At 39.6% G+C, this 144,179-nt stretch overlaps 2 protein-coding genes across 12 annotated transcripts in view; one reads left to right on the top strand and one right to left on the bottom strand.

Annotated features, from left to right (window-relative positions):
- The first annotated feature begins 5,243 nt into the window (after nucleotides 1–5,243).
- PAN3 (poly(A) specific ribonuclease subunit PAN3) lies at nucleotides 5,244–100,870 on the top strand. 9 transcript variants are annotated; one of them, XM_042460439.1, is made up of 19 exons: nucleotides 5,246–6,055; nucleotides 21,838–21,959; nucleotides 30,588–30,654; nucleotides 32,496–32,566; nucleotides 45,242–45,403; nucleotides 51,369–51,519; nucleotides 61,021–61,268; nucleotides 66,626–66,730; nucleotides 68,732–68,789; nucleotides 71,040–71,201; nucleotides 71,502–71,618; nucleotides 71,711–71,812; nucleotides 77,894–78,059; nucleotides 79,664–79,751; nucleotides 89,512–89,651; nucleotides 91,690–91,819; nucleotides 94,705–94,769; nucleotides 95,607–95,745; nucleotides 97,836–100,870. In XM_042460439.1, exons 1-19 carry the CDS (start codon nucleotides 5,248–5,250, stop codon nucleotides 97,974–97,976), a joined length of 3,042 nt encoding a protein of 1,013 aa, XP_042316373.1. In that variant the 5' UTR covers nucleotides 5,246–5,247; the 3' UTR covers nucleotides 97,977–100,870. The 9 variants fall into 9 exon arrangements, 6 of the variants coding, with proteins under 6 accessions (XP_042316377.1, XP_042316378.1, XP_042316376.1 ...); XR_006103119.1 differs by lacking the exon at nucleotides 94,705–94,769 and having other exon boundaries at nucleotides 5,245–6,055; nucleotides 97,836–97,972; XR_006103118.1 differs by lacking the exon at nucleotides 97,836–100,870 and having other exon boundaries at nucleotides 5,245–6,055; nucleotides 94,705–95,237; nucleotides 95,607–95,729.
- A 4,939-nt stretch (nucleotides 100,871–105,809) lies between these two features.
- FLT1 (fms related receptor tyrosine kinase 1) overlaps nucleotides 105,810–144,179 on the bottom strand; it is a 202,424-nt gene continuing 164,054 nt past the window's right edge. For 2 of the 3 annotated variants that reach the window (XM_042457573.1, XM_042457574.1), the window contains exons 18-30: nucleotides 138,516–138,620; nucleotides 136,915–137,028; nucleotides 136,397–136,485; nucleotides 133,814–133,973; nucleotides 132,941–133,038; nucleotides 130,756–130,878; nucleotides 129,222–129,333; nucleotides 124,350–124,449; nucleotides 115,920–116,025; nucleotides 113,174–113,313; nucleotides 112,480–112,567; nucleotides 111,266–111,357; nucleotides 105,810–109,906 (exon numbers count right to left, since the gene is read on the bottom strand). In XM_042457573.1, the coding sequence (XP_042313507.1) occupies nucleotides 109,711–109,906; nucleotides 111,266–111,357; nucleotides 112,480–112,567; nucleotides 113,174–113,313; nucleotides 115,920–116,025; nucleotides 124,350–124,449; nucleotides 129,222–129,333; nucleotides 130,756–130,878; nucleotides 132,941–133,038; nucleotides 133,814–133,973; nucleotides 136,397–136,485; nucleotides 136,915–137,028; nucleotides 138,516–138,620 (1,523 nt within the window). In that variant the 3' untranslated portion in view covers nucleotides 105,810–109,710. Of the gene's footprint in view, nucleotides 109,907–111,265; nucleotides 111,358–112,479; nucleotides 112,568–113,173; nucleotides 113,314–114,350; nucleotides 114,673–115,919; nucleotides 116,026–124,349; nucleotides 124,450–129,221; nucleotides 129,334–130,755; nucleotides 130,879–132,940; nucleotides 133,039–133,813; nucleotides 133,974–136,396; nucleotides 136,486–136,914; nucleotides 137,029–138,515; nucleotides 138,621–144,179 lie in introns of those variants that run through there. The other variant, XM_042457575.1, reaches the window with a different exon arrangement.

The following is a 144,179-nucleotide window of genomic DNA, read 5'->3' on the forward strand; positions in this document are numbered from 1 at the left end:
GATGGCCTGGAACATGGATGAAGTCCTTTTGGGTGTCCCAGTCCACCTCCCATTGGTGACAAGGAGCCCAGCCTCTCTTATTCAGAGGCTCAGTTAAGTACTCATGACGAATTACTGTATTGGCATGGTGGCTCTGAGCTGCAGAAGGGCTTAAGTGTCTAAGCTTTTTGCAGCAAGGGCTCCAGGAGTCCATCCAGGAATTCCATGCTGCCTTTCTGTGGTTGAATGGTCCTTCCACCTCAACCATTCAGTTACCTACCAGTATTTTAGGCCCTGGTGGGGGTGCCAAAATAATATGTGCGTATCTGTTTTTCACCATAGGATTGGTCCCAGGCAGCCTCCTCTCTGGGAGCCTTGAGCACATGAACTCCTGGATGCCTCTCCTTTCACTGAATGGCACCTTGATGTCCATTGGGACTTGCAAATATGTCAGGTAGGCCAGAACAGCCCAGGGCAAAGACAGTCCCTTCAGTTGTCCCGGTCCATCAGCTGTCATTGGTGAGGATACCAGCCATTCTTTTCTACAGCAGCCTGATCTACGTTAGAGGGGTTGTGCCAGGCAGCCTGGGGGTGACAGCATGAGTTACCGCACTGGAGTGACACCAATCCTAGTGATGTCACTGGACTTACCTTATAATAAGGGGCATCTGGTAACCCTAACAGAAGGGCAACTTGCTAGTGATTGATGGTTAGACTAGATGAAATATCTTTCATGCTGTTAGCAACTGAGTGAGCATCCCTCACTCTCCTGCCGCCAATCAATACAATACAGTGAGGTGAAAGGGACTCTGCTGGATGGGGCTTTAACCTTTTCCCTCTTCTACCTGGATTTTTTTTATTTATTTAACCAATAGTAATTATTTCCAAATCTGCACCTCTGTCTATAAATTAGTATATATACATATGAAGCAAGCATATGCTCTCTTTTGTTGTAATGCATTCATTTCCTTTTTTGTTTATTTTTGGTAAAGTGTAAGAAACTCCCATAGGAAAGCTAGACTGATTATAGCCTGAAGAGAGATTGTTTTTATCTTATCGCATAAGGGTAATATCTAAGTATGAAACAGTAATATATAATGAATTCTACTCCCTTGGGGATTTGCTCTTATCTTCCTTGTTCCAGTTTTGGTATTGTGTTCCGTTTTTCCCATGTCACTCATGAGCATCTATACATATAAATTAGCATAAGCAATTTTATGCAAATCAGCATTTTCTTTTCTCCCCCTTTCTAGTTATGCTTTTCTTTTAGTTATGCTTTCCTTTCCTTTTGACAGCACACAAGAGGCCACCTCAAAACCACAGGACAATATAAGGGGCTGCAATCCTAAACACACCTGGGAATAAGTCCTATTAACCCCAGGAGGCCCAGTGTCTGAATAGACACACATAGGACTTAGATGGGAATAAGTCCCACTGAATTCAATAGGCTTTAATTTCAACTAAACATGCATAGGCGTGTGCTGTACAGACTGACATGGATTAAAGTCCAGTTTATGAGAAATAGTAAGTGTTCTCCGCAGTTAATATACATACATACATGTATGAACTGTATATATAAACACATAATCAGGGGCATCACTAGGGGAAACCCTAAGGTGTGACACCACTGCTTCCCAAACATCTGCCTTTGGGCAGAAACAGGCTATGGCATTCGCCTATGTCCCTTTAAAATGCTGGAGCTCAGTGGAAGAGATGATCTGAGTAGACGAAAAGGCTCAGTGGGAGAAGAAAGGAGAGGACTCATGTTTTTGATTTTTTAATTTTTTTTAAATTTAAATTTAAATTTTTTGAAAAAATATTTTAACATTTTCTTTAAAACATCTTAACAAATTTTCACTTTAACCCCATGAAACTATGTACTTGTCAATACATTTAGGCTATACATATTATATTTTAATTTAAAGGTGCAATTTAAATTTTGCCAGTTGTTTACATCACAATTGCCATTACATTCAGTGATATGTGGAAATTACAATTTATGAATAACATTAGTGGCTATACAGACTGTCCTTAAGGGGTGGTGGGAGGTCCCCCTTTCCTGGTCAGATTGGGGCTGCAGGTACCTCATGCTGCGGCACCAATCCGGCCTCTGGAGGGCGCACAAAAGGAGCCATAAAAAGCAGGTCCTTTTTGCGCCCTGCAAAGGGTGCCATAGCCATGGCAGCACACCTGTATGGTGCCCCTGTGGTGCTGCGTAAAGGAAATACTGAGTATGGTGGAGCCCCTTTGAAAACAATGGGGCTTGTGCCTGTGGCACAGCAGTAATTCTTCCGGTGCACAGCTTTCAGCATATGCTGAAAGCCGTGTATGGCATGCCTGAACTGGAAGAATTAGAAATTCCTAGGGAAGTGTTCTCTCAGCTAATGTGTGTGTAGGCATGCACGCACACACACACACATAATGGGCCCTTAACACACACTGGGAGTTAGGGGCGCAGAACCCTCATGACAGTGGGAAAACAGCCAATTAATTAATATACATATACACAAATGTATATATGTATATTAATTAATTGGCTGTTTTCCCACTGTCATGAGGTGGATGTCCTGTGCCCCTAACCTTCAGCACATGTTAAGGGCCCACTGTATACAGCAGCCCCTCAAAGGCACTGGAGGACCTAGAGAAAACACTTCTTTAAGCATTTCTAGGCCCTCCAGCATGATTCTATGACCAGAGCCTGGCAGATGATGACCGCAGAGTCAAACTGGAAGACCTAGAAATTCCTAGAGAGGTGTTCTCACAGATAATATAATTCTCCCACTTCTGACTTTGATAGCATGGAAAACAGACGACGATTTGGGCATTTGAGTGATTGGTAGTAGTTCTGTTGTTGGTTCTATGATTTATTTTTAGATAATACTGTATCTTGTATTTTAATGTTGATTTTTATTCTCTGTTGTAATCCCGCCTCAGTCCGCAGGGAAAGGTGGGAAATACAAATAAAATTTATTATTATTAATATGTGTGTGTATGTGTATGCATATTAATCAAATGGCTGTTTTTCCACTGTCATAGGGATCTTGCACCCCTAATCCCAGCACATCTACAGCCCCTCCAGAGCACTTCTATGGTCAGCACCTGACAGATGTTGACCATAGAGTAGTACTGGGTGACCCAGACATACCTAAAGAGGTGATCTCTCAGGCAGTGTGTGTGTGTGTGTGTGTGTGTGTATATATATATATATATATATATTCTCTCTCTGTGTGTACATATTAATTAATTGGCTGTTTTTGCACTGTCACAGTGAGAGGAGTGAAAATGGAGTAACCATTACTTTCTGCTTCTGTAACCTGCTTGCTTCAAGGCCTAGAGGTTAACGGACCAAATAAGGTAGCAGGAAACCAGAGGGAGTGTGCTCTGAGATTAGGGATGCCATATCCCGGCGGCCCCCGGAACAATTCCGCTTTTGGGCCCCCCCCTGCCTGCCCCGGTCCGGTTCCCCCCCAACCCCGGCCTTTGTCCCGCCTCCGGGCCGGCCCCGCTCATGCAGCCATTGCCGCGGCTGCTAATGCAACTGGCCGCCAACCCACCTCCTCCTCCTCTTCTTGGGCAGTGCCACCCTCCTGCTCCTGGGCAGCGCTGCCTTCCTCCTCCTCGCCAGCGCTGCTGCCACCACTGTCGCCGCGCCACCTGCGGCGGGGCTTTCCTGCCCGCACACGGGGCTATGACAGAGGAGCTCGTCCCCTTGGGCCAGCCGGCCATTGGCCAGCTGGCCAAAGGGGACGGGCTCCTCTTCTCTTGCGCGCGCCGCCCCGGCCACAGCATGGGTCAGCGGCAGCACGCGCGCATCCTCCACATGCGTGCCCTCGCGCGGGGCTTCCCAAGGAGCCCTTGTGCCGAGGAGGAGGAGGAGGAGGAGGATGAAGAGGAGGAGGGGGTGTAAAGGTGAGTCAGTGGCCATTTCAGGTCTGCCTTGGGGTTTTTTAAAATTAATTTTTTAAAATATAAAATACTTATTTTTTTTAATTTTATTAATTTTTATTATTGCTTTTTTATTTTATTTTATTTCATTTATTTTTATTGCTTGTTTTATTTTATTTCATTAATTTTTATTATTGCTTGTTTTATTTTATTTCATTAATTTTTATTATTGCAAAGTGTCCTACATTTGAAAATGTTGTCCTACATTTGTCCCGGTTTGGAGGTCCTGACTTATGGCAACCCTATCTGAGATGCAGAGAGCCATGAGAAAGTGGTGTGATCAGTGCGTGTAAATTGCATGCAACCAATTAACTGCTGCCATTTAATAAACCAATGAAAGGTTAGTCATGAGAGTTGCATCTGAATAACTTTGTAACAATGTATACTGGTGTATAAATGACACTGAAAAATGGAAAGGAGTTGTGGCAGCAATTTTATCACCATCTGCTGGTGTGCTGTCGTCTTGGCCTAATAAACTGCTTTTTGCTATGGACACTTTGGTTTCCCGTGTTTGCACTTCTGGGCGCTGCTTTCAAATGAACTTTTGGGGAGTTTCCCTTACAACAGGGGTCTTGCGTCCCTAACCTCAGCAGTTTTGTTGACCCTCCAGAGAGGTAGATGTTGACCATAGAGTAGTATTGGAAGACCTAGAAATGTAGAGAGGTGATCTCATAGGTAGTGTGTGTGTGTATACATGCATATTAATTAATTGGCTGTTTTTTCAGTCACAGGGATCTTGCGCCCTTAACCTCAGCACATTTGTAGCCCCCCTCCAGAGTGATTCTATGGCCAATGCCTGGCAGATGTTGACCACAGAGTAGCACTGGAAGATCTCTCAAGTTGTGTGAGTAGATATATATCTCTATATATCTCATATATAGGCATGGGCCGTGCCCCTAACCCCGGCACATTTGTAGCCCCTCCAGAGCGATTCTATGCCAACATCTGGCCGATGTTCACAGAGTAGCCCTGGAAGGCTTAAGAATTCCTAGAGAGGTGTCCTCACAAGTAACGTGTGTGTGTTTGTATACATACATATAGATGTGTGTGTGTGTGTATTCATTACAATCATCTGCATTTTGTTCATACTTCCACGGGGTCCTTGTGCCCCTTTAACCAGACTCAAAGGCCCAGTATATAATATAACACAGCAAGCCTCCCCTGCTCAGAGGGAGGAGAGAGACACATAGCCGAGGAGGCGGCGGGTGTGAGGGAGGCACTCCGTCCTCCTTCCCTCCCTGAGCCTGGGCTGGGCCTAGTAGCAGTGGGGCGCCTTAACCAACGCCAGGCCTAGATTACCCAGCAGGCCCCACGCGTGCGCGCATGCGCCTTGGAGGAGGCAGCTCAGGAAGAGGAAAATGGCATAAACAACCCCTCCGCCGCCGCCTCCTCCGCCTCCTCAGGGACCACCGGGGCCTCTCCTCCTCCGCTGAGGCCCACTCGGCCTTCTCCCCCTCGGGGAAAACGCTAGCGAAGCCCCCCTTCCTTCCTTCCCTCCTTGTTGCCGGAACCGGGGCGGTGACAGCCCTCTCCCTCTCTCCTGATGGCGGCGAGGCCTCCGGAGGCGTCGGCGCCTGGGCTGCGGAGGCGGCGGCTGTAGCGTCGGCGGAGGCGGCCGCCATGAACAGCGGCGGAGGGCTCCCTTGCGCCTCTCCGCCCTCCTGCTCCTCGTCCTCCTCTCCGGGGCCTGGGCTCCCGCCGCCCTCCTCCTGCTCCTCCTCCTCCTGCTCGGTCCTCCCCGTGGGCCTCAAGCTCAAGTTCTGCCGCTACTACGCCAAGGACAAGACGTGCTTCTACGGCGAGGAGTGCCAGTTCCTCCACGAGGAGCCCTCGGGGGCCTCAGCCGCCTGCCCCGGGCCGCCCCTGCCGCCGCCGCTGCCGCCTCCTCCTCCGCCGGCGGTGGCTGCGGCCCTCGGGGGGCTCCCGCTAGGCATCCCCCCGCCCAGCCCCGCCGCCCTGGCCCCGGCTGTGGCTGCCTCGCCCGGACACGGAGGAGGAGGAGGAGGAGGAGGGTACCCCGGGCATGGAGGGCCGGCGGTGGCGGTGGTGGGGCCCAAGAAGCCCCCGGACTTAGGGGCCTCCGGAGGAGGAGGAGGAAGCGGAGGGGGCATGGATGGACCGCGGCTGGCCAGTGAGTCTGGGACCTAGTTGCCCTGATCGGCAGTAATCAATCATCTATAACAGCTTTAAGGGTTAAGGGTTTGGTCCTGGGTGGGAATCATGTGGCAGATGGGAGTTAGAGGCCTGAAACATCTGAAGGACTGCATAGTTCCTATCCCTGCTGAATATATTACATGTGGCAGATGGGAGTTGCAGTCCAGCAAAGTCTGAAGGGCTGCATAGTTCCTGTCCCTGTTCAATACAGTAGCAGACTTCAGTGTCATATCATGGATGGGACTCATGTGGCCCTCACTAGGGCAGATGGGAGTTGCCATCCAGCAGCATCTGAAGGGCTGCATAGTTCCCATCCCTGCTCATACACTAGTAGACTTTAGAGATGTAGAAAGATGTTGTAGCACCTTTGAGACTCAAAGAAAGAAGTTCACAGCATGAGCTTTTGTAGACTAAAGTCTACTTCCTCAGATGCATTTGGTGGAAGTAGACTTAAGTCTGGAAAAGCTCATGCTGCCAACCTCTTTAGTCTCAGAGGTGCTACAAGATCTTTCTACACCTGTCATTCGTTATACAAACACAGCTGTATCTTTGAATTCTGCCATTATAGTAGACTTCAGTAAGGTTGTTGTTTTTATCATGGATGGGAATCATGTGGCCCTCCGCTAGAGCTGATAGGAGTTGTAGTTCAACATTGGATGGGCTGCATAGTTCCCATCCCTGCTCAATAGAGTACTGTAGAGGACTTTAGTAAATGTTATATCATGGATGGGAATTATTTGGCCCTCCTCTAGAGGAGATGGGAATTGCAGGTCAACATTATCTGAAGGGCTGCATAATCCCCCCCCTCCGCTTGATGCAGTGGGCCTTTGGTATCCGCTGGGGTTTGGTTCCAGTATCCCACATAGATAACAAAATCCATGGACGCTCCAGTTCCATTAAATACACTGGCATAGTGAAATGGTGTCCCTTATGGCAACATGAAAGTTTGCTTTTTGGAATGTATACGTTTTTAAAATATATGAGTTATTGTTGTCATAATCATCACCACCATCATCATTGTTAATATTATTATTTCTTTGTATCCCCCTTTTTCCTCAGAACTGGGGTTTAGAATGGCTTACCATTTAAAAGAAGAGTGCAATTAAAAGCATACAAAAGTGATGCCTTAAAATAGAATTAAATTACGGCGTCTTTGGTATCCGCTGGGGTTTGGTTCCAGGACCCCCTTTGGATACCAAAATCCATGGATGTTATTATTATTATTATTAACCTTTATTTATGAAGCGCTGTAAATTTATACAGCGCTGTACATGCAATCTTTTTAGTTAGACCGTTCCCTGCCCTCAGGCTTACAATCTAAAAAGACATGACACAGAAGGAGAAGGGAGTGGTGTTCTGCTCCCATGTAGAATGGCACATTTATATCCCACTTTCCCCCCTAAACTGGGACTCCGGTTTCATTAAATACAATGGCATAGTGAAAGAGTGTCCCATGTATGAAGTGACAAAATCAAGGTTTGCTTTTTGGAATTTATACATTTATTGGAATATTTTTCAAGCTGTGGATGGTTGAATGCATGGATACAAAAATCTGTGGATATGGAGGGTTAACTGTATTAGTATTATTATTATTTTTATTATTAATACTGTTGCTGCTACTGCTACTACTAATAAGAGCTTTTTATTTATTATTATTATTATTATTTATGGTATTTATACCCTGCCCTTCAGCCCTAATGGCTCTCAGAGTGGCTTACAATTATTGTTTTTAATCAGACGGTTCTCTGCCCTCAGGCTTACAATCTAAAAGACACGACACAAAAGGAGAAGGGAATGGTGGAGGGAAAGGGGATGAGGTCCAGTGGTTTTTCTCTCCCTCTGAGACCTGGACCAAGGCAGATAGACTGCAGGGAGGGCTCTTCTTCTTCAGGCTAGCCCTGGTGGAGCTGGGCCTGCCTGGTCAATTCCCTTGCAGGCCAAAGATGACAGTTATCATGGAGGGAGGGCTCTCTTCAGGCTAGCCCTGATGGAGCTGGGCCTGCTTGTTCGCTCCCTTGCAGGCCGAAGGATGACAGCTTTTTAAAGAGTGGGGTATAAATAATAATAATAATAATAGTAATAATAATAATAGTAATAATAATAATATTTATTTGTATCCTGCTTTTCCACAAAACTGGGACTCAGAGCTGCTTATCATTTAAAAGAACAGTGCACTTATATTCATTAAATGCATCACCAAATGCATCTGAGGAAGAGACTTAAGTCTACGAAAGCTCTTGCTGCTAATTTCTTTCTTTCAGTTAGTCTCAAAGGTGCTACACGACTTCTCTATATACAGTGCAGTTAAAAACATACAAAAGTCACTAGGGGGGTGCAGATCTCACTGGATGACATCCCAGGCTGTCTCTTGGTGGGATGGTGGCCACCTTCCATCTCCCACACAGGACTTGGGAGGCCTTGGCAGGGGGCATTTTCTGAGTCTATAGCCCCCCCCCTTTGCTGCACCGCGCCGTTCTGCTCCCATGTAGAATGGCGCATTTATATCCCACTTTTCCCCCTTAACTGGGACTCAGAGTGGCTTACAGTTTAAAAGAAGAGTACAATTAAAACATACAAAAATGATGCATAAAAAGAGAATCAAACTATTATAATATTAAAACAACATTTGTTAAAAGAATAAAACAAAGTTTAAAAAGATAGAAGTACAGTATTTAAAACAGTACACTTTCAAACAATACAACACCCCAATATGTTCTTTAAAGGCTTTCTCTTATAAAAGCTTGTCTGAACCAAAAGGTCTTAGCCTGCTGAGGGAAGGACAACAAGAAGGGAGCCATTCTGGTCTCCCTGGGGAGGGAGTTCGAGTTTAGGGGCAGCCACTGAGAAGGCCCTCACTTATTCAGGAGCACCTGATGGAGGATGCTATGGAAAAGTGTGCAAGGTGGAAGGTGACCAGCTAAGGTTCATTTTCTTCAGCTCTCCAGTCTCCTGGGATGTCTGAAGGAAAATGGGCTGAGAAGGGCTGAAGGCGGTTTATCATACTGCCTCCTTGTTCCCATGACATGGAAATTCAAATGGAGAGGAAAGTGGTGGATACACACACTCTCTCTCTCTCTCTTTTTAAGAATAGATGAAAAGGAGTGTAGTGATGGCTTTTTCCTTCTGAGAGTGTGTGCTAGTTTGGAAGAAGTTAGGAAAAAAAGATGTTGGGTGACAAACCTTTTCAGACCATTTAGAGATTCCTAGAGAGCTGGACTCTTAAGAGCCAGCCTGGCATACTGGTTTGAGTGTTGGACTATGATTCTGGAGACCAGGGGTAGTTTCCTTGCTCAGCCATGAAACCCACTGGGAGACCTTGGTCGAGGCACACACTTTCAACCTCAGAGAAAGGCAATGGCAAACCTCCTTGCCAAGAATACCCCATGATAGGGCCACCATAAATCAGAACAATCTGAAGGCACGCATTCCCAGCTTGGCCTTGAAACCCACTGGTTGTGCGTGGGCAAGTCTCTCAGTCTCGGGGGAAGGCAATGGCAATCCTCCTCTGAATAAATCTTGCAAAACAAAACAAAAACAAAGAAGACCAAAACAAAAAAATCTTAGGATGGATTTTCTTCAGTGACTTGAAGCACACAACAACAACAGTAGCGTTATAGATTCCTAAAGAGCCAGCATGGTTTAGTGGTTTGAGCATTGGACTAGAACAGGGTTCAGAGCATGGCAATGGCAAACCGCCTCTGAAGAAATTTGCCAAGAAAACCCCATGACCTTAGGATTGTCATAAGTCAGAAAGGACTTAAAGGCGCACACAACAACAACAACAACATAAGATTACTAGGTCAGTTGCAAACCCCTTTGACATGTAGGTACAAAATACATGCTCTGGAGCCACAAGAGCTGTGTTTTGTAACCCTGGCCTGTCATTGTTTCATTTCTGTTGTGAGCTTAAAATCCACACTTGGGCCATATATTCCATTTTACCCAAGTCAGATAGGGGACTTGCTTGAGACATTGTGTTGTGAAAACTTAACTTGGCTTCTTTTCTCCCATCTCCATCCTTCTTCCAGACAATCAGGGAAACACTTAGCACTGACTTACTGTAAGTTCCAGAAGTAGTAAAATAACACCTCCCTTTGTTTGATAAGCAGAGACAACTAATCTGTCAACACTATGTAAAAAAAAAAGATTGACAAAACTTGCTGGAGATATTTTCAAGTGTGTTTTAACAACTTGTCATGCCCTCCATATAGATTTCTCTTCCCATGACAGCTTCCAATTACAATTCTAAGAGCCAAACTACATACTGTGTTACATAGCCTTGAATCCTATTGTCACTGCTAAGGTTAGACCTGTTGTACAGACTGAGCTTATATGTGTTGTCTTGGCTTGATACCATTGACTTGGGATGCATCTGCACTGTAGAAACAATCCAGTTTGACACCACTTTAACTGCTATGGCTCTGTGCTGTGAAATTCTGGAAATCGTAGATTGTAGCGGCTTCAGAGCTCTATGACAGGGAAGGCTAAATGTCTCACAAAATGACAGTTCCCACAATTCCATAACATTGAGCCATGACACTTAAAGTGGTGTCAGACTGGTTTATTTCTGCAGTGCAGATGCAGCTTCAGTGGGTCTTCTCTGTTTGGGACTGTCAATTGGATTTAAGCCACTGCATGTAGTTTGAGATCCTTGTTTTGTTTTTTTAAAGGCTAAAGTAAGCATGCATGGCCTCTGTCCAGGTTGCAGCCATCATATGGGCATGAGGAAGGTATAGGCTTTACTCTTTCCACCCATTTTTATTTTAAAGGTTGGCACAAATACACCATCCATGAGGGTTAAATGACAGAAGAACCCTGTGTTGGTACCATCTATCACTTATATATTTAAACCTGAAGTCATGTAACACCTGCAGACTGTTAGGAGGAAACGTACTAAAATAGTTGGGTCTAGAGAAGGGATGTGAAGTTCTTAATCCAGCTCATATTTTTGGAGGGGTACATATGCTTTGTATATGTGTGCCTTCAAGTCACCTGTTGACATATGGCCACCCCATAAATATCATGGGCAAGGTCGTTTTGTCAGTTCCTTCCTCTAAAATAAAATATAGCCTACAGCACCTGGTATTGGTTGGAAGTTTCCCATCCAAATGCTAATCAGAGTTGTTCCTATTTTGGCTGCATCCACACTGCAGGAATAATCCATTTTGACACCACTGTACCTGCCATGACTCAGTGCTGTAGAATTCTGTGAACTGTAGTTTTGTGAGACATTTGTGAGCCTTCTTTGTCAGAGAGCTCTGGTGCAACAGCAAACTACAATTCCCAGAATTCTACAGCATTTAGCTGTGGCAGTTAAAGTGGCGTCAAACTGGATTATTTCCGCAGTGGGGAGGAAGCCTTTGGCCCCATACAGACAGGCCAAAATAAAGCTGCTTCAGGTCACTTTGGAGGTATGCTGTTTAAATGATGCATGCATCCCAAGAGTCTGGAAGCTGTGCCAAAGCTGCTCTCTGATCGTTAGGACTGGATCATGGCTTTGGCATGGCTTCCAAACTCTTAGTATGCATGCATCGTTGAAGCAGCATGCCTCCAAAGTGACCCGAAGCAGCTTTATTATGGCCTGTCTGTATGGGGCCTTAGTTTCCAAGATAAAACAGGATATGGTGCCTCAAGGGGATTAGTTTGCAGCACAAACAGCCAAGCATCCTGTTGTATAAATTGTCCTATGGCTGTTCCACACAAAGAGGAAAAGGTAGTATGAATAAATTCACCCTTCGGTGGGATTTTCAGAATGAAACAATCCTGAGGAAAAAGATCAGTCAAAAGAACTTAGTTAGCAGTGTAACCTTCACATTTACACATGGCCGCCTATGTAGTTGTTGGCAAATTAGTTAATTGAGAGTTACAGTACTTGCAATAGTTTCAGATAGATACTTTTCTTACTACTGTACAAAGTCACAGGCCCAAACGTCACCTTTGCCAGTAACAAGCATTAGGTGGTGTTAGTCACTTTAGGTTAACACCCCAATTTATAGTATGTAGCATATAATAATATTGGTTTGCATCACAGGGGTTTTGTAAGAAGGTTTTGAATGTCTGAAAGCACTTAAAAATGTTAAGTTGGTGATGTTTTGAGCTTGCTGGAGCTGGGATAGAACATTTAAACTGAAGTTGGGGTCCATATTTTATAGAGTTGGAATATATATATATATATATATATATATATATTTGTAGTTGCTCAAAGTAACTGAGAACGTCACTACGTTGTGGAAGAAATAGTATTGTAGATTGCAACACTGATGCATCTGTACTTTGGCGTCTCTTTTTATCCCATTTGTCTCACATTTGGTTAAGTCACCTATTTGTCAATAATGTCAAGATTCAAGTGGGCAATCATGATCAAATGTCTTCATAGCAATAATATGCAAACTGGATACATGAATAGTCCCATAGGCGGGGTACAGGCCGCCGCCGGCTAGTCCGCGGGGGAGCCGGAGCCTCCACACGGCGCGGCTCCCCTGCGGACTGAAAAAGAAGCTCCAAAATGGAGCTTCTTTTCGAGTCGCGTTTGCGACGTAGCGAGGCGCCAGGGGCGCACTCGCTACGTCACAAAGGACGCGACGCGTATGGACGCTCAGCGTCCGATACGCAAAGATGGCACCGGCCATGTAGAAGGGCTGGCGCCATCTTGTACGGACGGAGTCCGTACTAGGCCCAGGAGCATCTAAAAGAGACGCCCCTTTTTTAAAATGGGACGTCCTCCGGACGTCCCAAATGACAGTGCAGAAAGCCTCATAGTAACCTTGAAAGAAATGTCACAGTTTCAGTTTGGTATAAATAGACAGGTTTCAAACTATCTTATTGTTTTAGGCAGTGTGCATTGAGAACATAGGTAGCTGTCTTATTCCTATTATGTTGAATAAGACCATTGATCCATCTAGTGTTGCTAAGCTAACTGCTGACTGGCAGTACCTTTCCAGAGATTTAGGCAATCCTTTCTGGAGAACCCTGCTACTTCTTGCTGGTCTCCAAGTGCTAACTGTTCTCAGAATGAGACAGGATTGGGTGTGTTCAAGTTCTGCTTCTGCTATCTGTTAAGTACTTGATGCTATACAGAAGATAAGCATATAGCAGGAGTTGGCTATGAGAACAGTTGCATTGTTGCAGTTATACTTCTGAGTACTGAAGAGAAGCTATTGCTTTCTACAGATTATGGCCCCTCTTATGAGATGCAGACATCCTTTGATATGTCTAATCTTTTAATGCAATACTTACTGTAGGTGAAGCAAATATTTGTATTTTTAAAATTTCTACAAAAATTGTGGCTTCTTTCTGCAGTAGCTGGTTGCCTTATACCATCTTTTTCATAAACACACTCTGTTATCTTGTTCCTCAGAGGAGAAAAGTATACCTACCCTTTCAGTCATGAAGCTACACATTTTGTAGGCTTCCTGTCAAAGCAACTGTGACTACTTGAGTAGCTGTTACCACGTTATGGCTTTTGGATAACCAAAAGAATACCATTTTTAAGAGGTGCCAGTCTGGTCTCAAAAAACAAAACAAAACAGAAACAAAAAACATTGGTAAATGTTTAGGTTAAATTTAGTAAGACTTACAAATCCATGATCCCATAATAATGTAAAGTGCATTATGGAACCTGTGCTATGGAATACAATTGTTGCTTTTAATTCCAGATTCTAACATTTATATCCAGTGCAGTTATTTGTTCATTAAAGAGTTGATTTCATATGGCTCTTTTTTGTATTTACATTTAACGCTTATTAAAATATTAGTCTGGATGGAAATTATCTGGATGTGCTACCAAAAAATCTATTCTACCGCATACTCCTAGTTTGTTACCACATGCGTTGAAGGTTAATTTTATTTTTTATAATATTAGAAATCAGCATTGGTGATTCTGAAATAAAAGTCTTCTTCCATATTACTTGACCAGTAAGGCTCATTGATGCTTAATCTAACAAAGTCAGTTAGGAATTGTTTGGCAGGAATAAGATGTGATACTTCAGTACATCAGTGATGTTTGTGTATTAGATGGAATGTTGCAACAGAAAAACAGTAAGGAAGCTGGGCAAATTAACTGAAAGGGAGAAAATTAAAAAATATTTTAATTATACATTCAAGTTTTTGTTTTAAGAAAATGTAAGATTTATTGGGACCGCTAGATATGGTTCTTTTTATTATGGTACAGTTTTCATAGAATGTGTGTGTTTCAGGTTGCAATTCTATCACATTTACTTGTGAATAAGCCCCACAAAAGATGTATATGTGTGACTTTTAGGGAATATGAGTAGGATTGGACTGTTAGTGTGCTTGTGATGGAGGTCCTATGCCAAGATTAGTAGCAGTGCAAATTTTGTTGTCTTGGACTAAAGTTACCTTGGCATACAGATTTGGTTATCTTTGCCTTTTTCAGTTGGCACATATAAGTACAACATATTGCACAGTCTCATAAAGGAAAAAAAACCCTCAAATTACATGAAAATCAAAGAATATACATGAAGCTATTCTAAAAGATCCATAGTTATGAAACTATTAGTATTGCTAGCTACTATGGATTATGGGTGCCATTGTGTTTTCAAAGTGCATAATGCATTTGAACATATCTGTTCAGAGGGAATTTTGAGAAAATGTAGGGAAAGAAACGGCAGCTGTCTGGTTGTGTTGAGGAAAGGGGGATGAACTGCAGATGATAGAATTAAAACTGGTAGGCAGATGGTAGTATTTTCAGTAGCATTAACTACTGGATTGGATGAGTGGAATGTCCTCTGTGGGGAGACAGTTATAAAGGTTTAGACAGGTTAAAACTGTTTATGGGTCTGATTAAGGTATCTGGTCAAAAAATATAAGAACAAGAGATTTCTGGATATAGGGGATAGCTCAAATTGGTAAGCGAGAAGGTAAAACTTCTGTTTTAGTGAAATTATGCAAATAGGAAGGTGCTAGTGAAAAAGATGGGAGATGCACCTGTTAAAATATGGCTTTGACTGGATAAAGCACTGAAAGAAGGAAGTAGGGTAATAAATCTTCCTGCATGGGTGGATATTTGGGTCATTTCAGCTTATGTGTTTCTGCTAACATTTGTGAGGAGTTAAAGGAACACAAATGATGTAGCTGTGATATGCAATTGGCATAGAGCATCTTGTGTCCATCTTTGTACAAATTTAGGAAAAATATATTGATCCATGCTTCTGTATTTCTGTCATTTCCCACCAGAAATTTTTACTTTGGGAAACCATTGAAGCCTAGTTGAAGATAAGAGGTGCTTAATTGCACTGTTTTTATGCGAGTGATTTGAAGCATTTAGCTATGGAAAATAAACACTATTAGTGTATGGTGCAGTATGTCCTATATGCTGCAGCAAAATAAAATTTAGTGTGCGTGCATGCATGTGTACGCATGTTTTCAAGTCATTTGTGACTTATTGTGAATCTAGGGTGAACCTATCATGGGGTTTTCTTGGCACAATTTGTTCAGAGGGGGTTTGCCTTGCCTTCCTTTGAGGCTGAGATAGTGTGACTTGCCCAAGGTCACCCAGTGGGTTTCTGTTACCAAGCCCTATATGGCTTGGATGCAGACTATCTGATGACTGTGGCCTGTTACAGACTGCCAAAATAAAGCTGCTTCGGGTCCCTTTGGAGGTATGCTGTTTAAATGATGCATGCATCCGAAGAATCCGGAAGCTGCACCAAAGCTGCACTCCAGTGCTTAGGGAACGGAGTGTGGCTTTGGCGCGACCTCTGGACTCTTAGGACCCATGCATCATTTAAATACCATACCTCCAGAGAGACCCGAAGCAGCTTTATTTTGGCAGTCTGTAACAGGCTAGTGGGTCCATCTGCACTGTAGAAATAATACAGTTGAACACCATGTTAACTGCCATGGCTCCATCCTACATAATCTTGGAATCTGTAGTTTGTGAGGCTCCAGCACTCTGGTGGAGAAGGCTAAACTACATTATTTCTGTGGTGTAGATGCACCCTGTATCTCCCTATGTGGGCCTGCCAAGGGTTTTAAGATCCTTCAAGAATGGGTTTATTTCAGTCTCACCAAGATTTGCTGAGGACACATAGAAAGGCCTTCTCAGTGGCTATTCCTGGACAGTGGAACCCTCTCCCACAAGATCCCTTCCCTTCTCTGCTAGCTTTCCACTAGAAGGCAAAAACTTGCTTGTCCAGATAGGTTTCTGGCTATTAACTGGTTGTTGCAGAATGGTCTTTAAATGAGGTTGGGGTACTGTATTTCTATTCTTATGGTTATCCTCCAAATGTTTTAGAATTGTTTTAAATGTGTGCCGTTTTAATAGGATAATTGTTTGTTGAACTCTTTTCATTAAAATGACAGTTTTCAGTTGTATTTTTCTTTTAATCTATTCTGTGAGCTGTCCTGGGTCTCATTCGGGGAGAAAGGCAGGAAGTAAAACAAATAATTAATTTGCTGCTAAGTAAGTTTACACATTTATCATAAAATGTTTTGACTTTGCAACATTTATCACAGTACTGTACTAAAAAATAAAATGTTTCCTTAAATACTCCCAAAAGATCACTTTTTATCTTTTAGTAGAGGGTTATCATGACACAGAATTTGATCACATTGTGATCTAGGAGAGGTTGGTCATTTTGAAAATACAGTTTTATGAAAGAGACAGGATATGTTTAAAAAAATTAGTGGTAAATAACAGACAAAGGCAAAATGAAAAAAAAAATCTGTATGGCAGGTTGATATTAGGCATGTATCCCAGCACCCAAAAGACTAAAAAAAAACCCCATTAGCATAATAGCTACTTGCAGTAGTCTTCTATAACAATTTCAAAGGGGTAGTTGCGTTAACTCTGTTGCAAGAAAAACAACCAACAGCCCTATGGTACCTTGAGCACTGAACTTTCCTAGACAATAGCACACTTCAGATACTTGGAATGTTATAAGGATTGTAAACTATATGTATGTTTATATCTAAAATTCTGCATAATACTCTGTCCAGTTGATGAAGCGTAGTGGAAAAAGGTGCATGCAATGCTAAAACATAGATATCTCCTCTTTGTAGTCACATTAGAAAGTGACTAAGGCCCTATACAGACTGGCCTGACAGGCCAGCCTGGGGGCAGAGTTGGGGGGTCGTGTCCATGTGAGGCATCATGGCGCTCCTCTGGCACTGCATCCATACAACGCAGTGCTGAAGGAGCACCACCAAGCTGTGGAAATGCGGCTATGGTGCCCTTTTGAGGGCGCAAAAAGGAACCACTTTTTGTGGCTCCTTTTCACACTCTGGAAAGGCTGGATTGGGACCGCAGCATAAGGTTGCCGCAGCTTTGATCTGGCTGTACATACAGCCCCTCACTTCTCTTTTAAAGGAAGCAGTATTAAGAGATATTGGTTGCACTGGCACTACACTGCAGAAATAATCCACTTTGACACCACTTAGATAGCCATGGCTCAATGATATAGAATTCTGGGAACTGTAGTTTGTTGGGCACCAGAGCTCTTTGACAGAGGTGTTTATCAGACGAGCTCTTAAAGAGGTACTGTACTATTCCAGTGTGACTCCTCTAGCTGCCTCCTGTTGCATGCTGGGATTGGCAGTTTTAAGGAGGGGTATTTAGAATTCTCAGGCAGAGAAGTTCAGCTCCTTAAAACTGCCAATCCCAGCATGCAACAGGAGGCTGCTAGAGGAGTCACACTGGAATAGTACCTCTTTAAGAGCATAGTGTGATAAACTTCAGAGAAAGCTAAATGACTCACAAAACTGCAATTCTAAGAATTTCATAGCATTACGCCATGGCAGTGAAAGTAGTGTATTAACTCAGTCTGGATGTGTGTATGTGTATGTATATGTAGCAGTTCAACTGGAATATCATCTGTCCCAGGTGATTTATTCTTCCCTATTTCTTTTATTGCAGCTTCCACCTTGCTTTCTAGAATTTGGAGTTCATCTTCTTATGATTTTTCATTCCATATGTCATTCATTTTTTCAGCTCTTTTATATATAGCTCTTCTATTGTGTTGCATGCAACTTATTTTTATTTCTTCTTGGTATTGCAATACGTTCCTCTTCTAATCATAGAGCATCCTGGCCTTTAGTTTGAACTTCCCTTTGAGTTCTCTTATCTTGTGGAAGAGAGCTCTCATTCTTCCTTTTTTGTTATTGTCGTCTTTTCTCTGCATTGATTATTATAGTAGTCCACTTTATCCTTGTGCACACTAGACATTGAATGGTTGCATTCATGGTTCTGATTTTGACCCTGTTCCTCTTTTGTTTTGCTTCTCTTCTTTCCTTTACTACTTCAAGGATTTTATCTGTTATTGTGCCTTCTCTTTCTTTATGGTCACCAAAAGTATCTTCTTGCATTCTTGAATTCTTCCTTATAGAATCATAGAATCATAGAGTTGGAAGAGACCACTAGGGCCATCCAGTCCAACCCCCTGCCATGCAGGAAATCCAAATCAAAGCATCCCTGACAGATGGCCATCCAGCCTCTGTTTAAAGACCTCCAAGGAAGGAGACTCTATCACCCTCCGAGGGAGTGCATTCCACTGTCGAACAGCCCTTACTGTCAGGAAGTTCCTCCTAATGTTGAGGTGGAATCTCTTTTCCTGTAGCTTGCATCCATTGTTCCGGGTCCTGTTCTCTGGAGCAGCAGAAAACAAGCTTGCTCCCTCCTCAATATGACATCCTTTCAAATATTTAAACAGGGCTATCATATCACCTCTTAACCTTCTTTTCTCCAGGCTAAACATCCCCAGCTCCCTAAGTCGTTCCTCATAGGGCATGGTTTCCAGACCCTTCACCATTTTTGTCGCCCTCCTTTGGACACGCTCCAGTTTCTCAATGTCCTTTCTGAATTGTGGTGCCCAGAACTGGACACAATATTCTAGGTGGGGCCTGACCAGAGCAGAATACAGTGGCACTATTACTTCTCTTGATCTAGACACTATACTTCTATTGATGCAGCCTAAAATAGCATTGGCCTTTTTAGCTGCCGCATCACACTGTTCACTCATGTTCAACTTGTGGTCTACTTGGACTCCTAGATCCCTTTCACACGTAGTTTCATTCAGCCAGGTGTCACCCATCCTATATCTGTGCATTTTATTTTTCCGCCCTAAGTGCAATACCTTACATTTCTCCGTGTTGAATTTCATTTTGTTAGCTTTGGCCCAGCTTTCTAGTCTATTCAGGTCATTTTGAATCTTGATCCTGTCCTCTGGGTTATTAGCTATTCCCCCTAATTTGGTGTCATCTGCAAATTTGATAAGTATGCTCCCAATTCTGTCATCCAGGTCATTGATAAAGATGTTGAATAGCACTGGGCCCAGGACAGAGCCCTGTGGGACCCCACTGGTCACTTCTCTCCAGGATGAAAAGGAGCCATTGTTGAGCACCCTTTGGGTTCGGCCGGTCAACCAATTACAGATCCATGTAACAGTTCCTTTGTCTAGCCCACATTTTACCAGCTTGTTTGCAAGAATGTCATGGGAAACCTTGTCAAAGGCCTTACTGAAATCAAGATATACTATATCCACAGCATTCCCTTCATCTACCAAGCTGGTAATTTTATCAAAGAAAGAGATTAGGTTTGTCTGGCATGACTTGTTTCTCTGAAACCCATTGATTATGTCCCTGGCTTCTAACCACACTTCTCGTTCTCTGTTGATTATGCTTAAAAATGCAAATCTATTTCTTTTATTGTCTTTAAATTCAGAGCTATTGTTCAGATCATATTTTGGTATGATGACTATTCTTTTTTCCTTCATCTTTACTCTAAGCAGTGATATTACTGGTTATATAGATAACATGGAGATTCTTTGCTTAACATTATGAATAACACACACAGTGCTCTTGACACAAACATATGGTTGAGGTTTCTGAAGGGAAATAGGTCAGCCATAAGCTCCACATAACCTGCACTGTCTCTACTACACTAAAAGCAATTATGTGTGCTAGTTTACTTATAAATGCAGATTTTGAATAGTGTTTTTCTAGTGTTTTCTTTTAAGAGGAGGGAATTAAAATCTGGGGAAGAATTGAAATATGTGGTATACCTCTTTTCAGATTGAATCTGAATTTATATTATTGGTTTAGTATTGTAAAATGCTTCATTCATAATTTGTATTACATACATTTTTTTAAAAAAATCTGTAGATTGTCTTATATACTGTACATTTCTTCCTACTGTGCAGTTCCTCACATTTTGAAGCATTTCAGTCATTCTGAAACAGAAAATATTTCATTAAGATTTTGTCTATGTTTTCAAAAGTTTTCAACTGGAAAAATGGAAATTTGTCCTTTGGTGTTTTTTCCACTAGAAATTTTCCAGGCTTTTCTCCCCTGAGCTGTCAGAACTCTACTTGAACCCATCATAGTAACTCACCCCATCCCACCCCCAGAAGATACTGCCTGAAATAGGTGATCAGGCGGCTATTTGAACATATCTCCTCCTTGAGCAAGGAATCTTGTGGTAATGAGTTGAAGGGGGATAACATCTAAACAAGCTCCTCTTCCTATCCTCGCCTATGCTATTTCTGCATCTTAATCAGGCATCATCTCATGAAACAGTTTTCTTTTCCTCCATTTCTTAAAACCTCTTTCTTTAACATAAACGTCTTAGCCCTTATCCTCCTTGCCAGCTATTTCCTGAGTTTTCATGTCATAATTTCTGTACTTCCTGTCTCAGTTAACCCTTGTTTTCGCTTACTGTGCTGGCTGCAGAAATGAGATTTTCTGCTGTCTTCCAACATTCAAAGGATCACTGATCACCAGTTTTTCTTTGTGTGCTTTCCCATACCTTGCTTCATTTTCTCTCCTTGGTCCCACTGCCAGCACTCTTCTTTCTAGTGAGCATGGCTCAGTCACTTCAGTTTAACCTTTTAATAAATCAAGGATTGTGATTTGGAGGGTCCATGTTTGCACACATATACTTTCCCCTTACTTCCTCTACTTATTTTTAAGGCTTGGGGATATAAGCAAGACAGACAGTGTGATACAAATGCACAGAAATCATGTTCAGACTTTTGGTTTCTCATACAATTAGAACTGAGTCATAAGAAGAATATGACTGTTTATTTGCCCTACCCTTTGCCAGGCCTACTGCCCTCCATGCACACAGATTTCTAAATCATATGGGGAGCCTAAGTGCATGGAGCGAGACAGCATGATGTAATGATTTGAGTTTTTGACTAGGACTCTGGGAGAACAGGGTTTGAATCCCCACTTAGCCATGGAAGCCCACTAGGTAATGTTGGACAGATCACACACTCTCAGCCTTAGAGGAAACCAAAGGCAAACCACTCTGTGAACAAATCTTCCCAAGAAAACCCTGTGATAGGTTCACCTGAGGCTTGCCATAAGTTGTAAATATGTATCTTGAAGGCACACAACAACAAGAACTGCATGAAGCAAGGTTCCTTCTTCAGTCTCCCTTGAAGATGCTGACAGCAAAGGGGTTGGCCCAGCAAGAAATGCAGAGATTGCTCTGCTCTTCTTATGAGGGTAATGAATGCCTATATAGGTTAAAATGTGAACCAATGCAGTACAGTGTCAGTAGTGCATGCGATAATCTATTTCTGTGGTAGGACAAGGATAATTTGCCTCCTTCATATTACCTGAGACAGATGTTCTTCACTGCAAGTCAGGTGCAGATTACAGAATTGTCAGTTACTTTCTATCAGGTCAGTTGGTTATAGGAATGTGTGTCTAGGTAGGGGGATGTAAAATTTTACTGTGTCAGGGAAGAGGTTCTGCAAAGCTGATACCCTTTAAAATAATTTTTCATTTTTATTCTAGTTCCAGGCATAGATGGAGGTGCCCTGGGCGAACCTAGTCTTACGGACTCCTATTTCAGCACAAGCTTCATTGGCGTTAATGGGTTTGGAAGTCCTGCTGAAGCAAAGTATCCTATGATGCAGGTAATGCTTTATTTGGTAAGAAGCTAGATTAAAGTATAGTGAAGATTAAAAATATTTCTGCAGCAAATCACCGTCTTTCTGATTTTAGAATCCTCTTAATTGATATATTTTATCTCAGAGTAGCAGTATAGACACCATTAGCAAAAAAACAATATACATGCAAATCACTCCTCCTTTCCCAGGGTGACACAGTATATACGTATATAGATGTCAGCCCCAGATGCTGGCGAAACGTCAGGAAGAAAACTCTTCTAGAACATGGCCACATAGCCCGAAAACCCCACAAAAAACTACCTTTTATAGATTGCTTAAGATTTAGCTTCAAGAGGCCCTGGAAGGAAACAAAACTGATTTTTTTTATTTCAACTCTTGAAATTCATTCTAACAAAAATAAGGATGGTGGTTCACCAGAAAACAGGGACCAAAACACAATTGTGATCTTGATTAAAAGTGGCAGTTTGTATGGTGTATTCATCAGAGGAAACATCAAAAATGTTCTTGTTAGTTGCTGTCAAGTTGGCTTTGACTTATGGCAACCTTATAAAGGAGAGACTTCCAACATACAGTAACTCTTATTATTAACTCTGCTAACATCTTGCAAATTAAGGAATATGTCTTCCTTGATTGAGTCTGTCCACTTGTACTACTACAGTGGTACCCCGGGATACGAATGCGCCGGGTTACGAATTTTTCGGGATACGAAAAAATCCCATAGGGATTTATTGCTTCGGCTTACGAAGGTTTCTTCGGGTTACGAAAAAACCGCGGCGCTATTTTCCGCCACCGGAGGGCAGCAGAGAGCTATTTTTCCATTAGCGCCTATGGGAATTCGGCTTACGAAGGTATTTCGGGTTACGAAATTAACCGCGGAACGAATTAATTTCGTAACCCGGGGTACCACTGTATCTTCCTCTTTTCGTACTGCCTCCCATGTTACCCAGTGTTATTGTCTGTTCTCGTGGATATGTCCAATGTCTGTGTCTAAGGGCAAGGGTCTTGGAAGCAAACTCCAGTGGATACTAAGGGCCCATGGTTAGTTGTTCTGCATTTTTGCTATTGTTCTGCTAGTGGCATGGTGTCCATTGCATATCTTGAATTATTAGTGTACCTTCTCCCAATTTTCATAGCTGTTCTTAAATCTAATCCAGCTTTCTCTATCATACGTTCACTGAATGAATTGAGCAGATACAGTATTAAAATGCAGTCTTGTCTGACCCCCTTGTCAAGAGGAAATGATCCTGTTTCTCTGTATTCTGTCCTGCAGTGTCCTCTTGTCCTCAGTACAGGTTATGCATCAGGCAGTGAATGTTTTTGGCACAGCCATTTCTTTTAAAGTGATCTATAGTTCTTAATGATCTACACAATCAACTGCTTTGCTACACTCAATAAAATGCAGACTGATTTTCTTATGAAATTAATTGGTGTGCTTCATTTTCCAACTTCTGTTTCCAATGTGATTTATAGTATCTACCTTTTCTGAACCCAGCTTGTATGTCCATCTAAAATTGCTGTTAGAAATAGAACAACCTGGAGTGACTCAAAATTATGTTTGTGTGTTTGCAGTTGTGTTAGAGGAACGATCGCTGAAGCTTTGTATCTCTTTCATTCCTCCAGATACATTGGATTGCAATTTCCATCAATTTTAGCCAGCAGGATTTTTTTTTTTGTGTTTTTTTGGTCTTAGGAGGTCTTATGTGCTGTAATCAGAAATCTGGAAAACTTGTTAGGCTAGATAAATAAATCCCAGATTGTCTAATTACAATCTGAATTTGTTTACATAACTCTCAGTAAGATTCTTTTCTCTTTTGAGTCTTTGAGGAAGAGTGTAGTAATTTTAACGTTTACAAGAAGTGTGTGCATAAGAGAGATCACTTGTAATAAATATGGATAGTTCCATTGTGATTTTTGAGCATTGAATTTTTGATTATAACCAGAGATGTAAGCCAAAGCACAGTGTCCTGTGATTATTACATCCATTGGAAGCTTTGGCAGTCTTTTGTTTAGTGGTAGAAGCAGAATTTAGAAAAGTTACTTTTGGGAGTGACAAGTCCTAGAATAATGTTGCCAAAAGCCTGATATAAAGATGTGTCTCAGCCTGGTGTTGAAGAGAGTGTAAATTTTAAAATAATTTTTCAGACATCTTTTCTAGGGACAGCATTCCAAAGCAAGGTGTCATCAGCATGAAAGCTCTCTGTCTTTTATAATTCATAGAATCATAGAGTTGGAAAGGACTGCAAGGGCCATCTTGTCCAACCCTCTGCCATTCAGGAATATACAACTAAAGCACTCCCAAAAGATGACCATCCAAACTTCTGTTGAAAGATCCTGAAAGGGTGCACGTGTATGGTGGAGAGGCAACCAAAAAAATTACCCAATAGCTTGACCTTACTCTGTGCGGTTGGACCATATGTGTTCAACCCGCCTTGGGAAGAGGCCAAGTGGGCAGTGGGATTTCAACCCGTTTTGGAAAAAGCAGGATCAAGCTGCTTTTTCCTGCCAATCTGCTCTTGCCCATAGATGGGCTAGTATGGGAAGTAAGATGTTTTCAGTATTTTAGTCCTAGGCTGTTTAGAGCTTTAAAGGTAAGTACTAGCTTCCTGAATTGAGCCCTACAATTGGTGGGCAGCTAGTACCTATTTTTAAAAAGTTAAGTGGGTAATTGATAGTTAAAATTCTGGTAGACACACTATGCACTAGTTGAAGCTCAGTATTGTCAGTTTTTCATTCTACCAGTTGTTTCTCAGTCCCCCTCCCCTTCTGTTCAGTAAATGGGAACATCTAATTTCTGTGTATGTTGCTACAGTTGTGCACATTCACCTTTCATTGTCAAAAACATTAAAACTTACAATAATCAAACTGACAATTTCAAGTACAATTTCAAATGTCTGCACCTTGATGGACACACACATGAAGAGATAAGGATGGACGAAAACCTACAGTAGATGGAATCTGACAAGTGCTAGTTTGGTTATTTAGTAAAGAAGCCATGTGCTGGTTTGGTTATACAGTAAAGAAGAAGAAGAAGAAGAAGAAGAAGAAGAGAAAATAGCATCCAGTGAGTGCTGAAGAGTAAATTTGCAATCAGGGCTAAAGACTTGTATCATTTAGCCTTCTCCTTTTAGGATAAACCTTATTAACTAAAGTGATATCCTCCCTCCCTTTGCCTGCTTCCTTGTTCTCCCCTGCTAATATCAGAAAGAGACTAGGACATTAAGTCCTTGATAGAAAATTCTTGTTGTGATCATTAGCTCATTTAGAGAACTCTCTGCTTTTGGCTTTGTTTTAATATTCCAACACGTCTATCTCCAAATAGCAGAGGCTCCTTGTTTGCTAGAAAGTCAATAGTCTCTAGGGTATTCTGCCTGACTATTCATAGGTTGGTTCACTGTCCTATTCAGGGTTACCAGTATGGTTGGTAGATCTATAAATTGTTAAAATTGCTGGTGTGAATTGGCTAACGACTTCATACTTTTGTACTTAAGGCTACTTTTTGGACATCTGCTTTGCATAAGATGGCATAAGACCAAAAACTGACAGCAATTATCTACATTATCCATGGATAGACATCTGAAAAGGAATAGCAGTAGTCAAGTGTATTTTCAGGCCTGTTAAAGGAGGACTGCCTGTCAAAGCCTAATTCCCAGTACAAACTAAAGTCATACTCGAAAATTGACAAGTGGAACTGCATATCCTTAGAACTGCATATCCTACAGTTAATCTCTCTCTCATAAACTGCAACAGATAAAAAGTTGAGTTTGTTCTAATTTGTGAAAGTTAATATTTACTTATGGCTTTTTTTGAACAGTTGTAAATAATAATAAGCTCTGTACAACACTTTGCCCTTCCCCTCTAACTAAAAAAAATAATCTCCTAACCCTGGAATTCTATGGATTCTGCAGTTAGTTAGCCATTTCCTATTCACCTTCCAGTCTGTTATCTAAATGGAATGAACTAGATGTTTACCTTCACTTAAAGGGGAAAAAAGGACTCTGATATTCTGCCCATGTAGAATTCCAGAATAAACACAGCTCTGCCCAAAAGCTATTATTTGGAATTGAAAGAATCAGTACTCATGTTTCTTAGTTCACACTTGTGAAAGCCATATATTTAAATTTAATAGAAAGTTGGATCCTTGAATATGACATTGGTCCATGTAATCTTGTGTCCATGTTTGTCTTTAGTCTAAAATTTAAATAGACCATTGTGACCTATTTGGAGCCATAGCAACAGTCTGTTGTATCAAAGAAATTCAGAAGGATGGCCATGGAACTGAGTGGTGTCTGTATGGGAATTAAGAAAAGGGTTTGTGTGTGTTTGGTTTTTATTTTTACCCAGTTGTTAAAAGTTTGTTTTGACTAAGGATGAATGCTTATGAGCTATATAAAAGCCTTATCAAGATTTATAGCTTGCCTTTGTTGTAACTAGGGCCTAAATGCCCTAAGGGTACCAGATCCTATCTGATTTTAGAAGCTAAGCAGGCTCAGCTCTGGTTAGTGTTTGAATTGGGAGACCACCAACAGATTCCAGAAGCTGTAGACTGTTTTTCAAAGGAAGGAACTGGCAAAACTATCTCTGACCATTCCTTGCCTAAAATCCTCTGAAATTCATGGGGTGACCGTAAGTTGGCAGACGGCTTAAAGGCACATACACACACCCTCTTAAAACAAATTTGTTTTTATTGGACTCATTGTTGCTGTTATGATTTTTTTTACCAACTCACTGTTAGAGGGAATGCCCTTGGTTTATCAGTCTTTTGTAGAAAAACGCATATGCCCCCACAAAATACTTGGTAACTCCCCTTAACTACTGCCTTACTCTTCCAGTCTGGGGACAGGTATTGGCTTTGGAAAAAACATGAGGTACATTAACATCTCCTTTTATTTGGGGGGGGGGTGTCATTGTTTTTTCTTCTCATTCTATGTAGAGATGCCTTCATGTGAAATAAATCTGTATACAGTTATATTTGTTGTTATACATAGACTTCCCAAACACTACCTGCATTCTTCTACTTAAGAACTGATGATACTTACAGGTTTTTGACATATCTTGAAGAGGTTAAATGTGTCTTTACATTGTTTCATTTGTTATTCTGCTATTATAATAAATATGCAGTGAACTGCAATAAATCGAGTGCTGATAAATGGCTAAAAAGTTGCAAGCTTCCATTTTAATCTTCTCCATTTTTGCATGAAGTTAAAAAAGAGTTAAACTTAATTTTGCTTGCAGTTGCATGTTTTTAAAGGGACATGGGACGGAGGAATCACTGTTGAGACTGGGATGATTTGTTAAGAGTATTTGTTCATTTTTAATGAAATAGTTCATGTAACCCAGAGCAGTAAGAAATCCCTTACATTTCTGGAGGTAATATTTTTTCATTCTTGAAATTTACATTCTGAAAGTTGATTGCAGTAAATTCTGAATATAAGAAGAGCCATGCTATAGATCAGGGGTTGGCAACCTGCGGCCCGCAGAGGCCTTTGAGCCGGCCCCCGGCTGCTCCTGCTGCCGCCGCTGCCGACGGTTGCGGCTTTTCGCCACTCTGGGCGCCACCATTTTGGGCAAAAAATGGCAGTGAAGTCTCATGCAACCTCAGGGAAGGTCACACAAGATTTTGCCGCCATTTTTTTGCCCAAAATGGCGGCGCCCAGGGCTCCGATGGTGGCAGTGGGCCCCTGGGAGGCCAGTTGCCGTCTCAGGGGCCCTCCAGGAGGGCTCCGACGGCAGCAGCGGGCCACTGGGAGGCCAGTTGCCGTTGCAGGGGCCCTCCAGGAGGGCTCTGACGGCGGCAGCGGGCCCCTGGGAGGCCGGTTGCCGTCACTGGGGTGCTCCAGGAGGGCTCCGGCGGCGGCAGCGGGCCCCTGGGAGGCCGGTTGCCGTCGCTGGGGCTCTCCAGGAGGGCTCCGGTGGCGCCAGTGGGCCTCTGGGAGGCCTGTTGCCTTCGCTGGGGCCCTCCAGGAGGGCTCCTGCAGCAGCAGCGGGCCTCCCAGAGGCCCGTTGCCTTCCCTGGGGTCCTCCAAGAGGGCTTTGGCGGCGGTGGCGGCGGCGAGCCAATGGGAGGCCCGTTGCCTCCGCTGGGGCCCTCCAGGAGGGCTCCTGCAACAGCAGCAGGCCTCCCAGAGGCCTGTTGCCTTTGCTGGGGTCCTCCAGGAGGGTTCCAGCAGCGTCAGCGGGCCTCTAGCATCAGGGGCCAGCAAAGAGGGGGAGGCCTCCAGCGCTGGTGGTCCCCGCCGGCTCTTTCCTGGCAAAGTGGAGGTGGCCTGGACCCTGGGGGGTGGGAGCTCTGTCCCCGGATGTTGGGGCTCCGCCCCCAGAAGGTGGAGGCTCCAATCCCCAGCACGCAGCCCCGCCCCTGGGGGTGGAAGCTCCACCCCCCAGCTTCGGCCCCCCAGTTGTCTGAGGGACAGCAACCCAGCCCCCTTCTCAAAAAAGTTGCCTACCCCTGCTATAGATATTACTAAAAGTCTGTGTAGGTCAGCTATCTCTCCCAAAAATGGCCACTCATGCATAAGTGGAAAATCTGTGAAAAAAGTATGAGTGTTGCACATGACGTCACTGTTATGTTTCTTTCCAGCAGGTTTTCAGAGTCATATTGATTCTTACGCTGAAAATAATGTATGATAGTCATGACTAGTCCTTTACCTTTTATGGTGAAGGTTGGCTTGGGCTCTTCAAACTGACCTGTTTTGCTTTGGCAGAGGCTTCCAGTTTTACGTCCTCCCTTTATTTTTGAGAATAGGACTTCCAGTTTGTTAAAGTGGTTTCAATAAATTTTGTATTTAAATCTTTTGGTATATTCAAAATTGATATTGTAGCTAGGCTTTTATATGTAAAGCTGAGCTACCAAGCCCAGGTCAAGTCTGTTAATAATAATAAATAATAAAATATTTATTTGTATCCCACCTCTCCCATTTGAGGATCGAGGCGGGTAACAGCAAAGAAAATTTCAAATACAAAGTCACAGGGGGAAAAAAAATCTGTTAGACAGAAAAAGAATAATTTTTCTTGTATTTTTTTCTCCTTGAACATGATTCATAAAAGAGCCCTGGTGGCGCAGTGGTTAAATGCCTGTACTGCAGCCATTCACTCAAAACCACAAAGTTGCGAGTTCAAGACCAGCAAAAGGGCCCAAGCTCAACTCAGGCTTGCATCCTTCCGAGGTCACTAAAATGAGTACCCAGACTGTTGGGGGCAAATTAGCTTACTTGCTAATTAGCTTACTTGCTGTTCACCGCTATGATCTTTGGAATAGCGGTATATAAATAAAACAAATTATTAATTAATTAATTGTGATTCTACTCCCAAAGCACCTCTCTGAACCTTGTTTTTTGTATAATTCATTGCATGAATTGTATAAATTACAGTGGGCCTTTTGTACACATGGGGGATCTGTTCTGGACACCCCCCGCCCCCGGTGTATGGGAAAAAACACAGGATCTCAAGTCTCATTGATTCTTATGAGTCTATGCTCTCACGAGCTACGCACCATTTTAACTCCCTGGGCTTCCCATGTGCGGAAGCTTAAATCTGCATATGGCAAGCTTGCCTATGGCATGGGTGCGTTGTAATGGGAAAACATTATATTTTTCTCCCCTCCCTTTCCCTTTCTTTCCTGATATTTACATCTATATAAATACTGTTGGATGTTGGTGGCACAAGATTGTCCACTTCTGCCCCCTTTATATAGAATCTTGAGCCATATATATATTCCCTCTTTTACAACGCCTACCTGGCAGAAAAGAGCAATTTTACATACATTATCTTCTTTCTGATGGCAAGGAACTGGTAACTGTCAAAGTTGCCAAGTTCTTTGCAGCTGCAATTATCTGCCGTAAAAACTTTTTAATACAGATGCAGTAAGAATGCTTTAGAATTTGGCCATAACAAGCCATCATCTTGCTGTTTTTACATATTTTATCTTTACACCATTTTATATAAAATTCACAGATATGGCATTGGAAAAGTTTGTTGATAACTGTATAACTATGCCAATGTTTTAATTTTTTTTCCTTTTCCTAAATCTTGGAAAGGTTTTGTGGAATGAAGATGTGGTATCTGACTATTGACTGTGTCAATGTTTTATATTACTTGACTATGCCAATGTCTTATAATAATGTGTATATTTATGCTATGGAAGTACATCTGATGTTACATGTTTTGTATTTTTGCCATATTTTGGTGCTGGCCATGTGCCGTAATAAATTCATTCATTCATTTGATTGTCCACTTCTACTTATTTATTTGGACTTGGACTTATTTGTTTGGTCTTATTTATTTGGTCTTTGACTTCCATAATGTTTACATAACCATTTTTTAACTAAATAAATAAATGTTTCTTTTTTTAAAAAAAAGAATGTCCATACAGGGATGATTTGTATATTGAGGATGCATTTGTATTGCGATTTGGGAAAATATTCCAGGAACTGTTTGGTACTTCCAGAATGTCTAAATTATTTTCATCCAATGTTTATCTTTTACATGTATACCCAATATGTATGTCCTTGGAGAACCCAGGCTTCAATTAATATAACCTGGTAACAAAATTTCATAAACCCATTTCCTTTTATAAACACAAATCTAATTGTCCCAATAGCTTTGTTGACTGTGTAATTTGTTTCTCATTTTCTGCAGAGGATGACAAATAGCAGCAGTTCCCCTAGCCTTCTCAATGACAGTGCCAAGCCATATGCAGGCCTTGGTAAGAAGTTTTGTTTTTTAAATTAAACTGTTTTAATGGGAATCCTTTCCATTTAACATTAAATCTATAACTTTATTGCATTATTATCATATTCTTATTTTAGTTATTTATATAAAATACATGTTCCATCTTTAATTACATTTATAGAATTTATATTCCATCTTAATTTAAATTGCTTTTGATTTTTTTTATTTGTGCTGTTATGTAATGTTTTCTTGCTTGCTTTTAATACACTGCTGTGCAACATATGCAGTAGTAAACAAAATAAATTTATTATTTTTAAAATTCTGGTAGAAAGTCTTGGCCAGAATTCAGTCTTATTTTACGTTGTGGTGAACATCTAGTGTCCCTTCAGGAATGGCTAGATTGCAATTCCCATTGGTTCTGGTCTTTGGTGAGAGATGATGGGAATTGCAGTCCAATAGCATATTGTAGGCCTTAAGTAGCTCCCCCCCCCCCCCCCCCCCGTTTTGTGTTAAATCAGGGACTATAGACACAATTCAGTAAACATCATATACTAGAATGTTAAACACACACACTGATTTCTTGGCTGAAAGTCCACACAGTAAAATATATTCTGATGCCTTTCTAAGTAGTCATACCAGATCTGGTAGCTGTTACTTCTTGATGTAGCGTACTTCTCAGGTGTTCCTATAAGATATTTTAGAAGGCAGGTCATATTAGTGTCATGGACATTTCTTATAGTCTGCTTAATCAGTTGTGGCCAGTTCTCTTTGAAATCATTTTAAACATCTGTCTGCTACAGATAGGTATTCATAATGATAATAAGGTAAACTGTAGTTATTTTTCAAATAACTTACCTCCTTCCATGACAAAAACCTTACATCTGTACCTCTCCACTTGGGAGTATATTTATGTACATAAGTGATAAAGGAATATGTGAATGAAATTTTACCTTTTTTAAAAGTGTTTAAGACTGCAGAAAGTTTAATATAGAATTTAATGACAGTTGGTAAACTTCAGGATAAAACATCTCCAAGGCATTGCTAAGTAACTTCTTATTTTAAAGAAGCTTAAATGCTAGCAATATTACATTGTATTGCTAAAACATGGTGACACTTGCTTAACTAATAAATTGTAGCCCATGTTTTGTTTCTATTCTATTTTCATCCATAACATAGATTTTTCAGTAGTTTAATATTTTTTTTTAAAAAAAACAAGTTAATGACTTCTGAAGGGTGTTTTAGGTAACATCCATGAAAGTGATAAAAATTTGTATTCCAAGATTCCAAGAAACTGGGAAATCTTCACAGTTTGATAAGGCTGTGGTTTTCAAAACATTTTATCCTTGTGACCCCTTCTACATCTACACCTGAATAATAAATTACATTATTTATTGCAAAGCAGTAACAGTTGCAAAGCAGTAATAATATATGAATAAAAATGGTGTGTATTTTGATTCACACATTCATGTGTATTCACTTTAACATTTTATAAGGAAATGGCTCTCCTCCTCCTCCCTCTGGCAGAGACTCCAAGTGCCCTTCTTGCCTTTCTCTTGCCCTCCAGGACAGAAAAGGTTTGGGAAGAAGAGGAGGAGGCAATCGGGGCCTCCAAGTCTTACACCCCCCTTGATCAACTCTCACATACCCCCTCAGTGTCCTAGCCCACAGTTTGAGAACCACTGTAATAAGGTATAATGATAAGCCATTAATAGGAGAAGACTACTGAGAGTAGACAAGACTTTAGGCACGTGGAAGTAACTTTTTTACTCTTGGTTCTAGTTTGTAAAATTAATTTTAAAAACAACAACAACAACAACATAGTATTCAAGTGTATCTCTCTTCCTCCCTCTGTTTTTGCAAAACCTCTTTTTACAGATCCTCTTACTTCACCCGGTTCATCCTTGTTTAATGATTTTGCTGCCCTCAGCTTATCTCAAAGGAGAAAAGTAGGTATTGCCAAACTTACTTTGTATTTCTGACAAACGAACCACTATCTTAATTCCTTTGTACAAATACTGAAAGCTTTTAAGAGTAGTATTAATAATTGTCAGAGCAACATACAACAATAATTTTGAGCATTTATTGTAATATATTTACATAATTGCTCAGAATTGTTAAGATTGGCTATTTCTATTTTAATTTCATACTCTGCCTCTGGCAAAAGTACAAGAGATTACTTTCTATATTGTAGAATTACGGTAATAAGGTTGTGACCAATTAGATGTCCAGAGCTTTCCCACTAAAATAAGTCCTAATGAATTCATTGTTTGATGCAGTAGTCCATCTTAATCATAGTCTTTAACAATCTATAAACAGTGTATCCATTTTTGTTTTTAGGTTAATATAAAGTTATTTTGTGATAGTTTTAGTACTGTGATCATTTTGTCAGAGCAACTGCTCAAAATTTTATGTACTTCCTATTCACCAAAGCAGTTATTTTCATTTATTTTAAGCTCTTTAGAATATTCCAATTTCCCATTACTAAGACTTAAAGTTAAGAATTTCCCTTTCTCTAAGACAAGCTTTGACAAAATATGGCCTATGAGTAGGGTTGCCATAATTGAGGACCTCCAAATGGACAAATGTAGGACAAGGTTTGGAAAATGTAGGACATTTTCTTTTTGAAAAAAAATTTCCTTGGCTAGGAATTAAAGAAAAAAGTCTAGAGTTTTAAACCTGTCCTCCTCCTCCTCCTCCCGGTCTGGGAGGAAGCCTTAGGCCGGCTCCCAGCCGGGAGGGCACGGGGAAGCTTGGCACGCGGCGATCGCCGCGGCCAAGCGCTCTCCTCCTCCATGGTCTGGGAGGAAGCCTAGGCCTGCTCCCAGGCCAGGAAGGGCGCCGGGGAAGCTTTGCATCGCGGCGATCGCCGCGTGGCCAAGCTCCCTCCCCCTCCTCCCAGTCTGGGAGGAAGCCTAGTCTGGCTCCCAGGCCAGGAAGGGCGCGGGGCCGCCTTGGCATCGACGCACGATCGCCGCGGTGGCAAGTGTCCGTCCTCCTCCTCCTGGGTTCGTGGGAGGAATGGGGGGGCCTAGGGCCTGCTCCCAACCAGGCGTGAGAAGGTGGCGCGGGGAAGCTTGGCATCGCGGCGATCGCCACGGTGCCAAGCTTCCTCCCCCTCCTCCCAGTCTGGGAGGAAGCCTCGGCCGGCTCCCAGGCCAGGAAGGAGGCGGGGGCCGCCCCTCATCGCAGCGATCGCCACGGTGGGAAGCGGCCTCCTCCTCCTCCCTGGCCTCGCCGAGGCCTTGGAGGACCCCATGGCCGGAGCTCCGGCCGCGGAGCTGCCTCGAAGGCCTCGCTGGGGCCCAGGAGGGAGTGTCTCCGCAGCTGGAGCTCCAACCGTGGAGAGCCCTCCCAGGCCTCAGCAAAGCCTTGGAGCCGCCACGGGCTGAGGTGGCCACGGTAGGTGGGGCCGTCCCGGTTTGGGCGCCAAACCGGACCGGGACCGGGATGGCACCGCCCAAACCGGGATTGTCCCGCCCCCCGGCGGGATATGGCAACCCTACCTATGAGCCATAATTTAAGTTGTCTGTGGGCCTAAATCAGATTTTAGTTCTGAGTAGTTTCACTGAAGTAATGAAATTTATGTGACTGTTTATTTGCTGCGTTCCTCTTTGTTCAAGGGGATGACTGAAGTTTGGGAATAACAAATGGATTAGGCCCCAGTCATTTCCCTGATTTTTTCTGCTGTAAATTCTGAAGTATAGTAAAAATTTGTTGAGTCTAAGAAATCAGATCTTTAGCATTGAGGTTGGTGGAAAATTGGATAATGTTGATACAGTATATGGAATAATAGACAATACAAATAATTCCAGAAATACATAAGGCTTTGGCTTCATACAGGAAATAGTTTTTTTTGTTTCAGTGTTCTGAATAAATAGGAATTTGCAGGATTTGAAGCTTGTAAAATATTAAATTGGAGTGGGGAGAAACTGAGTATATCTGCAATGAGAATGTCTATGTGCACTGTTTTTAAGTCTCTGGGAACCTTTTGGAAACTTCAGGACCCCTACTCAGCCTCCTGTTCCATCTGGGAATGTGGGATGGCAACGTTTATATAAAATAGCTGCTACCAAAAGAGAGCTGTATATGCACATATGTGATTGCAACAACTTAAAATAGCTAGAATGGTCACTGTGCTATCCAGATCATCATATAATTTCTTTGAAACTGGCAGGTAGAGGTGCTGGCATATACAAAAGGAATTTTTGATTAAATTTTATTGGTAACCTTTACTAAAGTAGCCCCAGTGAGTCAGTGATAACTTGGTAAGTCAACACTTGGGACAATTCCATTGACTCATTGGATCTGTACTAGCTGTACAATTGAATTCAGGCCTTTGACTCAATCTTAGACTACTAATAGCTATGCATACTCCTTGAAGTGAGTGCATAACTGCCACTAGATGTACAAAATTATTTCTAGGGAAATTAGTTCAACAGTCCCCCATGCCAAATCTGATAAATGATTGTACATGAAGTAGAATATATAAAGTAAACATTTGGTAAACAGTAACAGTAAACAGATACCATGTTTTAGGATCATAGTATGTATGACCTTGGCACCTTCACTTTAGAAATATATATACTAAAGGGCTGATGCCACTGAAACAATAGATATTGTTAATTACACTGTTCTCTAATCAATGGCAGTCAGTCCATAAGAGTTTTGATAATTTAGGTGTTAAACCTCCCTTTCGTATATATGCTAGAGTCCAATGTAAGTGTCTGTAGTGTTTTTTTAAAATACTATTTTTGTAGTAGCATTTTGTTGAGCTGAGCAGTGGCTAAAATGTTGAGGTTGGGAAGGCCTGAATTAAAGTCTGTGAAGATTTTAATGTTATAATATTGCTGTGTCTTCAACTTTCTGACAGTAGGAAGTGTTAAAAATTGTTGTTTATAAAGCTGTATTGTGATGCTGAACTTGCATATATCTGACTTCTGGCAGTTTATCTCATAATACACTGAAAACGGTAATGCAAAGAGAGACAGGCTGTTAAGCTGCAGTTCCATCAGTTAAAAATGAGAGGTAGTGGAGCTAAAGAAGCAACTGGCTTTTTAATATGTATACACATACATACTTTACATATGAAGTTAAAGCAAAGTTAAAGGCAAGCCAAGCCAAGCCCTATTCAGTCTAGGTCAGTGATGGTGAACCTTTTACAGACCGAGTGCCCAAACTGTAACCCAGACCCCACTTATTTATTGCAAAGTGACACGTCCCTCTGGCTTTCTAGTAAGAAACTCTGGCAAACTCTGTGCTAGGGCGACAGCATGTGTGCCCACAGAGAGGGCTCTGAGTGCCACCTCTGGCACATGTGCCATAGGTTCGCCATCACTGGTCTAGGTTAACCGAATTGGCAGGAGGGAAGCAGGCAAACCCTGTCCTTCTCTATCATCAAGTTGCTGCATGTGCAGCTTGATAACCTGAAAAAGAGAGCTTCCATTGCAGTGGGAGGCTCTTAGCCTCCTGCAAAGTCAAGATTTCCAATCATGGAGATGCTTCATATGTAGTGAAAGTTTTCCTTTTAAGAATTTTGTTTTTGGTATGAAAAGAATGATGATGAGGGGTATCAGGCTAGCATGCTCTCTTTATTCAAATATTCTGTTTTAATTACTGTATATACTCATGTATAAGTCTAAAAAATTTGGTTAAAAAATTGACCCCAAAATCCTGGATTGACTTATCCATGAGTCAGTGTAAGTTCTGTACTTCAACTCTTATTTAAAAAGGGAACAACCCCCAGGTGAAAGGGAAGAGTGTAATCTGCCCTGGAAGCACTGACCCCCTTCTATTCTCTCATTCATCCAGCCTTTAGTGTGAGTACAAACAGTTATTGTCTGTTGGGCTTTTGTAAGTTCTTTAGCATTCTTTTCCTTTGCTTCATCCCATTGCCTCAATGGTGGCTGTGCCACCATTGAAGACAGTGTGACTTGAGCATCCACAGATTTTAATATCTGCAGGGGGATCCGGAACTGATCCCCTGTGGATACTAAGGGCCCACTGTATATACAGTATCCGTTGAATGCCTGAATAGGGCTAGTGTTCTAAGCCTCCATTACCAGTGCAGAAATATAGCTAGGTTTGTTACACACACACACATGTGTGTGTGTGTTTATGAGAGCCAGTGCTGTCTAGTGGTTTGAGATACGACTGGAGACCAGGATTTGAATCCCTGCTCAGCCATGGAAACCCAGTGGGTAAATATGAGGAAGTCAAAAAACCCTGTAAGTTGGATAGGATTCGAAGCACACAACAACAGCACACGCACACACTTTGAAGAGCAATAGAACAAGACACTTCTTCCTGGATTCCAACACCTATTTTTATGTTTTAAATTATGGTATTATGGAACATTAGAACCAACATTGATTGAAGCATTGATGGCTGTGGCAAGTAGGATTCTAGATAGGTTTTCTGTGTGAAGGAAATTAACCTCTTGCCCTCCCAATATGTTTTATGAAATTCTGAGTGTTATAGATAATATATTTGAGTGTGTGTAATATTACAATATATGTGTGTGATACACACACACACACACTTGAACAAAAGTTTTATTATGTTGGGTCCAGACTTGGCCCTCTGCAAGTGGAGTAGTTCCTTTGGTTTTCAAAGAGAACCATTATCCAGTACAGGTTCCCTGCTAAGGAAAGCTGTGAAGTAGTGTAATGCTTTTTCTACTTCTCCCTGGAGCCTTCAGTACTATCTCCCTCAGAGCCCCAGAGGTTGTCCCAAAACCACTGACCCCAGAGCAGTATATATGGGGAGCAGGGGGCACCATGACATGCAAGTTGTAGTGGAAATTGTTGCTGCTCCCTTATCAGGATTTAGTTTTCCGTTTGTGCACTCTCATCCTCTCATAATGGAATGCAGAACACATTCAAGGTTATCCACTGCTATATAATGGCTTTTCTTGTTTTTATTTTTTATTTTTGTGGCACACTATCTCGACTTTCTTTATAGAGAAGGACTAGATAAATGTAAGCGAGTAAACACATTTTCTGCAGCACTATCTGAATTTTACTGAAAGCATGGTTAAATCCAGCCCATGGTTTATATGTGATCTAATAGGGCCAGCGTGGCTTGTAGTGGTTTGAGTGTTTGACTATGACTCTGGAGACAGGGTTTACATAGCCACTCAGCCCACTGAGTGACATTGGGCAAGTCACACTCTTTCAGTCCCAGAGGAAGGCAAAGGCAAACTCCTCTGAACAAATCTTAACAAAAATACCCCATGAAATGGCCATTTTGCTGGAAATGATTTGAAGGCACACAGCAACAAAGGCAAACCTTTAAAAGACTTCTGCCTTCCAGGGACGGGACTTCCAAGGGGTAAGACGTCTGGGGGGAAAATCCGAGGCACACTCTCTCAGCTTCAGGGTAGCAATAGCAAACCCACCTCTGACAAAACTTGCCAAGAAAAATCCAGAATGCCCTAAGTCGGAAACTTGAAGACACGACACATACAAGTCACGTTCTCTCAGCCTTAAGGGATGGCAAGGGAAAAAAATCCTCCACCCTCCCGTGTCTTTAATGAGCTCTGGGAGGGAACTGGGGGGAGGGTAATGGAAGAGGCATGCACCTGCTCCACTCTTTTCCCCGCCCTCCCCTGCCTATAACTGGCCTCAGGAAACCAGTTAAAAGAATGGGAGGATGGGGGGAAGAGGGACAAGCATGCACCTACTCCCCCCATGCCTTCAACTGGCTTCCCAGGGGGAGAGAAGGAACAGGCGCACTCCAGCCCTTCCTCTTCCCCCTCCCTCCCATCCCTTTACCTGCCTCTGGGGCAGCTGTTAAAAGGATGGAAAGGTGAGGAAAGAGGAGAAAGAGGCTGCTTGTTCACAGAGAGAGCTCTGCATGCCAGAGAGGGCACACGTGCCATAGGTTCACCACCACTGGCATAGATGATTCCATTCATGTCCTCTACATGCACAAGTTGGGATCAAAAAAGTGTCTTTCATATGGATTTGAAGTTAATGGAGTTGGTGCTTCTTAATGAGATCATCATACTCAACCATGATGTGTTGTTCACATTTGATAGACCTCAAAAATTCCATGCCCCTTTTTGCTGTAAAGTATCCTATATTTGTATCCTTGACTTCCTTTAAATACTTTTCACCAGAAAGTAGGTATGATATGTAGAATTCTAGTGTGTAATTTAATGTAATGTAATTCTAGTATGTAGTCTACTATGTGGAATTCTGATATGTAATTAACACCTCCAGCTGCTAAATCAGTCAATTGTTGATGACTGTGCTTTACCATAGCTCATTTTGCTGATTACCTTCCTCATTCAAAAGGCTTTAAAAGTCTTTATAGCCAGCATCCAAAATAATTTTTTCTTCCTTGTGATTTTAAAAATTCCAGGTGTTCTTGGGATAGCAAACATCTATTACATAGTTAATTTAGAACAAATCACTAGGCAGCTAAGGATAGAACCAATAAAGCAGTCTATATTCCATGCAATCTGTTTTTCAAAGTAAGCAGGGGGGGGGGAACAGCATCATAGAATCATAGATCATAGAATCATAGAGTTGGAAGAGACCACAAGGGCCATCCAGTCCAACCCCCTGCCATGCAGGAGATCCAAATCAAAGCATCCCCAACAGATGGCCATCCAGCCCCTGCTTAAAGACCTCCAAGGAAGGAGACTCCACTACACTCTGGGGGAGTTTGTTCCACTGTCAAACAGCCCTTACTGTCAGGAAGTTCTTCCTAATGTTGAGGTGGAATCTCTTTTCCTGTAGCTTGCATCCATTGTTCCGGGTCCTGTTCTCTGGAGCAGCAGAAAACAAGCTTGCTCCCTCCTCAATGTGACATCCTTTCAAATATTTAAACAGGGCTATCATATCACCTCTTAACCTTCTCTTCTCCAGGCTAAACATACCCAGCTCCCTGAGTCGTTCCTCATAGGGCAAGGTTTCCAGACCTTTCACCATTTTAGTCGCCCTCCTCTGGACACGCTCCAGTTTCTCAATGTCCTTTTTGAATTGTGGTGCCCAGAACTGGACACAATATTCCAGGTGGGGCCTGACCAGAGCAGAATACAGTGGCACTATTACTTCTCTTGATCAAGACACTATACTTTTATTGATGCAGCCTAGAATTGCATTGGCCTTTTTAGCTGCCGCATCACACTGTTGACTCATGTTCAACTTATGGTCTACTTGGACTCCTAGATCTCTTTCACATGTACTTTCATTCAGCATTGTGTCTCCCATCCTATATCTGTGCATTTCATTTTTCTGCCCTAAGTGCAGTACCTTACATTTCTCTGTGTTGAATTGTTTAAAATAGTTAAGTACTTGGCTACTCAAGTGTCCTAAAATAGCTGTACATAGGCCTGTATTTTTAATGTATAAAAATATTTCTTTCTTAACCTTACAAGTTCATGTTGGAAAAGGTAGGAAAAATCTTATATCAGGAAACAGAAGATAGCTATGACTGTCACTGTATGACTCTATACTTCTTTATTGAGAACTGAAAACATTTTAAAGATTACAGTACAGTAATCATCTTGTAAACAGCTAGCCAAATTTTTAAAAACCCACAAAAACTGGTATATTTTCTTGATGTTATCAGTATATTGCTACCTATTAAATGAAAATCTTACCATGAGAGTTGGGCCAGTCTAGTTTTGTTTTGAATAGAAATCCTATCTGCAGTGCAATCTAATCCATGCCCACTCAAAAGTATGCCACACTGTATTCTTTAAGACTTACCCATAGATGGGAGTTCAGTTAATAAATTTTATGAAGTTATATGAAAGAATATTAACACATTTGGACATGTGCCAGAGTGCTACTGTGCAGTCAGACTTGAATAGCTCATGCAGAATTTTGAGAAATCCCTTTACCAGGAAAAGAGTCACTTGATGAGGTAGGTCCCTATTTGCCCCGAATAGGCCTTGTAACATAAATTATATTAATATCATTTATAGAACTGTATTACAGGCTGAGTTCTAACAAACAGGAAATAAGATGGTAGCCTCTCTGGACCATACTATTTCATATTGTGGATGAGAGCTCACATAAAAATTCTCAGTACAATATGTTACATTTGTAAAACTCTTTTCTAGTCTCCCCTCTCCCTTTTCATGTTTGTTTTCTAAATGTAGGACAGGGAGGGTGTTCAAACATGTGAGAATTCTTCCCCTCAACCTGAAGTAGTATATTCCAGGTGCATTTTTACCACTTTATCTGATGGAAGAATTAGCTACAGGAATAGTAATACATTGTTCAGCATTGCTGTTGGTTGTACACTGTTTAAAGCAGTCATAATCGAATGAGCTTGTTGTCTTGAAGCGTATAAACAAAAGCATATTGCTTACTTATACTGCTTTCTTGCTTTTTCTGCAGTTCTTGGCTACCTGTGATCCATTTCATTTTTGTTCATTAAGAGTGATACATGTTAACAATTATTACATATGAGTAAATAAGTCTGGCATGCCCTTCCTTAGATTGGATTGGGGGATGTACAGCCAGCCCTTCTTATATACGGATTTTTTTATACACAGATTCAAGCATCCACGGCTTGAAAATGTTCAAAAAAGTATAAATTTCAAATATCAAACCTTGATTTTCCAATTGTTGTAAGGGACACTATTTTGCTATGTCATTATATTTAATGGGACTTGAGCATCCACAGATTTTGATATCCACAGGGGATCTTGGAACCAAACCCCAGTGTAAAACAAGGGTCCACTGTATATAGCAGTGTGCCATTACTGTGGACAAAGTAGAAAGGAGGTGGTTCTTTGCTCCCCTCTCCAGTCCCATGCTCTTTGGCAGCTAGAACCCTTGTTAACATGTTCTTGAGACTTCATAAGTTGTTTATACATTCATGGACTTCCTAATCTGTTCTCATACTATAAAGGGCTGGAAATGAGCCTAATAAAAGTTAATGAAATTTAGGATTCCCTGGTTGCTGCACTCAAGGCACAATACCTACTCCAAGGCTATGACAGGATTATGAATTAAACATATATAAGATAGTGTAGTCAAGACCCAGGAATCCAGCAGTGGCTGGGACATGGAATCCGAAGTTCAGGATCCATTTGTACTGCTGGAGGAGGCAGTTGGCTCTAGCCCAGAACTGGAAATGCCTAATACAAGTCCTCTATGGCTGAAAAACTATTGGCAATCGCTGCTCCTGGCTTCAAAACTGAGACAAACCCCAGAGGCTCCACTACCCTTGGTTTAGTGCCAACACCATGCCTAGTAGGAGCTCCTGGAGAGAAGGCAGAGTGTCAGTCTTTACGCTGGTGGCCTGATTTTTTAATGCTTCCCATTTGTTACTTGTGGGAGGGAATGGAATGGAGTGTTTGAGTATCTAAGGAATCTTGGCCAAGAAATAGAAAAGCTGAGCTGGCCTTCCTGGAGTAAAGTGGTCACTTGGAACGAGCCTAGATTGCTGCAACTGGTGTGCTGCACTGTGGGCTCCTACCACTCACGTGAGTCTTGCAAAAGGTCTTTTTGGATGGTAGGAGATGGAGGTAGAGAAGATGGTGTAAGTGGTGTACATAAAGTGAAAGAAAGGGTAGGTTTTTCCCAATAAGACATTGGAACTAGGTCTTGGACTCAGCTGCATCCCTCCTTTTCTCTTTGTAAAGATAGGGAAATACACAGACAAGTAGATTCTGCTGTAAATCCACCATGGGTTCCCTTCACTTTGTGGTCTATTCAGTTTTTTTGAGGGCTTTTTTGTTCTGTTTTTGTCATCTCTAGCCTTTAAGGAACATGGTGACTCAGTGGTTAAGATACTGACTCTGACGATTGCAAGATTGACAGGTCAGCATTTCAAGACCCAAGTGCCACATGATGGCGTGAGCTGCTGTCATTAGTTCCAGTTTCTGCCAACTGAACAGTTTGAAAGCATGTAAAAGTGCAAATAGATAAATAGGTACCACTTGGGTGGGAAGGTAACAGTGTTTTGTACAGTTTTGCTGGATGTATGATCACAGAATAGTCTTTGAAAACTCTGGCTCTTCGTTTTAGTAACGGAGACGAGCACTTCCCCCATACAGTCAGACCCAACTTGACAACTTTGTCAAAGGGGAAACCTTTACCTTTGCCTTTATCTCTGCCCTTTGGTCTTTTCTTAATCTCCTCCTCCTTGGGAGAAGTTCCAGAAGGGAAGTAGTCCTCCTATCAACACAGGATAAAATATTTATCTTTATTACAAGTATTTTATGTGATTAGTTGGTATCAGTTATATCATTTAGAATTAAATCTGGTCTTCATTCTCATGGACCCCATTAACACCTTACATCTCTTAATATTGTTCAAAAATATCATAAATGTTTGTTCATGTAAAAATGAAAAAAAGCTAGTCAGTGAAATGCAGTCAGTGAAATGCAGGATGATCAGCTAGCTTCTCAACCTCAATGTCCTAATGTTGCCTGTCAACAAATGGTTGTTGCATATTGGGGTTGATCCCCAGGGCCAGATTTGATGCAGCTTCTGATTTCTATAATAATTTAATGAATTATTATTTTGAGAGGCAGCATGAAGCTTATCTAATAATGTGCTTGCATCTGGATCACTAAGTGGTTGCATATAGACGGTTGGATGTTCACAATTGTATATGTTTTTGGAGAAATAGGATTAGTTCACTATGAGCAAGGATCTAGGTTGTGAATGCCAGTCTTTGACTTTTTCAAGTAAACAGTAAAAGTTGCTTGTGAAGAAGGATTGCTAAGTGGCAGAATATAATACCTTGCACTACTGTGTTTCATATAAAAATGCTACACTTGAATGCATTCCCCAAAATTGTTGATTGTATTGGCAGATTTGAACTCTTACCAGTTATATCTTACTTCTGTCATTGGCCTATATCCATCTGCTAGTCCTAACTGGGATAGAGCCATTAAATCAGTTTTGATTCACTGGGACTAGTACAATCAGCCCTCATTATAGACGGGCTTGCCTTCTGCGGCTTTGAGTTTATGCAGAAGGCAAGCCCAGCAGAAATAATGGGATGTGTACTCATGCCGCACACTCCATGCACCCCATTATTTTCTATGGGGCTTGAGCATATGCTCTTTTCCCCATACGCGTAAGGGTCCGGAACGGATCACCCACATATGAAGAGGGTGGACTGTACTGGAATTTAGGTCATTATTATTATTATTATTATTATTATTATTATTATTATTATTATATTTTGCATTATGAGTTTTGGTCTTTCTGCTTCTTTATTCTTGGAACATCTTTCATATCAATCAAGTCATGTAGGCCTTGATTTTGTAATTTTGCCTCTTGTAGTTAAGTTACTACAAGAGGCAAAATTAATAGTAGAGTGTATAAATGAACTAGATCCACATGGGCCATTTCATGACTGTGTGATATATAAAGCAGCCTCTTTCAGGCAATTTCATTTTAATTAATGCAAAATCTGAATTTAGTTCTAAAGAATGTAGGGCGAGCATAATACAAGTTCTGACATCTAATGTACTTCCGTTGAAGTAACATATTACGTATTTACTTTACTAGAAAAGATATCTTCATTTTACATAAACCTGTTGATGTTAAATTATCATCTGTCAAGTTTAATTCAAAGTTACAAGAATTTGATTATGAACGGTTTGTTAAACTAAATAGATGCAATTGTGTACCCTTTTATTGAGAGATTGCCAATAGGTTTCAAAAAAAATATTTAAACACTTGTTTTTATCTCTGTTGTTGTTAACCTGTTAAAATTTATTTGCAGTCTGAAAGGGTTACTGATTCAGTATTCTGATTGAAAAAAAATATGATAGGAGAACCTAGGTTTCTGAGCATTTCACAAACATCTTATTTTCTTTTGGAAAATCACTGTGAACCAGTGCTGGAGATTATCACCTTGTATTTAAAGCAGCATCCCTGACAGGATACAGTCGCTTTTAATTTTAAAACCAGGTGTTATCGCACACAGCCACGTCTGGGCAAGCGCAACATGTATGCAGCCCAGATCCCAGCTATGCTTATTCTGTGGCTTTTCAAAAAAAAAGGCAAGCTCCCGTTTTTGACAAGCCGCTGGATAAGTGTGGTTGGGATCCTGGCTGTGTATGGGTTGCACTCATCCAGCCACAACTATGTGCAATAAAACCTGGTTTTAAAATTACAACTGTATCCTGTCGGGAATAAGTCGCTTGAAATACAATGAGATAATCCTCACTGTTCCAAATGAACTGTCACAAATGATACAATCAGTCTGCAAAGCAGGGGTGGGGGAATGTGTGAACTGCAACTACCAGTGGTCCTGGCAATATGAGAAATGAGGAAGGGGATTGCAGTTTAGCAGTACATGGACAGTCACATATTCCCCATACCTGCTATAAAAATTGACTTATGGTGCAGTCCTATGTACACTTCCCTAGGAGTAAATCCAGTTGCACTCAGTAGGACTTAAATTCTGTGCGAATAGGCATAGGATTGTATTATAAAATATGCTATTTTTATTTACTGCCTCTAAAGCTTTCCAGGACATATTTAGTTAGATGAAGCAAGCAAACAGAAATTTTACTTGCAAATTGTTTCCTATTCCACCAGTCAGACCAAAAACATGTTCTTATCTAGTTTTAGTTTGAGTTTCAGGCTAAGGGATGTTGGGAGTGCCCTGGTTTTTTTCCTTCTTTTCCATAGCCAAGAAAGTATCGACTGGGGATGCTGGAGGAGAGGATAGTTCCGGTGGGATCAAAGGCACGAAAATCAAAGAACACTATTGGCTGCTTGGCTGACAGGTGTAAAACAGGAGTACCCATCAATATGGTTTGGTGGAACAGAGTCACAGAAAGCAATTTACAGGTAAAATTACTTTTTCCTAGTCACTTTAATTAATACAGACTATTATTTTTATTTTTGGAATATGAAGTAGTCAGATGCACATAGTGAGGGTAAAATTTGGCCAAAATGTCCATTGTTGAAATGAAGAAGTTAGAATCAAAGCTGATATCTAAAGAACTACTTTATTTCTCAAATGTATTCTGAATCTCCTGATTTGAGTAGCAAATCACCTACAACAAATGTTACTTTCTTAAAATAATATATTTTCTAGTTATGAATTGTGGATAACCAGTTAACATTCAGGAGAAAGTTGTTGGTAGCTAAAATTGTCTGTTTAACAAGTGCCATTTAACTGAAATGTTTCAGAGGAGTCAAATAGGAGTGGTCTTTCAGAACTCCATCACCTAACCTAACAAAACAGCTCACCATGGTTAGTTACTGACCAGTGTCCAGCAGAATCATCTGGTTAGCACAAATGATGTTGCAATCTCTCACACAAACACACACTCATTCCAGGCTAGGCACAATGGGCAAGTCAACACAGTTTTCAGTTGGAGAACCATTTGCTCAAGTTTGTTAGTAGATTTAGGCAGTTTGCTATCTCTGTGACTATACTGCGAGTAGTAATAGATCTCACACATTCTAGCCTGTGATTGGCAGCTGAACTTATTGTTCCCTGTACTTGTTTTTGGAGTACAGTTTCCAGCTAGCATGACTGGGATGATAGGAGTAGTAGTCCAGCAGCATCTTTAAAGACATAAGTTCTCTGTGCAAAATAAAAAAGAATCACATGAGAATGAAATAATTCACAGAATTATCATTTGAATGGAAACAGTTATCACCCAATAATAACTGCCTGTCATGCCAGTGCAGCAACATTCTGAATGCCGATTGTGGTGGTGTCCCCAGCCCTGGTTTCACTTGGTGCAAGGAGGATGCTGCTGGGGGAGCTGCCAGGGGGCCATTGCGGCCAAAATGACGCCCTCCTCCTCCTCCTTTGACACAATGGTGGCCTCCTTCTGAGGAGGGAACTACCACTGTGGCAAAGCAGCAAAGCCAGGAGGAGCACACTCCCCCTTATTATCCCACAGTGGGAGGAGGGTGTTCCCCCTCTTCTGAGGTGTCACCTGGTGCAGTCCACAACCCCTCTAGTGACATCACTGGCAGTTATAATCATTTGGAGAAGAACTCTACATCCTTGGTCTCAAAATATAAATTTTGAATGCAGAGAAAATGTCATCTGTTTTCTTAATGCTCTCCTAACAAAGGGAGTGACATTTGGATTTTCCTAGTAGTTGTATATGTTTGGTGCTTGAAGAAACAAAATACCAGAGACTTGGGTCCTGAAATGCTCCTGAGGATTTTGTTTTTAATCTGATGTTTCATACTTCATTTTGAGTAGAAGAGGTGAATTAGCAGCCCCTGTGGAGGGTGTGAGGATAGAATCACTTTCTACATGTTGCTTTCATTGTATACATTCTCCGTTTCATCGTACAAATTCTTCTTTCTGTATATACTACTAGCATATAAAGTTTATCCTCTCAGCTCTGCAGTAATCATAACTAGTATAAAAGGCAAAATAAAGTTCATAAAGCTGAAGAGCTTGTAAAGAGGAAAATGACATCTGAGAATGGAGTATAATAAACCCTATTTATCATTGTTTATATTTCTGTTGTTGTTTGAGCAAGCAACAGCGTTTTACTTTGTATAAATTTTTCAAGCAGTTTTCCTTTGTGATGGCATAGAATTCTCACAAATGTATCATGCAAGTTATAGTGTTGCATAAGTGAGGGTGTGGTGGTGAAGGTTTTTTCTCTCCACTTAATGACTTGACCTACATAAATGTGTGCTTTGGCAGCTCTCTTGGTTGGAATGACCTGATTTTGTTTCAGCAGTGATTAGAAGTTGAATGTATCTTTCTTAGAATGCTACTCCAGAAAAGGGCATGTATTGAGAGGGAATAAATTATACACTGGTATCGTTCTTGTCCGTATTTTGCATGTAGAGAGAGGGAATAAATTACACACTGGTATCATTTTTGTCTGCCTTTTTCCCCCAGTAGTTGAGCTTTGGTAACAAATAAGTACAATGGCTTTTTATTAGGCTTTGAGCATTCCTTGTTAGCTTCTTTGAGAAATATAGGGCTTAATCCAGAAATGTCCAAAGAATATACACTAATTAGAATGCAGACCTTAAAATGAATTTTCAAAAACCCCTGTCCTGTTCATCTTTTTGTGTTTTTCTAACAGGCATCCCATCCTGTGTCTGCACATATGGATTCAGATTGCAGCTCAGTACTCTATTGTTGCACATAATGGCTAGAATTCAATCAGTAACATACACCAGTGTAATTGTAGTTTGGGGGGCCTTTCTTATGGGGGTCCCTTTACCTCATCTGTGTCTGTCAGTTCCTAGGTGCATCTCTGTCCCTCCAGCTACTGACTGGCTTCAGGAATGCTGTTGAGCACATCCCTGTTGCCCTCACACTGGGGGAAGAAGATTCAGCCCTGCATTAGGGACGGAGGGTGCTTTGTCTTCCCAAGGGACACAAGGGCAGTGAGGGAGCACCAGATACACACACACCCAAGCTGGTCAGTAACTGGGGAATGAGAAATAATGCCTTTACCTCCCCTCCTATAGCATATGTATGTTGATTGAGACTCTACCAGTGTGCTTACTGGATCATCGTGAAAGAATAATTAAATGCATTTTGTAGAACCTCACCTGCTAGCATCAAAGATGGACAGGGAATGGTTGAAAAGAGTGACAGATGGCCAAGCTAGACCAGCATGAGATTTTTTAATGTGTGTATGTGTGTGTTTAGATTTTTTTTAAAAAAACAAAAACAACCCCCCAGCACTTTTCATAATAGATGCTTAAGCAGGTAAACACTAATATTGTATGAGTAAATTTGGTCAGCTTTAAAGCAGATAAGGATTAAGTTGTTCAAAAGAAACCTGGTTGTTGACTTCTTCAGCATGAGCGTGTGTGTGCAAGAAGTATGCCTAATACAACTCTATTTTTCATTTCTCATGCCACAGAGCTTTTGTTCCAGAAATTCTCTATTTCTAGCCCCAGTTCCAGGAGCTATTCCTGAAGCAAAACGGCTTGTAAAAAAAGGAGATATAGCCTGATTGTTAGTATGAAGCCTAGCCTGTCCTTGCTATGAGACCTAGCCTCAGCATAAACATAGCGACATTACTTCAGCATGAGTGAAAAACTGGAAATGTTAGAAAATGGCCTAGAAAATAAGAATGACATGATGTAGAAGAATCTCATGTTGATATTGCTTCTTCAGCCACATGGACCATCCATCTACTGCTACCTAATGTCCTCTGTATGTATAGGGCAGCAGCTCACACCATCCCCAGCCACCATAGCCATCAACAGTGGTGACTGAAGGTGATGCAGTTTATAGTCAAATAATTAGCATATCTGGTTGGAGAGAATCATGTCCCAACTTTCTCATCTCTCCTTCATGTCCACCTGTCTTCCTTACTTGTAGCAAACAGTTCATAGGTTGTGCAAGCATCATGGGGATTCCAGGATCAGTAGATACTGGATGAAAACTCTCTCACACAAGGGTACTCTTGAACTCTGTTATTCTTTCAATTTTACTGTGTTATAGGAATGATGGTTTGTGGGTTGTTTTCATTATCTCCTTGCTGACTCTTTAGACTCCTGCTAGAATAATGAAAATTTCACCCTTTTTTATTGGTGGGGAGGCAAATAATATAAGAGTTGTTTGTGTTTGCTGTGAGATATTTGGGTCATGGTTATTCTGAAAGCTGAGGGGTGATCACTATGATGTAATAAGTATATATGAAAGTTATCTACTTCTGGTCATTTTTCTTTAATGTTGTAGGCAGGAGTGTAGCTTGCTTGGTGTTTTGTTTACAAGGCTAGTGAAAGCTAAGCACATGCTTCTGTTTGGTCTTGTTCAACTGGTTTGGTACACATCTCACCTATATTTTATTATTTTTCATTATATTTCAATGGCTGCCATTTACTGCACAAGTGGGTGGATTTCTATCCTCCCCACACCTCCCTTGCATTTCTTATGGGTGGAATGTGTGTTTAGATTTTTTTCTTCTCAGAACATTTGCTATTGCAGGGACTCCTGTTGGCATTGTCAGGATGTTTCAGTGATTGTCTTGTGGTTGCTAGCATTTTGACAGGGCAGGTTTTATGCCATTTAGTTTTATCAAAGGGCTAATTAGTTGTTGTTTTTAAATTCTGTATTGTTCTTTTTAGCTTTTGGAAAAATTACTAGCATTTTGCATTAGATATTTATCAAATCTCTTTTTTTCGGACTTATCCAGCTGCTTTGTCTTTTTAGAAATAAATGTAACTGACAAAATTGAAGTGTAAAATTGTAATTCCTACTAAGGTGTAAATTAACATTGACTTACTCGAGGTTAAATAAACAGAAATACAGCATTGCCTTGTTGTAAAAGAATCTGATGTTCATATACTGTTTGAGACTTATAACTTAATTTAAAAACTTGTTTGACATGCATTAAGTTGATGACAAAATTTGAATCTTCTTTGCCAAACTGTGTGCTTTTCCATTATCTTACAGCATAAGATGTTTTCTGCAGCTTATATAGGGTGTCTTTTATTCTGCTGCCCCATTACGATTTTTTTTAAAAAATGATGAATTGAGGTATTGCATTGTGTAAAGATGTGTGTTTATCATGTTTAATATAAAGCTGGCCCATTAATGTTTTGAAGAACAACAGTGGATTAAAATGCGTATGGTTTAACAGGATTCCTTTAATTACCAGTTCATTATTTTTTCACTTATTGCACAGTTCAAAAACACACAAAAGTCAAGCCAAAAATAGAAATTAAGAATCATCCACTGATTTGCTATATGTTAATAGGACCCACTGTGATTTTTCTCCCCTTACATTGTATTCTGGCATTTTTCCAGGGAGCTCAGATCCACATTTTAATCATGCAGAATGACTTGACAACAGTTCTGCTATTTTGTTCTGGTCTGTCTAGTAAATTTGGTCCACTGTATGTGGGTTAGAACTGAATTTCCCAAACTTACTGCAGTAATAAAACCAAAGTTTATTTTAAATTATATCATGTAACAAACCATTAGAACATGCTGTATTGATGTTATATGCCTTCAGGTCAATCCAGTTTATGGCAACCCTATCGTAGAGTTGTCTTCTCAAGATTTTGTCAGAGGGGATTTGATATTGCCTTCCTCTTTTAGACCAAGAGAGTGTGACTTGCCCAAGGTCACCCAGTGGGTTTCCATGGCTGAGTGGTGATTTGAACCTCGGTCTTCTGGACTCCTAGTCCAACACTCAAAATCACATACTATTCTGGCTCCTGATTGTACGTCTTTCCCTCCATCCTCACAGAAAAACTGGTTCAGATATTTGGAAAAAAAATTAAAATGGCTATATTTATAGTGGCTTTTTTATTTTAAAAAAAACCTTGGAGCCTCTGTGATGGGCCTATAGTTTAATTCTTTGAGATATCATTTGGCCACTTGATAGTGTGCCATTATTAGCAGAATTGATACTTCTGTTCCAAACCCTTCATTTGTAAATCCTAGATTACCAGAGGAAGTTGCATGAAAACATATTTCCCAGCAGGTTTCCTATGACTAAAAGACAAGTTTGCACCATTCAAGGGACTTGGTGCTTAGCAATTAGCCGTTTTGGTTTAGGCAGAAATGATGTAATTTGAACAAAATGAAGACTCTTTTGCCTTCAAATCATTTTTGAAAATTTTTGAAAAGTCATATAACGTGTGACTTGGAGAGCTCCTGCAGGAGAAGAACAAAGCTAACGTCTCAGTTGAGCTCCTAGACCTAGTTTCTCTTCTGTGTTCCTGGCTTCTGTCTGTTGCATTTTAATAAATGAGTTATTTATTTTTAAAGTTATTTTAATTTATTCAGTGGGCAAGGGTTTTGTTGTTGTTGTTGTTATTTGACTTATACTCTGTTTTGATTTTTAAACAGACGCCAAATCCCACTGCAAATGAATTTATTCCTAAAGGAGGATCAACCTCCCGACTCAGTAATATGTCGCAGTCAAATATATCTGCCTTCTCTCAAGCCTTGTTCTCTCATCCTTCCATGGGAGGCCCTGCAAATGCTGGGCTAGCTCCAGGTAAGCTTAGAGTGGTTTTATTTGTACTGTATTATGACTCTCAGTGGCACTAGGGAAGCTTATTGTGCCTATTACTGGCTTATTTTAAGCTTGATTGTTCACAGTGTTTACATTGGAGTAGCTTCAGATGGTTGTAATTTTGGAAACTCTCTCTCTGAGTATGTGCCTTCACATCGCCTATCAACTTACGATGGACCCCATGAACTCCATAGGGTTTTCTTAGGCAAGAAATCTTCAGAGGTGGTTTTGCCAGTTCCTTTTCCTGAAAGTTAGCCTACAGCACCTGGTATTTATTGATGGTCTTCTATCCAAGTGCTAACCCAGTCGCCTGTCAACTTATGGTGACCCCATGAATTTCATAGAGTTTTCTTAGGCATAGAATCCTCAGGTAGCTTTTCCAGTTCCTTCCTCTGAAATATAGCCTACAGTACCTGGTATTCCTTAGTGGTCTCCCATCTAAGTACTCACCAGGGCTGACCCTGCTTAGTTCCTAAGATCAGGTGGAATTTGGTACCTGTTAGATAAGATCTCAAATATAAAGACATATCATTGATTACCAAAATCCAGAATGAGCAATGTCATATTTCTGATTTCTGCATATGGGTGTGAAAGATGGATAGTGAAGAAAGATGACAGGGAGTTTGATTAATTTGAAATTTAGTGTTAGAGGAGAGTTTTACAAATACCATAGTTTGGAAGAAGACTTTGAGTCAGAGAGGAAATCAAATCTGAACTCTCACTAGAGTACAGAATGACTAAACTGAAATTATCATATTTTGGTCTTATAAAATGACATGACTCATTGGAAAAGTTTAGAGTGTTTGATAAAGACAGTAAAAATATAATTAATGATATTTTCCACATCTCCGATAATGATTGTTAACTTGATTGGAATGTATTTCCCTCAATGCTGTTGGGGGGGGGGGGAGAATAGTACAAAAAAAGAAAGAAAAAATAAAAAAAAGATAAAAAAGAGTGTTTGGTAAAGTTGAAGATAGCAGAAAAAGAGGAAGACCACATTAGAGATGGGTCGATTCAATAAAGAAAGTTTCACCCCTGAGTTTACAAGACCTGAGTAAGAAAGTTACTACATCTCCTGAAAGTCTCTCATTCATATGATCACTACTTAACTTGAAGCTGTCATGACAGCTTCAAGTTAAGGTGCTGCCAATTTTAAGTTTGCAGCATGAGCAATTGTTTAGATGATACATGGAATTGTGTGCATGGGTCCATGATGGACAAATAGCATCTCAACTTTCCAGACCCTTAAATTTTCAGGTATTGGGGCAGTTAGCAGTGTTGTTTTTGAAAGACGTTTTCAGACATATGTTTGGGAAGAAAATTTTTCGATGTTTAGATGATATGGAATAGTTGGAGCTTGAGAAGGAACAGTGGATCTTAGGGTTATGTGTGTGTGTGTTTTAAAAAGTTGCTGAATTTTAAATCTCTGATTCAAAGAAAAAGACGTGGGGGTGGAAGGACTATATCTAATCTATATATATAATGAGCATGAGCTAGTGTATGCATTAATATAAGTTGATTGTATTTCCAGATACATTTGCTTTGTGATGTTTTAAAATACACATTACATACATGCATTGTTAAAATAGTACATTTTCTGATATTTAAATAACAGACGGTGAATATTTATCTTTCCAGCATTAGTATATAAGTATTTGAGTAACGTAAAAAGCGCAACAGGGGCCAACCATATTGACCATCAGATAGATTCCAGATCACCATCCTTAAATGTCAGGAGTTTTCTAATAGCTAATTAATATTATGTATATATCCAACAACAAAAAGGGTAACTACTGACCAGGCCCACATCATATGCCAGTAGGACACATTGTCTACATTATATTGTCAGTCTTCAGTTATATTAGACATTTTTTCCCTGGAAGGCATAGTGTTTTCCAGTACACCTATAGGTTTAGAAAACTAAAGGATTATAAGCAGGTTTGGCTTGGTTTAAACCAGGGGTAGGCAACCTTTTTGAGCCGGGGGCTGGGTTGCTGTCCCTCAGACAACTGGGGGGCCGAAGCCAAAAAATAAATAATTAATATTTTTTTAAAAAATTAATAAACAAACCGGGACAAATTAGACAAAATTTTCAAATGGAGGACACTTTTTTAAAAAAGAAATGGGGACACACAAAAAAATGCTGATTTTAAAAAAATGTTAATATAATGCACGTTTCGGAGGCTTCTATAGACAATTGCCCCCCTTGCCCGCTGCTTGCCCCTTGCCCGCCTCCTCCTGATAGGCCAAAGGCCCCACGCTTCTCATGCGAGAGCCAAAGGTTCCGGCGCCAATCGGCGGCAGGACGGGCTGGGGCCAGTCCCAGCCTTGCCAGGCCGCAGTTGCCTACCCCTGGTTTAAACTAAAAGAATTAAAATTCTTGTTTTTTTAATGGATTGTTCATATTTGTCTTTAAAATGTGGCTATACTATTTTTCAACCTCGTTACTGGAACAACAATGCCTTTAAACAGATGGGCCAAAAGAAGCGGTTTATGCGCCACTTGGGGGCATAGTGTTTGATGGTGCACACCTGAAGCAGTTGGAAACCGTGCAGCGGTCACTCTTAAGGAGGGAAAAGCGCAGATTGAAAGGAACCAAAAGTAAACCGCTCTGCTGGGAAAGTGCGCACCTAGCCGTACATATAAATGTCCCAAAGGAGTGCTCCGTTCCAACCCTAAACACACTGGTACAGGTGCACTTTAAAAAGGACGGAGCAGTCAGTCAGGGCGGTAATGCAAAAAAGGGGAAGTGTGACACCTCCAATGGCTATAAGTACAACAGCAGTCCAAGAGGGGCATGAGGTGAGGGTGAGAGGGGGTAAGAGGGCATGTGAGGGGAATTGGGGAGATTATTGCACCTAAGACGACTAGACTTTCAGCAGTAACCCAGAGATCTTTCATCATCCGCTCCTAGACTCTGGAACACCTGCCAGATGAGATCTGACATATTACCACCTTGGAAACCTTTAAGAAGGCGTTAAGATGGATCTCTTCCAGCAGGCCTTTCCAGACTAGAACAGACTGCACCCCCCCCCTCTCCCCTTATCCTCCATCGTCATTTTTACCCTACTCTGGACTCCACTTGGAATTTTGATCTAATTTTAGTGTATGTGTATTAATGCTTTTAACTTTCTTTGGTTAAATCCTTTTTTAGAGTTTGATCATGTTTTTATGTTTGGGGGAGAATTGGGGTTCTTGGAATTTTAATGCACCTCTTTTTAACTGTATGATTTTACTGTTTGTAATCTGCTTGGATTCCATGAGATTAAGCGGAATATAAATAAATATGATTATGATTATGATTATTTACTGGGCACACCTCTGCTCTGATGCCCTGGACTGGTGGGGGGGGGGGTCACAAGTACGATTGTGTGCACGATCAAAGGGATGGCCATTCAATGGGATGACATCTAGGCAGCGGCTGTCACCGACTGTGCTTAGCAAGAGTGTGCAGGATGGTGGGGGAATTTTTTTAAAAAAAATACCCAGTAGCGTGGCTTGATGCAGCACCATGAGGCCTTGCTGTGCGCATACAGACCACCTCGGGAACAGGTGTGCAGTCAGCAGGTCTTGGAAAATGCAGCTTCAGCCACTCTTTCTTGCCCGTCTGCTTCAGCCAATAACTGTTTGAATTTTTAAACATTTTAACTTTAATAGTTTATTGGCAGTTGTTCATGTGAGACCAGTATCCAGTGTTGGTTGCTTCTTTTAATCACTTTATTTTATAGTGCAAGAAAAAATCCAGAAAAAATACTTCAGTTAACCAAAACAACTTGCTTTAACAGATCACTTTTAAAAGACAATTATTATTTAAACTGCTGGTCATAATGTCAGACCTGCATTTAGCCCATATTGGTGGAATCCTACACATTATGCAACAAAAAACAAAACAAAACTCTGTTTTAAATTTTAAAAACCCACTTTAAAAAACATTTTTTAAAGAAAGCCTGGTTTTTTCCAACCCAAAAACTGATAAGGATTCTTTCCTTAGAATTCCAAAAATTTGTCTTCTTCCGTCTCTTCTAGTTCTGCTAGTTGTTGTCATCGTCTTCTTTTCTCTTCTTCTCCATCTCCATTCCTTCTCCGACTATATCCTCCCCTCCTATCGCACCTATTAGATCCTCCTCCAGTTCAGCTTCTTCTTCGTCCTTTTCTCTTCTTCATTTTTTTGTTTCTTTTGTGTTTTTGGTTTTTTATCCGTATTTAATTGTTTTTTATCTTCTTGTTTGTTTTTCTTCTTTTCTTCATTCTGCTTCTTTTCTTCAAATGCTTTGATTTATCCAGTAGTTTTTTAGCCTTTTCCACAGTTTTTATTGTATAAGATCTTCCATCCAGGAACAGTGATTCTTCTACAGTTTCCACCTGAATCTAATGTTTCTCATTTGTAAGTGCTTGTAAGGATAAATATCCCTTTTTTTCGGACACGGTAGATGGCCACATCTTTATAAATCTTCATATCTGAATCATTTATTTTAGGTCTTGTCCATAGCTAGCTTCTATTATTCTATCACGCATCCTTTCTCTTGTCATACAGACCACTATGTCTCTTGGAAGGCCTTTTTCTTCGCTATTGCAGATTCACATGGAAGATTTGTCTGTTTCCAAGTCCATCACTTCTAAGGGATGTCAGTTATTTTCTGCTAGGAATGTATCACTGTTTCGTAGATGTCTTCATTTTATCTCTTTAAGACCTCTTATCTTTAACATTTTTCCCTACTTTTGCCTCTTTTGTAATATTTTCTACTGCATCTTGTTTTTTGGTTGTCCTCGACTTCTTTTGTTCTCTTTTCTAGTTCTTCAGTTTTATTTTTTAGAGCTTCATTTTTATGTGGCATCTTTTAAATCTTCTGTTAACGTTTTAATAGTTGATTTAATTCATCCATTTCTCTTTTAAAGTCTTCTCTTTTTCTTGTCTGGAAGTTTTAAGTTCTTGTTTAAGGTTTTCTCTCCATTCTTTCTATGGCTTCTAGTATGTTTCTATTTGAATCTATTGATTTGAGGCTCTTCTTATCTGAGAAGACTTGTGGTGTGTAATTTTTGTGCCGTATTCTCGTTGTCATTGACATTGTGGAGTTTATGTTTTAAACTGATCTACAAAATCTGACAAATTTTGAATACAGTATAAATGTAAGTTATTGAAACAATTTCTAATTACTCTAGTACAGTGGTACCCGATAGAATACCACTAGATTTTCGGGTACAAAAATCCCTATGGATTTATGTTTCGGCTACGAAGGTTTTTCGGGTTACGAAAAAACTCGGGCTATTTCCGCACGGAGGGCAGCAAGAGCTATTTTTTCATTAGCGCCATGGCAATTCAGGTTCGAGGTTTTTTGGGTTACGAATTAGCCGGACGATATTTCGACCGACGGTACCACTGTAATATTTCTATGTATTACTACAGAATTTGTTATTTTGTATGTTTTCTACTTTTTACACAGATACTCTTTATCTTCTCCAAGGCTTTAGCTGGCTTACCTCAACCAGCTAATGCATTCGAGAGAGAGGGGTAGTGGTTCTCTTCCACCTCCCCTAGTGCTTAAATGTCTTCCTCTTAGCGTATAATTACCATTACTATCAATTACTTTAAAGTCGTTTCCAATATCACCACATCAACAATAATACCGTTGCCTGGTACCTAAAGAGAAAAATTAATTTAAGAGATCAGCCAAGTAAATACTATTTTCTGTTAATTATGCCCAGATTGTTACCAAATTGTAATCTCGCTAATATATTAATTATTTCAACTTTATTAAATGTTCCTCCTTTCTATCCTCTCACTTATAACTTTATATTTCTCTGATTTCTTTATTCCTGATTTTCCCAATACCTTCTTTCTTAAAATAAATTGGTTTGAAGCTAGATTCTTGTCTCCTCTCTGATCTCCTTTCTAACTCTATCTTTCTTAACACACTATATATTTCCTTAGCTCATATTCTTTTAGCTATTGTTGTCTCTTCACTCATCCTTTTCCGTCTAGCTCTGCTGGGTAACGCTGTCTCCTCCCCAGTCTTCTTTCCGACATAGTCTTTCTTGTCACTATGTAAATTGTATCTATCCAATTCTCATAAATCAGGGTTTATTAAATAATGTTGTCTCCTCCCCAGTCCTCTTTCCGGCGTGGTCTTTCTTGCCACAGTTTAAGTTATATCTATCCAATTCTCATAAATCAAACTCTGTTAAGTAATGTTGTCTCCTCCCCAGGCCTCTTTTCGATGAACTCTTTCTTGCCACAGTTAGAATTGTATCTCTCCTTCTTCTTTGTGGTCTCTGCGAATCATACAAATGGATTTTACTGCGCTTGCGCAGTAAAACCCATTTGTATGTATTCGCAGATGACCACTTGAAGAAATACTGTTACAGGTAAGCAACCTGTCCTTCTCTGCTGAATCCAACTCTATTAAATGTTATTGTCTCCTCCCCAGTCCTCTTTCCATCGTACTCTTTCTTAACACAATGTCCGTTTGTGGCAACTCAGTTCAGGTCTTTTGTAATGTTTTATGTTTCCATATATTACCAACTTTTAACCACTTCTAATCCTCTCCGTTTTTACCTCCAGCTATTGTATCAGACCAATATGTACTTTGTGTTCCCAGTCAAGTCCCGCTTCTCTCTTCACCCTTTTTTCAGTCCCTTCGCATCCGCAACTTTGTATCATCAAAAGTTGTCAAATCTTAACAAAAAACAGAAGTGCAGCTGATTTCAAGTCTTTTAATATCTGTTCCGCCTAATATTTCGCTCTGTGCCTTCCAAAAATAGCTTTAGGTATAGATGTTTCCCAGCCTTGTCTTCTGCTTAATCAGTCCTAAGTTTGGTATGAACTTTTAATTAAACTATTAAATGTATCAACTCCTTTTAGGGCTACATCCTCTTAGGAATAATAAAAGAAAGTAAAGTTAATCCGGATTGTTGTCTGCTAAGATCTTTACCTTGCTGCCAGATTGTTTTTTAGCTTGTATTTATTAGTTGATTTTAAAAGCGGCAGTGGCAGGGATTTGCTCCTCCGAGCCTCTGGCTGCGGCGGTGGGTAGTCCGCGATCTTCACCTCCCTTACTGCGGTCTTGCCTTTCTCCTTACTGCCTGACTGGGTAAGTGATTCCTGATCTGGATGCACCCATCCACTCCCCGTTTACCGGTGGGGTAGTTCTTTTCTTGTCAGCCTTGGGGGAAGGATTTTCCCTTCGCTGGCACGTCCGCAGTCAGAACGGCTGGGCTCCGCTCACGAGTCCAGCTGTTTTCTCTCCGCCATCTTTACTGGAAGTCGATTGCACAGGATTTAGTCCATTGAACTATGCCTTCATTAATATCATATTTAGTGCTTTCCAACAAACAGCTATTACATCTGATTTTTTATCATGACTAGTTACCATGAAAATATAAAGCTACCTTATATGAAGTCAAGGTATCTGCTTACTACAGATTCAGCTTTGAACTTGCAGGCCCAGGTCTCTGCTGTGATCAGGAGTGCTTTTGCACATTTAAAACTTGTGCACTAACTGCGCCTGTTACTTGAGAAGCCAGATCTGGCCACGGTGGTACACGCCTTGGTTACATCCCATTTGGACTGCTGTAATGGGCTCTACATGGGACTGCCTTTGAAAAGTGTTCGGAAAATTCAACTGGTTCAAAGGGCTGCCCAAGCTGTTAACAGGCAGATTATAGAGACCATAACAATGTCTGCTCTGGCAGTAGCTCTCCATGATCATGCATAGGACTCTTTCTTGATTCTGCTGCCTTATAACTGAAAATGCCATGGATTTAATCTGGACCATGTGCATACAAAGAATATGATCTGTCACTGAGTAATGGTTTTTCCTGTGCTTGCCTCTCCTTTCTGGAGCTTTACTTTGGGGGGGAAACTTGCAAAGGTCCCAGGGGGTTACCTTGGAAAAAGGGAAATTAAAATCCCTATGAAGACATGGTGTATTGGATCCTAGCCATTATGGAGGATTGAATCCCTGCAGTATGTTCTGATTTCACATTTTAAAAACATTTATAATGATGTTATTCAAATAACAGTTGTATAGTAAATAAAATTAACAAAATGAGTTTCACACTCTTAATAATTTGTTTCAATAAGTGTAAACAATGCTTTGTCAATAAATTTGTCTTATTTTCTGGCTTTAGAAAAGTTGATCAGTTTCAGTAATATTTGCAGCTTTGTGTCATGTATATAGAGGTTTTTTTAGATTATTATTATTATTATTAGCTTTATTTATAAAGCGCTGTAAATGTACATGGCGCCGTACAAAACCAAGATTAAAATGTTTTGCAGATTCTGTACAACAGATACCAGTATTTCCCCCTTAAATTATTTTTTTAAGCCATCCTAATTGGAACTCAGTTAACTCTGGTATCTATAATTAGTATTATAACGTTTTCTATGGCGCTTTACAGGCCACCCAAAAGGGCGGTCTGCTGGCACTGGTGTTTGTTGCGTCAGGGAACCGCAGCGGACAAACCGTGGGTTCTTTTTGTGGCACAGAAATGACACCACAAGGCGCCAATGGCGCACTTGTGGCATCATTTCTGTACCGCGACGTGCAGATGCTAAGCGTCCGCTACGTCAAAATGGCGGTGCCCATGTAGAATGGGTGCTGCCATTTTGTACGTGCTCGGCACGTACTAGGGTTAGGGGTGTCCGGAAAGGACGCCCTTTTCTAACCCTAGTACGTGCTGAGCACATACTTTTGGGCGGTCTGGAACCCGACTTAGTTAGAATTAAAATGTAATGCTTTGCAGAAACCAAAGCGTGGATTTAAAAGTACAGGTTGAATATCCCTTATCCTGAAATCTTGAACTACTCCAGAGTCCAAAATAGTCGACATGTGTGGCTGAGATAGTCAAAGCTTTGTTTTCTGATGGTCCAGTGTCCACAAACCATGGACAAAATTATTGAAAATAATTTTCATTGTGTATAAAATAACCTCCAGGCTATATATATATAAAGGTGTATATGAAACATAAATGAGTTTTGTGTTTAGACTTGGGTCACCTTTCCAAGATACCTCATTATGTATGTGCAGATATTCCAAAACAAATAAACGTTAAAAAACAAACAAACCCCAAAAGCTAAAATACTTCTGTCCCAGGCATTTTGGCTAAGTGTTAGTGAACCTGTGTTAGTTTGTTGTTGTTCTTTTACAAAAAACAGTGGTACTGTTTACTTGATCCATTTACAAACTACAAAAATGCTGCAGAATTACAATTAAATGGAGTTATGTCTCAGATGCTCCCAAATGTTTCTAAGTATGTTTCAGTAACCTTTTTTAGTTGATGAAGTTCAGCTACCCATTGTATTTGACATTGACATGTTGAGTACATTCTTCAGTGATTGAGAAGCTTCCAAATGTCTTGTTCTTCTGTCCTAAATCTTTTTTTTAATCCACAAGAAAATAAGTTTTTTAAACTGTAAATCTCATAATGAAACAAATGCTCTTTGATCTGCAAGTCTTCCCCCCTCCTTTTCTTCCCCATAAGGAATGTCGCTGTCTGCAGGATCTTCTCCCCTTCATTCCCCTAAAATTACTCCTCACACGTCTCCTGCTCCTAGACGAAGAAGTCATACACCAAACCCAGCAAATTATATGGTGCCTACTAGTGCCTCTACGCCGGTTACTAATGCTGTCTCCCAGCCCCCTTCTACTGGCCAGGTGATTCAGAAGGAAACGGTGGGTGGCACAACCTATTTCTATACTGACACAACTCCAGCACCTCTAACTGGAATGGTAAGATCTTAGCTTTGTTTATTTGCATTTGTCATGCATTTGTCATGGCAATAAATATGGATATTCAATGTAATAGCATACCACACCATAAATTGGTTGGGGGATCGATTAGGATGGTCTGCCCCAGGAGGCTGATGGATCCAGATGGATTCCTGAGGGCTTTTGAGGAGTTTCCTGACACTTTGGCAGGTGATTCTTTTGAAGCCCTGGCCAGCCTTTGGAATGGGGAAATGGCCAGGGCGTCCTGAGCATCCCCTCTCACAGAGTGGAACCAAACCAGCCCCCTGATTCTCCAGGGATTTGATGTTGATGAAATGAATGAAATGGAGACTAGAGCGACGTTGGCAGAAGACTCGGAGTGAATCTGATCGAACATGGGCTAGAGCCTATTTGAAAGTCTACTCTATTGGCAGTGCGGGCAGGAAAGAAATCATGTTTTGCTGCCAGAATTGCATCTGCAACGAGCCGGCCAGCAGAACTGTTCTGAGTGGTCAGGGGTATTTTACACACTCACCCTCAAGTAGAAAATGCAGACCACTCAGAGGCTTGCTGTGAAGAATTTGCACGGCATTTTGCAGATAAAATCACTCAGATTCGGTCCGAATTGGATGCTACAGTTGATACAGTGTCGGTGGATGTAACATTGGCTCCTGCTGGTCCAGTGTTAATGGATACTTTTCAACTTGTGCAACATGATGTGGACAGAATCCTTGGAAAAGTAAGAGCCACCACATGTGTCTTGGACCCTTGTCCTTCCTGGCTTATTAAACAGGTCAGAGGGTGACTGGCTGAGTGGGTATAGGAGGTAATCAGTGCCTCCCTACAACAAGGCAGAATTCCATCCTGCCTAAAGGAGGCTGTTGTGAGGCCTCTGTTAAAAAAGTTATCATTGGATCCCACAATAATGAATAACTATCAGCCAGTGTCTAACCTACCATTTCTGGGCAAGGTTTTGAAACATGTGGTGGCTTCCCAACTCCAGGGGTTTCTGAATGAAACAGATAGATTATCTAGACCCATTTCAATCTGATTTCAGACCTGGCTGTGGAACAGACAGCCTCGATCGCCTTGGTGGATGACCTACACAAGGAACTGGACAGGAGAGTGTGTCCCTGTTGGTTCTCCTGGACCTCTCAGTGGCTTTTGATACCATCGATCATGGTATCCTTCTGGACCGCCTCTCTGGGATGAGGGTTGGAGGTACTGTTCTACAGCGGCTCCGTTCCTTCCTGGAGGGGCGAACCCAGAAGCTGGTCCTGGAGGACTCGTGTTCAACCCCCCTGGCCATTGCCCTGTGGGGTCCCTCAGGGTTTTTGTTGTCTCTTATGCTGTTTAACATATACATGAAACCATTTTGTCTGGATTCTGGGGGTGTAGTGTCATCAATATGCAGATGACACTCAACTCTACTACTCCTTCCCACCTCAATCCAAGGAGGCTGTCCTGGTCCTAAACCAGTGTCTGTCTTCAATAATGGACTGGATGAGGGCAAACAAGTTGAAACTTAATCCAGACAAAACTGAGGTGCTCCTGGTCAGTCGGAAGGAAGATCAGGGCATAGGGATCCAGCCTGCATTAGATGGGGTCACACTTCCCCTGAAGACACAGGTTCGCAGTTTGGGGGTAATCTTGGACTCAGCTTTGAACTTGCAAGCCCAGGTCTCGGCTGTGACCAGGAGTGCTTTTGCACATTTAAAACTTGTGCACCAACTGCGCCTGTTACTTGAGAAACCAGATCTGGCCACGGTGGTACATGCCTTGGTTACATCCCATTTGGACTGCTGTAATGGGCTCTACATGGGACTGCCTTTGAAAAGTGCCCGGAAAATTCAACTGGTTTAAAGGGCTGCTGCCAAGCTGTTAACAGGCAGATTATAGAGACCATAACAGCTTCATTGGCTGCCAGTTTGTTTCTGGACACAATTCAAGGTGCTGGTTATTACCTAAAAAGCCCTACATGGCTCAGGTCCACGCTATTTGACAGACTGTTTCTCCTGGTATGAACCAGCCTGAACTCTGAGATCCTCTGGAGAAGCCCTTCTCTCCATCCCAACACCATCACAAATACGGTTGGTGGGCACACAAGAGAGGGCCTAGACTCTGGAACTCCCTGCCAAGGGAGATCAGAACGGTTCCCTCCTTGATGGCTTTCCGCCGGCAGGTGAAGATCTACCGGTTGAAGCAGGCATTTAAGGAATAGCTGTAAGGAGAGGCTGGGATGTTGGACTAGTTTAATAATTCTTTTTAATGTACGTTATTTATTTATTTTTTAATGTTTTTAATTTTACTGTTTTTTAATGCTGTGAAGCCGCTCTGGGTCCCAGTCCTGGGAAAAGAGTGGAATGGATGGATGGATGGATGGATGGATGGATAAATAAATAAAGATTAAAACTTGGCTGTTAAACCTGACAGCCACTCCTGATTTTAATTTAAATTAGCTTTCTTTTGTCTTTCCCAAACTATCTTACGACATTTACATGGATGTCCAAAGTAGTTGGTGGCTGAACTATGACATTTCAGTGAAGCAGAGTTTAGCTAGGTTTCTTCCCATTACAGTAACCTTAGTGCTGTAGAATGCACCCATTTTGTTCTGTTTGCAGTTCTTGCTTTCCAACTTAGGGGAGGCTATAGGTCAGTAGTATTACATATGATTTGTATATAGAATGAGCTTGGTTCTGTTCCTGACACATATCCAATTTAACTACCCTTGATATTAAGAAAATAATCTCTGCCTGAGACATGGGAGTAGACAGTGCTAAACAAGATGAGCCAATGTTCAGGCTCTGTAATATTATTTATTTGTTTGTTTGTTTATTTATTTCTGTCCTTTTTCCCAGTTTATGACTCAGAGAAGCTTACAACAAGTTAAAAAAATGGTTTTAAAAAATGGCGAGATACAAACATTAAAACAAGATTAATCAATAAAAAAATTAAAACCAGATTTAAACCATATATGATTACACACCCTCCCCCTCTCCAGAACAAGAATTAACTGGGTTCAGTCACTGTTTAGACAAGCTGGGCCATATATAGTCACTCATGAAATGCCTGTTGAAACGGAAAAGCAGCTCCATATTATCAAAATTCCATTAAAAAGTACATAAAACTAGCCTGCCATAGGTGGTGGTGTTGTTGTGTGCCTTCATGTCATTTCTTATATATGGCAACCCTAAAGCAAACTTATCGCAGGGTTTTCTTGGCTGTTTTCTTCAGGGGGGGTTGTCATTGTGGGAACAGACTCTTCATTCATGAGATGAAGCGCACAGAGAGTTATGTGGATTTGGGAGCCATGTCATGGTGGCAGTGGAGAAACATGCCAGGTTACATGTAGAGTTCTGTTCTATCTTAAGGACTGGTGACACCTCAGAAAACCAGGCATGCCCCTTCCCAGGGCTGCAGCAGTCCAGGTTGGATACATAAGAATAGTTAACGGGAGAATCTGTTTAGCTGCATACATGATCTGGGTACAAAGGGATATTGTAGCACCTTTGAAACAAACTGAAATAAAGAAACTGATAACATGAGCTTTTGTAGACCTGGTTAGTTTGCCATTCCCATACTTGTATAGTTGACCCTCTGTATCCATGGATTCTTATCCATGGATTCAACCATCAACAGTTTGAAAATACTCCAAAAAGATATAAATTACAAAAAGCAAAACTTGATTTTGTTCTTTTATATAAGGGATACCATTTCACTATGCCATTATGTTTAACAGGATTTGAGCATCCATGGATTATGATATCCATGGTGGGTCCTGGAACCAAACCCCAGTGGATACCAAGGGCCTGCTGTATGTGAATACTGCATTCTTGCTTAACCTACACATAAATAGATTTTACTGTATTCCTATTCCACATATATTATACATAGAAAAACTGCTATCCTGTTTCTAAGTTTAAGAATAAAGCAATTTAAGAATAAAGCAATATGAATTTTAAAATATAAAATTGAAAATAGATATCTTAACAAGGGAAGTCAGCAACAATTTCAGCTAAAATTAAGTGAGGGATATAATACAGGAATGTGCAACTTTTAGGGGCACATGGACCACTTTAGCCTTTCCCATAAACTCATTGCAGTCTACACCATGCCACTTACTTGTCACCAAACATAGCAGTAAAGCACAGTAGCTTGCTTTTGAAATAAAGATCCTGCTTTGTTTCCATGCTGAATCAAACTTTTAGAAGAGCTTGTTTTAATTTTAGAAACAAGAAGTGTCCTCTTTGTGCACGTTATTCTGTTCTGAGGCTTTATCATCAAAATTTGGCAGTGTGGCTGGGTTTAGAATGATAACTGTTGGAAATTGCTGAAATTTAGCAAGTGTGGGTAGCCATGTATATTTTATAGGTTGTATGTTACCTACTCTTGTTTGGTAACTTCCATAAATAAAAATAAATAAAAGTCTAAATTAAAACAAAACAAAAAGATTTAACATCATATGTGCTTTTCACTGGTGTTTCACTGATGCTGTGCCACCCCAAAAAAGTTCTTTCTGTAGTTATCACCCTGCACGAATCTTCTTAACATGGGTCACCCTGTGAAAGTCCTCTGAAGATATTTGCCAGTTTACTTTGTAGTATCTATGCAGCCTTTTGAGAGGTTAAGCAGTCTTGATATTTCAGTTTTTGGGAATGGTGGGACGCATCCAGATTCCACCTGCATTTCACTTTGTTTTTTCTCTTGCAGTTCTGCTGTTAATATTTTATTTATTTTATTTTATTTATTATACATACCCTGCTCTTCAGCCAGAAAGGCTCTCAGAGTGGCTTACAGATAGTTAGACATTTCCTCGTCCTCAGGCTTACAATCTAAAAAAGACATGACACAAAAGGAGAAGGGAATGGCAGTGGGAAGTGGCATGGGAGGAGGGCTTTCTTCTTTAGGCTAGACCTGATGGAGTTGGGGTATATTTGTATGCATACCAAACAAATTCTTTCTTCTCTGCTCAGATCTGTCCTAATATTGGCTTTTCAGACTTTGCAAATGATCATTCTGATTCTGCTTGCACTTACAACCATAAGTCAATAATATGCATAAGTCTGCAGTATGCATACAAACATTGTTTTCTTGTTTTTAAAGTGAGCCTGAAGAGCTAGATTGCCACGAGGTAGCTGGGTTTCATGTAAGTAAGCTCACTGTAGTGAAAGACTAACTTCCCCAATCTGATACAACAGGGTTCTTCTAACAATTTGACTTATTGTTAGCAGCTTTCTGGGATGATACAAATTGCACCACCTTTAAGGATTAGATAGTGTCTAAAAGGGTACATCTTTGTGGTGTTGCTTCAGAAAGATTTGACATCTTTCTAAACATTAAATTCTAAAAACAATTTGTTTCTATTTTTCCCCTCATAGGTATTCCCAAATTATCACATTTATCCTCCAACTGCACCTCATGTTGCTTATATGCAGCCAAAAGCTAATGCACCTTCCTTCTTTATGGCAGATGAACTCAGACAGGTAAATTTAAAGAAATAATAATTTAAATTAATGATTTTATTCATAAAATGTCTGTACTCAGTTTAAACAGTTCACAAAGTTGTGTACAGTTTTGTACTTTAAAAAAATAATTACTATTACTATTACTGAGGAAGTCAACAAGTGAAACAAGTATGTTAAAACATGAATGACTGTGTTTCAGGTAGTCTGTTACCATCTTAGGCTGCAATCCTACACACTTACTGAGAAACTGAATGTGGCTTACTTACTTCATAGCAGAAGTGTTAAGGGTTGCATTGTTAAGTACATGATATTTTAAAACTGTGTTTTAACAACCTCTAATTTGGCACTCTCACTTATGATGTGTTCTTTATATGGTAACATATTTGAGATGGAACATGTTGTAATGTACAAGAATTAGTACAGGTTGGCAGGGCACATCACACCTTTTGTGCTGCTGACAGGTATAGTAGACCCCTCAGTTCCTTCCCTCCCTCCTATGGTGTTTTATCTCATCCTCTCCTTGAGTCAGGTATCAGCAGCAACCGCAAACATCCAAACTGTCAACAAGCAGTGCTGTGGCTGGCATTTTGGATCAGTGACTTGGGTGGCTGTGAGTTGTTTCCAGGTCTTGATGCTGAGCCCCTGATGCCAGGCTGTCCAGAACATTATGTAGGTTTCAGTTAGCTAGCTGAAGTAATTGATTGAATCAGAATAGAAATTTGGTTTGGTTGCAAAATACCTGTGCCATTTTGGTTGCAAAATGTTGTTCACACATGATACGATTTTTACACATCTGCCTTATGGCAGAAATTTTTGCAAAACTATTATTCCCAGTGTGTTCACTATGGATTGCATATCTCTACCACTACGTATCTAGCAAGTCTGACTTTTTAAGTTGTTTTTTTTTTGGGGGGGGGGGGGGGAGGCACATGCATACTCTATTTATACTAAGGGGTCCTGACCCACAGATTGGGAACCACTGATTTATAGCAACATATTTTTGTGAAGTTTCCTGCCAAGTGACTTTCTGAAAGCGGTTGGTTGTGAAACGTGCTATGTAGCATCATTACAAGAAAAGCAAGTAAAACCCACATTGGGAAGCCTGAGTAGAACATTTGTGAAGGAGATGAGGGTATTGTCTTCACTTGAACTTCAGAGTACCATGTTCAATAAATATCAAGAAAATGCAAAAAGTAGTTAAATTATTTGAGGTCTAACATAATCTTGTAAATAATCCCACAAGAGGTACTAGCCTTCTCTTTCTTCTGAGCGCTTGGCCTTCTAGATGTTTGAGATTTCCCCCTAGCCCCACTTAGAATCACCAGTAGTGAGGGATTATGAGAATCCCTCATTGCATCTTTACTCAGAAAAGGAGGTAGTACAGGAGGAACCAAATGCTTTTCTTTTTGGAAGAAGTTTCATTTTATGTGGTGTCAAAACAAGTAGTTAAATACAATATTTAATGAGTATAGTTTAAATACTAATGGGTACAATGTGATGGATTGAAGGAGTTGTTCACTTGAACACTGAGAAAAAATCGACAGTGGCTTCATCAGTGTTTGGGTGCATGAGGATTGCATTGAGGAAGATAGGGACCAATTACCAAAATTAAGGAAAAGAAATAATGGAGGGTTGTACAATAACCAAAAAGAGTTACACTGGACCATAGGAATATACAATAACAATAGTGGTGGACCATTGAATCAAATTCTCTGTAATGTGGTACTCTGTCTATTGGAAGTCTCTCAAGAACAGGTTTGAGAAATGTTTGGTAGGAATACTTAGGCAGGAAGCAATCCTTGAGGCAGAAGCATTGACTGCCTGTGTAGGGCTTATCTAAGGCTATTCTTCCAGCTATACTCAGGGATATGTATCCCCTGGACAAGGTTGGCTTTAGGTCTGTTTCTGTAAGTCTTGATAGTCTGAAAGTTTTTGCAAGACAAACTAAAGAAGGATATGAGAAAAAAACCACTAGATTTTCATATCTGTTTGTAAAAGTGGAAAATGTGTTCCTTGTAGGAGCTGATCAACAGACATTTAATTACAATGGCTCAGATAGATCAAGCAGATATGCCTGGTGAGTAAACAAACATCCCAAATTTAAATTACATTTCTAACCTTTTATTTTGCTTGCTTTCGGCTTTGTAATTTTACTAAAAATAATCACATATATATCAAAAGCATATTAAAACAAAAATTACTGTAGATGCAGAGTCCAGTGTAAATTGGAATCTATCAATTGTTTCTTCTCTGTAATACGTTTACATTACTTTCTTTGTCTTTAACTCTTCCTTTCTATTTGTCCTTTTTTCTTAGCCATAGATGACCCAAACTTTCTATTCTCTTGTGTTTGATTTCACTAATGGTAAAAGTTTAGTTTCTCTATAATATGTTTTGTTTCTAGCCTGGGAGTATAGAGTCCTCCGTATAATCATTATTTATTTCCATTGTTTGTTAAGATATCCTGTGGAGGATTTTGAAGTCAGAATGGGGCATTTAATTGTGTGCATCCAAGACTGCAAACCCACACAGCAACTGAGTCAGTGCTTGCTAATGCAAACCACAAGGTTTCATAGGAGTTATTGTGGATGACACAGACTTGTGAAAGAATATTGTTGCTGTGTACTGAATATGACTTAAGAATAAAACTGTATTTCAGTTTCATCTAGGTGGTCCTTAAAAATCAACAAAGCTTTCTGATTATTTGGATGATTATTTAAGAGAGTATTTATGAGCAATACATTTAAAGATTAGAAAGTCAATTCAGGGAATATTTCGAGCTATAACGTTTAATCTTTTCCAGTAAGTAAAATAATCTGAAATGTTCTAAAAAGTTAATAGACAGGTAAGACATTACCATAGCTCCATGTGATTAACAGAATATGGAACTGGAGCCCTTCTCAACATGCTGCATATAGGGCAGTTTTCAATGTGGAGAAGAAAACAGGAAGGGTCAAAACCAAAAATATCAGTGCAATGCAGTTGAACTATTATTATTATTATTAACCTTTATTTATGAAGTGCTGTAAATTTACACAGCGCTGTACATACAATCTTTTTAATTAGACGGTTCCCTGCCCTCGGGCTTACAATCTAAAAAGACATGACACAAAAGGAGAAGGGAGTGGTGGAGGGAAGGAGTAAGAGGTCCAGCAGTTCCTCTCTACCTCCGAGGCCTGGACCAAGGCAGATGGACTGAAGGGAGGGCTTGGCTTCATAATGGATGGTTAATCTTCTTCCAGAAGCAGCACTCTTTGGATTCTGTTTTTTTAAAAATCAGAATAGGTTGTTAAAAAATTACTCTTGATCACCTGTAGCACAAGAAACCTCTCAGGCTCAAGAGCAAAGCTATTTTCTGTTGCTTTGCAGCCATCATGTTCTGTGGATTTCCTGAAGGACAGCATTCTATTTTTCTCTGTGGCAAAGAAAGTGTCTGTTGCAAAGAAGACAATGGTTTCAGCTCTATAATCTTTATAATTCAGTAAAAGTCTGCTTGTCATGGACATACAAGTTTAATTCTTGTTCTTGACTCAAGTGCCAAGTTACACGAGCTGTTTGCCAGTCAAGCAATAAATGAGTTTATGGTTGGGGAGCGAGCCTGCTCCCTGTTCTGAAAAACTGTGCCAGGTGTCCATCTTTATTATTTCTGAAGTCTTTAGATTCTCAGAATCACAATAGTATGCTGGACAGAAACTGTACAGTGAAATGGCAGCTGTCCTTACCTGAAAGACTGGGAAAAGGCAACATGTATGACATGATGGCAGTGGAAGGAAGGGATGTAGTAGGAGGTGGCAGGAGAGGGAAAAAAGAGCCATTTGTACTGTCTCTACAAAAGAATTTCGTCTCAGGTCTCTGTTGTTCTAGTTCAGTACATTAGAGATCTATAAGCAACCAAGTGCATCTTACTTTAAACAAGTAACAGACAAATAAAACTTGCACAAATATCTTATAATATGGTTTTATTGACCTACATCTGAACTTAAGCTTTTATGGCTGTTTTCTCCTAAAGTTCCCCCTTCATTACTAACCATGATCAAGTATTCCTTTTTCTGCCAAATCTATACAATAGCTAATTGGAATCTTAGGCATTGGCACTAATCTGTCCCCCCCTAATATTGAACATCTGTCTTCCCTAAGACAAATGTCTGTATTGTGGGAAAGGTGTATATGATTTGCAAAGGTATAATCATAAACTAACTTTGTTACAATCTTCCAATCTAAACACTGTCTGTATTGTTTTCACATCTAATGGATCTTCTTTATCTATTATAACTGTTTTCTTCATAATTTTAAGTAGTGTCTAATGTATTTCTGTAAACTGGTTTAGCTGTTCCAACAGAAGTTGACAGCTACCACAGCCTTTTCCCTTTAGAACCACTGCCACCACCCAATCGGATACAGAAAACAAGCAACTTTGGGTACATAACATCATGCTACAAAGCTGTAAATAGCAAAGATGATCTGCCATATTGCCTTCGGAGGATACATGGTGAGGGAAATCCTAAGTTGTCATCTTTTAAAAATTTCAATGCTACCAGTATTTAAGTCTAAAACATTTGTTCTTTTCTGTATATAAATCACAAATCAGATTTCAAATTGAATAATTCCTTTAAATTAAGGAATAGAAATTTGGCCTAACTAACAAACCATGGAGTCAGTTATGTACAAATAAATACATTTTGTTTTGGTGTGTCTCTGTTGGTGGCAGCTCAGTATTTTGAAACCAATGTGAAAATTGTATTAGATGTGTGAGAATCTTTGAAATAAATCTCCCCCCTATATTTCCCAGGTTTTCGTCTTGTTAACACAAAGTGCATGGTGTTGGTTGATATGTGGAAAAAAATCCAACATTCGAATATTGTAACATTGCGGGAAGTATTCACCACTAAAGCATTTGGAGAGCATTGTAAGTTTCTGATTTTAAGATGTTGGCCAATTGTATTGGAAGACTTGCATCAATTGCATACCTAATTCTCACCTCGGACTCTTTTTGAAAAGCTCTTGTGTTTGCATACGACTTCCATGCTGGAGGAGAGACTATGATGAGCAGACACTTCAATGATCCTAGTGCTGATGCCTATTTCACGAAAAGGAAGTGGGGTAAGGCCAGCAAATGAGACCTGTGATTCTTTTTCAGTAGAGCAAAATTAGGAACAATGTCTGTTCATCTCAAATAGTTTTATTTTGCAGTTTGTGGTGAATTCATATTGGAGTGAAAGTAATACTTGGCTTTAGTTGAGTATCTAGTATACTTATCTAAAGAAATACTCATCTTAAAATATTTAGTACAGGTATGCTCATGTAAATCTTCTTGTGTTCGAGTACTCTTTCTGTGTGCTGCTGTCTTGTTTTTTCCTGATTGCTTATTGCCCTGGGTCTTATATGTCTGTGTGGTAGTTTCTCAGCATTCAGCATGTTTAAAAGAAACTGGTTAGTGCTTAGCATGTGGTATTCTGTACTGTATAGTCCAGTGTATATGAAACAGAACATTGTGGATGTGATGAAAGTGAAGGGAAATATTGGTGTTATTTCTGGCAAATTATTTATAGCAGTGGTGAGGTAATATTGAAGGACTGGAGAGAAAGATAAAGCAGATGAAAGAATATAAAGGCAACTGAGGCAACAGAGTTAGCAATGTAAGTCCAGTGAAGGAACAAAGCACTGAGCACATCTAACTCACACAGCAAGAAAGAAAAAAATGAAAACAGAGAAACAGAGTCAACAGAAATAACAGAGAGCATGAGATTCCTGCCTCATAAACTGACACATGAGGGATATTTTCTAAGAGGCTATGGACTGCTCCTCTGCATACCCCAGAGAATCTCACTTTCTTTGCTTTTGATTCCTCCTTTAAAGAAAGAAAATTGCTTATTTCTTTTTATCTCTCTCTTGGGTTAGTAATGGAGGCAGGGAAAACAGATTTAGCTGAAAAGAAAAGGTATGACTGCTTGAGTAATAAATGAAAAAAATATACAATTTATGAGGAAAAAAACATTAAAAAGTAGCATTATTGATGTAATGCTGAAATATAAACAAAAAAAAAAATCCAGAGATATTTGTAGAACTAAGGATGAAAATTATGGAAACAGAAATACTTTTACATTTTTAAAAAGTTGTAAAATATGTTTGTCATTTATTTGCATTCTGTAACCTGTATTTAGAAACTCAAGATTATATTTTTAAGGAACATCTAATCAGTGTAATGTCCACAGTGTTCAGGGATTTATGATTTAACTTTTCATTTTTGTTAGTAAAATTGGGGTATGACAGTTGAAGCAAGACAAATGTGGTTATACATCTATTCATAGATGTGTTCTACTGTTACAATGTGGTTAGTCTTTTTTTACTTTGTCATGTCATTCTCTGATACATCCCAACATTTTAGTGTCAAGGATGTGGTATAAAGTTTTATTTTAAGAGGTGAATCAAGGCGTAACAAGTTTCGTATATTTCTATACTTGAACACCTGTGAACCAGTTAACTTTTCCTACCCTTATAGAATTCTTTCTCACTTATTTGTACCTTTTTAAAGGGTATATACAGTCAGCCCTCTGCATTTATGCATTTGACTTTTGTGGATTTGATTATCCACAGATTTGATTAATATGTTCTTTCTAGGAATCTCTACTGTAGATCCTCCAGTGTGACTCTGTGGTCAGCTTCTGGCAGGTATTGGCCATAGACCTGTGCTGGAGGATCTAGAGATTCCTAGAGAGGAGCTTTCACAGGTAAAAACCCAGTGTTTCTTTATTCAAAGTTTTTCCACTTTTACAGGGATCCTGTGCTCCTAAACCCAGCAAATGTGGCAGGCCCACAGTAATGACTTTTTTTTGAAGGGGATTAGACATATGCTCAAGTAAAGGCTGTATTTGAATAGTATTGCTCTGTGAGCACCAAAGAAACATTGGAGTACTTGCACTGCAAATTAATAATTGTTTTTCTTTCAAAGAACCTACTATTATCCTAATAAAAAAAGGAGACCATTGTTGTTATGTGCGAACAAGTTGTCTTTGGCTTGTGGTAACACTGTGAATTGAGAGACCTCTGACAGGTTCTTGTTCGCAAGACCTGCTTAGATCTTGCAAACTTAGGGCCACAACTTCCTTGAGGATCATCACTGTGCTAGAATTGTCTAGATTGTGAGAACAGAAAATCCAAACCTGATTTCATTTTATTTCATTATATTATTTTTCTTCAGCTATAGGGTACAACAAAAATACAAAATAATTATCAGTGAAAGACAATATAATTGGGGACAGGTGTAGAATTTAAAAGATAGCATACAATCCACACAGAAGTAGCATTTGAGGAAAACTTCTCTGGGCCAAAATTTTTGTAAAAATTTAAAAACTTAAAATTTTCACCAGAGTGTCAGTGTAAAGGGATCTTGTGGCATCTTTGAAACTAAGGTCCAAAACACACTACAGGAATAATCCAGTTTGAGACAGCTTTAACTGCCCTGGCTGAATTCTAGGAAATGTAGAGTTGTGAGATATTTAGCCTCTCTGTCAGAGAGCTCTGGTTCCACAATAAACCGCAATTCTCAGGATTCCCTAGCACTGAGCCGGGGCAGTTAAAGCGGTCTCAAACTGGATTATTTCTGCAGTGTGTTTTGGACCTAACTGAAAGACAGAAATTGGTAGCACAAGCTTTTGTAGATTTGAGCCTACTTTCTCAAATACATCTGTGGAAGTAGGCTCAAGTCAATGAAAGACCATGCTACTAACTTCCATCTTTCAGATGCAGCAAGATCCCATTGTGTACTGATCTTCCAGACTAACATGGCTGTGTCTTTCAATATGTAAAAAAGTGTGACTTAGGAAAAAATGGTAGGGAGAAGTAGGCTACCATTTAAAAAGGGACAGAAGAAAAGAACTGACTGCAAGATAAGTTACATTTTAACTTACAGAGCCTGTAACTGTTTTGCTATGCACCATTAGCAAATACAGTCTTCATTTTATCCAGTTCTTCCCCAGAAGTGTGAATTCTAAGAACCTTTATGCATACAGGATAGCATAATTTGACATAGTGAAACCTTGGGATACATGGGCCATATCTCAGAAGCAGAAGAGAAAAACACTTATCAGTCCATTCCAATACACTAAAAGCAAGAGTGGCTTGAAAACATGCTCCAAGGTGCTGTGCTTGCGTTATGGGGACAAACAGAGTCTCGATCCACCATTGCTGGAGGCTTCAAAATGTACTCCTACCCTCAATATGCATCCTGACATTCAGTGTCTGTGAATTTTATCACAGTGGGCTCCATGTACCACGACACTCTTTCCCTCAGTCTAATTACACTACACACATACCTTGGAAATCTTGTGCTTTGAAAAAATGATTCTTGGAAGCAACCACATCTTGTCCTTCCTGCTGCTCCCTCTTTTATCAGATTCATGGGGATGTCAGTCAGTCAGCCCATACATATATAAAATGATACTTTTTCTAGAAATAACTTTCGTACATTGTCTTCACAATTTTTATAATTTTGCATTAGGAGAGAGAGCTTTTAAAGTATGCATTGAAGTAAAAACTGGTGGTAAACTGCTATGCAAATCATCTTCTACCATCTTCATTTTTAATATACTCTCCTCAATGTCCTAACTCTTATTGATTAATGAGGTTGCTTTTTTTCAAACTGGAACAAGAGTCAAAACCTCAAAAGGGAAGGAAGGTTGGGGGAGAAGGAGAAGCAGAAATGAAAGTGAGAATCATTTGTTATATCCCAGGTCTTATTGAAGTCAAAGTTGGTTTTATCCACCAGTCTGTAGATGTATTATTTTTGATGTCACTCAGTTTTTCAATTGCATATATTGTAAGTTGAAGACAATAATACCTGCTTTAATAGCTGCTATGGTGTATAGTCACTAAAAGTGTTTCCTCCCTCATTTGATATATTTATAAGGGGGGGAGGTGAAAACAGCTAGTATTTCACTTTTGTTAAGATAGAAGTAGGATTCTTTATTCTCAAGATGGTATTTCTGAATGCATGTACATGCATGCCTATTTGATTCATTTGAGTTACAGAGATGCTTGAATACCGTCATCCTAGCATGAAGAAGTTTAAAATCCTATTTTAGATGTTTCTTGCAAGAGCTTGTTAAAGAAAAATATAGCAGAGTGATGATGATGGCATGGCAGATATGAAGAAATAATATGTTTGCATTGTAGGAAAAGTACCCTTTATTAGCTTTTACATCAAAATCTCCAAATGTTTTTTAAATTGAGGGATCTAAAGAGCTATTTTCAGGAAGTGATCCTCTACTGGAATATTGCTACAGTCCTCTTGAGGACTACGCGCATGATAATGTAAGGATCTGAATCACAGTTCAGATTGTCTGTGTGAGTAATCTGCTGCATCGTGTATAGTTCTGTTAATGCAGAAACACCCAAACATGAATCCTTTCATTCAGAACTTGTTTTGTATCAATCTTGTTATTTCTTTTTGAAAAATCTTGGGAATATTAAAGTTGATGATAGTTGTAATGTATTCAGTTTTTCAATTCTGAATATATTCCCTGGAGGGAATCCTTTTTTCAGTGAAGAGGATGATTTCATTGTAAAGGTCTAAAATGTTTATGGCAAAATACCAGCCATGAAGCAATTCCAGTAGGAAGAAAAATGTGCAACATTCCAGAAATGTTGGCTCATGTATTTGTAATAGACTTGGAATGAGGCTTATATATTTTTGATAAAGCATGCCCCAGGATTAGGGTTGATTAACGTGCACTGCTCCCCCTCCCTTTTTTTTATGAAAATGAAAAACATAAAATGTTTTGTTTCTGGCAGCAGAGTGTGAATAATATTGCTTTGTGTAGGGTTTTTTTTTTGGGGGGGGCAGGACTGGGGAGTAGGAGTAAGAGGTTTATACAGGAGTAGGAGTAGGAATAAGAAGTAACAAAATATATTTGTTACTCCTTATTCCTGTTATTATATTGCACATGCAAACACCCAAAAAAAACACCAGTTTTATTATATTGCACTGGGGAAGGGACTGGGAGGCAAAGAAAGTCACTTACACACACACACACACACACACACACACACACACACCAGCCTTGCAAAGCAAATGGGGCTTTTCCCCAGGGCTGGGGAGCAGGAGTAATGAGTAAGAGGTTTTTACAAGAGTTGGAGTAGGAATAAAATTGAGAAAAATATCTTACTCTGGAGTAGGACAGGGAGTAACCCCCAAATCACCATTATTCCCTGGACCTGTTTTTTTGTTTTGTTTTGTTTTCTGCTTTGTATATCGGAAGAACATCCAATTTAAGGACACAGGCCCTTCTTTTCTGCTAAAATCCCCATCGCTTGAGGAGACAGTCTGCCAGGGATCACATACTGGCTGAAACTAGTGATGGATATAAATTGCTGGGATGCTAGAAGGATAGTTTTCCTTTGCAAATTCTTTCAGAGAGGTTTGGAAATTAGTCCATAGTCCTGCCTGGGAGTAGGGTAGGGGCTGCATCAAGATTTTAGGGGCACATGTTGCCCACCCTCATTTACTTTAGCATCCTAATTACACAGTAGAGAACCAGATACTTGTGGGAAGCCCCCAAGTAAGGCATTGAACAATTTAATTTTCCATCCTTGTTTTCCTCTAATATCTTGTGCTCTGTGATATACTGCCTTAAAGCATGGGAGTTCCATTAGGCAATTTTTCTAATAGCAGTTTATAAGTACATTAAGGAGGACACTGGTTGATTTATTGAATCCCGCTTTTCTCCCAATATGAAGCATAGCAAATCACTCTTAGGATAATGGACATGACCACATCTATGGCAGTGAATGTCATATATGTTGGTAAAAGAAGAAGTGTCAAGACTCCATTTTTGATTACTCCTCCATTTCTCTAGTAATAGATTATAGATATCCAATGAAATGTCATCCTCTTATACCCTCTGTTAATGTTAAAACATCAGTGCACTCAAAAATATACAAAGTGAAAATCATGGTAAGCAGTGTTCATCAAGGAATTAATTTTTATTGGTTATAATTTGCTTTAACAGTGAATGCTTATTTTATATTCTGTTGGATAAATTGTTTTCATGGCAACTGTGTTAGATTTGCACTGAAATAATGTTGAGCTTTTGGTTAACCAGCATTAAAAGGGGAAAAAAAGTTGCTAGATATCTTTGAACATCAAAGTATAGATTTCATTTCTTCTCTTAATTCTGCTGACAGGTCAACACGACGGACCTCTGCCACGACAACATGCTGGCTTGTTGCCAGAGTCCCTGATCTGGGCCTACATTGTGCAGCTTAGCTCTGCATTGCGGACCATTCATACAGCAGGATTGGCCTGTCGGGTAATGGACCCCACAAAGATTCTGGTAACTGGCAAAACAAGGTAATATACTTCGCCAATGAAGGCATATAAATGGTGGAGGTTTAGAGTAGCCTTTCTGGATTAGACTGAAGGCTAAAGCAGTTATAGGGAATTTGTTATTTGTAACCAGCTGTTTTCTGTACTTCCCTCAGCGATGTATTTTTAAATTGTTTTAAAGTGGTTTGAAAGTGATCCATTAATTTGATTTTGTTTCAGTTCTGGTTTTGTTTGAATTACATTCTTCTTTTATTGTAGATTGAAATGACATATATCTTAAGTCCCTTCTTTTGGAGAAATGAAGAGTATAAATCCAGAGTTGTTAGTGGTAGTGATGATAATGATAACAGTATATTGCTAGTTTGAACATTAACTTGAGTTAAATGATTGAAAAAGTGTCACAGGATTGTGATAATTTTTTTAGCTCCTGTACCTCATTTGTGAATTCCCCCACCTGGCAGCTTTGCACCATCACATGAATTTAGCAAGCTATGTAGAAGAGGGATTTGCATTACAAATTAGCCCTGAAATATGAAACAAATGAGCCTACTCTTTCATTCTGGTTAATGAGTTAAAATGACATAAATGTATGTATTCTTTTAATTGCCATGCCGTTAAGATGAGACATAGTATTCCTAGCTTATGCATATTAAATTCCATGTATGAGTCCTGCATATGGCCAAGTTCATGTGCCTTAATCTAGTGGCCCCAGCAGCAATAAATTGCAGCCGTACTCTGCTAAAATTGAGGCTCAAATTGTATAGCACAACTTTTGAAGAACCCATCTTTAAGAAGTCTGTTATAGTTCCCAAGTAGTTCTTAGCATGACATCTTGATACCGAGCATACGTAGCATGAATGTGTGGAAAATGTGTGCAAACTGATAAGGTCAGTCATTCAATCATTTTATTTATATCCCACCTCTTCCCCAAAAGTGAGACTCAAGGCATCCAGAATTCTTGCTGTTGATTGTTCAGGCAGTGTACAGCACTCTGAGACTTAATTCATTCTCCAAGTCAGTGGAATATGGAAAACATATTAGACTCACAGCATTGCCGAATTGGAAGGTATGCAAGGGGTCATCTAGTTCAGCTACTTGCTGATGGATTCTTAGAAGATGGCCGCCAAAAATCTGTTTAAAAACCTCCAATGAGGAGGAGACCACCACTTTGCCAGACATTCTATTCTACTGTCAGACAGCTTTTACCATCAGGAAATTATTCCTAGATCTTAGTGAGAATCTTCTTTCTTGTAATTTGAATCATATTTGTTTGTATCCTACCTTCTGGAGCAAAAAAACCAAACTTGCTTCATTTTCTACAGGACAGCCTTTCAAATATTTGAAGATAGCTATCCTGTCCTGTCATGGGTCTTCGTTTCTAGATCTTCTTTTACAGTTGTTTAATGGAAATATATACATTTGCTTATGTTTTTGCACATTTGCTACTCAACTTACATTAATTGCAGCATATATGTGTGTGAATACTGTACATCCTAATTTGATAAATAGTTGCCGTTAGTATAAGTTTATTAGTAGGTAATATCTGTAATGTAGCTCTTAAGTGAGTCGAACAGGAAAACAGAATAATGTTATGACTTTCCATTTCCTATAATGCTTCTGTCCTCAAGGTTGCGAGTGAACTGCGTTGGAGTCTTTGATGTGTTAACATTTGATAACAGCCAAAACAATCCCCTGGCCCTAATGGCACAGTATCAGGTAAGAGTGCAGCTGTTTCTCTCTTTCCACTATGTTTGTTTACTGCATATTAATCACTGGTTATCTGGAAGTAGACATCATTTGTACTATGATTTTTATTTTCTTTTTCTTCTTTAAAACCATCAGTTTTAGGAATGTTGGAGTGCAGTGGGGGTGATATGGGGACTAGGTACTGCATTTTCCCCACCTCTGCTCTTGTTGGAAGCATAAAAATAAGTAAGAGGTTAGATCTTGTTGATTGTTGAGGCTCATATTCACAAGAATAAAAATATCCCTGGGCTGCATTCAGAGCAAAGCTGGTACAAGCAAAGCACCCCCACACTTTCCCAAAAACATTTCTCTCCAGTCTAACTGATTGAGCAGGGTTTGCCAAGCCCAAGAGGAGAAGTACTGCTGAGAGGGAAATCACAAAGATGGGGTAGAGTGGGATGAACATTTACCAAATTTTTAGGAATCTGTGTGTTGTTTCTGTTATTTTGTAATGGCTGAACAGAGTTCCATATTTCCAGGATAGGCTTGTGGGGTCTAGGGCCCCTGGGGATTCCCTTTCTGACCACATCTTTTCTCTCAATCCACCTGATTATGTGTGATAAAATAGCCATTATCTTGTTAGTCATAATCTATTAACCACTTCCAAGAAAAATGGAAAGCATGCAGGTTTGCTGCAAAATATGTTGGGCTTTCTTCTTCTTTTTATGCTTCTTGGGGAACATCTCACCATCCATCTAACTAGTTTCCAGTAGTTGGAAGCTAACAACATATGTATTGTACCTTATAGCAAAACTGCATGTTTCCCCCTTCATTTGAGAAACCTGTTGGCAGACAGGTGAGAGGGGTATGTATGTATGTTTTTGAAATTTGGTTCTAGGATGCATGTCTTTGATGCATGTTTTTGAAATTTGGTTCTAGGAATTGTATGCAGACGGTGGTAGTTATTTCTCTAAAGCATTAAATTTGGCAAGCTAATCCTTAATTGTTTTAAGACAAGAAACTAAAATGCAACTGAATCTGTCTGAATTTTTGGAAAACTTTGAAAGTTTTGAATTATATGATCTCATTCCAAATGTTCACCTGCACTAAAATATTTGCATGAATGTGTCTTTGATTTTCCCCCTTTATGAGTATTGCAGTTTCCTTGTAGCTAGTTGGAAGAAACAACAAATAGTGTTTTGAAAAAGACATTCCTACCAAATTTGTGAATAATGTAGCAAGCGTTCCAGATTGGTGCATAGCGTAAGGGAGCTCCAGTCAGAAAATTGGTAAAGGTAAAGGTTTCCTCTTTGACAAGCTTGTCAAGTCGTGTCAAACTGTAGGGAGTGGTGCTCATCTTCATTACTGAGCCGAAGAGTCAGCATCGTCAAAGAAGACTCTGTGATCATCTGGCCAGCATGACTGCATGGAATGCTGTTACCTTCCCACTGAAGTGGTATCTATTTATCTTCTTGCACTTTTACATGCTTTCAAACTGCTAGGTTGGCAGAAGCTGGGACAGGATCACTCTGTCACATGGTGCTTGGGTCTTGAACCGCAAACCTGCCAATCTTGCAGTCAGAATCAGAGTCTTAACCACTGAGCCACCATGTCCCTTAGAAAATCTGTACCTTTCATTGAAAGACCTTCACAAAGCTATTGAATTCTTAAAATAAGATATGTATAGTGGAAGAACTGGTGTTTCATTGTTTTGAATGTAACTTTGTTCCTTCATGCTACTCTTGAGTCTCTTGAGTCTGAACAACTCAAAAACTGCCCTTTTAAAAATTGAATTCAATCCCTCTTTACAAACAAGCTTCATTTACAAACAAGTTTCATTTATATACTGCTTCATGCCGCCTAAGCAGTGTCTAAGTGGTTTACAACTGTAAGCTAATTTGCCCCCAACAATCTGGGTACTCATTTTAGCAATCTCGGAAAGATGCAAGCCTAAGTCAAGCTTGATCCCTTTTGCTAGTCTTGAACTCACAACCTTGTGGTTTTGAGTGAGTGGCTGCAGTACAGGCATTTAACCACTGCACCACCAGGGCTCCTCTTTGCTTGTCCTCTCTGTCTGTATCTTTTTCTCCAACTTGTGTGGTTGTGGGCCATAGGTGGAGCCACACAGAAAGAAGGTAGCAGTTTTACCTTATTGGGGCTTGGGCACACTGTTTGCAAATTTAAAAAAATGTTTTTAAGAAATGGCCTTAAACTTCCCAGAAATTTCAGCTGTGATGGTGTGTATGGATGGATGGTAAGAAGAACAAAAAATCAGCTTTTAAAATCCCTAATGGTTTGTAGTAAGTATTTTGAAGGAGGCTTATGTTTTGTGATGGGGTGCCTCTTGTGAAATTAAAATACTCTCCAACCAGCTGTAATGAAAGTTTCCAAAGGAAGGACAAACGAGGGGGTACTTTTCCCTCTTTGTACCCTTTAATTTCAGGTAGCTAGACTCAGCTTAAATACCCCAGAGGCACCAGATCCTATCTGATCTTGAAGCTAAGCAGGGCTAGTTAGTCCTTGGATGAGAGACCACCAGGGAATATTATATGCTATTGGCTATACTTCAGAGGAAAAAAACTGGCAAAACCTCCTGTTAGTATTCCTTGGCTTTGAAAACCCTGTGAAATTCATGGGGTCGCCATAAGTCAGCTGGTGATTTGAAGGCACATACACACAGAGAGGCCTAGCCCCAAGCCTTCTAGCACTATATAGGATAGCTGTGGAGGAAAAGGCATTGTTGTACAGTTGGGGTAATGGAAGGGCTAGTTTTCCACTACTACTTCCTGGAGCCCTGCTAAAGAGCACTTTTCCATTTAGAAAATAAGGATGCATTGTAATATGTTTTGTTTAGATCTCTAAATGTGACTTCTGTTGCCATTTTGGACTTCCTGTTTTATACATTCTGGGGATAATCTGCCAGAATATAATTTATGTTTCACTCATGCTGTAGATTTTACACCAATATATATTGTGACAATTTGGGCATACCAAGCTATATTTCTAGTAGTTGCTGTTCATAGATTAGGAAGATTGTCTAGAGTACCCTGTTTCTGATATCCTTTTCATCATATTCTGAAGTGCAAAGATAAATGTGAGCATCACAGAATGTGACCATCACATGTCTGCAAGATTCTCTGCTCATGGCCATACATACAGTTGGACCTCCATCTCCTTGGGAGATTTGTTCTGGATTCTTCCCCCATGGATACACACACCCCCACCGGACCTCAAGTCCTGTTCTTCCTAATGTTCTCCCTAACGTGTGCATGTTTGCTAGCATGGTCAAGTAAATGCATGGCCATTGGGGATTATGGGGCTTGCCATTTGCGGATGCTCAGATCCGTAGATGGAAAGTCTGCAGATATGGAGGTCCAATTATAGAAATGTATAAGACCACAATGGGGAATTACACATCTTAAACAATCTAAAAAATACTTATGTTCATAGGTAATAAGCTCCTCAGAGTTTGGCAGGTTTTTGGGTTTTGGGTTTTTTTTATAATGGAGCCTAGCATGTACCAGTTGTTGTTTTTGATGAAAATAAGGATAGATAGCTTCAAAACAGCAGTTCAACCAAGAACATTAATTAGCCAAGTTAACTGCAAATTAAAGTGTGATAACCTTTCAGCTTATAAAAACAGCAGTTCATAATACTTGAAACTCTAGCCTGTTTGTTTTGTCTTTCTTCCATTTGAGAGTATCTCAAGAGATGGCTCCAATCACATTTATTGTTCTCTCTTCTACTTCCACTTGGGAGTTTGAACTTGCTTCACACTATAGAGTTAGCATGTAGCTTCCCTTTTTCAGACAGTCACTATGAAACAACGTACACACATACTGAGCATTAGAAATTTAAAGGCAGTTTGCATTGAATTTTTTTACTTCCCACCTCCATCTGTATAGTAGGTTCCTTTTGAATTATTTGACTCCCGTTCCATTGGATTTCTCTAAGAGAAATCAAAGTGAAAATGTAATCAGCTGCTGAGATGATACATAACCAGCACGAGTACATTCCTTTTGATATAGCAATTTAATAACATTTTGATTTTAATGTTCATGCTGCTCATATTAATTGAATGTCAACATCATGCACACTCCTAAGATGGTTTCCTTTCTCTTGTTTGCTTTCATCGTATCATATCCCATTCTGTATTGAGTCAGGAAAGGACAGAAGTTAGGCATGGACTATGAGGGCCATGAGAAAAGAATGCATTGTTCCTTGCAGTCTATTTTTCATAGTCTATTTCAGCCACATGAATAGAGATTGACACAGTAAATGGACATAAATAGAACCATAGATAGAATCAGAGTTGAAAATAAGAATTGAAAAGCAGGAAGAAGCGTTGCAATTGAGGGGGAAAATAAAAGACTGCAGCAAAAGAGAAAAAATTCACGGAGGTAAGAAACAGACACAAAATATGTGAAGGCGAGATGGGGAGGGGAATGATTACTGAAGTGTATTTTGCAGCACAATTTTACATATAGTATTTAAAAGTACACAGTATTTCAATAGCAGGAAAGAATAAAATCATAGGTAATCTCATGATTCTACACTGGCTGATTCTTCTGATGGTTATGAATATTTAAATCTGCATGAAATAGGCTGTTTCAAAGTAGTGTGTTTCTGTATATACATGCTGGCACAATACAGAGCTGTCATAGTATAAAAATAAATTTTAGCACATGAAAATATATAAGACTTTGTGGCCAGTACTAATCTTTCTGTAGGATACTCAGAAAATTCTACTTAATCATAGATTGTACATATTATCTCAAGTGTGCTTAGATTATAAATTTGATTCCCAAAATGCTCTTTCAACAGCAGTGGTTTTATGTTATGCTATTATAAAACTAATTTATTCCTTTGTCCTTATAAAAATATTTCTAGTCCAGAAAGTGCTATGAAGGTGAATTGCCATTTCAGTTTTAAAATATAAAGCATAGCAAAATTAAGAAGAGAAAAACAATATTTTGAAAACAGAAAGCAGAACTAGTACACTTAAAATCACTCAAAACTGTAACAACTCACCTTAAATTGAACAAAAAGAAGCAAATCTAAGTACCCTAGGGTGCTTCCTCAGTGAAAGCACTGTTCCTTCACAGTATTCAGAGTAAAGAGTAGTTTTGGTGTGTAGCAGTGTTAATCACATAAATTGTATCTTTAGTCGTTTTTACTATATGACAATGCTTTATTTCCCTTCTCAATCTCTTAAAACAGTATTATGTGGCAAATCTGAGAGCTATCTAACTTTTCTGAGATTAGGGTATTTCATCTGCTTTATTCTAGTGAAATTTGGCTACGAAAGTATTCCAAAGATGGATGAGTAGTCAGGTGAAGACACAGTCAGGACCTCTGGATACCTTACAGCTTGTTTGTTTGTTTGTTTGTTTGTTTAAATATATTGACTTTCTCCCAGCACAGAATTCAAGGCGGCATGCAGCAATTTAAAGCAAAGTATAATGAATATCATATACTACTTTTTGGAGCAAAACAGGAAGTACCTATGATAAAAAATATACCTTGAGGAACAAAGTGGACTTTGCCCTGTAAATAAGAAGCATGTGTACAGTGGTACCTCGGGATACGAAATACCCAGGTTACGAAATTTCCGGGATACGAAAAAATCCCATAGGAAATAATTGTTCCGGGTTACGAATGTTTTTTCGGGTTACGAAAAAATTTTTGGTGCTTTTCGGCGCTATTTCACACGGAATCGCGGCTTTTCCCCATTAGCGCCTATGGCATTTCGGCTTACGAAGGCTTTTCGGGTTACGAAAGCGGCCGCGGAACGAATTAATTTCGTAACCCGAGGGAGCACTGTATATCTAATAGTGCACTAGTTATGTAGCAGTCCTTCTGTAGTTTTGTGTTATATACTCTCAGCTAAATTGACAAAATGACTGCTGATTCATGGGCTTCATTCTTAATTCCCCTTTGAAGAACAGAATAGGATGTCACTTACCTTGCCATTCCATTTGCAGCTTTCTGCTCTCCCCCACAACTCCACTCATATTGTTGGGGTAGATTGTGGGAGGCTGTAGAGAAAGTCGTAAAGAAAGTTTCAGGACTTGGATAAGTGGAAGAGGAGCTTGGAATTCAGACCATATTCTTTAAGCAAATGCTGATCAGAGACCAAATTTTGCAGAATTTTACATGGACTATTACTGTTTTTGTATTAACAGAGCTTTCCTTTAAAGAAAATATGCTTTAGAAACCATCTTTTTGCAGAGGATATCTTGACTTTGGTAGTTTCCTAATTGAACAAAAGAGACTTCAAAGCCTATGATTGCTGACTCTATCCTTAATATGATTGGATTCAGATTATGACATTTTCCTCATAGAATCATAGAGTTGGAAGAGACCACAAAGGCCATCCAGTCCAACTCCCCTGCCATGCAGGGACTCAGAATCGAAGCATCCCCGACAGATGGCCATCCAGCCTCTGTTTAAAAACCTCCAATTAAAGAGATCCCACCCTCTGAGGGAGTGTGTTCCACTGTTGAACAGCTCTTACTGTCAGGACGTTTTTCCTAATAGTGAAGTGGAATCTCTTTTCCTGTAGGTTGCATCCATTGTTCCGGATCCTATTCTCTGCAGCAGCAGAAAACAAGCTTTCTCCATCCTTGATATGACACCCTTCAAATACTTAAACAGGGCTGTCATATCACCAGCTGGTAATTTTTATATATATATACACACACACACACACACACACACACACACACACACACACACACACAAACATCAGATTAGTCTAGAATGGCCTGTTTTTGAGAAATCCATGTTGACTTTTAGTGATTATGGCATTCCCTTCTAAATGTTCACAGACTCTCTGTTTAATGAGCTGCTCTAGAAACTTTCTTGGTATTGATGTCAGACTAACTGAACAGTAGTTGTTGGGATCCTCTCCCCCCCCCCCCTTCCCCTTGTCTGTTCTCAGAGAATATTGCCAGTGGCTCTGAGATTAAATTTGCCAGTTTTTTAAAAAAATATATCATTGGATGTAGTTCATCTGGTTCCGGAGATTTAAATTCATTTAGATTAACCAGGTTTTCCTGTACTTTACTTATTCTGTGCTGTATTTCCCCTATTGTGTCCTCTGCTCCATTTTCCTTTGGTTGAGCATCCTTTCCCTTTTGTCAGAAAACTGAAGCAAAGAAGGTATTGACTAATTCTGCCTTTTCTCTGTCCCGATTAGAATTTCTCCATCTTCTCCACACAGTTGGCCTGCCATTTCATTCTTCTTCCATTTCTTACAGACATACCCAAAAAAGCCCTTTATTCTTAACCTCTCTAGCAAGCCTTAGCTCATTCTTCATTTTAGCTTTCCTGACTTAACCCTACAAGTGCTAGCTGTTTGTTTGAATTCCTCTTTAGTGATTCCCCCCTTTTCCATTTCTTTTACATCTCCTTTTTAAAACTTAATTCAGTTGAAAGTTCTTTAGTCATCCAATACAGTTTCTTGAGTTGAATTGTCCCTCCTCATTAGAACAGTTTGAGATTGTGCCTTCAGTATCTCCCTTTTGAGAAACTCCTGTCTGTCCTGAACTCCCTTCTCCTTTAGTATTCCTGACCATGGGATCACCCCACATGTTTCCCTAAGTTTATTGAAGTCAGCTCTCCTAAAGTCTAGAATGTGTGTCTGACTATGCCTGGCTTCTCCTTTCCACTGTATAACAAAATTCAGGAGAACATGATCACTTCCACCTGAAGATCCTACTACTTGCACCCCTTTAACCAGGTCATCCCTGTTGATTAGGATCAGATCTAAAATAGCTGTTCCCCTTGTTGCCCCTTCCACCTTTTGGACAGTAAAATTGTCTTCCAGGCAATTGAGGAATTTGTTAGACCTTGAAGTTTTTGCTGAGTTTGCCTTCCAGCAAATATCAGGAAACATCTCTCATTTCTAAATGTGTGGTTATCTGTTTTAGAAAGACATAATCCAATTCCTCAGTCTTACTTGAGGATCTGTAGTAGACTCCCACAATAACATTTCTCTTGTTTCCTTCCCCTTTCATTTTTATCCAGATGCCCTCCACCTGATTTCCAGGATTTAAGTTCTAGATCTCTTCACAGGTGTAAACATCCCTGACATATAATGCTATTCCTCCTCCATTCCTATTTGGCCTATTTCTGTTAAAAAGGTTAGACCCTTCTATTACTACATTTCAATCACGAGACTCATTCCATAAGGTTTCAGTGATGCCTATTATATTGCATTTGCTTTGTTGTGCTATGAGTTCAAGTTTATCTTGTTTAATTCCCATGCTCTGTGCATTAGTGTAGCCACATCTAAGACCATGGGTCCTCCCCCCTAGCTGTCTGTGTATAATTTTTTCTCTCCCACTATTGGTCCTTGCACTATTTTGCCTTGTTCCCTCTATAACACTTTGACAACAACAACAACAACAATAAATTATTTATTTATAGCCTGCCCAATCACAAGGAATCCGGGCGGGTTACAGCAATAAAAATACATACAGAATACAATAAAAATTCAAAATTAGCCCCTTCCCGCCCCCTCACTCCTTCCAGGCTGAACGATGGCAGTTGCCATGGAGGGAGGGTTCCTTCTCTTGAGGGCAGTCCCAATGGCGTTGGGCCCACCCCCTCACTCCCTCCAGGTTGGATGATGACAGTTGCCATCTCTTGCCCATGATGTACTCCTGCCTTCCAAGATACTGTCTCCCTCCCCCACATAACTCAGTTTAAAGCCCTCCAGATCAAATTTAGGAGACTACTGGCAAGAACATATCTGGCTTCTGGTTTGAGGTGCAATCCATCCCTTGCCAGAAGTCCCCCTTCATGCAACTGCAGTCCATGATCCAAGAATCCAAATTGTTCTTGGAGCCCCATCTGGAGAACCCGTTGTTCGCATCTGCTATTTTCCTCTCCCTTCCTGGTCCATGCCCCTTAATTTCATTTGATTTCTGTTTGTCCTGCTTTAGAAATGCTGTTGCCTTGTGTAGCCATTTTAAAGGACATTTGCAGATTTGATTAATATGTTCTGTATAGGAATTTCTAGGTACTCCAGAGTGACTGTCCATGAGGTTGACTATAGAGTTGTGCTGAAGGACCTAGAGATTCCTAGAGAAAACACTAATGTTGGCATTTGTAAGTCCTCCAGTTCGATTCTATGCTCAACCTCCAGTGGATGTTGATCATAATGTTGCTCTGGAGGACCTAGAGAGGTGATCTCTCAGATTAAAAAAAGTACTGGGTTTTTTATTTGTGGTTTTTCTACTTTCAAGGGAGTCCCATGCCCCCAACTCCAGCGAATGTGGATGGGCCACTGTATATTTAGCAGAGGACAGCTGTAGTGCCAAGTAACCACCACAAATCTGAACTACTTCACAGGAATTGATGTTGAGAATCGCGTACACTAGTGCTATTTGCTGTGTTTTCAGCAGGAAAAAGTGGTGTGCCCTAAGTTGACATGTTTGCCTACCTCACAAGGTGGAGTGAATTGTGTGATAATAATAACTGATAGATAATACTTGACAAAATGTTTCTGAAAACTGGTAAAAGAAAAAAAAATCCATAGGATATTGGGTTGGGGGAGAGTTCTTACTACAACTGAACTCTGTTACACTGCATACTGTTTGTTAAATTAAACTATAGGATGAAATGAGTGCCTACTAGTTTATACATAATAACTTTTTCAATCTCAAAAATAAATGAAATGATTTATCTCCACAAAGTATTTGTATCTAGTTTTAAAGTGCTAAGAAAATATAATATATATATTGCTAACCATAGTCAATTTACTTTGTCATTTTTCTTATAGCAAGCAGACCTGATCTCCCTAGGGAAGGTTGTGTTGGCTTTGGCTTGCAATTCTTTGGCAGGAATTCAGAGAGAAAATCTGCAGAAAGCTATGGAACTGGTGACAATCAACTATTCCTCTGATTTGAAGAATCTTATTTTGTGAGTTATTTGAAATGAACATCAATATCTTCTTTAACTAAATAAAAATATGAATAATAGAATCATAGAGTTGGAAGATACCACAAGGGCCATCCAGTCCAACCCCCCCTGCCATGCAGTAAATCACAATCAAAGTATCCCCAACAGATGGCCATCCAGCCTCTGCTTAAAGACCTCCAAGGAAGGAGACCCCACCACACTCTGAGGGAGTGTGTTTCACTGTCGAACAGTTCTTGCTGTCGGGAAGTTCCTCCTAATGTTGAGGTGGGGAATCTCTTTTCCTGTAGCTTGCATCCATTGTTCCATGTTCTAGTCTGGAGCAGCAGAAAACAAACTTTCTCCATCCTGAATGTGACACCTCTTCAAATATTTAAAGAGAGCTATCATATCACCTCTTAACCATCTCTTATCCAGGCTAAATATACCCAGCTCCCTAAGTCTTTCCTCATAAGGCATGGTTTCCAGACCCTTCACCATTTTGGTTGCCCTCCTGTGGACAGTTTGTCAACATCCTTTTTGAATTATGCTGTCCAGAACTGGACACAGTATTCCAGGTGAGGCCTGACCAAAGGAGAATAGAGTGGCACTATTACTTCCCTTGATCTAGTAGATATGATAGTAGACTTGTTCATGGGATGCTCATGTATGCCCTGATATACATGATTCCAGTGGCATCAGAATAGCATTCTTCTGATAGGAAACAGAAAATATGATACTGCAGAATTCTTAACCACTTTTGGACATATCTAGTAATCCTTTAAGGCAGCTGTAAGATAACAATTTGGTCATAATCAGAAGCACTGCATTCCACCCAAGTTCATTGCAAATGGTCAATCCTTGTTCATCAGCCCCCACCTTCTTTTGCCTCTTGTGTATGCCCCAGATCTGCTTCAGAAGTTTCTCTAAATTTTTAGATCTGGGGGAATGCAAAGGGATGGGAATTGCAGAGGGGTAGTGGTGTTGGTTCCTACTGTGTATTTTATTGTAGAAGCAAATAGACAAAATGGCATACAACACATTTTGTAGTACTGTATTATACAGTTCAACTGAACTTGGTATTTTTTTGTTTTTACTTAACACTAACAATATTTCTTTTTTTTCTTCTCTTTGACACTTTGCCCTTATGACAAAATTTTGGCAGTCTTCAATGTAGTGATAAATATGTCTATTTGCAGCATTTGTATGTGTTCTGCTTCCATAATATAGGTATAATACAGAGGAAGCCATTCCTAACACTCATGTAATTTACATTCATGTTAATTTAGAATTAATCTGTAGTGTAACGTTGTTATTGAAACAAGGTAGCAATTGCATAATGATACTTAAATACACAAGAACCAGTGTGGTTGCATTAGGATCCTGGAAACCAGGGTTTGATTTCCCCCGCTCAACCAGGAAGCCTTCTGGATGATCATGGGCAAGTCACATTCTTTCAGCCTCAGAGGAAGCCAAATGCAATCCTTTGAACAAATCTTGCCAAGAAATCATCATAATAGACCTTGGGGTCTCCATAACCCAGAAATGACTTGAAGGCATGCAATAACAACTTAAATACATAATATTAAATCACATGCTTCCATGATACAGTGCGTGCCTCGGGTTACGAAAGTAGTATCGTCCGCGGCGCTTTCGTAACCGAAACGCCTTCGTAAGCCGAAATTGCCATAGGCGCTAATGGGGAAAAAGCCGCGATCCGTGCGAAAAAGCCGAAAAAGCACCAAAACAAAGTTTTTTCGTACCCGAAACAACATCCGGAACAATAATTCCCTATGGGATTTTTTCGTATCCCGAAAATTTCGTAACCTGGGTATTTCGTATCCCGAGGTACCACTGTACTGAATTCAAACATATTAATTATTCTTAATAGGCTTAACTGAATTTAAAAATTTAGTTCATCTTCTATGCAGCATATAAAATATGATTTTGTTCTGTATTTCTGCTTCATAGATGAGTAAAATAAACTTTACACTATCAGAGCTTTTCTTCTTTAGAAGCCAGTGTTTTTTTTTAACTAGCATACAAAAATTTCCTTTGGTAGATATTTGCTGACTGACCAAAACAGGCTTCGAAGTGTAAATGATATCATGCCTATGATTGGTGCAAGATTCTATACTCAGTTGGATGCTGCCCAAATGAGGAATGATGTAATAGAAGAAGATCTTGCAAAGGTAAATTACTCTGTTCTTTCAAATGTTACAGCTTCATTTAGTACAGCCAGTTGTCTTTCTGCACTTGTTATTGACACCATTATAAGTGACTTTATTCAGGAGTTTCATGTCATTTAACTACTTTGGTTGTTTTAGGTCTTTGGGGATAATCAAACCAAAGTCTTTGATTTCACAAACCAAATTATCTTCTCAACTGAGCTTGGTGGCTTTTATTTAATATGTAAAGATATCTTAGAAATTTCATCTTTCATTTCTAGTAGTAATCAGATGCTAGTGACCTTTCACCATAATAAATGTGCCAAATACACATGCATCTCTTTATTTATATTCAGTTCAAATAAATGTTGGGATTGTAGCTAAGAATGGATCTTGGTCAAAGTCTGTGTTCTTTGTTATACTCTTGCCTTCTAAAAACAAGGGCAGACATACTGCTTGGAAAATAAAGAACTAAAAGCATATTGCTTTTCTAAAGAAAAACACAGCATTAAAATATCCCTCCACTCCTTCCTAATCTTGTTTCTACTGATTATCTAGGAAAAGAGTAGGTTTGGTTGAGTAATCATTTTTAAGATAAAAAGCTGACTAGAAAGTCAGCTTTTGATGGAAGTAATTGCTCTGGCTGGGAAACATTTTAGTCAGATGTATGAATCCTTTATTTCTAATGATAATATGGCAAGACAAGCTCTTCAAGAGATCATGCTAGACACTTCAAACATTGACACAATGCTATAGTGCCAGGTTTCAAGTCAAAATTTCAAGTGACAGCTTGTTAGAAACAGAGAAGTGAGACAGCCATCAGAAAATTGGGACAGAATGTTGTTTTTTTGTTTTTGTTTTTTGTTTTTCCTTAGGTTGCAATGTCCAGTTTCCAGTTGAAAAGGTGAAAATACAAAATTAAGGGCATCCTAAAAGCAAAAAAAAAAAAAAAAAAAGAGGGACTTCGCATAACTCGGAGGAAAATTTTGCTAAGTGCTTCCAAATTTGACAGATGTGGGTGTGGTATTGTTCAAAGCAGTGACCAATTTCAAGTAGAAGACCCAAATAGCAGTTTCCCAGGAGTAAAAAAGTGGTGTCTGATATAAATCATAGAGATTTATACACTGCTGCCAAAATTCCTGGGGCAGGAAAACAGAAGAGGATTTAAAAACATTGCTGCTAAAAGGGCAAGGAAATAAAACAGAGTTAGCTACCTAGAGTTAGGATGTATGAGGTAAAGGGGTTTGGGGAGATCCCATGGAATCATTGGGGCAAGGTATTAGGTACGGACCTAATTAGTCAGAAATAAAGAAAATTGGGTTATATTTTTAATTGGATTCCCCCCCCCCCCCAGGTTCTTAAGATATGCCCAAAGTCACTGTTGTTCTTAGATATATGTGTTCCATTAATTTATGTCCCTTTTGTTGTATCTTTATATGTACAGGTACAACCTATTTTGGCAGGTTGACAAAATAGGTCTATAATTTGTCGGTATTCAATGGCCCATCACTTTTCCTGGATGCGCCAGTGATCGTGGTCCCTGACAATGCTGTGGATCTGTTTTAGCAAAATGCAGTCTTTCCTAGAGATGGGGAGTTCAGTCTCCCAGCTCCTCGGTTACTTACAAAATGTTTCCAGAGCTTTAACTGATTTAGAATGCAGCAACCAGGTTTGCTCAAAAGTCTCAGCACACAATCTAATCTTATGTATACTCAATTGGCTCATTATTGTTTCTATATCGATTCTACCTTTAAAGTACTGAATGATTATGGTCTGAGTTACATTATTATTATTATTATGTTTATGTTTATGTTTATGTTTATGTTTATTTATACCCTGCCTTCCTCCCAGTACATGGACTCAAGGCAGTATATAGCGTATGTAGGATTACTCCATCCTATATACACCTTCTCAAATATTAAAATTAGAGTCAGAGCTCTTTCTCTTGGAGCCAACTCTGGAGATCTGGCAAATAAACATGAGAGTCAGGCCCTTTCTTGTAATGTTCACTTGATGCTGGCATACCCTTCCATTTAAAATTCATCAGGCTCATAACATTTTTCTCTTTTACTTGGCCTTCTTTTGATCGATTTCTAATTGTGCTAAGTTCAAAATACACTTTTGAACTTTTGGTGTTGTTTGTTTTTGTCACTAAGCATTGGCTATATTATGCTCATTACTTTTAAATTGTTGTACTTTTTGTTGATTGTTCTATTAGTCAGCTGCAGATGGCCAAAGCAGTCAAACTTGGAGAGGGAGAACTCAGAGTGGTCAAATCTCCTTTTCTTGTATCCTGCCAGGCTTGCACTAAAACTTTCATAGTTTTGCTGCTATCTGTGAAACAGGGAAAAGTTGGGATCTGGTAGATCCAAGCTTTCTTCCTGGTCATGGCTAGTATGTCTTCTTTGGCTTTTTCTGATGTCCAAGTACATTCATGGAGAGTCAAGGACTGCTGAGTTTTTCCATTAACCAGAATGCAAATAGGGAAATGCACTCCATCCTATGTCAATGTCCTCTCAGGAACCATAGCATTACAGTATTAATTAGTTGACTTTTTAAAAAAAATACTTTTTTGGACTATATCTGCCAGAATCCCCCAGTCCAGAATAGCCTCTGCCTACAGCTTTTCCAAGTTCTGGTTTAACAGAGGTCCCTTTTAAATCGGTGGAAAAGTTAATTTAAACTTGAAATAAATTATTGATAAGCAGAGTTTTCTACACAGTATAAAAATATTAAAAACACAGACAATACAAAGGAGAACCAAGCAACAGCACATAACTGAATGAAGATAAAATGAGATTTAACTCGTTCTACTAATTAAATTTATATTTTGTTTTATTTTATGACTATGGTATATGCCTATGCCATTATGGTCCAGTTTTTATTTATCTCTTAATCTTGTCTTCTAGGAGGTTCAGAATGGAAGATTATTTCGGCTTCTTGCAAAATTGGGAACAATCAATGAAAGGCCAGAGTAAGGAATTGAACATTTTCTCCCTCACAGTGTTCTGTAAAGGGACACCATAAAGACAGTCCAAATGTTCACATGTGATAATGGACTTGCCAAGTATAAACAACCAGTGAAAGATGAGCTCGGCCATTTTGGTCAATTTTGTAGCACACAGACCAGAACTTCCTTGTGTGTGAATATATATATTTTTGCTAGTCATGGCTTAGATGGATAATATCATCCTGGTTTGAGGCTTGTCTGGAGGCAGAGAATAATTAGTGCAAAATGGTGTTTTATTAAATATCTCATATTCTGACATAATTGAAAGACAGTTTTAAAACTCCAAGCTGTTAGTACATTTTTGGGAAGGTATTTCAGTTTTTTCTCCCAACAGCAGCAAATATCATCCAAGTGCAGACAGTGCTACATTGCCAATTCTGGAAACTGGGAACAGTAATTGATATTTGTAGAGATTGCATTCTCCTGGACACTGTAAGTCTGACCACAATAACTTAATGATACCAAACATAAAATAAAGTAATACAGCATTTCATGCCAAGTGTTGGAAACTACACAAGTTCACATGAAAACCTATTTAACCTGGTTTTCAAATGAGTTAAACTGTGATATTCAAAAAATGCCCCCTATAGTTGACATGCTTCTGGACCCATAAAGACTTTTTTTTTCTTTTTAAACTTGATGACCTGAAGGATGGCACTTTGCTTTTTTTGCTTTTTCTTAAATGTTATGAAGGGTGGGGGTGTTTTTACAAAGCCAAAACATCTCCAGATATTACTTAGCCTGAGATAATTGTGAACTTGTGCCCTTAATAAGAAATACAACCATTCTGTTTTACAATAGATTTCAGAAGGACCCAACTTGGTCAGAAACTGGAGACCGATATCTCCTGAAGCTCTTTAGGGATCATCTTTTCCATCAGGTGACAGAAGCAGGTACTCCCTGGATAGACCTCAGTCACATTATCTCTTGTCTTAACAAGGTAAACTGGAAGTATTGTATTTTCCAGAGCTTAGAAAATTACTTTTAGGAAGAGTGGATGTTGTTACAACTGATAATGACATAGTGTGGCTGATTTAAACTTGTTTACTCAACCAGTGTGTCATCCTACTATTGCTCATTTATTGATGACTTTAGCATGTCATTGTCTTTTAAAAGTAGATTTCTGAGCTCTTTCTTTGCAAGTTAATTTATGGTGTCTATTATCTTTCCTCTTGACCTTCTTTTCAATTGGAATGCAAGGAGATTTCCTCTTAAAACAGATAGGATTCTAAACTGTTTTTTAACTGTGGTTAGGCTATACATGGCACAAGCAAATGCTGCATAAGTCAGTGGTCAAGTGGGTGCTTCAGCAGCTGCATCAAAAAACATGGTTGCATATGTGAGACACTGACCCTTTTCAGATGTTCTGAAAACACACTTGGGCCCGTTACAGATAGGCATTAAGTACGCGCTCTGCGCGTACTAGGGTTAGGAAGGGGCGTCACTTCCTGACGGCCCTAACCCTAATACGCATGGAGCGCTTAGAAAATGGTGCCACCCTATATACATGGGCGCCGCCACGACTATGTCACGACCGGGCCACCTCCAAACGGGGTGGCGCGGAAGTGACGTAGTGGGGCTGTGCGAGGGTGCCTGAGGCGCCCTTTCCGCAGCCCTGGAAGGAGCTCCATTTCGGAGCTCCTTCCACCTTTGCGTCGCTGGGCACAGTCTTTACATGGCTGCGCCAGTGACGCAGAGCAGAAAGGGGCCAAGCAGCCCCTTTCTCCTCCTCCCTGCCACCGCTGGGTGTCCTTGGGGCTTGAAGCCCCAAGGACACCCCTTTCCAGGCCATGGGGAAGCGGCCTTTTGCCACTTCCCCGCAGCCTGGAAAGCGACGGATCGGGGCCTCAGAGGCTGCTGCTGTGGCAGCTGAGGCCCCAATCCGGCGGGGAAAGGGCCAGTTACAGGCCGCCCCAAACGGGCAGTCTGTAACCCACCACGGTTTCTGATTCTGGCTTATTTTAGTAGGCCGGTTTGAACCAGATACAACCTAACCTTGTCAGTGCTAACAACAAACAGCATAAATTTAAAAATGGATATTTCCAGTGAATACTTGTAGCTGTGCTAGAGGAAGAAAAGGCAGAATGCAAGCCAAACATTCATCCAAGATTTTACCTGTAGACCTGGACAATGGATTTTGTGTCTAGATTGGGTCCTATATTTTATGTTCAGTTGAAAAATGAATACCGTATCATGTTTAAAAAGTAATACTGTATGTCTCAGCACTATCTGCATGAGGCCAATTTGTGTTAAATAGTGAATTCTTTCACTGAGTTTAGACTTTTAGGAGCAAAATGCTCCATGTAGGAAATCTAAGGCAACCTCCCCCCCCTTTTTTTTTTTTAACCTTAAAGCTAATTCCATTTCTGTCATTTGTAAAGTAATACAGTCTGCAATTCGGCCTGTACTTATCCATGAGGCACATGATAGATTGCTTGTTTTAACTCTTCTTCCTTACCAGAATATCCCTGTACATTGAGGGCTACTTCATTAAGGTTAAGAACAAGCTTTCTGTGTATTGCGGGATAAAGACTTGGGGGAAGAGTTCAAACAAAGGAAAGATTGTTAGTGTGTCCTGTAGGATAGTGTAGACTCCACACACACTCCATGACTGTACAGTATACCTTCATAAATATTTGTACTTTTTTGAAGATTAATTTTCCCTCTACAAATTGTTCTGCAGTTTTTAATATTTCCCCAGTACATATGAATTTTAGATTAAATTTTTCCTCTTTTCTGATTGACGTTGTTGAGTCAGGTGTTTTGTTCTATCAAAACAACACAGCTTATTCATAGGATTTTCATGATAAACACTTTGTTAGCAATTGATTGCTAGAGAATTTCTGGACCTGGGCTGTTCCTTTGGCACAATGGAAAAATAATGATAGCTTTATAAGCAGTTTTGTGAAGATGAAGGAAAAAAATTATAGCCCTTTGTATGCCAAAATGCTGTTCAACAGACGATTATTACTTTTGATAGCAAGTTTCATTACATAAATCTGCATCAGGTTTCCTGTGCTTTACTTTCAGCTTGATGCTGGTGTGCCAGAAAAAATAAGCCTCATTTCCAGAGATGAGAAGAGTGTACTTGTGGTAACGTATAGTGACCTAAAACGCTGCTTTGAAAATACTTTTCAAGAACTGATTGCAGCTGCAAACGGTCAGTTGTAGTACTTGTTGAAAGCATGCAGGACATTGCTGAGGAACGTAACCAATGGCAAATTGCACTACAGCTGATTGTCGTCATCTCATTTCACACTTTGGGAAACAAAACAGCAGGAGATGTGTTGCACTTCAGTCAGGTACACTGTTACTTGAAGGGAAGAATGATTTTGCTTACCCTTGAGCTCTGGCTGCCATTGGAGGCTTTATCTGTGAAGAATTTGTTTTAAAATAAGGAACACATCAGGGGCATGATGTTCCTGCTTTTATTTTTTTCCACTCGTATATGCACTAATTTTAATTTTTTAAAAGACTTTCTGATCTCTGAAGTTTTGCCACATCGGATACTTACTAAGGGAATCTCTTTGCAAGGACATTTCTGGGATAAACTTTTTTATTTTCTTTTTCTTTGTTTTTGCCACTGCAGGATTTATCCATTTTGATATTATTTGCACCCCAGAATATTATAAAGGACCAGGTGAATAATTTTATAAAAATTGTGTTCTGTAAATTAAAATGTAGCTTATAACCTCTGTAAAACTGTGTCATATGCCACCCACTGTTAGGTTAACTAATCAAACCAGAAGATGCATATTTAAAAATGAAAAAAATAATAATAATCAAGTAAGAGATTGTAGAGACGTCACATGTAAAAATCCCCTTTTATTTGGTTGAAGCACCATCTCAGAGCTGTAATTTCAGGAGCATATCCAAATGCTCTAAACACAACCAGCGCCTTTTAAATAAAATACCTGTTTGTATATTTTCCTGCTAATCAGATGCATTTACATTTATGCAATTTTTAATAGAATTTTTAAAATGAAATTGTGTTACAGGCCTGAAGTTTCAGTAGTGTATTCCATTACGTTACTTAAGGTATCCTTTTTGGTTTTGTATAAAGTTCTGTTATTTGAACCACAGCTTTATTATGGTACTTTACACTGGATACAGATACAAAGACACTGTTCAGAAGATTAGCTATACACAGCAGTTGTCTGACATCAAGAGATTTTGAAGTTTTATAGCTTGATTCTGGAGGAATTGATGGTCTGCTGTGCCTTTGCAGTCACTGCTTAGCCCAAAGTAATATTACTTTTCATAATACGCAACACATGAATATTCAGTCTTCAAGTCTGGATTTTATTTTATTTTTATTGCTCGCAACTAGTTTTCTGATACTTGGACCCATTGTTGTCTGGAAGCTTGGGTATTCAAGATTATTTGTAGTAAAACACCTCTACTTTGATACTGAAGACTGCCAAATAAGTAGGACTATTTTATTTTCTTTCTTAAAACAGTAGTGAAGACTGTATACTTACATCCTTTTCCAGCACTGAATGTTTAATAGCACTGGGTGCTTACTATGAAGATAAAATATGGAAATTCTCTTCAGAAGGTGTCGGACTGACTTAAAGCACTTGCAACTGATGTTACTGGCATCAATTTTATTAATTCTGAATATTTGTAATTTCAGATAAATTTATAACAATTCTCTCCAGTTTTATAAGCTTTAATGGTGACACTCCAACTTTAGATTTGCCTCAAGAAAAGCAGTGTTCTTTATAAGCAAGGCTTTGAAAGACTAGGGACACCTGTGACATCAGGAGACAAGGCAGAGTCTGCAGTTAGTAGCATCAGTTGATGAGCTTAGAGAAATAAAATCAATTATTGTTTGATCTGGAAAAACATTTTAAATGGAGCATAATGTTCAATATTCATAGGATTACAGTTGCCATAATATTGTTCTTTTTTTAAATGTCAAGAGGAACAGACTTTGGGATATGAACATGGCAAACCAGTCTTTTATCGTTAGCTCATGTATTTGAGGAAGAGCAGCTGTCTTTTATACGTTTTTGAAAAAATCATATTGTAATTCTTTTGTACAAAAAAGTAGTACTTGTATTCTAGAAGAAATATTGAATGCTTAATTTATAAGCGGGCTGAGGCTTTTTTTCTTTTCTTTTTTCCCAGTGTTATTTTCTTTGAAAATGAAAGGGGATCATCTCTTTAGTTGTGGGAATTGGGAACTTTTGACAGATTATTTTGTGGACCAATATTATGGGAAAAGCAAAGGCAGGGGTAACGCAGGGCTTCAGTCTCATCCTCACTTATTATATACCAGCAAGACTCACCTTTCAAAGACAAGTTGCATTTTGCAAAACTTCTGTCAACACACATGTCCATTGCTTTAGCCCCAGTAATCTCAGGACTTGGTTTAAAGTATATTTAAAAAATTAAAAAGACCAGAGATCTGATAAGTTTCCATAAGTAAATGTCATCCAGGAAATATTTGCTGTTGAATAATACATAAAACAATGTGGAATTTTGTGCCCCCCCCCCCTTTGGTCCATGTTTTGGAAGTTTCTCCTTTGGTGTTTTTTTTGGGGGGAGAACCCTTCAATTCCAACATAATTCCATTTAGAAGGTTGTCCAGTAATAGCATGTTCCATTCATAGGAAGTGTTGCGTATGTAATCCTTAAACTAAAGTGGCAATATAAAGAACCTTGCAAGATATTCTTTTTTCACATGGGGAAACAATTCTGACCTTCCTATTGTTACAGCTGAAAGCACAGAAAGGACAACCTTTTGAAATCATGTGATTTTAGTCCATTTACGGTAAATTTCTTACCTGTTCTAGTTTGCTTGTTTTGTTTTGTTTTTGTTTTGTTTTTGCTGCACTGTAAATACTTTGAGAACTACTTTTTTTTGTTTTTTTAATTTTGACCTTGTTCCAGTAATATTTTCTATGTGAACAGCTTCCCCTAAAAAGCACCAGTATGTTACGTTCTGATGTCATGATCCCACGATGTGTTACCTTTTAATCCTATTTTCCATTCTTTTCATGTGTACAGCAGTATTTTTAATAAAGAATTCCAGAAATAACAAAAACTTCTTTTGAAAATGTGAAGGTGTGTGTATTGTGTTCTTCATTGCATAGCTGTTTTAAACTGTATTCTCAGGGTTTTTCCCCTTGTATCTTACATGACCTCACTATCCTGCAGTCCAAAAGCAACCCTCAGTATATCCCACTCACAGAAAAACCTTTCCTATTTGATATAGCTTGAATTCTCTGGGAAACCATTTTAAAGTTAAGACCCAAGTTTTGTTTGACTTACAAGATGCAGTTTGCTTCTTGAAAAATTATAAAGTTTTATGAAATTTTAGATACCTGCAAAAATAGTCTGAAGCTTTTGTATCCTCACATTCCTAATTTCTTGCATAAATTAACTTGGACCACACGTCCTTTAGAATTCACTTTTCCTTTAAAAGATTATTTTCCACACGAAGTAAAATAAAATCACAGCAGATTTGGTTGGTACACTTTCCTCACATAGCCAGAAAGCAAAAGAGTTGCTTAGCCCATTAAATAAATAATAATAATGGAAGGTAATTCTTCATTTAAAAGCCTATTGAAAACATGCACATTTTAACACTGGCCAGTGGGCTTTCTTTTTCTGCCTTTTTCTCTGAAGCTAATAGTATGCTTACAGGAGAGCTTCATAGAATAGAGTCATAGAGGTCTATAGGGACTATAAGGGCCATCTACTCCAACCCTGTGTCATGTAGGAATAGATAACAAAAGAACTGCTGAAAGATGCACATCCAACCTCTATTTAAAGATATCCAATGACAGAGAGTCCACCATCTTCTGAGGCAGTCTGCTCAAATAACGCTTACATTACATGTTTAGGTAGAATCTTTTCTTTTAGGTAGAATCTTTTCTTGTAATTTTAATTGGTTTGTATTCTGGTCTTTGGAGCACCTGAAATACATGGCATTAATTGTATATCAGATTTTCCATTCATCTGTAAAGCAATCTGTTTTATTCTAAAACATATTGTACCTACAGAGCAAAACGTGTTTACAACATTGTATATCATACAGTTCCACAAACAAGAAAAGCAAAATTTGCCTGCATATCCTTATTGCAAATAGACGAGGACAAGCAAATGTTTGCTACTGTAATATGAATTGTACAAGACAGATACGTGTATGTGCATGTCAAATTTAGATTACAAATTTGGAGGGACAATCTGGGCGAAAATCTTCTACATAGCCAGTTTGAAACTGAAGAGATGCAGCCTGTACACAGTTCCGTCTGTCTACATGTTGAGTTGTAAGTCCCCACCAAATGAATGAGTTTTGTTGAAAGAGTAGCAGCATGGGAGCAGTCATATGAATAACAAGGATCCAAGGTGGCATACAATGTTTTAAAAACACAACGCGATTTTAAAACTCTCAATACAAATATTAAAACACAAACTAAATTTCTATTTTAAAAACATAAGTTAAAAGCAATGTTATAAAGATCTATAAAACAAAATAAAATTATAAACTAGCCTTTGTGCATAGAAATGAAGTAGCAAATCCAGTTTGGCAATGAAACTAGCCTGTGGTGAAAATATATTTGGCAGGTTTCTTAACAAATTCCCATGTGCCCCTAACGAAACAGACTCTGAGCAACATATGTTATATAATACATCAGTACTAAGTCTCATTTCTTTTGTGAAGGACCTTCTAGAGAAATCATTTCATAGTCATTCACATTTAGTATCTGTTATTTTACCTCATCAGGTCGCCATATTATATCATAAAGACTATTTTGACAGCTGTCTAAATATTATTTCCTTTAACTGCAATTAACCATTTAGCCACAAGATGCCATTGTAATCTTTAAACTGACTGGCCCTCTATGTTAAACTCTCTTGTATCAGCTGGAACTTACATTTCAGTTGTCAATTGTTAGTTCACTATCTCTCTACAGAGCAAGAAGATGGTCTTGATGTTACATCAAGTAAGTAAACAACACAGTTCTTTCCTTTAATTGCCATCTTAACTTGCTGTGCAACAAAATTAAATCCAAATATAGTTGCCTTTAGTGGATGATAATTTGGGGTTTATTTTCCACTTTATTCCACAGTTAAATGTTTCTTTCTTTTAAATACCATTTAAATAAGATGTATTGCAGAATAAAAAGCTTTCCCAATATGCTTCTCACTTTATGTTCATAGAAGTTACTTATAGAGGTCAGATCATCCCAATTTATTGACAAGCTCCTTAATTTCGATTTCCTCTATAATATACTTATGGGGTAATTAAGAAAGTTGAATGGTCTCGGCTAAAAGATTTGAATGCAATAGGTGCAACTGACTCCTCTCAATCCTCTCTGCTCTTATCACATCCAAACTACACAAGGGGTGTGTTAAGATGCACAGAGAGGGATCCAGACGCCTGAGAGGCTCACCTTTCAGCTTCCCACACCTGGGAAACAATTTTCACCAGTTGCACAGTGTCTAACTAGTGACCACCATACTCAGCAGTTCCCCCTCCATGGAGTTGCTTTAGAGTTTTGCTTCATGAAGCCATCTTCAACCTGGAAATCTCTGAACACATGCAGCTCTGATAGCTGTAGGGTTTCTTGTTCATGCTAGAAATATGTACTGTACTTCATATTAACTGAGAGGACTCCTGCATGTTGGATGTCAAACAGACCAAGGCTTCTTAATTTGTAATACGGTAAGCAGTACCCCATCACAAACATAACCACCTATTTTTCTTGTATTTCTCACTTTTCCATCAAGGAGAAATAGTTGTACACTGCTTGAAGAGTCAAAATCCAGCCTTGTAATTATTTGGAAACTGATTGATTGGTGTGTGTTAAAATAGTTTCTCACTAGTTACTATTGTGCCTCCCTTCTGGAAGGCTGGCAGACCTCTTAAAATGACCAAAAGTGGCCATTTATTCTTTCACAAATATATACACGTTCTTCTCCCTTCAGTGAGTTGTTGCTTGGTAATTTCCATTTAAATAGAATCATATGTGAAGAGTCTCCATTTAAAAAACTAATATTTGAGGAAATCAGATTTTTAAATCCATTTGTTTATTTGTTTCTTATAATGCTCTTGCTGTGATTATCCTTTCATCCAGATAAATGGTTCTGTATATGAAGTGCAGGTAGCCTGTCTGTAGCTGATGCTCTTTGGGTGGCCATTTATGCAGCTGCTCCATGGAATTATGTATCTTCATAAAACACCATTTGGAACCTTCTAAACCTGAAAACTGGTGAGCATTAACAGTAGGATAGGTAGAGTCAAATACACATGGTCAAAGAGGCAGACTTTACACCTTCCTGCTAGATTCAAGTTGATTACCCCAGTGCTAGAATAATCACCTGAAGCAAGGAGATGGGACCCCTGTACAGATGCCTACTTAAAAGAACTTGAGTTGCAGGAAACATTCTGTCCACCATTGTATCTGTGAGCATACACACAGAATCATGGAATCACAGAGGTGGAAGGAGCCTCATGGGCCATCTTGTTCAACCACCAAAAGGAAATATTGAAAATACTGTTGAAAATAAATAGGAAGAAGAAAAAACATGGGAATTGAAAGAGTTCTAGCTTTTGAAAAAACAGAGAAACCTGTTGATGTTGCTGCTAGTGTCTGGAACAGGAACAGATGGGGGCTGGCCTTGGGGAACGGTTACACCCAGGGAGCATACCTTGCCAGCAAAACCCATAAGTCTTATGTCAGGGGTGTGCAACTGTGTGAGTCACAGGCCAGTTTCCTCTAACCTTTTCTGTGGGCAGTACCTTTCTTAAGAGAAGACCAAAAAGCCACCACATTTCTCCTCCAAAATGGTGATGGGACACAATACAGTGTCATTTCCGAGGGGAGGGAGGTAGGGAGCAGGGGTTTTTGTTTTTTTGCACTTGTAGGGATCTGGGCATTATTTTCACCTGTCTCCCCCCCCCCCCCCCCCCCCCCCCCCCCCCCCACACACACACACTTTAGAAAACCAAAAATTGGGGCTTAAGGGGATTTAGGGGCTGTGAAAGGAGGGTTGGAGCACAATTTTCTTCACCTTTGGCTTTATTGCTAGATTCTTACAAAGTCTAAAGTAGGGGTTGGGAACCTGTGGCTGTCCAGGTATTGTTGGACTCTACCTCCCATCACTTCTAGCTGGTCTGGCTAGTGGTAGAGGATGGGAGTGGTGGAATGTCCACTGTTTCTTTATTCAGGGTCTAGAACATTCCAAATTATGTCTTGCACAGGAATGATGGAGAAAAACACATTACATAAAATCACATAAAATATACAAAAGTTAAAAATGTAATCTAAAACAGCGCCCCAAAAACATAAAACCAGGCACACATGATTTTAAAAAGCTTGCTTGAATAAAAATGTTTTTGATTGCTGGCCAAAGGAAGAACATTCCAAATTATGTCTTGCACAGGTGGAGAAGAATATGGATGTGTGAACTCATCCTTAGCAGAGATTTAACAATTCACAGAACCAGTAAGCTGGTCTTCGCAATCCTCCAGTGGTTTGCCCTTCATTCAAGGTCCAGGTCTTCTGATATGTCTTGACATATTGTGGCTATTGCATAGAAAGATTATTTGAAATTTCTTCAAACTGAGGCCAAAAACAGACAACCCTAAAGGGGTGGCATTATGCCACCCCTGCACTGACTGGATCAGGGCTACAGCAATAGCATGCCACAGCCCTGATCTGGCCTTTTCGTGGTGCAAAAAGGAGTAGCAAAAAGCACCAGGGAAAAGGTGCCCCTTTCACCACCGCACACCTCTTCTCCGTTCCTATGCCATTTGGTATCTTATCGCTGCGCTGCAGGAGCGTTCCCATGCTGCCCGCTGTCTGAATGGATGGGTGGCATGACTCCGGCTTGGGGGCAGAGTCAGGGCAGGCAATGTGCTAGTCACCCTACACCCATGCCACCCCCAAGCCGGCTCTTATTGCCAGTCTGTTTTGCCCGATACCAGTTAATTCTACCAGATACTTAAGTAGTAACAGAAGCAAAACAATAGTCTCTCAAGCAAAGTTTGGAATTCAGTTTTATTGTGAAAATGTAGAAAATATATGAAAATAGACTTAAATGTTTAGGCATAGGTATCAATTATTTACATGCATTTATTATTAGCAACATTTACTTTAAAATGTTAAAAGTTTCAGCATTCATTTTGCTTTCAAAAATTATATTTACACTGGTTAGTATCCTACACGAAGATGACACCAGCGCTTCTATTCTGTATCTAATAAATGAACCATGTATCAAAAGATGTCTAGTGTTCTTTTATTTGATAGCATGTGCATAGATGACATCCCTATAGGTTTTAGAAGTGGGAGTTGTAAAATGCTTTGGTGCTCAAAAGCTCTTTTGATAGTGTAATTCTACACACATCTCCTCAGAAGTAAGTGCCAAGTTCAGTGTCACACCAGATTAGCAGGTATGCAATTATGGCATAAAGTTATTGACTTTGATTCAGCTGACATTAGTTGTGACAAAGTCCAATGAAAAATAAAGGATACTAAGTGTTGCTTGAAAATTACATTCACATGAACTTTAGCATGGCCATTGTTACCTAATTATCTCCATGGCTTAGTGGTGAACTGAAAGAACGGTTCACTAATATACTATTTACTCTTTACCATAAATGAACCTAGCAGGCATGCTCTTAGTCCTAAATAAATGTTGTTAGTCATAAATAGCAGCAGTAACAGTAGATTCAGCAGTACAGTATTTCAGACAGCGCTTGACTGGCCTTCGAATTCTATATGCATTGTTGCAATGTGAATCACTCTGTGCTGTCTCTTGGAATTGGCGTATAAATGGAAAATGCAATATAATATAATTGGATATACATACAGAATGCTGAAGTCTCTTAGTTCAAACAACAACAAAAAATAAGATGTGTTAGGGATTCCCAAGTAGTGCACCAAGAAAAGCATCAGCAAATAATGTGATTATTCACTTAGAAGCAGCATATACACTGGGCAGTGAACTATAAAGTAAAGAACTTAGCAAGATGTTGAAGATCCAGGGCAACCCTGCTCAGCCATCGCCTTTGAAATTTTAACTGTCATGTACAAATTTTCATGTGTTCCTATTACTATGAAGACACAAAGTGTATGGCTGTGTGATATATATGTAAAAATAAAGGGAAACTAAAATACTTATAATGCTGCATTCTACCACAGGGTCAAATGTCACAATGCAACAGTGTAAGGCTACCATTGTGTCCATAGAAGACTGCTGATAAGAGTGGGTTTGGGGCACTTTCTGTCAATGTTACTGACAGCTTAGCCCTCATTTTCCATTTTTCAGTTTCATGATTCTGTTCACTAACATTTGAACAATGGTGATAGTTTCCAGTGCTATGGCATATTGGTGTGCTGGCACTTTATTCTGAGAGAGGATAGTGCTGTGGGTCTTGGCATGGCTTCAGGACCAGCCCAAACCTTGTACTTTTTTCAAGGTTCTGCCTTGTAGATGTTGTAAAATCTTTCCAGTGTATTTTTTCCAGGGTTGAGGTGATAGCAAAGGAAAGCAGACAAGGCTGCAATCATACATCTGCCTGTGGCTCTTTCTCATCCTATTTTCCAGCAGCTGCTCAGCCCCAGGAAGGGTTCCTACTTCTGCCTCTCACTGGGAAGAGGTGATTAAGACGGCTCAGGGAGAGAGGATGAGGCTGCACTCTCAAATGGAGTGCACTTTTTCCTTCCCCTGAGATCTCAGGGCAGCCAGAACTTCATGGTCTGAAATGCTTCCCTCTTATCCCCATTGGTAAGAGACGGCAGCAAAGGCTCTTTGACAGCTGCTGGGAAGTGTAATGTTTTTGGACAGAGTGCACTGGAAAGAGACTAGCCCTCTGCACCTCATCCAAAAAGGGACTTGGGCATAGACAAGCTGCACCTGCATGTGCAATGATCTGCAGGATCCTGACCACAGTCTGTTAGTTCTGGATGGCCGAATTCTCAAATGCCTGCATTCTTTCACAGCTGCAGCACTGTCTCCTATTGCCACCACCTATACCCACATAGTGATAGGATTCCAGCTGCTTAAGTACACTCCAACTGTCCCAGTTTGGCAGGGACAATCCTAACCAATCTGTTGTCCCATATTTTTTTTCAGCTGCTTCTAAAATGTCTTGGGTCATCCTACTTTCTCCTTTTGCGCTCAGCTTACTTCAAGCTTACTTGCTGCAAACTGAGTTCAAAATGCAAAAGGTTTTAACCCAGTTTAAATCAGCAGTGGGCAAAAAAGAGGAGGCAGAATCTCCTCAAGCAAAAGCAAACTGTTGTGCCATCTCCTTGCCTGTGTGTGTTTATCCTTGTTAATACCTTCTGCCATTTTGGCCACACTCTGATCTTATTTGGCTACATATGTTCCAGATGTCATCTGTGAAATGTTGTGGGGTATGATTACAGCTGTAATAATAAATTGTCCTAGTCTTTAAATTGTACATATGATTGCAATTTAAAATATCAAGTTCCTTTTAAATCCCACTGCTATTTGTACACAACCATGTACAAAGTGCAATTTTTCATCAAAAGCTACGTTTGTGATTGCTCATCTTCACCTGGAACTGTAGTTCCTAAATGAGAAAGCGCTTTTTAAAAGCTTCTTAACAAAACTGACCTTCCCAGAGCTGCTTAGGGGAAAGCCATAATAGCTGAAATAATACATAAAAATCAATGATGGTTTATTTTCCAGGTGGCATAGGCCTTTGTCTGTGCAGTGTTCACATCTGTGTCAAGAGCTTGTAAGCTCAAACTTACTGGATTATCCATAATTTTTAAACAACTATTTTAAAAGTCATTATAGAGCACCCGTGTCATACATGGGCGCATTATACGCTGCTTTCAGCATTGCTTCCGCCGTGCACCGGAAAAACTATGTCGTGTGTGCCCGTGGCGCATGCATGCCGCCGCCATGTGCCACCATGAGCACAAGCCCCATTACTTATAAAGAGGCTCAAGCATAACGTTTTTTGTTTTATGTGAGGGGGGGCCGGAATGGATCCCCTGCGTAAAACAAGGGCGCACTGTATTTGGTTATAACATCAATCACTCCTTTATAAGTTTTAGTAATACACAATATCATATTTTAATTCATGGGGGACTGGCCATTTTTTATTTTTTATTATTTTTGGAATTTTAGCCTTTTTAATTGTTCCTTTAAATTTTATATTAATGTGTTACAATTATTGACACATTAATTTTATAATTTACACTAAAAATTTTCACCTCAAATTCATTTTCAATTTAATGGAAATGCTAATACTAATGTTTACAAGCTCTGATTGGCTGCATCCTCACTGTAGAAATAATCCGGTTTGACACTGTTTAAACAGCCATGGCCCAATGCTAGGCAATTATGGGAACTGTAGTTTTGTGAGACATTTAGCCTTCTCTCTCAGAGAGCTCTGGTGTCACAAGAAACAACAATTCCCAGAATTCTCTACCTTTGAGCCATGGCAGTCAAAGCAGTGTCACACTGGATTATTTCTACAGTGTGGATGCAGCCATTGTAACAGTGCTGTGGGGTCTGGTTCAACTTTGTTTGCATGGACACCAAGATTGTCTTTGACAATACTACCTTGGCAGCAGCTTTCTAGTTCAGTTGATTTCAATTCCTCACTATTGTATTGCATGAGACAAACACAAGCATGTCCAATAAGGAATGCATGGTGAGGAAACACATTGCAGTGGCCCTCCCACCTGCAACAGGCATATATTTCCTTTTCATTGTTGGATGCAGAACTAATGCCTTAGTTCTATGCAGAAGCATTAATTTCTGCGGCTTTATAGAAATAGCCATCACTATTGTACACAGGTAGTGTTTGCATCAGTAAGCAGCAGGAAGCACAGTTCAATATTTAAATGGTGACAGAGAAAATGCAGCTCCCTTAAGGAACAGCTGCTCTGAAGTGTTTGAAGTCCTAAACTGGTGGAGTTGAATACCGAACCACAGAATTATAGATGGGTGGAGGGAAGCCATGTTTTCCTTCCTGCATTATATTGTCATGTGTGAATTGCTGGGTCACATCACTGATATGACCACAACTGAAACTGTAGAAGTCTCGCTTTGTGGTGCTGGAAAGGAGAGATTCTTTGCTTCTCTTGGCAGAGTGGAGGCTGTAAGGAAAGATGGATACTTGTGAGATGAATGTTAAATAGGGACAGAAAGCTATTGGCCATTTGTTATACTTTTAAAAAGTTCAATTAATGGATCAACCCAGTCCATCTGGTTGAGTAGACAGCAAAGCCTTATGCCAACCCAAATTGTATACAAAATAATGGATTGGATTCTAATGTTTCACAGTACACTAAAACTAAACACTCACAAGAGCAGAATTCAAAGTCATAGCTGTGTTAGTGTGGGAAATCAGTATGCAAAAGGATCTTGTAGCACCTTTGAGACCTTCTTTCTAGAACCTTCTTTCTCAGATGGTTGGGGTACCCAAATTTGGGTACCCAAATAGCCCGTGCCTGGAATATAGTACATTTTCGGCCAGGAGGCAAGCACAATAAATATGTACAGTGGAAAATCTCTAATGGCTGTGTCTCCTGCAGGGTGTTGTTTTAAATCAACCATTATCCAGCAGGGCCTGCCTTGTATAGGCACCAATCCACCCCTTGATCAAAAGAAGGCATAGGACCCATAATGGTTCCTTGAGGTTGTTTTTTTACTATACTTTTTCTCCTATAATGTAGGATTGAATTGGTATCATAATTCCACAAACTCCCAGCATGTATGTATGGTGGTTAATTTGGAGGCTTCTATAAGCTGTAGCCTCAAAAAGTAACTGTTCCATCATGTTCTGCTATCAGTATTTCAGATAACAAACACTAAGATCCTGCATCAGATATGTAGTTGCAATGTTGCAGATTCAATCTGTCTCCAGATTTGGCCTCTGAAACCTATCTGCACATGCAACAAGTTGCAGCAGGGGGTGGAGTTCTGCAGCACTGGCAAGTGGGTTCAAGAAGGATGATGCCTCCTGCCTCCTCCCACCTGTAAACCTGTTGGGTCCTCTCACAATTAGATGGTGCACAACTGGTGGGAGGGGGCTGAGCACATCATCCTTCAGAGCCTCACTCACCATCACTGCAGAACTGCAGCCCAAAGTGCAGCTGGCTGATTTTAAGGTGGATTTCAGGACATTTACAATGATGCCAATGGTACCACAATTGTAAATGGGAATAGGAAACAATTATAAAGTCATAAGGAGCCCTGGTGAAGCAATGATTAAATGCCGGTACTGCAGCCACAAGGCTGTGAGTTCGATCCCAGGGCTCCCAGGTTGACTCAACCTTCCATCCTTTTGTAGAATGGTAAAATGAGTACCCAGCTTGTTGGGGGCAATTGGCTTACAGACTGTAAACCACTTAGGGAGTGCTGAATTCACTGATAAGTGGTATAGAAATGTAAATGCTAAAATGCTATTGCTATTTAGTTGTGTCTGCAAGTAAATACAATATGGCATGACTTACCCAAAGAAAGAGTGCTTTTGTTTGCTTCCTGTCCACGTAAAACGTTTCAGCTCTTTTGAAGGCAGCACAATTCCACTGTCTGCTTGGTAATCCTGAAAGAAAATCCAGCTCTAATAACTCTGTTCTGTTTGAGACAGGTCAAACCTTATTCAAGCCCCTTCTCATCAGTATGACTTCTGCAGAATTTCAAGTAAGTTCACAGGCCCCTCAGCTGACTTGGTGGTGGAGGGCATGGGTTGGAGGAGATGGTAAGACAGTAGCAATAAGTGCCTGTATCAGTTTTGTCAATCATCACTGTTTTGTGGAGCAAAAACAAATTTATGGGCAAAAGTTGATAAATGCTGTTCAGTAGGAATTTCATTCATTATTTTATTCCCATTTTGTGACTTTTTAGTTGGCTTATGATGTAGCTTGGTTGTTAAAAGACTAGCAGAATTTTCTTAACCCATACAGAGATACAGATTTTAAGTGGTTGTCTCTTGAAAGAATTTTATATGCATCCAAATTGTTCTGTAGCTCAGACTGAAATCTGGGTTACAGAGAAATTCCCTGAATTCTTTCAGCTTAGTCCCACTGCAAATCTCCATACTTTTCCTTCCCACAAACTTCTCTTTCCTTTAAATAAAAATCACTAGATATTACTAGATATTGTGATGAATGTTGGTGGAGGATATTGGTGCAAAATTGCTTTGCACAAGGAAACCAGTAAGCCTGCAAGGGACAGTAGTGGTGGAGTCAACCAGGTGTTGCTCAACAGTAAGCTATCTTGAAGGGAAATGACCACAAAAGATTGGTCATTCATCCTTTTTCTTCAGGTCATGAAGGCAGGACTGAAATGAAAAGAGCAAGCAATGTGTTGTCTTCAAGAGTGCTTTAATAATAATAATTAATAATTATTTTATTTATATACCACTATTCCAAAGATCATAGCGGTGAACAGCAAGTAAGCGAATTAGCAAGTAAGCTAATTTGCCCCCAACAGTCTGGGTACTCATTTTAGCGACCTCAGAAGGATGCAAGCCTGAGTCGAGCTTGGGCCCTTTTGCTGGTCTTGAACTCACAACCTTGTGGTCTTGAGTGAATGGCTGCAGTACAGGCAGTTAACCACTGCGCCACCAGTGTATTCTTTTGTGGCAGGGGGTTGGACAAGATGGACTTTATGGTACCCTCCAACTCTATGAGTCTATGATATTAGGAGGTTGACTGCAACTTACTTCATGTTCACATTTGTCCTTTGGTGAAAGTTCCTCAAAGGTCTTGACCCTCTGTGGTGGCTTCATTCTGAAGGCATTCATGTGTCTCCTTAAAGTGCAGGAAGAAGGGGAAAATATATATCAAACTACTTGTGAATGCATAAACATGGGCAAGAGCATGCATATGCTCCATCCTTTGCTTGGGAGGGACAGAACTGCCCTAGACTACATTTGAATGCATTATGCTTATTGTGTGCATCTGTCCCTTCAAGTCACCTGTTGACCTTCAGCAACCCCATGAATTTCAGAGGTTTTTTAAGGCAAGGAATACTCAGAGGTGGTTTTGCCCATTCCTTCCTCTGAAATATACAGTACTTGGTATTCCTTGGCAGTTTCCCATCCAACTACTAACTACAGATGACCCTGCTTAGTTTCCAAGATCAGATGAGATCTGGTACCTTTAGGGTATTTAGGCCAACTACTTTTACTAGTGCTGCATATTTACTGTTATCTACAGAGATCAATCTTACCATTTATTTATTTATTATATTCATTTAAAATATTTTTAAAATATTGTTTTTAAAAATCTTTATTTATTTATCTATATTCTTTTAAAAAAAACAGTCACTATATGGCATCTTTCAGTGTCCAGCATCAAAATCATATCACCATTGTCTATCTGTGGTATGTCATGCAACTTGTTATTCCATCTTACCCAGTATTTTCAGAAGCAGAACAATTCAAGGCTGCTGAATCATTTTCTATCCCATGAAGATTAGGAGAAGTAAGACAGGGACAGTCAAATCCAGAGTTTGCTGATAAAATATCATTCAAGGGGATGTAATCTTTGCCATCCTATGTGCATAAAAGTACAAAATAACATGAAAACCAGAGGGGGGAGATTTCTTGCCCTCCCAATGTTGCTGGACTCTTACTCACATTAGCTCAGTCCTTCATGGCTGACAGCCAGGAATTCTGGGAGTTGCGGTCCAGAAACAGCAGAATCACTATAGATTCCTCACAATACAAAATACTCATATGCTACTAGACACTAAGTCTGATCCGTCACACTTCAGCTGCAGCACTAGGATATGTGCTAGTTCAGCCCTTAAGCTTAGAGTGACTACACAAAAAAAATCATATTCTGCAGCACAGATAAGATTATGAGCCTGTACAGACAGGCCAAAATAAAGCTAAGCGAAAGCCATGCTCCAGTCACTGGAGCATGGCTTTGGTGCGGCTTCTGGACTTAGGACGCATGCATCATTTAAACAGCATACCTCCAAAGTGACCTGAAGCAGCTTTATTTTGGCCTGTCTGTATGGGGCCTATGACACATTAGAAAAATTAAGGACTGTCTTTCAGGATTAATTTATTGATTTTTGCTGGAATTCATAATCACAGTTATGAATGAATAACCTAGAGTTATGCATATGTAACTGATTTGTTACATATACATATTCACTAGAATCATAGAATCATAGAGTTGGAAGAGACCACAAGGGCCATCCAGTCCAACCCCCTGCCATGCAGGAAATCCAGATCAAAGCATCCCCAACAGATGGCCATCTAGCCTCTGCTTAAAGACCTCCAAGGAAGGAGACTCCACTACACTCCGAGGGAGTGTGTTCCACTTTCGAACAGCCCTTACTGTCAGGAAGTTCTTCCTAATGTTGAGGTGGAATCTCTTTTCCTGTAGCTTGCATCCATTGTTCCGGGTCCTGTTCTCTGGAGCAGCAGAAAACAAGCTTGCTCCCTCCTCAATATGACATCCTTTCAAATATTTAAACAGGGCTATCATATCACCTCTTAACCTTCTCTTCAAATTTGATAAGTGTGCTCCCAATTCTGTCATCCAGGTCATTGATAAAGATGTTGAATAACACTGGGCCCAGGACAGAGCCCTGTGGGACCTCGCTGGTCACTTCCCTCCAGGAGGAAAAAGAGCCATTGTTGAGCACCCTTTGGTTAGCAATAGTACAGGGAATATATATGTGTCATAAAAGTCCCCCAATTCTGCCTTACTGGGTTTTGTTATCCTGTTGTTCATGATAACAACAGGCTGATGTTTCCACTATCCATCCATTGAGTGATCTCCAGGAGGAAGCACTGAAACAGGGATACTGCTTCTGATTGTCACAGTGGTGGAAACTTCAATGTGCTGCATTCCAATCAACAGTAGAACAGATCTCCAAAGCTCACAGCAGCTGCTGTCTAGTAAGGTAGGATTGGGAGAAGGGTCAAGCAAGGAGAAATGCTTGTTAGAGGTAATTACAGTTGCCCCTCCATTTTTGTGGGGGATCTGTTCTGCCCCCACCCCGCAAAAACAGAAACTCGCATATATTCAAGCCCCATTGACTTGAATGGCTGCATGCTCCTGTGCAAAGCTCTGAGCATGCTTCATAGGTGTGCAAGCCATTTTAGCCAATGGGGCTCGCCCCTCCATCAATAATCCTCACCATGGACTTCAAATCCACGAAAACGGAGGGGCGACTACGCAATGCTCTGACTTGTCAGTTTTGACCTCTGTAGAGTACAATATAAAAATGGTTTTGTTTTTTTAAAAAATGGTGTCATTGTATGTATACAATAGGACCTCACTACCTGCAGGCTTGCCATCCATGGATCTGCATCCACGGATGGAAAGCCCCACTATCCCAAATGGCGGTGCAAGCATGGCTGTGCACACACCATACCACCATTAGCGACAACAGGACTTGTGGACCGTACAGTGTAGTCCCTGATTCTGCACTCAGTCTGTAGTATCAGCATGGTCACCACTTAACAAAAATATAAGCGATCTAACCAAAAGCTAGATACATGTATGTCTAGCATAGTATTTTTTTTATTTACTATGAAGAAGCTTGGTGCATACTGAATTTTACTACATGGCTTGGGCCCAGAGTACTTGAAGGAACGTCTTCTTCCCTATTGTCCATCCCGCACACTAAGGTCCTCTGGAAGAAATCTACTACAGCCAAAAAAATCTAGGCTAACATCTGTCTCCCCGAGGGCCTTTTCTACTACTGCTCCTAAACTATGGAACGACCTGCCGGAGGAGATCCGTCACATTTCCACTCTGGTAGCTTTTAAGAAAGCACTCAAGACGGATCTCTTCTGGCAGGCCTTTCCAACTTAGTTACCCTCCCCAGATATAGAGATATTTGTCCCCTCATCTGTCTATTTTCCCCCGCCAATGTTTCTGCCTATTTTTTAGTTGATCAATGTTTTTAATGTTTTTAATGTTTTAATATTATTACTGTTTAATTCTGTTTTAGTACTGGGAATGGGGGGGGGTAGGTCTAGGGTTTGATTTTTTAACTCTATTATAATTTGTTGTATTTTATTGTTGTAACCTGCCCGGATTCTTCGTGATTGGGCAGGCTAGAAATAAATCTATTATTATTATTATTATTATTATTATTATTATTATTATTATTATTATTATTATTATTGCTTACCTGTTGCACATTTGCTTGAAGTAGGTCCCCTAATCTCTCTACCAGCTGCAAGAACTGTGGCCTTTCGTTTGGATCTCCCTGCCAACAGTCAAGCATGATCTGGTACCTGACAAAAGTGAAAGAAGCAGGATGAAAAGAAAGTATATTATTATTATTATTATTATTATTATTATTATTATTATTAACCTTTATTTATGAAGCGCTGTAAATTTACACAGCGCTGTACATACAATCTTTTAGTTAGACGATTCCCTGCCCTCGGGCTTACAATCTAAAAAGACATGAACACAGAAGGAGAAGGGAGTAGTGGAGGGAAAGGGTAAGAGGTCCAGCAGTTCCTCTCTACCTCCAAGGCCTGGACCAAGGCAGAGGCTTCATAATGGATGGTTAATTATTTTCCAGGGAAAATACATACTCTCAAGTAGGATAATACATATACAGTACATAGCAATACAGGAAATGGTTCAATAAACAGGCACCACAAGAACATCAAATAGTAAGCGACAATTATGCAATGCCTGGGAAGGCTTCTCTGAACAGGATGGTTTTCAACTCCGTTTTGAAGCTGGTTAAAGAAGTGATGGCTCTTGCTTTTGGGGGAAGAAGGTTCCAGGAGTGAGGGGCAGCGAGTGAAAAGGGCCGAATCCGGGATGGGGCAGAGGAAATCCTGGGCTGAGACAGCAGACCTTGACTACCAGAACGGAGGGCCCGAGTGGAAAGGTGAGGAGAAAGAAGGTCTCTCTTCTTCCAATTTAGGGTCACATTGGTAGAGTGGTTTTTATTCTCACATTTTGAAGCCACTTTTAATCTGATCAAACAACACAAAATCCATCCATATTTCAGTTCTATTTTTTAAATTATCTTTTATCTTTTCCCTCTTTTTAAAGAAAACATCCTTAAAACAAAATCTAGCACCACACACAACAGAAGTAAGTGCTGATGGTGTTACTGGACTTCCCTCAATGACAGTTTAGTAAGTGCAGTGCATTTGTGTAACACTTTGGAAAATGCATCAAATATCAGAACAAGGATTTCAGAGATTTGTACCAAATTATGGAACCCTTCTTCAAATTGGTGCTTCTCTGGGGGACTATAACTCCTATAATCTGGAAGGCTCCCAGACTGAGGAAGATAGTTGTCAAGCTATAAAATCTATTATGCCACTTTATTTAGAAGGTTTATTGATTAATTTAGTTATTTTCATGGTTCTGAGTGGGAGCATGAGATGAAGATGTGTCAGTATGAAGCAAATACAATTTAATTGTGGAATAAAGCAGTTACAGTAAACTGTCAATTTCTTGTAAATATGGAATAAAGTAAATGTGTAAATAAGTAACTAAAGAAAAAACTGTGAGAGCTATGCTGAAAGTGCTTTACTTTGAATGCTTTTTTCTTCGACATACAAATCACTAAGAAATATTTCCTTAAGCTCTTCACAAGGCTCTGTGGCTTAGTTGCTCTTTTGACTGATTAATCTTGGAGCTAGAATAATCCCTGCCGCTTTAACGTTCAAAATCTTTCCTACCTATGTGTAAGCTCATTATCCCTTCTTTTCCAAGCACTGCTATAACTATCAGGCTTTCAAATACATTGTACATGAAGACATGTTATCTAGCGTTGAAACAACTTTCTCTGTTGGTGGCTAAATTTCTGCAGCTTCCTTAACTGTTCACAGATCTCTCCATCACAGTCCCTGATAGCCTTTGATGGTCTCCATTGAATATTTTCTCTTTCACTGGTCACCCCCCTAGGAGTCAAAGCAGAATGTTTCACTGAGTAGTTTCACCATCCTAGCAGGCAACCCATAAATCCTTCCAGGCCGATCACAATGAAGCTGGAACAAGATGCTGGCAAGCCTGTGATTCTTGTGCACATGTGCAGTGTTTCCTGTCTCTTGAGATACCAGCTTTCGCTTCTAACAGGCTCCTATAGATTTATCAAGATCAGATTAAACATTTGATGGAATCTTTGAAGTTGCACTGAAGTAAGGAGTGATGTGTTAAACAGCAGGAGGGAGGGTTCAGATTAGGGTTGGTGTTTAATTTTAACCCTCAGACACATTTTAGCCTCATCACAAAAGGTTTTGTTCTCCCCAGCTATGGCGTCTTTTGGGTTATAACTCAACCCACAGAAATACAAAAACATGTAAAACATTCAAGAATGAAGGGGAAGGAAGGCCTACCACACTTAGGAAGGAAAGTATGTGCTTCACATTCATATATCTGGGTGAGTTCTTCTGCCTAAGGCTTGGGTCCAAATTTTAGAGGCCAGAGAAATCCATCTCAGAAGGAGTAGTGAGATTTACAAGGATCAACCTACTTCTGTTCAGATATAAATTTAAGCAGAAGTATATAGGTTATCATCTCCCACCATTCTGTCTGTGTCCTCCAACAACAACCCCCACTAATTCCAGTGCTCCACTCATTCCTGAACACACCCCTCCTTCCCTCCCATAAAGTGGGAGCTACAGTATCAACAGGAGAAGCTAAAGGGGGAGAGGTGTCACTCTAATCCATTCATTTTCATTAATGATAGGAGCATTTCCAGATGGAAGGCTCCTTATATCAGTTACTCCACTGGCTACCAGTTTGCTTCCAGGCACAATTCATGACTGCTGGTCATGACCTATAAAGCCCTACATGGCTTAGGTCCAGACTATCTGAAAGAACAATTTATCTCCTTAAGAACCTATAAGGATCCTAGGATCTTCAGGAGAAGGCCTTCTCTCAGTCCTGCCACCATAATGGGCTCACTTAATGGGGAAAAGAGAGACAGCCTTCTCAGTGGCTGCTCCCACCCTCCTTTTCACGGGAGGTTAGGCTGGTTCCCTTTTTGCTTTCCTTTCACTGATAAGCAAATGTTTTTTTTTATTCAATCAGGCTTTTAATATATAATCATATAAGGGAGGCTTTTATACGGGGTGTGTGCTTTAGTTATGTTTTAATCTTTTGTTTGTTTATGTAATTTTATACTTTTAGTTAATTCTTTTAAATGTCTTTTACATTTTTATTATATAGTTTTTAAGTGGTTTTCTTTGTGAGCCACCTTGGGTCCCTTTCTGGGAGAAAGGCTGCATAGAAATGAAATGAAATAAAACAAACAAACAAACAAACAAAACATTCAGAAAGCACTAAGCAGCTACTTTACCTGTTTCACCTAGAGTCCTTTCTTTGGTAAAGACTTTCTATGGTAAAAGGGTGAGTGGGTGGGAAAAAGAAATAGTGAGAACACAAAGGAGGGATGTTGGGGACAGCTCAATAAATGAGATAGGGAGGAGAGCCTAATCTGATAGAAATGAAAATGTAAACAATAAAATTTGCTTATGCTAATGTTTAATGATTAGTTGTCAATAGGGAAATAATTTCATTACCTTAAAGTCAATACATTTCATCACAGTGGGCAGTGATCTATATGTCTTCTCCTCAGTTTTATGCCCAGGGTATCACATAATATGATGATTATGATCACGATCATGATATCACATTACACAATGCTAGCATTATGATTCCACTGTAACTGCCATGGCTGCATCCTATGGAATCCTGGGTCTTGTAGTATAGTGGGGCACTAGGACTCTCTAGCTGACAATTCTAAATGCCTCTCCCTAAACTATAAACTGCTCACTGTTTTTCTATGGTGGTGGGATTGCATGCTCCTGTGAGGCAAGAGGCTATGCTGATGGCAGTGGTGCTGTTAGTAGCATCTCCCATGTCAGACATGCCTTTGCTGAAGAGCCACACTAAATGTGCCAAATAGCTACTGGGCAAACAAAATAGTGGATGGTGACACTGGTGGAGGATTTCTCAGAGACGACAGGAGTGACTCTATAGCTAATACTTGTGAGTACTGCCCAGAAGGAGATGGAGGAACCCCTATCTGAATGTCTTTTACCATGAAAATTCTATGATGAAACAATCCAAAATGAAGCAAGAGATATTGCTAGAAGATGGGATTACCAGGTTGGGAGGCAATCAGCCAGTTACTGAAGTACAGCAGAGGACAACTAGGCATAGTGCTGTGTCTAATGATACAACTGCTGGAAGCATGTTCAGCTGTTGATGCACTCAGAGGTGAAAGCAAAGCCTGAAGCTGAATAATACATGTTATAGGAGCATGGAATGTGAGAAGCATGAATCAGGGGAAACTAGACACAATAAAAAAAAATGGAACATACAAACATTGTCATACAGGAATGGGACATTTTGAGTCAAATAATAACATAGTGTTTTATTTAAGAAATGAAAATCTAGGAAGAAATGGGGTGACATTAATAGTGAAGGGAGATGTAACAAAAGCAGCCAAAGGATATAAAGCAATATCTAACAAAATAATATCAATAGGTCCTTAGGGGAAATCCATCAATATAAGTACAGTTGGCCCTTGGAATTCGCAGGGGATCCGTTTTGGATCCTCCCCCCGCGAGTTCCAAAATGTGTGCATATGCAAGCCCCATAGGTTTGAATGGGGTGCATGCAAGTGGGGCGCACTTTATTCACATTAATGGCAGTTGCCCCTCCGCGAATTTCCAAGTCTGTGGATCTCAAGTCTTCGGACTTGGAGGAGTGACTGTATAATCCAAGTTTATGCTCCAACTACAGAGGCAGAAGAAGAAACTGAAATATTCCCCTGGAGGTCAGGAGGAACTCAGCTACACACCAAATTAGTACTACTTGTTAGCCATGGGCAATTGAAATGCAAAAGCAGAAAACAGAGCAGAAACAAAGACTGTAGAAAAATTGGCCTAGGATCAAGAAATGAAGCCGGATAGTGATAATGTAAAGAATAGATGTGCAGTATTAATCCTAACTGACTGGGAGCCCGAAGAATTCTGGACTGAAGCCAGGGGCATTGTCAGGCAGGAAAACAAAAAGGCATTGTCTGCAGAGAAAAGAAATAAAAGCCTCAGCAGATGGCAATGAAACTCTTCAACCAGCTAAGGGCAGCTGAGAACAGCGTTGCCAATTTCCAATGAATTCCCTGGAATCTAGGGAATTTAATTAATTTCTTTCAGGAATTTTAACTGAATATTTCTATAAATATTGGGGAATTCCGTGGATTTTGGATTTTGGTAAAACATTCCAGGGAATATCTTCAATGCTTGTTGGCAATACTGGTTGAGAAGCAAAAGGAAAAGCTGACAGAATACAGTCAGAACACTGAATGCTACTGTTCAACAACTTGTGTTGAAGGACAAAGAGAACTACTGTAATAATCAGGACAGAAAAATATAATATAACTACCCCCCCAACCCCCCCCCCCCAATAAACAAACCAAGAGACCTTTTCCACAAGACTTGAGAAATCAAAGAGAAATTTAAATCAAGCATGGAGATGCTATACCACCAGGAGGTAAAGACATTACATGACCAAGCAGAAAGTGAAAGAGGATGGAACCAATACAGAGAAGAACTATATAAAAGAGATTAAAGGATGACAGATTCATTCAAGAAGAGCCATTTGAAGATGAGCCTATAATTTCACAAACTGAAGTGGAACCTGCATTCAGAGCACTAAGGAAAAATAAATCACCAGGAACAGATGGCATAATGATAAAGTTGCTTCATGCTAAAGAGACAGAATCTACTCCAGTTTCATCAAAAACTGTCAAAAAATATGGAAAAGAAAAGAAAATAACCCATAGGCGGGTTACAGCCCGCCGAAAAGCGGCGGCCTGCATCCGCCCCTTTCCCCGGTGTATCGGAGCCTCAGCTGCCAGACCGGCAGCCTCCGAGGCCCCGATCCACCACTTTGCAGGCTACGGGGAAGCGGAAAAATGCCGCTTCCCCACAGCCTGAAAAGGGGTGTCCTTGGGGCTTCAAGCCCCAAGGACACCCCAACGGCAGCGGGGACTCCCAGAAGGGGGCCGCTCAGCCCCTTTCTGATTTGCGTTGTTGGTGCAGCCTTCACACGGCTGCACCAGCAACGCAAACCAGGAAGGAGCTCCATTTCGGAGCTCCTTCCTGCTCCGCCGAAAGGGCGCATTAAGCGACCTCGCGTGGAGCGATGGCGTCACGTCCGCGCCGCCTCATTTGGAGGTGGCGCGTTCATGACACCATCATGGCGGCGGCCGTGTGGAACAGCCGCCGTCATTTTGTGAGCACGGAGCGTGTGCTAGGGTTAGGGGGGGTGCGGAAGCACCGCCCCTTCCTAACCCTAGTACGCGCTCTGTGCGTACTTTAATGGCGGTCTGTAACCCGCCATAGATTAGAAATTTATAGTATTCATTTGAATCCACAAGAAAGGAAACAGTAACCACAGAACCATTGCATTAATTTCTCATACACACATGATGATGTTCAAAATTCTACAAAAAAGACTTTTACCACAAGTAGAGCGAGAAATGCCAGATGTCCAAGCTGGGTTCAGGAAAGGAAGAAACACTAGGGATCATATTGGAAATATGTCTACTTCCTCAGGTGCACTCAGTGGAGTGGTAAGTCAGAGAGAGACTTATATATTCCCTAGGTGTGTGAAAATGTCAACTTGAATTCAAAATCCTTTGTGAATGAAAATGAAGTGGCAAGCCCAATTTTAACTATAGTCATTTGTGAACAAAAGTATTGTGAACTAGCCTTTGTGCATGGAAATGAAGAGGCAAATCCAGTTTGGCAATGGAACTAGCCTGTAGTGAAGAGAATAGATGAGTGTAGGACACCCCCATGTTGAAATGTCTGTAGTGTGCCAGGAAGCCATTATCTTTGTTCAGTCCACTGCTGAGAGACTGTAGTTTGTGGATGAACTCCAATTCTGTTGTTTCTCTTTCCAATTTATCTAGTTCTTTTGTTCAAGGACTGATGTTCTGAAGTCTGAGATGGAATGCTCTTAAAGAAAAGAGTGTGCCACAACATTTGATTGTCCTGAGGTTTAATCTGTATGTAGGACAAGAGACTACTGTCAGGACAGAATACAGAGAAACAGAATGGTTTCCAGTTAGCAGAAGGGTCTTGAAAGGCTGCATTTTATCACCCAAGCTGTTTAACCTGTATGCTGAACACATCACAGCAGGATTAGATGTGGAGGAAGGAAGCATGAAAATTGGAGGAAGGAACATCAACAATGACTCCATACCCCTAGCAGAAAACACTAAAGACTTGGAATTATTACTGAAGAAAGTTAAGGAAGAAAGTGCAAAGGCTGGTTTACTGTTGAACATTAAGAAAACAAAAATAATAACCATAGATGATTTATATAACTTTAAAGTAGTCAATAAAACTATTAAAACAATTAAAGATTTTCCCTACCATGTCATTAATCAGTCATTAATCAGAATGGAGACTGTGGTCAAGAAATCAGAAGAAGACTAGGACCTGGAAGGGAAGCTGTAAAGAACTAGACAAGATCCTGAGGTGTCAAGATGTATAATTAAATACTAAAATTAGGATTGTCCATGCCATCGAATTTCTGATTTCTATGTATTTTTGTGAAAGCTGGACATTGAAGAAAACCAGTAGGAAGAAAATCAATTCATCTGAAATGTGGTGCTGGAGACAAGTTCTATGGATTGCTAAAAAGACAAATAAATTGGTGCTAGAGCAAATCAAACCTGAACTCTCCCTAGAAGCCAAGATGACTAAACTGAGACTGTCATACTTTGGGTATATCATGAGAAGACATGACTCACTAGAAAAAACAGTAATACTTGGTAAGATAGAAGACAGTAGAAAAATTGAAAACTACATTTCAGATAGACTCAATCAAGGAAGCCATGGCCCTGAATCTGCAAAACCTGAGCAGGGATATTGATGATAGGGTGACTTGGAGGTCTGTCATTCACAGGGTCACATATATCAAAATCAGCTTGACATCAGTCGACAACAAACTGCAAACTCCAGGGTTGACTAGGATGTTGCCATGGCACTTAAAATAGAATCAAAGCTCTATAATTGGGTAGTGAGAAAAGAATCTCAAGACTCATGTTCTTCCTTGTTAGGATTCTTAACCTTTGAATTGGATTTAACATTTTTTTTTCTAATGGAGGATGTCTTCAAATAGATGGCAAACTATCCATTGTAAAATAGGATGCTAATGTTAAATAAGACACTAATGTGCTGTGTGCACCTCTTTATGAAAGTTATGTGAGAGAAAAAGGATGGCCACATTCACTTTGGGTTCTGGCCATGCCTACTGTTGGTCTGTAGCCCCTAGAGATTGTCCTGATGTCAATTATCCTTCTGGCTCTACAGTCCAAAATAAGTCTCTGCACTCTTGTGTTTGGCCCAAAACAGTATGGCAAAAAAGAGATTCTCACAAACATTTGAACAATGTGAGTATGTGAACATCCCTAATGAAAACCCAAAAACTCCTGTACCCAGGTACAGATCCAGAATTTGGGCACACTGTACACTGTACACATGTACAGACTGTACTTGTCTTGAATGTAACATGTGAAAGCTCTTAAAATGATACTGTGTAGCAATACAAGCATTCATACATTTCTGGGGTTGCAAAATCTGGGGCTTTCATTCTGATGCCTTCTTTTAGCTTGCTGAAGAAGTCTTCATCTATTTGAACACCTGGATATGGGGATGCACCTAAAAGGGAATAATTAAAAATACTTGGACAGGAGCTAACAACAAATTAAACATACAAATACATTTCAGAACAGTTGCACACTGTTAAATGGAGTACCTAGTCTAAAATAATTATGAGATCTCCTTCCCCTGTCTGAATTTTATGCCCCATCTTTAGATTGTAAGCCCGAGGGCAGGGAACCGTCTAATTAAAAAGATTGTATGTACAGTGCTGTGTAAATTTACAGCGCTTCATAAATAAAGGATAATAATAATAATAATAATAATAATAATAATAATAATAATAATAATCTGATGCAGAATCTTGGTGACACTGGACTATAACTACATCTTTAAAAAGATTCCATTTTGGATTACCACTGAATTCCCAGTTCAACACTGATCAGTATCTATGCTGGCTGAGGGATTCTACAAGCTATGGCTGGCATTCTGTATCACATTCTATAACTGCTCCGTATTCACTAATCCTATGTACAGGACTGCCTCCACATTCACGGGGGAACAAGACCCCCACGAATGTGGAAAAACCACAAATAACTCCCCTCCCCCACAGAAGCCAGTTAAAGGGACACATAGGTGAGGGAAGAGGAGAAGGTGCACATGCTCCTCTTCCCCTTCCCCTTCCCTCCCATCCCTTTAACTGGCTCCCTGCCCTTTTCCTGGTGGGATAGCTGTCTTCTCCAGGCCAACCAGTGAAGCTGCAACAATCAGAAGTAGGGCCCCTGTTGCAACTCCCTGTTGTAGCCTTGCTCACTGGTGGGATGGGATGGAAAGATCCTCCTCCTCGAGCTTTGATCACCAGCAGAACAGATCTCTATCTCTTGAAGCAGGTAGTGCCTGGCAAAGTATGTTTGGGGAAGGGAGGGTCAGGACAGGAGACATTACTTAGTTATGCATATGAGGGATGGAAATCTGTTCTGCTGGCATGTATAACAAAATAGGTTATAGAATTCAAAGATATGGCTGTGTTAGTCTGTTGAACCAATATGCAGAGAGATCTTATAGCACCTTTGAGACTACCTGAAAGAAAGAAGTTGGAAGCATGAGTCTATTTCCTCAGATACATAAAGTAGATTATGTAAAATATGGGCCTATACACCAAAATAAATAAATAAATAAATGAATAATAATTTGGCTATGACAATGTGCAGATTTTGGCAGTTGTAATCCAAAAGAGTAATGGGCTGGATGAGGAAAAACAAACTCAGGCTGAATCCAGAGAAAACGGAGGTACTTGCCATAGGATCCTTAGGCCTGGGGAAGAAAATTTGTTAATTACTCCTAGACGGGGTCACAGTTCCCCTGAAGGATGAAGTTAGCAGTTTGGGAGTACTTCTGGATCCATCTCTACGTTTGTCATCTCAAGTAGATGCGACGGCCAGAAGTGCTTGGTATCAACTTCGGTTGATACGCCAACTGCAACCCACCTCGACTGAATGGATCTTGAAGCTGTACTACATGCTCTGGTAATCTCTCATCTTGATTTCTGCAATGCGCTCTACATGAGGCTACCCTTGTATCAAGTTCGGAAGCTCCAATTAGTGCAAAATGAGGCAGCCAGGTTGGTCACCGGATCCTCGAGATTTGACCACATAACACCTATTCTGAAAGATCTACCCTGGCTTCCAATTAGCTTCCGAGCACAATAAAAGGTGTTGGTTATTACCTTTAAATCCCTACATGGCATGGGCCCGAGTTACTTACGGGAACGCATCTCCCAATATAATCTGCCCCGCACTCTTAGAACAAATGGGAAGAAATTGTTAGAAGTACCAGCATCTAAATATGTTTCTGCTTCTCAAAAAACATTTAGTATAGCTGCCCCTAGACTATGGAATGGACTTCCAGAGGAGATCCGCCTTGCTACATCCCTGGAAACTTTTACAGACTGTTTCTGTATGGAACGAGAGCATCTAACCCCATCATTGTTGATTTTATGTTTTTAACTGTGTTTTTAACTTATGTGGTAATAGTATTGTAATGTTTTAACTGTATTTTTAAAATTGTTTTAATTGTATTTTTAAAACTCTGCTGTGATCCTGCCTCGATCCAATTGGGAGAAGCAGGAAGATATAAATAAACTCTATTATTATTATTATTATTATTATTATTATTATTATTATTATTATTATGTTTTCTGAGCAATGTTCCAGAGAAGCACATTTTCAGCCAGCTCTAGCTGAGTCTAACAGGAACACACTAAAATTCAGTGGTGACAGTTCCTGTGTCCATCTCAGAGTTTCATTTCATTTCATTATTCTTTCTTATGATATCATTATTCTTCCTGTCATCTTATAACTGTCATCTTCCGGCCTGAGAGGGAGTGATCAGGCAGACCCAACTCCACCAGGGATAGCCTGAAGGAAGAGGCTCCTCCCTCCTTAACTGTCTTCTTCCGGCCTCCTATTCCCCTCCAGCTATGCTCTGACTGTGTGGGGGAGAGGCTTGCGTACCCTAATGAAGTTGTGAGCTATGCTGGCGGTGGCCTCCCATGCCAGACAGGTCACAACCGAAGGGTCTGACCAAGAGCGCCAAAGGGCAGGATGGGCTCTCTAGCCTTATGGCAACCATCCTAGGAGAAGGAAAACTCTAATCCCAAACCCGGGCAGATGGTGCTCGTCTAACCCTGTAAGGTCAACTCTAATCAAACCTACGACCCGAGGACCTCGCTGTCACCGTCCATGCTTGTCAAGGCCTCAGCAGACGAACCTCTGGTTTAAAGGGTGAGGCTAGTTTTGTGCACACTGCGCTCCACCAGAAAAATCCATTGTACAGGTTCGAAGGATACATCCAACGTCATCAACGCGCTTGTAGAAAGCATGGATGAGTCCTTCCTGAATCTTCGTTCGCGAAGTAAAGCCAAGAAGAAGAAGAAGAATTCTTCCTCAGCTGAGTTAAACAAATTGGATCTGTAAAACTTTTTTTGTGGGATCATATACATGTCTGCTCATGTGCTAAGTGCAACTGGGCTTGTTTCCAGGTAAGCATATACAGTATATTATCTCAGCCTTATTTTTTTATATGCTTTTCCTTGAGTATAGGTTTTTAAATGACTATCCTCTTCCAGAACCACATGGGTTAATTCAAATGCAAGAACTGACAAAGCAGCCTGCACTAGATGGCCAAAAGACTGTTTGTCTAAGGAACTGTATGCATGGACTGGTTTCCTCTGCTGTTGTGACTGTCTCTTCCACCATTCTTCTTTGATGAATGAAATTGATGTTTCCTTTCTAGGATGAATTTTGTATCCTGCAGTTTCCTTCTTCTTTTTTTAATGCCTTGCTCAGCATTTTCCTCTTGTATGCAATTGCCCTGGGATAGTATAGTACTTGCCATGAGCCCTACTGATCAATCCAAGAAGGAAGCAGCTGGAATGGCAACACCAGACACTAATCTGGTCCCAGGGGATTGGCTGTTGCCTCCCATACCCAGCCTGAAAAAGTTACTTTTTTGGACTGGAACTCCCAGAGGTTTCGAGGCAACATGGCCAGTGGCCAATCTGGTTAATGATTTCTAGAAGTCATAGTCCCAAAAGGTAATTTTTCCACAATTTGACTTGACCTATAGGTGTAAATGTGTTCATTCATTTGTATTGATCTTAACTGCAATTGTATATGTCATAGTTGCCATATACACTTCTCCCATCACTTCAGGGAAGGAACTGATAAATAGAATGGCATTGTTTTCAAATTATGATCTTCAAGTAATTGTGGCATGAGACCCACCCTCCTCTAACTATTTTTTTTCCTGGCACTGCAACCATTTTAATAGATCATGGAGTTATTAGCTTTAATGCAATGAACTTGTCTCCAGAGAAAAGTACAGGATCTTACAAATATTATTGAAGCTCCTTTCCCTTTGGCATGCTAACAGTCTGTTTCCATAACTGGAGACATGTGATTAATGGTGACAAATTTCACATTTTTATTCAATAAAGACCACATTTTGTGTAAAATATTAGCTATGGATATCAAGCATATAAAAATGCAGATGCATTATTATTCTGTTCCAAACTACAGTAGAACAAATAAAACCTAAGAAACCTAAGAATCTGCTAATTCATGCATATATAATTTTATCCTTGTATTCCTTCCTCATCTTTATAATGGTCATCACCCCAGTGTTAAAATTTATCATTTTAAAAAGACGACTTATAAGGTTGCAGGGACAGAGGTATGCTGATGGTTGGAAGAAAAATAGAAAAGATTTCAAGACTGAACCTCGCAACCCTCTGGATATTTCTGATTTCAACTGCCAGTAGCCCCATCCAGCACAGCCAATTATAAGCAATTATAGGAGTAGTCCAAAACATCTGGCAGGCCAGTGGTTCCTTACATCTTCCACAAATAATGTTTGCTTGATCATACTATTGTAGTTTTTCCTAGCCACTGTGGTGTCTGTGATAATACTTATACATAATATAAAGCAGGGGCTGATTTATTTTATTTCTGCCTGCTGCTGAAATTTTTGCAAATACACAATTATAATATCCTGAGTAGAAACTCTGGCTGTGTATAATGAAAATATATTGGCGAATCTCAGGGCTTCTAATAGAATATAAGCACATAGTCCAAGACTGAAGTTAAACATATATTAATGTATAATATTTAGGCTGAAAAATTTATTAGGGAGAATAATGATGAAATCTCATATTCACTGAATTGGCAGTAAATTCCATAGAACTCAGTTGTGCATATGTCTGATCAGACATGCGTAGGCTTACACTGTGTATAAATATATAGAATAGTACTTACATGTATACTATAACTTACCTAAGGAAAATATTTCCCATAGTAGTACTCCATATGACCAAACATCACTTTTGGTACTATAGATTTTATCAAATATTGATTCTGGTGCCATCCATTTGAGAGGCAGACGTGCCTGTAACAAAGGTTAAACATAAATTATGTGTTTTACAGAATTAGTTCCCATTTTTAAGTCTGCAGTTCTCAAACAAAGACAACCTTTATTGGTTCCATTGCAACAAAAGGAAAACAGGCAAGATTGGGCTGAGGCCATAATGGAATGGATCTAAAGATGTTCTTCCAGGGTGAGAAGTTATTTTCTGATCAAGAAAGAACTAGGCTGCAATAGAAGTATAGTATCTAGATCAAGGGAAGTAATAGTGCCACTCTATTCTGCTTTGGTCAGGCCCCACCTGGAATATTGTGTCCAGTTCTGGGCACCACAATTAAAAAAGGACATTGAGAAACTAGAGCGTGTCCAAAGGAGGGCAACTAAAATGGTGAAGGGTCTGGAAACCATGCCCTATGAAGAAAGACTCAGGGAGCTGCGGATGTTTAGTCTGGAGAAGAGAAGGTTAAGAGGTGATATGATAGCCCTGTTTAAATATTTGAAGGGATGTCATATTGAGGAGGGAGCAAGCTTGTTTTCTGCTGCTCCAGAGACTAGAACATGGAGCAATGGATGCAAGCTACAGGAAAAGAGATTCCCCACCTCAACATTAGGAGGAACTTCCTGACAGTAAGGGCTGTTCAACAGTGGAACTCACTCCCTCGGAGTGTAGTGGGGTCTCCCTTCTTGGAGGTCTTTAAGCAGAGGCTGGATGGCCATTATTATTATTAATAATAATAATCTGTCGGGTATGATAAAATATTCATAATATAACATTAAAAATTCATTTTAATCTTTATATACTAACTATGGCCTGTACATACCGATATGAAATCTGATTGCAGAAATCCCTGATGCTGAGATCCTAAGTAGTGTACAAAGATTAAAATGACTTTTCTTATGCTAGATTATATATGTTTTATCATGTAATTATGTCTTGCTTTTTATATTTATATTTATGTTTTTTACATAGCCCCTGAAGAAGGCCATAAATACCGTGTGTGTGTGTGTGTGTCTAGGTCAAAATGCATTGGGCTTTCTTTCCAATAAAGCAAATTACTATTAAGCACTTTGAGACTTGTCTCTAAACTATGATGAGCAATATTATTATTTCAGGCCTACACCAGCCCCAGTGTAGTGCATTAACTTCTGTGCATTAGCTTGAAGCCTTTCACTGGCTTGTCTGGTGAGGTTAGCCAAGAAACAAATATCAACGTGTAAACTATTTAAAAAGCAGAGCTGGTGAGCATTTCCGAGCATTGTTGTGGAGGATGCAAGTCATCACAGCATATACAACTCATCTGGATTGCTCATCTTCACATTACAAAAATGTATAATCACTTTCAGGGGCCTTTTAAGTGGAGAGAATATAAACATTTGGACAACATTTTTGTGAGCCATTCAAAATGATAAACAATGAAACAAATAATAAGCAGTGTGCTGACTTACATCGCCTTTTCTCACATAATCAGGATTTTTATAAATATCTCTTGCAAGGCCAAAATCACAGATCTTCACAACATTGTTTTCAGATAAAAGTACGTTTCTGGCTGCTAAGTCACGATGGATGCACTACAAGAAAAGAGTTAATAATAATAATTTAATAATTTGTTTTATTTATATACCGCTATTCCAAAGATCATAGCAGTGGACAGCAAGTAAGCTAATTTGCCCCCAACAGTCTGGGTACTCATTTTAGCGACCTCGGAAGGATGCAAGCCTGAGTCAAGCTTGGGCCCTTTTGCTGGTCTTGAACTCGCAACCTTGTGGTTTTGAGTTGTACAGTCTTATTCCACTTCATGATATGGATCCTAGACATTAAATCTTTGGAATCTTTTTTTTTTTCATGTATGCATTTTCATATTTTAATACCTCTGTTTTTCATGAAATTTGCCATAGTTAATACAGAACTTCAACAATGAGATTTGAGAGTTTTCAGAATCATGCATCTTTTCAGTATTCTATATATACCCACCAAGAAATATGACCCACTGAGTTCAATGGGACATATTCACTATAACTATCAATCAATCAATCTTTATTTATGTTCAATAGACCCGTCAAGGCATACAATAACTTAAAGCATGCATAAGATTGCATTCTGCTTCTAGCTACACATGAATACAGTTGTGTTGTAAATTTATTAAGTACTACCAAGGGACACAGCACTCTGTTGAGGACTTTGTAATGATATTAAGCATTGCATTTCATAGATAGATAATCAGCTATTTCAAGCACATGTAGTTTGAATTCAATAAACCAAAGCAGGGAACTCTACCGGAATTGAACAAAAACCTAGACTAAAATTTAAAAGGAGCTATCCAAGGTTCTGAATTCTATTCACCAAAATAGTTTCAGCACCTGTACAGTTCCTTTAAAGTCTGGCATAAAACCCAGAGTGGATTCACCACATCCCTAACATGGAAGCCATCAGCTGGCAGTGGTGATCAGGGGCATCACTAAGGTTGTGTTGGGAGTTCAGTCCACACCAGTGGACACCGAAATGGGAGGGAGTGACACCACTGCTCCTCAAGTATCTGTCTTTTGGCAGAAACAGGTTGTGGTGTTGGTCTGAGTCCGTTCAAAAGGCTGGCGCTCAGTGGAAAAGATGGGTGTGTGGGGTGAGGATCAGTGGAAGAAAAAAGGAGATGCTTTTTTATTTAAAAAATCTTTTTAAAATTTAATTTTTTATTATTTTTATATTTTCTTTAGAAACATCATATCTCACCAAATTTCCACTTTAACCACATGAAACTGTCTACATGTAAATACACCAGGCCGTACATATGGTATTGTAATTTAAAGGCATAAGATTATTTTGTTGGTTGTTTATGTCACAACTATTGCCATTACATTCAGTGATATACAGTGGACCTTGGGGGTTGGTTTCAGTATCCCCGTAGATACCAAAATCTGTGGATGCTCAGTTCCCATTGAATACAATGGCATATTGTAAAGGTGTTCCTTTTATAAAAAGGCATAAACAAGGTTTGCTTTTGGAATTTATATTATTTTTGAATAATTTCAGGCCATTGATATAAAAAAAAACCATGCATACAGAGGGCTAACTGTACAGGAATTGCAATTTATGAATAATATTAGTACAAAAAACATTGCTAAGGTTTCTGTATTTTGTGATATAGGAGGGGGACAATGGGTGTGTATGAGACTATAAATTACCACACCGGGTGACACCAATCCTAGTGAGGCCACCGGAGGAGATACTTTGATCTTTAATTGGCAAGACTGGTTGAAACTTCTGCAAGATGAAATCCAAAACACCTGAAGGCCAAAAGACTGATAAACAGTGATATACAGTACCTCAAAAAGAAAACTTCCTTAGGGTCTAAACAGACAGGCCAAAATAAAACTGCTTCAGGTCACTTTGGACGTATGCTCTTTAAATGATGCATGTGTCCTAAGAGGCTGGAAGCTGCGTCAAAGCCTAAGGACTGGAGCGCAGCTTTGGCACAGCTTCTGGACTCTTAAGATGTGTGTGTCATTTAAACAGCATACCACCAAAGTGACCTGAAGCAGCTTTATTTTGGCCTGTCTGTTTGGGTCCTTAAATTTTTAGGATAGTCTGGAACATCCAGATAATGATTATGGGAAAATGCACAGAAGAAAAACCAACCTTTTGTGATGACAAGAACTCCATGCCTCTGGCCACCTGAAAACTGTACGACATCAAATCTTCCATGGTGAGAGGCCACTTGTAAAAATCACCAGAGTCTGAAATCAATTCAGGACATACAAGATTAATATATCTTTTGTATTGCTTGTAGTTAAGTTACTGTATATACTCAAGTATAAATCTAGAAATTTTAGTCAAAAAATTGACCCCAAAAACATGGGTCGTCCTATCCACGGTCATTGTCAGTATTGTATTTTTACTCTTATCAAAAAAGGAACTATCCCCTAGTGAAAGGTGAGAGCTTAATCCCTTCTCAGAGCACCTAAAAGAAGTACCAACCCCCTCTATTATCTCATCATCCAGCCTTTAGAGTGAACACAAACAGTTATGCTTGTAAACATTTTTTAAGTTCTTTAGCACTGTTTTCCCTTGCTTCATCCTTTACATCCTTTGTTACATGCTGCTAAGTTTTGTCCTTGACTTATCCACAGGTCATATCAAAATCCATAATTTTGGCCACAAAACCTGCCTTTGACTTATGCATGAGGTCAACCTATAGTCGAGTATATATGGAACTCATGACAGTGTTTGAAGTTTAATGTTGAAGTTTAGTGGGAACAAAAAACAATACTTGTAATATGCTGAGCACTTCCCCCAAGGATAAGGAAAAGATCTCAAAAAACAATCACAACATCTTCCTGTCAGATTGAGTAACACTGTAAATAAACTCATTTTAAACCATCTTTTCTTGGATCTCATTATCTCCCACGGATGTTTATGAGAATGATAAATGGAGAAAGAAAATCTCAAAGATGCAGAGCATGGCTGTAAAAATAACTCAGTCTGTAGAAAGAGGAAGGAATTAATACATACCCTCCTCTTCTTCCTCCACATCACTTAAACTTTTATCTTCCTGAAATCCAGAGCTTGCTAAGCTCTCTCGACTTGGGATGCTCTCCAGTCTTTTTTTAATACTGCTGATTGGTTCAACATCCTTCTCCTCTGTCATCAGCTCTCCCTGAATGGATATATCCTATAAACAAGGGGAGAAAAATTGGCAAAGTAACACAAGGTGGAAAAGAAGGTACTCCAGTGATATGATCCAGCCAAAGTTAATTCTATTTTTCTCAATAGGAAAGTTAAATGTGTCTTTTTATCTCACCCATTAGAACTTGACTTAACTGTGATTGCTTAAGTCCCACTAACTTCAGTGTATCTACTCTATGTATGATGAAATCTTAATGCACCCAACCTGATTTTTAAATGTATAGCTTTAGCTGAAGATATGCCTCTCCCTGAGTCGGGAAGGATGATTTATGATAATGCTGTTTTCAGTTTCATTGTATGGATGTATGGACAATATAGAAAAATGGCAGGAAAAAACCAATTTAAAAAGGGATGCCAGAACCATGGACTGCTATAAAAGACAAATACATGGATCCAAGAGCAAATCAAGCCTGCAGCTCTTGTATTTTGGACACTTTATGAGGAAACATTATTCACTGTAAAAGAGAATAATGCGGGGAAAACTGAAGTCACTAAGAAAAGAGAAAGACTATAATTGGTTTGATTCAATAAATGAAACCATATCTCTGAGTCTGCAAAAACCTGAGCAGGTTGGTTAGCGACAGGATCTCTTGAAGGTCTCTCATTTATAGTGTCAACATAATACAAAGGGGTCTTGTAGCACCTTTGAGATTAATTGAGAAAAGAAATTTGTAGCATAAACTTTTGTAGACTTAACCTCTTTCTCTCAGTTAATCTCAAAGGTGCTACAAGATCCTTTTGCATACTGACCCAGACTATATATATGGAATTATTATTACTATTACTATTAAAATATTTATCAAATATCCACATGACACAAACATTAATAAAACACATAGTAACATCACATTACAACAACACAATTTTTCAAAACATAGTAAAACATACATATAACATAAAATATACAAATGTGACTTCCTTCCTAACAGTTTCTGCTTACGATACACTTTATCTGTCTGACTGTGTTATTGAATATTAATTGTTCAGTTCTATGATCAAATCCAAATATACGCTTTACCTATAAACATTTGTGAAATAAACATTTATAAACTTATGAATCTTTATTTTAGTACTCATTTTGTTTGTATATATCTATCCATGCCTACCTCCATATTTGTTTATGCGTTGCTGTACACTTATATGTATTTATTTCACTACGACCTGCACCTTTCCCCCTTAAATATGAATTCCTTTCTACTATAATCCTTAATTTTTTATTCTTTTGCTCTTTATTATTAGTATTAACACTAACACTAACATTAACATAATCAGTCCCATTTCTCCCTAGGAAAAGATCTCCCCCCCCCAATATTCTACCCACAATTTTACTGATTTCCTAACAGGAATATTTTTAAACTTATTTTGTTGTTTAATTTCTTTTTATGTTGTAATAATAATAATACTAATAATAATATTGTTTATTTCTAGCCCGCTTTTCCAGAGATCAAAGCGGGTTACAACATACGTGTAGAAATACAATATACAATATAAAAACATACCAAGTTAAAACATCATAAAACACATCCCGATAAAACACATACAATTCCAAAAAATAAAACCAAAAACAAACTAGCTGAATAGCAACTGAGTAATAGGGGGGAGGACAGATGTCAAGACACATGGGGGAAAGCTTGTCGGAAGAGAAAGATGTTGTTATCCAACTTGATTCCCTAGAGAAAAGGTGGAATATAAATTATTATTATTATTATTATTATTATTATTATTATTATTTTAAAACCCTTTTTAATTCTAAGACACATCAGAACAAAAAAGTACCCTTCTCTTCTCTTCCTTTCTCTCTCTCTCTTTGCGTTACAATGCCATATAGCATATATGGCCTATGCCAATGAAGTGCCATTTTTATATTATAGTGATTCTAAGTTCTCATTTCTAAAATTGTAATTTTAAAAAAATCAGAAAGGAGAACAATGGCCCCTGAAACCATAGGACCACATCTGTAAACCATGTCCCAGTTGGGTAGAGTCTAGTGCAGTTTCCAGAAATCAGTACACTCCCCCCAAAAAACCACAATGGAACAAGTGCAGATAGAGGCAAAATCAACTGGCAAATCCCAGCAAACCCCAAGGAGCTATATCACAAGAACTCATCTTTCCTTCAACCAATCTGAAAGTGCCTCAGGTTAAGGCTCATTGGTTTATCTGGCCATTTATTAGTGGTTAGGTGCTACTACAATGAATGTTTCTGCTGATCTTTATTAATTATATTTTATTATTTGTTATTAACATTGTTGTTACCCATCTTCACATGTTTACAAGATCTTGCTTTTGCATACCAGATTCTATTCACTTTTTTGTTCTTGTCTTAAACAGCAACAGAAGATATATGTTATTTATTTCAATAGGTAATGTACTGCTCAGGAGAAATAAAATATGGAATTTGGATCTTTACCTTGTTAGTTGAAAAAAAGTCCCTTTTGCTCTTCAAGTAGCTTGATAAATTTCCATATTTGCAATACTCAACTATCACCATTAGTGGCCCTGTAAACAAAGTAAGTAATTTTAATGGAAAAAGGAAGGATTAAGGAACACTTTCTGAACATTTGAATAGTACAGCATAACTAATCAATATGTATTTTATTTGAAATAACGTTAATATAATTGACACCCCAAATACAGCCTTTGCTTGGGTTTCATATTAGCTGTTAGGGAAGTTTGATTTGTGGTGAATTTTGTTAAGTCCATGACTCAAAAATGTATTTATGCTTGATCAAATCAATATGGTGCTAAGAGGAGAGAACTTTCAAACTAAAGCTATGGTGACAAAGCCCAGCTGATCTTCACATTCAGAATAATCTTCCAGCCCATAACAAATTAATCAATAAAGAAAAGCAAGATCCATTTCTAAACACACACACACACACACACACACACACACACACACAAATAAGACATTATGGGATATAGTACCTCCACCTTTTGTGCATGCTCCCAGCAAATTCACAACATTGAGATGATGGCCGATATGTATCAGGATCTTCAGCTCAGTCATGAGAGCTTTATACTCACTGGCAGTGGCTCCTTCTGCAAGGCCAAGAGAAATTATTTGCTTTCTGCTAAGTTTAGAGAATTTGTTTTGTGATCTATCTTAATCCTCTGCTAACACCACCATTTCTTGTTGAAGATTATTAGCATCCTATTGGTGGCTGGGACTCTTTCACTAACTAAAAACCTAGGACAGAATTACATCACCAGTTGGACAAGGGGGAGAAGGAAACAGAAAGCGTATTTAATGGCTTTCTCCCCCAAGTTCTACAGATTAGTTGGGTTTGAACAAGTACAACAACGTGTTTTGGCTATCACATACATTTCTTTTCAGTTTTGAAATTCAAGTTTGACGTTATTTTCCCCCCAGAATAAAGACCAACAGACACAATTCTCCTTTGCTAGATTTTGCAATGACACACGAATTGGTAACAGAGGTACTCTGGAGTCTGGACCCAAGGGACTGTTTTATCCAAAGTTTGGCTCTGGATTTGAGAGTTAGGCAGAGCACTCTGTCAAACACTCATAGGGAGGATTGAAAATGCTATTATTATTATTATTATTATTATTATTATTATTATTATTATTATTATTATTTTCAGATCCCCTAACTAGTAAGTACACTATAGGTTTTTGTGGCTTTTTCGGGCTATGTGGCCACGTTCTTCCTGACGTTTCACCAGCATCTGTGACTGGCATCTTCAGAGAATGCTTGCTTGGAAAGGACTTGGGTATATATATTGTGTGACCTGGAAAGGCAGGAGTGATTTGCATGTGTATTGTTCTGTTGCTAATGGCAGGCCTCAGGGTGGGAGGGTCTGCAAAAGAGGATGAGTGTCTGCTTGATTATTGCTCATTGTCTGCTGGGAGATTTCTCATTTGCATTTGTAAGTACACTGCCTGGAAAATTTTAGGAGTCCAAAAGAGTAACTTCTCCAAACTTCATAGATCTGGCTGTGAGTCCTAACCTTTGAACTATGTCCTTCTAGTAAGCCTTAGATCCCCCTCCCCCAGCCACATAAATAATGAATATTGTTTTAGATGAATTCTTATAGAATATAGGAACATGGTAAATTATAGTTACTAGTTTATGCAATATCTGAACTATTTTGGAAACCTATAATTTATAATGAGAGGGAGCGATCAGGCAGACCCAGCAACATCAGGGACAGCCTGAAGGAAGAGGCTCCTCCCTCTTTTAACTGTCATCTTGGCCTGAGAGGGAGCAATCAGGCAGACCCAGCTCCATCAGGGACAGCCTGAAGGACGAGACTTCTCCCTCCTTTAACTGTCACCTTGTATTTTGTATTGTATTGTATTGCAATTTTTACTGTACACCGCTATGATCATTGCAGGATAGCGGTCTATAAATAAAACTTATTATTATTATTATTATTATTATTATACAAATGCAATCATGCATTTAACTGCACACACCTAACTACAAATTCAGAACTTAAATAGGGAATTCATTGCTCACACCTCTCAACAGCATTAAGTATGAATAGATTTGTTGTGCACAGTACCTTTCAGCATTTTTACAGCAACTACTTTGTATGTGGGAGACTTTTTAATTCCAAAAGCAGCTGCTTGTACTACTTTCCCAAAAGCGCCTCGCCCAAGTGTCTTTCCTGCATCAAAAATAAAGAATAGGTGATTTGTTGTTGCTGTTTTTAAGAGAGAGGCTCTTTGAATAATTCATATTAATAAATTTTCCATTACATTTTAAAGTTCCATCTGTGTTCAAACTACAATAGTCCACACAGGATTCCAGAATTTATAAAATTGTTACACTACCATTTTCACTGAGCCATGCTAACACCATCTTACAACACGAACAGAGCCCTAATGTGATCAAACCCATTGGAATGAAGGTATGAGTGCAGCTAGAAATATTAGCAGGGAGAGAGGCAATTACAGCATATAGTTGCTTCTGATCCTGCATTTATACTGTATGGGATCAAGACATGCTAGTAGTAACTAACATGATTGACCCTACTATTATGCAAAGTGAAACAACCACTTTGGGCAGAAGAAGTTGAGCTGTGGGCAGGGAGTAGCAGTGAAATATTGGACAGAGCCAGTCCATTACCACCTATCTAACTACCAGATGCCTTGAAGGGATCCTGTGGTAGCTGGTTGCTTCTTTAACTATGACTGTGAATCCACTCAAGGTATTAGTCTAATCAAATCAAGTCTAATCAATTCTCCAAGTTTGTGGACTTCAACTTCCAGAAGCCCCAGACAACTTGGCCAACAGTTAGGAATTCTGGGACCCAAAGTCCAAGATATCGGGAGGACCAAAATTTAGCAACCACTTGTCTTAACTTTAAAGGAGCTATCCATGTTGGTGAACATTATACCCTGCTCCCCTGGGTTCAGCACTTGGCTGGCTCCTTTAAAGTTCAAAATAAAACCTGGAGCAGATTCACCATGCCATGCCTCTTGACATGAGAACTTGTCATCAAAAGTGACTGGTTGGGTGCAGTGGTATTCACCATCTTTATTAATGATTTGGATGATGGAATAGGGAGCATGCTTATCAAATTTTCAGATGACACTAAATGAGGAGGGATAACAAATACGCCTGAGGACAGGATCAGAATTCAAAATTATGTTAACAGATTAGAAAGCTGGGCCAGAACTAACAAAATTAATTTAAATAGGGAGAAATGTAAGCCACTACACTTAGGAGAAAAAAATGAAATGCATGGATATAGGATGGGAGACCTCTGGCGTGACAACAGTACATGTGAAAGGGATCTAGGATCTTAATAAGCCACAAGCTAAACATGAGTCAACAGTATGATGCAGCAGCTAAAAAGCCAATATGATCCTAGGCTGCATTTACAGAAATGTAGTATCTAGATCAGGGGAAGTAATAGTGCCACTCTATTATGCTTTGGTCAGACCTCACCTGGAATACTATGCATAGTTTTGGGCAACATAATTCAAAAAGGATATTGACAAGCTGGAGCATGTACAGAGGAGGGCAACAAACATTGCAAAAAGTCTGGAAAACATGCCTTATCAGGAGTGGCTTAGGAAGCTGGGTATGTTTAGAAAAGAGAAAAGTGACACGATATCCATATATTTGAAGGAATGTTATATTGAAAAAGGAACAAACATGTTTTCTGCTGCTTCAGAGACTAGGACACAGAGCGATGCATTCAAGGTACGGGAAAAGAGATTCCACCTCAACATTAGGAAGAACTTCTTGATGATAAGAGCTGTTTGACAGTGGAATACACTTCCTTGGAGAGTGGTGGAGTCTCTTTCTTTGGAGGTTTTTAAACTGAGGCTAGATGGCCATCTTCTGGGAGTGCTTTGATTGTATATCGTATGGCAGGGGGTTGGACTGGATGGCCCTTATGGTCTCTTCCAACGCTATGATCCTACAATCCTATGTTCATTAGAAAAAGTACAGGAGCAAGAGGCACATTACAGTGAGAATCATCAAAGAATCCCCCTTCTCTCTGAGGTCCTTCCATCATCACCTACCCTGTAAGTGTACAGAACTGTATAATTGGAAGCAATTACAAGGGTTATCTAGAGCAACCTTGTGCTGATGTAGGAAACCCACATATATACCATCTCTGATAGATGATCATCCAGCCTCTGCTTAACAACTTTAAAAGTAAGACAGTCCACCAACTTCCAAGGCAGCCTGTTCCACTGCAAACAACTTTCACTGTGAAGAACCTCTTTTCTTTTATGTAATTTGGACACCTTGGTTAGAGTCCTACACAATGGAACGGCAGATAAAAAGTTTGCTCCATTGATGTGTGCAAGTTGTTGATATTGACTGTCATCCTGCTTGATATTTATGATGTCATAAGATAGGTAAGCTTATGACCTCATAAATTTTGCTGTTCACATTTATGGCCATAGTACCTGCCAGCAAGCTGGGGTACAACAAACAGTTGTGACATGCTACAATGGCATGTTGCACCACTGCTTGAGGATTGTCATCCTTCAATGTCTTGCTTGTTAGTGCTGCACAACTCTCATGGTTGGTGAAGCTGCCTGGCATTTAATGTAGTTTTTGGGAAGTTGAATCAGGAGATGGATTGTAGATGCATGTCTGGAATTGTGAATGCACCTTTCCTGCCATGAAATATGAGGAAGAATATGTGCTAGGGTAGAACAGTTAGTGCAGAAACATGGTGATTTCAGCCACAGCTGATGTGATAACACTGGAGAGGAGGCAGGCATGATTTAGGCCTGCTCAGGATCATTTCTGTGGGAAGAATCTCGCTGTAAGAATAAAAAGGGGCAGTATGGGAAACAAGATGGGAAAAAGAGTTTATTAATTTTAACAAATGAAAATTGAGCTTGTCATGAGTTTGAAATTGTGTGTAGTTTAATTAGGCATTATTAACGCTTGCTGTTTAGTTCTGACAATGAATGTCTCTGGTATGGAACTATAGTGCTGAATAAAGGTTTGCTAAGTTTTAACTACTGAAGCCTAGATTTGACACTACATCACCACTGCTCTCTCCCCCATGTTGCTGCTGTTCTTGTGTGCCTTCAAGTCATTTCTGACTTATGGAGACGCTTAGATGAACCTATAGTGGCATTTTCTTGACAAGATTATGTTCAGAGGAGATTTGCCATTGCCTTTTTCTGAAGCTGAGAGAGAGTGACTTCCCCAAGGTCTCCTAGTGGGTTTTATGGCAGAGCGGGGAATCAAATCTTGGCCTCCAGAGTCATAATTCACACCACTCAACTATGTCATACTGGCTTTCGATTCCTCCCATACAGGATCTTAACCATTGTTTATAATGAGTATTTTTTTAAAAAAAAAATTAGTTGTAAACCTCCTTGTAAGGATTTTTATATTATTTTATTTATTTTATCTAAGTAATTGTAATAAATAAAATAAAAACACATAAATTATATGTTAATGAATGGATTGCATATCATCCTGGAATTATAAACAGATTGAAGGGCTGTATTAAACATTGCTTATGTCAATAAATATTATGGTATATAGCATGACAAAGTGTTTTGTGTCAGGAGAAAGGCATGATAGAAATAAACGATTGAATGAAAAAACGAGTGAATATAAATTGGTCATGGCACAAGCTTAATTTTGCCACTGGGCCTTTAGGAACCCCATGCACTCATGATTTAGATGGAAGATTCTGCATTCATTTTTGTCTATAAAAGCCCATTTAGTACACTGGAATAAGCAACTTGTAAAACTCACTCTGTACTCAGTAAAACGCCACAGGGGTATTATTGTATTTGAACACTCCTACATTTTCCAGATATCCTTTCCATCTGTACAATCTCAGTTTCATGGAAAACTCTAATAAACCTCACAGCTCTTTTTTAAAAAAAATTCTAATATTCTGCTTTCAGTCAAATTACATTTTAGTGCCAAACATGGGCTCTTAAGCACTTTGAGAGCATGTTTGAATATTTTAATTCTTGGACCAATTTCTCCTAGCTTTACAAGCCGCATAAAATCCCTCCAGCAGCTTCAGAAGATAATTACATACAGAGCAGTTTTGTTACAAATGCAAGGTGCAATCCACATCCCAGCAAAATCAATCACAGAACTCTCGCCGACTTTTATAGCTAGAGACAACCCCTTTAAGTTGCAACCCTACAGGGGCATACTAAGCCTTCCTCTGACTAGCTTAAAATAAACAAAGTGCAGCTTCCTAAGTCTGGATGTCATAGGGAATTGTAGCTAGTTTTAAACCAAGAGTAGATATTCCCCATCTCATCTGGCAAACAAAACAAGCTCTGGATTCACTGTGGCTCATTCATGTAGCAATTAACAATGGTTTCCCATTGTTTCAATTCAATATATCTATCAACCTTTTTCTTTCATTATCCACAGTGCCAGCTGTTCACAATGTATTGGATGATAAAAAGGATCAGTCTTGACAAAGCTGATGGAAGAGTTGGGGGAAAGAAAAAGAACAACCTGATTAAAGGTTTGAATTAATTAGCATTAATAACATGGCAAAGGGCAGATGCTTCATTCTGATATACATTTTCCCATATAAAAGCTACGGTATGACTAAACAGTATGGCTTTCTCTACCATCTAAGACTACTTCCAACTGGGAAACCTTCTCCCATGTTAGCAGATAGCACTATACTAGTAGCTTCCTAAGCACTATACTAGCACTACACTAATACTAGCTGTGAAAGTTTCCCATGTGATGAAATTAATTGGAAATTGGGATTGCTCTCTTGTCCTTATCCCATCCATGACTGCAATCGCACAAAAGCCTTTCATACATGTAGAACTGATCCTGCCATTATCCTGTCATTGAAGTGGAACTGTGTTAATGTGAATTCCCATTAATACAAAATGCCAGGATAATTCCACTTCAGTGGTGGGATAATGACAGGATCAGCACAAAGTCATATGAATGTCTTTCACACGATCATTGTGATTTGTGCTTCCTGGAAGGGACACTGTTCGGATAAGCCTGACATCATGTGAAAGTCCTTCCAGGGATTGCACAGGAAAGACGGGACAAGAACCGGACAAGGATGTCATTTTTTCCGTCTGATAATCTCCAATGACTATCAGGAGCAAGAACATTAGAAAACATTGTGAACCAACAGTGTCAGAATTCGTCTTCCGCAAACATCCAGTGACTACAGAGGGACTTGGACAACCAAGAGTGGGGCATTATCAGAAGAGAGGGATTTGAAGCCATTTGTGTTCTGCTTCAATTTTACTCTGGATTGGCACCTTTTTTGTGCCTGCTATTGCATGGCAATAGCAGTAGCAGGTCATACTGCAAGCACTGACCCCATGAGAAAGGTGTGGGGAGCAGGTTTGGCGGGCATGATCTACTAGTTGTATTCCACATGTTCATTATCCACATATGAATAGATGGAGTTCATGAAGCAGTTGCAATCCTCATTTCTGTATACATTTCCTAAATGTCTGAAGATAGGCTAAACTTTCCCTAGCAGTGTTGACCTTAATATAGTTCCTTTGCTGGTATAAATCATAATTAATAGATTTGCTAAAGAAAATGATAGGTGGAATGAAAAGGCAGAAAGGAAATATATATAAGGCTGGAGAGAGAGACAAAGAGAGAGAGCGCGTTCACAAGAATATTTCACATTTGCAACATAATAGCTCCATGAGCTGCCAAGGTCAGTGAGAGTTTGGACGGACTTCCATGTAACTGGGACTTGTGCAGGAGATGA

The sequence above is a fragment of the Sceloporus undulatus genome, chromosome 3, assembly GCF_019175285.1.
Source record: "Sceloporus undulatus isolate JIND9_A2432 ecotype Alabama chromosome 3, SceUnd_v1.1, whole genome shotgun sequence".
Lineage (NCBI taxonomy): Eukaryota > Metazoa > Chordata > Lepidosauria > Squamata > Phrynosomatidae > Sceloporus > Sceloporus undulatus.

Bases quoted from the DNA above. Each gene is read 5' to 3' on its own strand.
- PAN3 (XM_042460439.1), top strand. From the start codon at position 5,248: ATGCGCCTTGGAGGAGGCAGCTCAGGAAGAGGAAAATGGCATAAACAA. The intron at 66,731-68,731 runs GTAAATTTAAAG...TGTTCCTTGTAG, and splicing joins TGGCAGATGAACTCAGACAG to GAGCTGATCAACAGACATTT. The intron at 71,813-77,893 runs GTAAGGCCAGCA...TTCTGCTGACAG, and splicing joins TTTCACGAAAAGGAAGTGGG to GTCAACACGACGGACCTCTG.